Genomic DNA, 142,830 nt, shown 5'->3' with positions numbered 1-142,830 from the left:
TGTCATATTTGAGATAATTAAATCGCAAATGGCTCTCAAATGTTTTTTTTTTGCCCTGTGACCAATTATCCAGTGGCAGAGAACTCCGCTTGCTGTCCTCCAATTTCTTATCTTTTTTTTCCACGCTCAGTGACATTTTGAAAATAAGGTTTAATGATTTTTTTTTTCAAGCGCATTCTCATATTCTGTCGGCATGGTTTCAAAATCTGCCTACTGTTAGGACTTTCCAACAACAAGACCCACTTACCCACTCCACACAGTTTGTTCAACACAAAAGAGCCACTGCCTTACATTTCAGCTGATGCAAACAACTCAATGGAAAGTTAATCAGAAACTTTCCACTGTCCATGCACAGTGATCCCTCAATAACAGCGAACCCATTAATCCATAAACGTCATTTAAAACATCTATGTTTCACAACGGGCGGTCGACTGGATAGCACGTCGGCCTCGCAGTGCAGAGGTGGTGATTAAGATGAATTTGAATCATCTCAAAGTTTTGAAAGAGGATTAAAAAAAATGTGACTGGTAGACACGACTGTTTTGCCCTTTGCGCCCTGAGCAGGTGTGACATATTCACGTGAAATAAAAGAGACGAGACAATGGCTAAGCCTTCCGTCGCGGCCTCCCTCTCCTCGTCCTTAACGTGAATGACTGGACTGAATGGGGATGAGCTGCGCTCAGCTCGGTGGAAGCTGAAGGTGAAAGCCAGTCATCCCGAACTGTACAATTAAATCAGAAAGTGGCGACGTGAATTGGACGCAGCCTTTGGGAGCAGCCGATAAATGAGTGGGTGGCTGCTTCACCGGGATAAAAAAGACTTGATGGATTATGGAGGGCCTACCAAAGCAAAGAAAAGGGAGACATAGAAAGTCCTTGGGCCCAACACAAGCACCTTGACCTCACCTTTAATAGATCTGTCACCCGCTTCGGAAAATTTCTTCTTTTAAGCCCACTTAGGATGCTCCGGGAGACGAGCTGGTGCACGTCCCAGCGGGCCGATCACCATTTAATCACAGGTTTGATGTCAAGCGGCTGACAGTCATCCAATTGCTGCTTTATTTGACATAGGATGCATGTGTCCAAAGACTGTGGAAGGAAGGCAGAGTACTTCTAGAATAGAAAATGCATGGGCGGATGTTATTTAATGGATGGATAATATTTGAGGCAGCATACCAACTGAAAAATCGACTAAAGCTTTCTTTGGCTGACTGCATCTTTCATCGAAAATTGTGGTACAGCCTTGACAACAAAATCAGTCAACAATAAAAATGCCACATTTTGGCCATGTTTTTGACCTAGTTTGACCTGTTACGCTAGTTCAACAACTTGTACTCTACTCAATGACTACTTGTCTTCCTCGAGACAACATGAGCCGTTTATTGTCTATAATCTTTGGTCAGAACAGTAAAAACCCTTAAAATCTATTGTTTTCTTCTTTTCGTGGGCTCCCCTCCGACCTTAAATTCTCACGATTTCACTTTAAGCCATCCACAGCGAAAGGGGCACATCCACGCGTGACCTCTCAGTGGACATAGCGAAACCCATCCACTTCATACGGCTGCGGAATCGGGCTGAGCTTGCGCGTTAAAAAGGTACGACCGAAAGTCATGCGGTGTTGGGTCGTTAGTTCAATGGGGTCGGCTCCGAGTTGCTAATTAAGAGCCAACCTCAAAGTCGATGGGAGCTTAAGGGCCAGGGCTCATTAGGTGAAGGGTGTGCACTGATGCACCACTCACATTCGAGCTGACCCACTCAGCAATATAACCGATTTCTGCTCTTTTATGCTGGGACACCAATTACGTCCTGTGCAGGAAGGAATACATCACGTATTTACTCTAATAATGTGATCCTTGAACCTTTTTGTGTTATTTTTGTGTTTCTTTACTCTAAAAAAAAAAAAAAAAAGATGTGCCTCCAGTCACATCCGCCAGGGTAACAATTTATATGTATGGTATCAGTATAAGTTGCAAGAAATGCACGTTAATAAGAGCCTTCCAGGTGATAGAGCGGAGTAACTGACACCGTGTGGGGGAAGATGGACATCCACAAGAGAAAGGCTTCATCGGACAGATTTTAAATGCGCGCGGGTGGGTGAGCAATTGCTCAAAGCATGACTGGCTCTGCCGGATCGGAGCATTCACAATGAGCTTGTGAAACGGTCTTCAAGATGACACTGATGACGACTCGCAGGAGAGATAATAGGTGATGGACCCAAAGGAGTCAATATACACAGCAATTCACCCAATGCCCAACTGATTCAATAATGGGCTCCCATTACAGGGAGAATCTAGGCCTGGGGTAAGCAACGGTAAATTTCACATCAAGCAAGACCTCACGCTGCCAGGGGAAGGCGATGAAGGTGTCCTCGGGTTGGCAGACAATATGAAGGGATATAAGTGGGGAAGCCAAGTTAAATTTCAAGGGAAAAAAAATCAAGTCCGATTTCCCATACCTGACAGAGAAAAATCACTAAGCCAACCAATCATGCTGAGGATATGCTTTTAAATGAGCGAGTAGACTGGTTTATCCACAAATCAGTGCTAACCTGAAATAGAACATGAATAACATAGCAAGTTGCCTGCCTGTAATGCGTCGAGCCTAGTCATGTGACCCAGCTTCTTTCCAAACCAATGCACTTTTTCCCGACGACATCCCTGAATATGGACGCGCTCTCCCTGGTTCTCAATCGTCGCGCTTTCCCGCCGCGACGATCAATTCGTCTGGCGAGATGATCGTGACTGAAGCGTCCCTAAAAAGGCCCCATCCAAACGCTGCGGTTTTGATGAAACACCATTTTGCAGCAGGTGTCCGAAAAGCGGATCTCACCGGGAGCGAGACAACTGTGCTCCGTGACACTTTAGCTGTTCGCTGATTAAGTGATGGATGGCTGAGAAGAAGCGGTTGACTGAGACAGATGAGCGTTGTAATGGCTCTGACAGACAGCCTTTGGAGCAAGCCAGAAAAGAAAGCACAAAATGAATCCATCTGGGAATTACGCTCAGATTTCTGGTCCCGTGAGAAAGAAAGAAAGAAAAAAAATACATTCAACTAGCTTTACGGTAGTCACACATTTCTATCGCCGTCTGGTGAAAGACCATCAAAAGTGATGATCATCAACTTCAACCGTAGAAGTTGAAGATTTTGTTGCATCACACTGTGCCTGGACTGGATTGTGGGCTGTGTTGTAAGAAGTGCTTGCAAAATCTCCCTGTCCAAATTGAATGGATGGAAAGGGCAAAGTTCTGTCAGTCAGACATAAGACAGGCAATGAGGTTTCAATCGCGACCACCTTTACATGCGTTGCCGTCAAAAGCAATCAACGACCACTTGACCTCTCTCACAGTTGAGGCAGCATATGAAGTGTGGTCATTTGAGGTGCTTTCAGGTAAGGGTCACTGTACCTATTTGAAACGTAATGCGTGGTTGGGCTGAGGCAGCTGCTTGCAAAGTCCATTAACTCGCAGCCCTCAAAGCCACCGTTCCAGTTGCATTTTCCCGGAGACTGTTCACCTTGACTGCGATGTACCGGTACTTTGTATTCCGGATTGTGGAAGGAGATGGGATACATGATCGCGTGACTTCAAATTGCTCATCGTAAAACCTCGGCGGTACTTGCGTTTTTTTTTTTAGATTTTACAGAAAAATAGACCGATGAAACCAAAAAAGCCACAGCAGGAAAGAAAAACTTATCAGTGCCATAGAAGTGTCTGTTTAATGAGATGTGAAAAATGATTTAGCTCAGTGTTTGGCCAAAATCAGCTGAGAGACTACAAGGGAGGGAGTGAGAAAGCTATTTTGAGCCCCCCGCGAGCTTTGATTAACTGGTGGTATCCCAAATACACTCTAATGATGCATGTGTACTTTTGTAACCGTTGATAATGAAGGAAGATGACAATTGTACCAACGGTGTGTGTCCGTACAAGCTGGACAGGTAGTGTGTCATTATTGAGTGCAATTGTTGCGAAACGGATGCTGCAACACTGTAATTAATTGCAGGTTTTTCCGTGAGCAGCAGTTAACCTAATGACTGCTGAAGCACCAAAACGTCTATCAAATTCACTATTAAGTTTTGCTAGCGTGTACAGAAAGAACCAAAACAGGCACTTCGTTAAAAGTAACACTTGACCTTTGTTTAAATTGTCCACAAGTGTGTGTGCAGCTAATTAAAACCAAATAAATCTCTATGAGTGTCTTGGTGCAGCGATAGATTGAAGGGGAAGTCAACCCCGACATTTTCTTTACGATAATAACTTCCATGCAAATCCATCCAAACACGGCATTTTGATTCATGTTGACTTTGTGGAATATGACTTAGGCAGCAAAATGAACCCATTTTTCTCCATCTCAGGGGGCGGCCATTTTGCCACTGTTGCAATACAGTTGCGGCCCGGTGGTCCAGTGGTTAGCACGCCGACCTCACAGTGCAGAGGTATTGGGTTCAATTCCAGCTCCGGATGAGTTTGCATGTTCTCCCCGGGCCTACGTGGGTTTTGTCCGGGTACTCCGGTTTCCTCCCACATTCCAAAAACATGCATGGCAGGCTGGTTGAATGTGAGCACGGATGGTTGTACGTCTCTGTGTGCCTTATGATTGGCTGGTAACTGGTTCAGGGTGTCCCCCCGCCTACTGCCCAAAGTCAGCTGGGATAGGCTCCAGCACAGTTATACGACCCTTGTGAGGATAAAGCGGATCAGAAAATGGATAGATGGATGGATGGATGGAATACAGTTGAATTTCGAGTTACAAAAACAACAACAAAAAAAGGGAAGTATAACTTGATGGAACAGATTAACTGCATTTGATTAATCTCAGTGGGAAACCATTACCTTGATTTATGAACAAATAGGCTCGCGGAACCAATTAAGTTTGTACGTTCCACTGTATAAACAATATTATGCCAACATTTAACCGGTCGTAAAACAGAAACATTTGACATTCATCTATTATCTGTATAGACGAGTAATACGTGTATTCATTGCCTGAGCATTTTTTTCTGGCAACAAATAATTTAACCACTCCGAGTCTTCTAGCGGGACGATGACATTAGCCATTTGTCAACCAAAATTTTAATTAAAACACACTTGCTTGGAGAATACAAAAGGCCCTCCTGACTGGCCATCGTCATGGTGACTGTTGCCGGCGCTGCAGTTTCTTCATTGTCAGGATCAGCGATGCCTCCAAGTCTGTTTTGAACGCGGTGAGCGGAGTAGCCGAGCTTGTTTTAAGTGTTGTGTTTAGGACTCAGAATGCACACGCTCGTTTGTGAATCATCTCAGCCAATCCGTGTGAAAAATGTTCAACAATCGAGTCATTTAAAAATAAGATGAACCGAGACCTTGAGACGGAATGTCGCTGGTTTAATGGGAGTCGGTTTCTGTTTTCTCTCTCACTACCTCCCCTTGCCCATTTTTTCATCAATTTCTTTCCTCTGTATGGAGTTCAAAGTCAATACTGTACTGCCAAGTAACTTCAATTGCATCTTGACCTTACTCGCTGCGACATTTACGTGGAAAGTATATCTCAATTAGATCCTTATACTTCCCGGAAATCTGCGCCTTACATCTCACAACCTTGCTGTAGCTTTTAAGATACAGGCCAACTTCTTTCCGTGATTCCGCTCATTTTTCCTCAACTCACTCTTGCTTTTTTTTTTTTCATAAAAATTATTCACTTTCATCTTCCCTCCTTATCTTGTGCAATCATAACCTTTAAAACTTCTCCAGTGGCTTCCTTTTTCGACGCATCTTGCTGATGGGTTGAATCACATTGTCGCAAGCCATCTTCTGAACCGAGTACAGCAAGTCAGTCTAACATGAAATGCCTTCTTATATGGATGCCTTAATTATCAATCACCGTTAATGGTTTTCGGTTCCTTTTGGACACGGTCTATTTTTCACGTCGCTCATCACCATAGTTTAACATTTACCGAGAAAAATGTAACTGGCATTTTAGTTTGGCTCATTGGTTTGTAGTCAGCATTGGTTAGCTGCATCATTTACTGCGCTGCTGCATTTCTTGCCATATCCAGTACCGAACACAAACTCAATAATGAATTTGAAAATATAGATTTTTTTTCTTTTTATTACATACAAGCAAAAAAATAAAATAAAAACTACATTACACCTTTTTTTAGCCTGTCAACCTGCCGTAATGGTAATGGAAATAGAAGGGGACGCTCTGGAATAGGAATCGTGTTCCATGCCTGAAATATTCACACCTTTTGTATTCATTTTTCTCCAAAAGGGAAAGGGGCTCAGCAGTGCTGCAAGACAACACCTCGTCATCTACCATCATTGCCTCCCGTGGTCTTTATTTGCTGAGAGGGGGGTTGCGAATGGGGTTCATAAGAAAAAAAAAAAAAAAAAGAACACCATCATCATGCTGCAGGAGGGACAGATTGGAGGAGAGAGGAAGGAAGAGAGCGGCCAGAAAGGAAGATGACAGGGAGAAAATAAGTGTAAGAGGCTGCTGATGAATAAAAAGGCGGAGAAGGAAGTCCTTTACCAGACGCACCCTGCATGTATGTGTGTGTGTGTGTGTGTGTGAGTGTGTACTGAACGTGTTCGCCTGCGTGAGTGTGTCCATGCTGTATTCACAAAGAACATACAGTACAGTTAGTAAAACATTTACTGTATACTATTACACTGTACATCCGTGCCCACTCCCCTGTAAACTGTTGTTTCGGGAGTTGTTAACCTTAATAATGGTGGTAATTCAATTTCATTTAACAGATTCACATCTGGCCCATTAAAACCAGTAAGGTGAAGCCATCAAGCTTGTCCTCCAAAGAAAAATCATGTAAATGCAAGCACCCCGTATAAATTTTATTTATGCTCAGGAGACATTCGCCCTGAGCAGCACCTGCGCTAATCACGGGGTGGAGGTGGGAATTAGACACATTTCATTAACGGCAAAAAAAAAAAAAGAAAAAAAGAAATGGGACTACTTTGAGATGCTTATAAGCCAGGATGAATCGGCACGAGAGGCTTGGTAAGCCAACGACACCTGGCATTCCTATTTGGTTTCGCATCCAGGTACTAACTAAGTCCTAGATCAGATCAAATCGGGCATACTTGGAGTAATACGGCCCGGAGATAATCAATCACCCACGTACCGATACCTACTCGTGGTGCTTCAGTTGTGATCGGCTGTACTGAGAAAAGCTGTTTACTGACCTTCAGGGCTTTTTCTGACACTGTCAATCAAACAGCCCTGCTTATGCGCCAACAAGCCACTCGGTAAATATTGCCGGAGGCCTTTTGGGCCCTGAAGTGATACAAGGATACAAACTCTGACAGGTGTCCCATACTGAGGTGCAATCATATAGACAGATTTGAGGCAAGGGTGCATTAGTTGAGTCCCAAGTCAGGGGTGGTGTGCATAATACTGTGCAGTCAGCTTTTTGCTGCCACGGCCCTGCACATACACACATGCAAGGGTCAACACACACTTCCAGACAAAACCATAACTTCGAGTAATACAGGAATAAACAAGCCACTGCCTCCACATCCATCTCCTTCCGAAAAGTCCAGTGGGAATGAGTTAGGGTGAGAATGGGAGGCAGAGGAGAGAACATAAACAATGTGGAGCAATGCATCCCAAGGTCAACAGATTGACACTGCTGATGTTTCATCAAAACACTCCAGTCGACAATTCATCTGAGAAGAGTGAAGAGTTATCAACTTGGCAAGTAATAATGTCATTGACACTTGCTGTGTGCACCACCGTCACAAAGTCTACAGACCGCACTCCATGTTGCCTGGCAACATCGGAGCTTTTGAAAAATAGTCAGCCGAACATCAGGTTTAGGCAGAGGCATCGAAAGGCTACACTGCGGTAAACATATTCAAGTTGCAGGCAGAATTGTGGATTTTTTTTGTCCAATGTTAGCAGAAAAGAAGAATCCACAGTCAAATAATGCTCCTGCATCATTTATTAACCACTTGTAACTCAATGGAACTCAAAATGAGACCCTTCCTTGGTTGTCAGGAAAACAAGAGTGCCCCCTTCCCCCACCTGCCACCACCCCTGTCAGAAAGAAACTTTCAGCTGCAGAACTTTGACCAACTCCTGTGGGAGGCGCTGAGTCCTAACAGGCCTTTTTGGCCCGAGGGACCCCAGAGGCAGCTGATGGGTGCCGAGTCAAGACGTTGAACGTCAGATTCGGGGGGAGCAGTGCGGATCTTAATCCTTGCCGTGGAACAGTGGACAAGCTCGACACCGTCAGTGGGGTCGTGATGGGACTTTGCCCAACCAGACCTTGGCTTAATGAGGTTGAAGAACTCTTTCGACCATGTCCCTGACGAAGTCCTGCAGAATATTCAGTCCTTATTGATGCCAAAAATTGTGCCCAGAGTTCGGCGAAACATTGTGTGTTGAGTTTAAAATCATCTGGATCCAGATACATTTTTATGTCGATATATAGTCTCCTTAAATCATGTTTTTTTTTAAGAGGAAGTATTGTCAATTTAAATAAAATGCATCTGAATCCATATGACTTCATTTTGTGCGATCACTTGGCAAAATAAAATTGAGTAAATTCAACAACAACAAAAAATGTCGGTGTGGACACATACTCAAGTTAGACACCCTGGGCTGATTGCCGGTTCATCACTTGGCAATTGTGGGAACCATTGAGTGGTAAATGGCCCACACTAGCAGCGCGAAAGTTGGCTAAGTGAAGTCCACTGACCAAGCGGGTCTTATTTATCGCTCTATCAAGCTCGGTGTAAGCCGGTCGGTCCACCTGCTCCCTGCATGCCCCGCCCCCCTTCGCCGCAGGGCACCTCATAACAAATGGCGAAAACAACGCAACTTTGAAACCAAATATCGCTGAACAGTGTGAATGTTCGGTCATCTCTCGACCTTTTTTCTCCCACACACACACACGCGCGCGCGCACACTCGCAACCCTCCGGAAAAGTGGCATGTGTGTTTCTTGAATCACCTTGAATTGGTTTCATGTCATGCATTTTGCATAATGAGCTGCTAATGCCGTTTCATGCCTTCAGGTGGAAAGGGTGGCTGGATGGAAAGAATGTGAAGGCTGACCGTAGTTGGTCGGAATGTTCCACTCATGGCACGGGAGCGGGTTGAGTGCTTGGCAGAAATGTCTTGGATTTATTTTCTTTATTAAACTGTAACGGTACGAGCTGAAGAAGGAAAGGAAGGAAGACGATAAACACACCAGGAGCTGGGAAATGAGAGCGTGGATGATTATGTTTAATGAAGTCTAGCAACAGTAGACAAAGTGTGAGAGTAATCTGAATATCATTTTGTCACACTAGGGGACATTTTTCTTTTTGATTCAGAGAAAAAAATAGATGATTAAGCCAAACAATGTCCTGCAGCTTTTCCTTGAGAATGACATTGCTAATTGGACACAGCGTTTTTTCTCAGAAACTGTGTGTAAATCCATAGATGGAAAAAAATGTCATAGCAAATGACAGAATGATTCCCTGAAACTCAAACGGATATTTCGTGAGAAAATGGATGGATGGAGACAGTGGAGTTCTGTAAATTCAGCACCAAGGACAGAGTCAAAACGATGATGAAGGAATAAGAGCAGCTCAGTGCCAATTACAAATACTCTGCAAATACGGCGAAAAGGTCAAATGGATTTTGACTCAAAGGGCACAAACAGAGGACACATTTTCGGGTGGCATTTTTCTCTGGATTTTCCTCCAAACGCAATTTGGCTGGCAATCAATCGCTCATGACCATAAGGAAATGGATGGTTTTTCATAAAATGAACTATGCTCTCACTCATACTAAACAATGTCACATCTGTTGGAAACAGGTTGTGTAGATTTTCGGTGTGCTCCTTACAAAAAAAAGCTATGCTGATGAGAATATTACCTCACTGACAAAGTTAACAAACGGAATTGCTCAAGGATGAACGCTGTCAAAGTCAGCACCCTCGTTGCCCAACCTTGACAACGCTCCCATCGACACAGAAACTTTCATTTAAGGGGTGACTCGGTGAGTCGCTACAATCCCACTGGGGCTTCGAGTGCAGCCCAGTGTGGAAATGTTGGCAGTTGGCTGTGTCTCATTATGTGGGGGGTATAAAAATCACATGTGCCCCGTTGATGTCATGACAGTCAAACGAGACCGCCTCGTCGGCTTTCAGCGCCATCTAAATGGCTGTGAGACAACTGGAAAGAACAGCACTTCAGAGACCTCGGACTGAGTGGAGCAAATTGGACAGCTGGCCTTTCAAGTGTGTATCGAATGCTCTGTCAAGTTTTAATGCGCTGCTAAGAGAGGAAGACGAGGCCTTGAAAAAAAAACGCACACACACACACATGCTAGAGCTGTTGCACAATATTATATTTAGAGTTGTACAAAATATTAATTATAGTGAACCACCATTTTTGGCGGGGAAACATTCCAGACACACCCGCAGTATAGTTTTTTTCCCCAAGTAGTTGTAGTCATCCCGCATGCCCTATTAAACCACTTTTTGAAATAGTAGTGTTAGTAATAAAATACGAGTGGTGATTTTTAAAGTCTTCCTTAGTTCTCCCGCTCTCGCACGGAGGCACGGCGCGTTAGCTTCAGGCTCTGCAGCCTTCGATAAATTATTCAATTGTCGGGTCGACACAACCAATCGAGGAATTTAATGTTCCGCACTGGGCAAGCGAGAGCAAGCCGTAATGCTAATGGTCGGAAAAAGTACCGTCTCCACTTTACATAAGCCGATTGATACTGCACAGGCATCAAACTTGGATTCTCAAGATTAATTTTGTGTGACCTTTTAAGAGCTTTGGGAGGTGATCTCTTTGTATTTATTTCTATTGATCCTGGAGATCATTATGATAAATCAGCCAGAGTAGGGTCAAGAAAGAGGCAGAAAAAAAAAAATTGAAGCCACTGTAACAATCAACCAAAGGAGACACAGACAATCACAATCTGCTGCTAAGTCACTGATGGGCCGCGACATCATTTGGATGAGATGAGGAACGAGCTGTTGTAAAAAGGAAAAGAGAAAGCAATCGCAAGCCCGAAGCCTCAGGCCCAGTCTTCAACACTGACCACAGCAGCTCAAAGCCGCGTGCCTTTTCCCGCCGTGACACATCACCTTCATCTATCAGGCTATCGATACAACACTGCCAGGGGAGGGAAGCTCAAGGACCTGCGATCAATATCGTAATTAATCTTTCACTGTCTGTTGCACTCGTACGCTTTGAGCTCTGAATCCGGTTCTGATGGGCATGTTGTAATTCGTTTTTTTCTGAAAAAGCAAGGAAAGACCAAAGCTCACGCCACTTTGTTCGCGTGAGGTTTGGAGCGCTCCATTTTACCGAGAGATGTGCCATGAACTGATGACTGCAAAGGTAATCAAACAAAGCAGCAACCATGTTGGAGATTGCGCTTTCCTCAGCAATCCTCATTCGCGATTGACTGTCAAATGACAATTGTCGGTCAAAAGCTATTTTGCTCATGGCTGCTTCAGCCGCGGACGTTACATCTTCCTAATGGCCAATTAAAGGTGGTCGAGGATGACAGTCAGGGGGGAAGAGGCGGCATCGTTATTCACACAGGAGCATTTGAAAGACAGAGCAGAGGGTTTTGTTCAATGACAGGCTCTGGGCTTCTTTCGAAAGTCAAGGACAGAACTCTTTCAAACAATTTCGGCTATCCAACTCACCACCCCCATCATAAAACATGTTGTTGTTGTTGGTTTTTTTTAATTTTGCTATGAGTGAGTGACAACAGGAACATGGCTGGTAAGCAACAAAACAGCTGCTGCTAAGCAAACCAACAAAGTAACAAACAATTAACAAGTTTTGACTTTGCTTTGAAGCTTTCTACCAATTGATTCCCAAGCCATGGATTAAAGGGGGACAGATTTAGAACTGGCGTCGGTCGCAGTAAGGGCCTATTAAAAAGCGCACAAGAGTCATGAGCACCTGACAGCCAGAGAGTTTGAAATACACACTGAGCCACTGCAGCATCTGACAAATTTTGATTTGGCTACAAGGGCGGCAACGATCACAGTCGCTGGAAGTGACATTGAACGCAAGACCAGAGAAGCAAAAACAAAAAAAACAACTCCAAGCCTCCAAGTCAAAGAGCATTATTCCCGTTGCCAAGTAGTGACGGGCGCCGTTGTTGATGAACGATCCTTGACACGATTACCCGCCCCCCTGGACTGCAGTGTGGAGCCATTATACTGAAATCTATCGGAAAGCTGGCAGTAAGAATGAATGGAGCAACACTGCACCTTATTAATTAAACTCGGTGTCTTCTGAGTTCTGCCCGGGGCCACATTGAATCCAATTTTTATACCAAATATTACAAAGTCGGGCTCGTGTGGGGGTGTACACCAATGTGAGAAAAGCTTAAAAACTAGAAACGGGAAATAGGCATACATAAGGCAAATTGAACGTGTCGTTGTGTGAAATGTTTTGTGTCTTCACCAAATTCTCAAAACACGAGTTCAGTTGCAAAAAATATTCTATCACTTCCCCTTTTTCTGTTTGGTTCCAGGTGTCATTCGGACAGATGTGACACCATCTGCATCTGAATCTTAGGCGCCGCAGTTTTTGGAAGCGCTAATTGATATCAGAGCACTGTTGCAAAAACTGCCGCCTGGCAATACGTTTTTCTGTCCCCGACTGCAGTTCAGCGCCGGTATGAGAAGCTTTACGGTCATCACACTGCGAGTACAATTTCCCATTTCCACTGCTTTAATTACTCTTGCAACTAAACAATTTCAACGAGTGTAACCAAAAAAAAAAAAGTCTGAACTTCTCATTCCCTGGCGTGAACCCTGAGCTCCCCCCACCCCCCTTTCCAATTAGATGTTAAATATTTCACAGAACGAAGCAGCTTGTTTGTGTGTTCACGCCTCCAGGCTCCCACTTTAATTAATGATAATGTGATACCGAGAAGCAACAAGCTGATGTGTTTATTGTTCCGTCTTTTTCTTTTTTAGAAACTTCCTCCCCAGCTTCCAGCTCACGCTTACTTTCTTGTACATCATCTGTTGTGATACATACACTTGAACTTAGATGTCCTCCCAATGAAGCTGAGCAGCTGTCATTTTAAAGACCGCACGGTATTTCCGAGCCATGTCAACACAAACTCGACAGACAACACCATGGCATTTTCTTTTTTTTTTTTCTTTTAAACTATGCGACTGTCCAGAGAGCCCTTGATCGTGCAAGTCATCAAGATATGTTGTCATTCACAGTAATTGTGTTATCTGATGTCGTTTGAAAGAGGAAATGAGACTCCATTATGGATGCTGCGATAAAGCCACATTCTACTGTAAAGACCTTAATCTCTCCGGGTTCCCGTCTGGTTTGGACGGGACCTGAACACAATCCCCTGCACTTTCACTATGTTTACACGTTATTTAGTTACGTCGTAATAATATCATCATGATTAGGGACATGCCTGTCTACCTTTGTCAACAAAATGAATGGGGGTGAGACGTGATTGAACTGAGGACGGCAAAGTTGGTTCATACATTACAGTATATTTGAGCAACGCCTCGATAAAATGGAATGATTCCCACTATAAGTTGCGAGAAGCATGGCTGCATTCTGATTGGATGCTTCGATAGTGCACAAAGATATACAGTATGTGGGACTTTCTTAAAATAATTTCTGCATCTTTCCTGCTTAATATTATAAGCAGGACAATAGCATGTCCAAGACTATTAGTCTTGGACATGCTATTGACTTTGATTTATGTGCGGGAAAAGCACAATATTGCAGAATCAATAAGCGTTTGGGCCTCGAATATGAATATCATCCACACACAGGTTTCAGTTTTGATTGATTGTAGTATTTGCACAAGACTAAAAGGTTGAGACAAATGGCACACGGCGAGGGCAAAACAGTGGAAGTGAGTGTCTGATTATCATTTGTTCAGATTTGTTTGTAAACATTAAGTATTCTTAATGTTGTGTGTAAGACTATTAAAATAAGCAATGACTGTGAATATTAAGAAATGAAAACAAATGACCACTCGGGGCTCTATTTTCTGTGAAACCAGAATGTAACAAGCCACTTTTACTGGCCATTATCGAATTTGGCTGTGACCACTCCCACAGCTGCGCAGCCCTCCCGCTCACAGATTCACCCAGATGAAATGATCAACATCAGGACTAACGCGTCTGTGCGCCTGAACAATTGATGTCGCTTGTGCTCACACGAGACAGAAGCCAAAGGAGTTTTTCCATCTCGGAATGATATCTGACAACAACAATGCAGCGAGCCTCATAGTCGCACCAGCATCTGTTTCTTGTCACTCAAATCCGAACGACAAAGCAGGCGGCCCGTGTTGAACCTGAAAGAAAGTGAAGACGAGCAGCGCAGGACAGAACGGGACATGGAATTCAATCAATTAAATAATGGAGGAGTGATAATGGTCTGACTAATGAGAAACAGGACTGCCATTAGCAAGACTTGCCTGACAATTCGGAGAAAAAAAACAAAAACTTTCGACACAAACATACACAAATAGACCTGCTGTCAGGAACGCTCACGCAAACACTTGTGAATTATTGTGTCTCGTCTGCTGCAAGGACACAAAAAGGCTCTCATTTCGACGGGCGACTGCCCAGCTCGCTCGGTCCGATGTGACCGGCGATTATAATCACATTTCAGACCACAGACTTTGTGATGTGATTACGAGCATGACAACATGGTGCCTCCTCTCATGACACGGCTTCAACAGATGCCGCGCTGGACTAAGGCAAGGTCAACAGTCGCTCCTTGTCTACCCTTTTGTCATCCTGCTGCTGCTCCTCCGTCATCCTGCCGAGTGGATGCGTTCACAGGAGGCATTAGGTGTCACACGTCACGCACACATAGGCAATAACAATTAATCCCATTATACTGTGTTGCTCTCCAAAAGTTTCATGCGCCGTGCTTATTGCCATATCAGCTCACGCTCACTTTGAAGAGTCAAGTCAGACAATTTGTTTGCGGTAAGAAAAAAGATTAGTGAGACAGAGGAAATGAGTTGGGTAATAACGCACATGGTGACAAACGAGCCCCAAGACCTCCCCGCTCGAATTCAGAAAGTGACTTTTTTTTTTTTTTTGAGAATAATTGTTAATATTGTGAAGTGCATCAATATTCCTCGCTGAAACGTTTGCTTATTGCCACTGCAATTATGTGTTTCAGATGAGCTGCAATGCTCATTTCCACTTCAAAATTCTAATGGACTTTCTCTGATGATTTCGCCGCGGGACGCTTGTGATGACTATTGGGATGCCATTTAAATATATACCTGTATATATATCAGAAATTAATGATCTACCTTTGGCAAGGGTAAATGAAACCTGAATCATTGAGCGATGATGGAAACAACTGATCAATTGTAAATTACTATGTACATTCGTTTTTGGAATGCTTTTATAGCAAAGCATAGCGATCAGTTTAGACTGCTGTGATTGGCTAACTAGCATGACTCCTGGAATTTAGGAGCAGTCGCGGAGTACGACCTTTCTTAAAAATAGAACTTTATACAATAACATTTAAGTTTGTGTTTAGTTTAGATGCAGTCTTTAAACAAATGGGTGGGGTTATGATACTGTTCTCATTGCTTTAACCACATGTGTCTGCCAGTGTGTGATTAGGTATGCCGCAGTCACCTTGAGGTGTGACATGACCGACCTCTCACATGGTCCAAAAGGCAGGGGGGGGATTGATTGAGTGTTTCCCCTCTGCTCCCTGCGGCCCAAACTAGCCGAGCAAGAGCATGAGAGCTGGATTAGCTCACGGCGAGACCTGCTCTAATCAGCAAGAAACTCAGGGGGGTGGGGCAGGACACACACACACACACACACACAATCAATGAGCTGCCCAGAAAGTTTAACCGTCCCTCCCAACTACTGCAGACGATAAGATAGGGAGAATGAGAGACCAACCTGAAGCCACTACACACTGAGAGAGAGAGAAATAAAGCGCTGCGTCTGCATTCGTATGATATTTTTCTAAGAATGAGTCACTTTTCGAGATTGATGATTCTTTCATCGCCACTGAATTCATATGAAGCGATACCAGCACAAGGAATGCGACTCAGTGTACTCGCAGTTAGCACCTCTGCCTCACAGCTGGGCCTCGAATCTCGGCTCAGAACCTTCCTGTGTGGAGTTTACAAGTTTTCCCCGTGCTCGCGGGAATATTCACGGTGCACTTCATTTCCTCTCAAATTGCAAAAATATGCACGTTCGGTTATTTGAACACCCTAAATTGGCCGTAGGTGTGAGTGTGAGGATACAGCATGAATGTCTGTGGTCCACGCTAAGCCGGCAACTAACCCAGGGGTATCCCACCTCTCGCCCAAAGTCGGCTGGTCTCGCCTGCAGCTCACCAGCAACCCTAATGAGGACAAGCAGGAAAGAATGCGGATCAAACTGAATCAACTGAAAAAGTCTTGCCGGCCTCCGGAGGGACGCGTAGGTCTGGAAGGAAATGACCCTCAAATAAGTAATAACAATAACGTACAATAATGTAATTGAAGTGACCTCGACATAAAACAACAGTTTAAAATTAAAAACTAATGTGCCAGGTACATATCCGTTTTTTTTCTCCTTCAATTTACGGCTGACGTGCGTACGTAGGGGTTGACGTTCTGTCTGAAAATGACGAATCCACTCCACAGGCAGCGGCCAACAAATGCAAGCATTGTGAGAGGCACTTTATTCCAAGTGTCTCCACTCCAAATGGCATGACACTATCTTAGAAGGTAGAGAAGCAGCCGCATCATTTCTTGACTGCAGCAAATGACCTGAAAAAGATGTTTTCTTTTAATTAAACTCACGCCTTATTTGCCTCCAAATGCAAAGACGCACATTTACGGATATCCAGATTGATGGTTTGCTGAGGAAATAAACCAATAGGGGCGGAATACACTGAAGCGAAAAGGCACTGTGACTGATACCGCCAACTGGTGTAGATTTGCCGGGGCGGGGGGGGGGGGGGGGGTTTACAGTTCAATGTTCTGTCACATCCCGAGAGAATATAACGCGATACCCCTCAGGTATGTTTTTTTCTTTAGGTTTGTTGTCGTTATGTAAATTCAAGCTCCTGAGCTCGAGTTGTCATTAGAAAATTGTAACAGCACATTCGTCAGTGGCTAATCAGTGGCTATTGAAGGGAGTTCTTGCGCGCGCGCACACACACACACACACACACACACACACACACACACACACAGAAAACAAATCCCCGTTTCATTCGAGTTTCGTTTGAGTCCCCACGAATGAATTTTATTTCATTCAGCTCGATTATATTCCCTGTGATTCACTTCTTTGATTTCATATCCATCTCCTTCACGGTTAAGGTTCGAGTCAAAGGTCAAGTTGAATTGTTTTCATTTGATCTCGTACATATTGACATATTTATAGTCGACAATTAGACACGAGCAATCGTTTGTCAGCAGATAGCTTGTCAAGCCTCAGATTGGCTCTTCAAGTTGGCCTTGTTTCAAGTGTCAAACAACACCGGCCAAAAGAAACTTTCAAGTGGGATGGACTTGGCGTGAAGGCGAAAGAGGAACAGTGAGGCAATTAAGGAGATGGTGTCATGTGAGACCAAGTGACGTACTTGATCGTGTGGACTTACACCGAAGGAATAATGCATGGGCCGGAGGCATCGGGGTGTAATCGAGAGCCACTTTATGTCGGCGGTATGCGACACGTTACTCGGCATGGGTGCCACCGTTTACTCTCATCGTTCAAATGGAGTTACGCTTGCTTTTAAATGCGTGGTATGCAATAGTCCAACGCATAGCGGTCCCTTGCTGGAAGTAAGGCTCTCGAGTTTCACAAATAATTATAGAGAGGAAAGGATTAATGCTGATTTGCTTGGAATTAAAAAGTAATTCATGTTAATTAAGTGGTGGCGGGCACACTTCCAACAACACACTTATTCTCATTCGACCCAAGTATCCCATTTCAATAAAATACTGAATGACATTTCGGGACGGCAAAGAGAATGGACGTTAAGGCCGGCTAAATGTCAAAGTCATGCTGATGGTGGTGTTTTTTTTTTTTTTTTATTAAATAAAGAAGGAAAAGATGATTTAATGAAATGCCAAGGGATGAGGGAGCATCCTCATATCAGGCATTTAGAAAAAGTCTCCCATGATCAAGCAAAAACACACGCCAACAATTAATTGTTGGAGATTGGCTTGTTAGCGTATTGACCTGCAGCCAACGTAGCTTCCTATAGATTTTATTAGATAGATATTAAATTATTTGTGGGCGCAAACTACACATGCAAACCTAAGTATAAACCAATATCCAAACCGGGTCTTTTTATGTGCTTGCTGGCTCCTACAAATCGATCGTTGTTAGACTGCACCGCTAGGCAAAATCAGGATCGCTAGGGTAGGGGCCCTCGAGGACCAGACTTGGGCACCCCAACATCAGCTTATAGGCCAAGTCAGCGAGGCGAGCGGCAATCTCACAGCTCCGTTTGGGGGGGTTGGCAGGAGGATCAAAAAGCTCCACATGTAACCTCTTCTTATTAACGGCGACCCGCTGCATGCCAGGAAATCACAGATAAATGTTTGGGACTTTCAGCCTGACATTTAGAAAATAACGAGACTCTTTGGATAAGAAAAAAAAAAAAAAAAAAAAAAAGCTTTTCAAGTAGCTCAATTCCCCAGCACGAAGCTCTAATGTGACCAGAATGAAAGAAGCGTATCCATCTTCAAGGTAAACGCACAATTCACTTGGATTGATTTCGGTCATGGTACTTCGTTTGGACTCCGGTTGTATTGCTTTTTTGTGATATACACTTTGTAACGGTCTTGAAAGTGCCTTTGAATGGGACAACGCTGGCAGTTTGGTGACTCGAGCACAAAACACTGGCTGCAAGCTCCTCTGTGTAATATGAAGCATACATTCCAAGAAGCCGCGGCTTAGCCACACCAAGATGCGAGTGATGAATATTGCATGCGGGTGGTGGCGGGCCACGGCTCACGCGTGTGTGCGGTCACCGCGTCGGGGCCCGGAGGATTAGCGGGGCGAGGCGCTTGGGTTTCACTCGGCATCAAGGGCGATCTGTCGATCTGAAGTCAGCAGGTCAGCTGACCGGCGCGGGGATATCACCTGGCGCCATGCATGTATCTCGCCAACGGGGGGAGTCAGATTCAGGCACGGCTGTGCGGAGTGGTCGCGGATTCGCGGTGGGCGCTTTCTAACGCATCCGGAATCCCCACAGGAAATCAATAGGGCAGCCCGGTGTGAGCATATTTTAAAAGCGGAGGCAAAGAGCAAACATAGAAAACAGAGAGATTTTTTTCGACAGCGCACAGTGGGCCCAGTCTGCATGGAGATCGATTCGTCTATAAATAGGAAACATGGAGTTAAGCCGCCTGCAGCACCAGGGATGGTTTCTAAAATGTTTTTTATATTAGTAAACTAATGGAATGATTCATGGGACCGTGAATGATTATTTAAGCTTCAATGAAAATGGACACGTTTGCTTCCATCACGTTGGCTTGTTTGATTGGCTGTAAAATGAAATGTTTGAAAAATCCAAATGCTCTCATGACCAACCATCAACCTGGAATTGACTTGTTGGATTCCTGCTTGCACTTACCGAGTGTTATTTCCGACATTGTCGTCATAAAGTAAATTACATGACGACTGTTGGATGTTCGTACCTTTTTTTTAAGCTAATTTTTCAGAGTAAAAATGCACTCTTTTGCATCATTTCCACTATCTTATGTCCATCTTGTTCCATTAACTCCCTCTAAATTGGGCTACATTCAGTCCTAAAAGCATCGGAAAAGACATACTATCGACAAAGTTGAATCTACCCGAGTGTTATTTTTAACCTTGCCTCTTGAGTGCTTTGCGTAAACATCACGGAGAAAGCATCGGCATTAGTATTTAAAGCTTCGGCACGGGTGGAAAAATGCCACTCCCATTCCCTGACACCGATGACATGCCTTTGTCATCGTCGGCGACGACGTGTTTTGACTTTGTGGTGCAGCACCAACGTTGAGAGACAAGAATGAAAAATGCCACGGATCAAAGGAAGGCAATTTCAGCAGATAAAGCGTTTAACACGCACGCACGCCGAGATTGCAGAAGCACACTAATACCCTCTACGTTAAATATCATTAGCTGCAGCGGGTTATTAAACTTCCCCTTAACAGACCTTGACAATATAATGTCATCACTATCAATAAGCAAATGTCAGATTTTGGCTTGGTGTCGTTCACATTCACACCGACACATTTTTGTGGTGCTGGTTCCAGCTGGTTTGGTTTTTCACTCGAATTAGAATGTGTCGTTCAACACCACAGATCAATCGAAAGCTGGCTGTAACGAGAACTTGAAAAGAAAAAAATGCTTTTAATTCCACACTGAATGCAAGCCCTCAAAAATGTACAGACCACATTAACAACAACCTTTTTTTTTCTCCAGTTATTATGGAAACCTCCCAATGCAATATCCGCTTTCGTTTCAGCAGCAATGAAGAATTAAAAATATTTGCACCATGGAGGAGACTCAATCACGAGTGATTGATATTAGGGTCCACGCGCAAGTACAGGGTTTGACTGACAGGCACTGATGGCCCGCTGCCAAGAAGACAAATGAAGTGCTCAATCTATAAGAGTGAAGCCATTACCCGTTTGGATGTTGTTTATTTTTACCCTCTCCTCATCTCCGAACCCTATTACGCGCGTGGATCACTCGTCACAGAGAACGTTCAGTTTGGCGAGTCCAGAAAAAAAAAAAAAATGGAGGGAGCTTTTACTCAGCCACATCATGCTCCTCTCCATCCTGCTTTTTTATGATTTTTACCTGACTTGATGGCCAAGCAGACAACCTCTACTCTTATTTTGTCGGATCTCATGACCTGATGGGCAAAATCACATTTCAAATTGTATGTGCACTGATAAAAAAATGTGTTGGATTTACTCAAATTAATGACAAGTGGTTGCACACAATAACATTATTTGGACGCATCTTTTAAGTCGATGCAAAGTCGACTTAAAAAGACAGCTTGCTAGCTAAATAGCTAGCTAGACAGCTAGATGCATACATACAAGGCACTTTGGCTGAATGCGAAACACACTGATATGTCTACTTACATAAATATATGATATATATGACGCGCGGTCAGACAATGTTTAAACTGTGTTCCGCGATAAAGAACAAGATGGCCGCTTTTTCAACAAGATTACCAAAAGGTAATTAAACGGACTCTTTAAGGCAATTATGTTTGGGTTCCTTATCTGCAAATGAACAGATGGAAAGGTCGCTGCTGTGTGCTTAATATCAACATTGACACTGCTGTTAGTCTCCAATAAACAGCCCAACGTCGCTCTGCCTGCGCTGTTTTGGAAGGACGCCGCCATGTTGCGTCTTCGCCGGGTATGCGTCACTGCGCGTGAATGTGTGAGCATGCCAAGCAGCCCGGCATACCACATTAGGTGACTAATGAGGCAGACGCATAATACAGCACAATCACAATCGGAGGTGTCATGATCAATTATTTGGGTGTCATTAATAAAGAGGAATGCGCATGCTAATCCAGAAACAAGGCGCTTTGTCTGGAGACAGATGACCGCGACATTGATGACACGGATGCTATGCTTGCTCAAAGTGTTGCATCCCCCTGCAGACAAAAGCATGGGGCACATATTAAGAACCCAACAACATTTGAGTTGTAAACCGCATTATGTTTTTGAAACACCTCTTCTTCTGAGCAAAACAACCAAACGAAACATCATGTGTGAGCAAATGCTGGCAACATTCATGGTGATTGTGTGTTAGGTGCACTTAGCTGTACCTGGAGGTGGAATGATCCGTGGAAGGTAACAGAGAGTGCCAGCCCCCCCGAGAGATTGCTTGTCTAAGTACTTTGCTTAACTACTGCTGCTAGGCAATCTCGAGTTACTCCAATCATACAGTGCGAAATGCTCCGGTGCGATCTCTGTGTTAACATGACATTCTCCATTCACTACACAGGATGACAAAAAAGAAAATAGATATTTTTTTCAAATTATAGACGGTGTTCCCGGGAAACTAGTCGGGCTGCATTTCTTCAGAGCGACAATCCATTTGTTAAACCATGGGCATGGGGAGCATGTCATTCATTTTGTGGAATCCCTCCTTTCCTAAATCGCTAAAGTCTGTGATTGAAAGTATCTTCATGTCAAAGTCTGAGCATCAAATGTTCCGATATATTATTATTTGCATATCGGGAAGCCGATTTCTTGTCTGCAGTCATAAAAATGTCACACGTGATTGCTCGGACCTGGTAAAGCAATTTCCTTTTCAATTCCACTTGAATGGACTGGTAATGCACAGGAAATAACAAAGCTAAGGAACACCCAAGCTGGAGCGAGGCAATTCACGGCAGTTCTTCTGACACAATCACGATGAAAAAGCAACATTTTTAGTAATGTTCAATGGACCGAATACATATTCGCGATTGTGTTAACTTTTTCTCATCCAACGTACCGCCTTTAAATTGACTGAATCATTATTCCCTTGCTATCGCAATCAACAGCTACAATTTTTATCCTTAGAAATTCAATGCAAAACTCAACAAACCAAAGTGCAGGGGATGGGAACCTTGCCGGTGGAGTCGGGCCCAACTAGGTCAGTATCTCTTTACCTACCGAGCCCCCCCCCCCCCCGTATGCATTTTGTGTGTATGTGTGCGCAGGTTTCCCGGGGAGCATGATTGATTAAGCTAGTGAGCTATCGGCGTCGGACAATTGAGCGTGAGAGAGAGAAGGGAGATCTATCTTTGTGAAGGCTCGTGCCTAAGCTTGGCACGAGATAAATGGGCCCAAACCAGTGTGCATGAATTTGGTAGAATTGTGGTCATCCATGAGTACTTGTCGGTAAGTCATGGATATGTTCCCTGTGAGGGTAAAAACAACAACAACAACGACAAGAACACAACCTTTCTTCTCCAAGAATGGCAATTAAAAGTGCTATGAAGGAAAGTTTGCTCTTTGTATTGAATGAATAATCTTTGTGGTGGGAGTGAGACCAAGGTGAGCCAGGAGGGGAGTGTGTGGGAGGGGGGGGGGGTGACATTGTGTCTCATCCTTGTATTATGAATGAGTTATGTCTTTTTTTTTAAAAAGATAGATTACATCACATGATTTACTCTGAGATTCATTACGATTTATCACCATTCCAATGCAGTTTGTTTTCTTTGATCACTAAGACAAACTGTTGTGCATTGCAGTGGATGTCCACGACATTATTCCATATGTACATGTACGTGTACTTGCTTAAATTACAATATTGGCAGACTTTAACCATATATTTAAACAATTCGCAAAATAAAAAAAGCATGTAATTAACACTATATCAACAGTGAAACGCGGGAGAAGCTCAGTTGAAAGAATCACAGATGAAAATTGACCGGGAGAGGAAAATAGAGGAGAAGGACAAGACTAAACATCGGCCGAGAATGTAAAGCAATCGACAAAGCAAAGCTGTGAAACACGGATAACGGAGAATACTCAGCATTTTACTTCAGGAAAAACAAAGAGTGTTATGGTCAACAATGTCTGTGTTCATCTACAGTATGTGGAGCAGCCAAGGTTGGGTTTTTTTTTTCATCCGAGCTTCGGGATGAGCAGTTTTGAAAACGTTTTTGAAAGATGACAAAACATTCAAACGACAACATGGTCTATTTTCCATGTTTGCATGCGGTGGTTCAGGAAGAAGAGTAATTAGAAAACAATTTTTGGAAGAATGAGCCGCGAGGCGGACAAGACCTCTCATTCAATTACCGGAATGAGGATTTTGATTAGCGACTTGTTTGTGTCGTAGATTACAAATTACTCGATGACAAATAGTACGACGTCAAATGCGCAGGGAAGAGACAGCCGGTGAGAGCGATCTACGCCTCTTCCTCTGGCCGCTGCCAGTGAGCTCAGATGATGTGAGAATGACACTTTCAAGCCATTTCTCTCCTTCTTCCTTCCTTGGCGATTCCTCACTTTTCCTGTTATGTTGTTTTCCTGCCTCTCATATCTTCTTGCCCTGTGGTTTCGCCTCCATTTCTTTCGAGGCCTTACATTTTCCCCACGATTTACCTCCATCTGTGCCTCATCCGCTTCCTTCTGCTGCACCTCGTCTCTGTTCACAGGTGCAAAATGTCTAGCAGATGCTTTGAATGGCTCAGGGACTTGCCAGCATGAATACAATGGCAGCAGTTTCTTGCCATGGAAGCTACCCATTGATACCAAAACCAGCGTCCTGTTATCTGGTACTGGTCCAGCAGGCATGAGGGCAAATATAGTGACACTGTCACCATTGGAAACAGTCACGTGAGTGCTACTACTCCCCTGAGCTTCTTTCAAGAATACTTATAGAAAGACAAATTGAAGCCACACTAGCGGGAATGGTTTGAAAATAAATGCGTTACGATTGCTTTTGGAGCTCCAGTCTCTTGACAGAGAAATCCATTTCTGTGCAGCATCGCTGCTGAATGCTTATTCACCATGTTTGCTTTCAACTCAAGGGCCCACATTCTTAAAAGTTCCACAAGCGCCTACAGAACATACTCATCATGCAGTTGGATCACCTTGAGCTAGTCAATGTCGGGAACAAACGGAATAAAGTCATATTACCTGTACAAAAAAAAAGTCATTAAAAGGAACTACAAGACCTGGAATGAGGTTTTAACAAATATTTGGATCACCTGATTCATCTGTTGAATCACATCTGAAATAGAAAATGTGTATCTCTTTTCCTACCATCTTTGCGATAAAGGTTGATCTCCACTTTTCTCTCTTCTGAACCCAGCAGGGCCTGCGCCATCTGAGCGATGGCCAGACGTTTGGTGTCGGGTCCATAGAGGAAGTTGCAGGTGCACGGCTTCTGCATGATCTCAGCTCGCGAGTAACCGCACATGAGACAGAAGCCATCGTTGCAGAAGATAATGGCGCAGTTTTCCACTCTTGCATTGGCAATGACGAACTTTCGACCTGGAGAAAAAAAAAAGGCAGAGATGGTTTGAGTTTCGCTAATGGGGACACTCTGCCACGTGAAATGACACAAAATTGGAATCAACGTTTATCAAGCATCGATAAAAGATAGCATGTTGGTTAGCATATCAGGCTGAATTTGTTAAATAAAAAAAAATCTGAATGGATTGGATGGAATGATGTGCTTAATTTTTGAAAGGGGGAGGTATCCACGGACATTTAAGATTCAAAGTTGTCCTTTTTTGCAGGACAGACAGTAATTTTCTCCACACACTTTTGGTACCACTAACAAGGTCTTATTTCAAGTGAAACATACCTATAAAAATGACTACTAATTCTTGAAGGCAAGAAAAAAAAAAAGATTTGTTTGGGATCATAACCAACTATAATTCAGCGAGAGGATGATTGCGGCTGCAAATATGAAGCCGGCAGGTCACTAAAAGCACCCAAAAAAAACATTTTGTGTCTTTTACATTCCATTTTAGGTGATCTTCACAAAGGCAAACTCTTGTAAATGGACTTCAAGGACTTCAGGTTCTTACTTGGTATGCGAGAGACTTCAGCCCTTGGCAACATTTGAGCCGATTGTGACTCATGCCAAAATGCATTACAGATTCATCATGACAAAGATCTTGACCAGGCAATTCATGTTAAATATTTTCCATCCGTGTCTTTATATAGTTCAGGAAAACTAACGAAATAACTGACATTAAACTTGGGTTGAATATGTTTTGATTGATTAATAAAAAAAATAAAAAAAATGGAAGGTTGTTTGAGAATTGTTTTTTCTTCACCTCAAACAATTCATAAATTTCAAATAAACTAAAACTAATACTAAAACTAACGGAAACAAAATTAAAAGCATTCAAAAAAATAAAAAACAACAACTAAAAAAAAAAAAAACAATTAACGATAAGGAGGGACACGTCTAAAACATTCAAAATAGCGGCACTTGAGAACCAGAGTTTGAGAGCCCTTATTTAGAGCGTGGCTCACCAACCTTTTCGAAAGGCAGAGCCATTGCTCATGCAAAGAGCTACCGGTTTCATACACATTTCTGGAATGCAAAACAAAAATTGCTGATCAAACGTTCCGCACAGCGCTAAAATAATATTCCACTTGGATTTACACGTTTCTGTAAACATGAAACACCTCTTTGGCCATTTTCACAAACTTTAAGTCTGTAATTACCATAAGCCCGCCTTCCTCTTCCTTTTATGCCGTGAACACAGTTTCTCGACGCTGCACAATGTGAATCCAACGGGCCGTTCTCTCTCACAGGAGACGTACGTGATGGAAAGCCTGTTCACGTATTCATGGAAACAGTGAAGATCCGTTGTGTGGTTGCGCTTGATAGCTCGCCTGCATGAATTAGCGGGCAGCGGTGGGCCCCAGAGGCTCGTAAAACTTGATAGGTTTGTCTTCCTGCAATGAACACTTGGTAATCCAACGGCAGAAATGCCAGCGTGCGCAGAGCACATTTCACTTTTCCGCCTTTTGAGTATGTGCTCTTTAGTCATTGATAATGGCCGGCGGAAGGAAGATGGGTTTGTTTCATGCTGTTTAGCTCATTTCGAGAGCTTCATTTGTTTTTGTACAGAGTATGTGTGAGATGAAAAAAATGCACATGAGGAGATTGGCTAAATCAGTGGAAGACATGTTTCATGACAGTTTCAAACAGCAGGAAACAAGTAAGGGGTGCCAAATGTTAGTCGTGTCACGATTTGTGCTTCTCTTCATCTTTTGTCATTGTATTTGACTCTGGAAAAGATCATTTGTCTTTTATTCGGGAGTGTGATTTGGTCTTGGATTGGTTTTTGCGTTGCTGTGTCTTGTGTGTGTGTCTTTGTTTCCAAGTGGGCTGCGTCTCAGGTTACTTATTTGCAACCCTCCGAGCTCCTCCATGCTTTGACTGTGACCTGTGAGTCGTTCTCACGGCGTCATATTATCGGGGATCTAAATCGTCCAAAATGCGCAGTTTCTCTGTTTTAGTTCTGTATTCTGTATCAGATACATATCTGTATTATATGTATCTGTATTTGTTGTCGAGCCATCTTTCCTATTTGTGACGTCAGCGACGGTTCCACTGGCATCTTTTTTTTTCTGCAATTTCTCTCTAATGAGCTTTTGAAGCCCAAAGTGGGCTGCTCGGAAGGCTGATGAAAGACCGAGTGCGGCTCGGGAGGAAAAAAAACACTTTTTATTCACACACGCGGACACACGTGTACAAATGTATCCGCGTGTCAATACGCACAAAGCAAGTTCGACGCGCACACGTGTTCCAAAGGCGACTCGCCAACGCAGACTGAATAATTCACTAAGAGCCAGACTTTGAGGGCTCCTCTGCAGTCTGCCAGTGAGCGCATGTGCAAGCCGTGAGTCTGCGCGTGTGGGTGGGGGAGTGTGTATCCGTGAGTGTTGTTGTGTTTGCTTGGAATCTCCCCGAGTACGCCGCGTGGGCGGATGAGGAGGGAAGCCCATGTGTTCCAGGCACAAGTCCACGCAGCGGCTCCGAGCCTGCTCGGCGCACAGATGGCAGGATAAAGGGACCGGGAGAAAGACAAAGGATATCGAGAAAAACCGAGCGGAGAAAAAAAAAAAAAAAAAGAAGATGAAAATTATTATTACGCAAGAGGCACAAAGAAAATTAGCACGCTTGTGTGTCACTGTTGCAGACGAACCCCGCAACCGGAAGAGGAATTGTGTGAGAGCTCCCTCATCAAACTGGGCTATTGCCATGGAAACTGAAGATTGGACATTGCTAAATTTCCAAACGTAATGGGCTGTGGGAATATTGTATTCGGTAATGGTGGCGAGCGGTTTTTAGTACAGCAATAAGAAGTGAAATACTGCTCACGATTGCACACCCAAATTTCAGGCTGTTATTAATGACTATGTGCAATTTAAAAAAAAAATTAACTCGTCTGCTTTCCGCTTTTTCCCTTTAGCAAGTAAACACTTTTTGCTGCAAAGCATGGAACCATCATACCGTGACCAGTGTTTTGTACAATGTGCATCGTAGTGGGTAACAAGCCCGCCAGTTTGTAGTCTCCGTCAAACCGTTTCACCAGTGAGGTTCTGTTCACATGATAAGTGGCATTCCTGGAATCATTGTTTGTTTCGGATCTTTCCGCATCATACACCCTTCTGCAGGCAGTGGCGGTTTCTGGCACCTGCTATATGTCCACTTCATTGGTACTGCTGATGTCTCTCTTCTTTTTTTCCTTTCACCCACGATGCCAAAAACTGCTAAAGGCTCAGCCAGTGAATGGATCTATGCATCCTACCTGCATTGCCCCGAGTACTTGGACTACTTCCTTTCCTTCCAAGTGGTCTTCTCAGGGAACCGTCAGATCAAGCAGAAAAGCGTTCTTGCTGGACTGAGACACAAGGACAATGTCCGCAACTTAAACTGTCATTACAGTTCCACCAACAACAAGTCCTCCAAATCCTAGCAGGGGTCAATGAAATAGCTCGTTTTCAAATTTTGACCTAATTTAGGTCCACCTCTTCTGGATACCGAAACATTTGCAAGATGCATCCAAAATCTAGCTCAAAATTATAATAGTAAATACACATTAAGAGTAAACGAACATGTGTAGTCAAAAGGTGACTTTGCTCAAATGCCGTTTTCTTCCATGCAACACGGAGGCCCAATCCTCCTACTGTCATTAACAGCGCTAATCCCATAATCGCAGCAATCCTTAATGGGCTTGTTCGCTCAAAAGTGTCTCCGTCTACAGTGTGAACAGCATCTCCCTCTCCGTCTTAATGAGGTTTTCCAGATTTATGCAAATGAGCGCTAATCCAAAAGACTCTGCGGACGTCGGACTCTTTCATTCAGTGAACTGACCTTTTCCGTGCCCCTTTCAAGGTTGCCGTGAGCGGCCCCCCTGCCCCCCTCGAGGAGCATGAAAAGGAATGCCGATTATGGGAGGGATACAAACAGGCAAGAGATGAATGAAGAGATTGATGAATGACACGAGGGACAAGCCAGCAGAAGCCGCGATAAACAAGTCAAAGCGAAATGATGAGCGTGCAGGACAGGAAATGATGCCACTCGAGGTCGGGCAAAAGTCTGAGTGGACCCCGATATTTTGCAGGTGACATTTTGATCCGCGGTGTGGGCAGGGAGAGGGTGGAAAAGAACCTAGAGAGGTGGAGGTGTGTGAATTAAAGGGAGGCTGCTGGAATGGAAATCTTACAAGGAATTGAGGCGGGGAAGGTGGAGGAGTTCAAGCACTTGGGAGAAAGTGGTCAGAGCGATGGGAAGTGCCAAAGAGATTCGAGGGAGAGAGCAAAGTGTCAAGCCGTATGTTTTAGAGACGGTAGCAATGACCAGAAAACAGGAGACGTTCTCTTATGTGTTACAATCCTAATGGATATGTTAGAAAAACGCAAGTGTGCTATGGTTCATCGTTGTAACTGCAGGATAACCCAGCAGTCCATTAAGTTCCATACTTTTTCTTCGTGGCAATTGATGTGTCCCCGCTCGGTTATTATTTTATCCGAGCAGGTAAGGAAAACCTGGCAGAGATGCTTGTGTTTGATGTTTTATGATTTGGACACATTCTCATAATAGGCACACAATTTTATAAGCCGAGAGTCGGAAGGGAGACGCATCACTCGCCGATGTATTTAAAGATCTGAGGGATGACTAAAAAGAAATAGATTTTTTTTTTCTTCCCCTACCCAAAGCTGGTTTGAAAGGCTTATGTATCTTCCCAGAAAGTTCAGCTGTCTCTACCGGGGCCAAAATGCTCTCCACTTAATTGAATAACACAAAAAGCAAGTTTGTCATGATGAAATAATTGTGCAATCGTGGCAAAATCTGATCTGGCTCACTGCACTGATATCCACAGAGTGCAGATCAACCGTCTTTGGAGCAATTTTCTTAGTTATATATGAAATGATATTTACGAATTTAGTTCAATGACAGATTTTCTTTCAGGGCAACTATAATTGACACTGTAGTTTATGACATGAAAAATGTCTTCCAAGCCTGTCAGAAAGAAGGGACACGATGAGCGGCATTACATTCAAAATGTTCAAGGAGTGTTGTTGAGCTCCCCAGTAGCCATGACAACGAGTGAGCGTTGTGAAAATGAAAAGGCAGAAAAAATAGTGAAGTTCAGGCAACGGGGTCGGCTGCCAACAGAAGCTGTTCGTGGTAGCGTTCTCAATTTCTTCCCCAGTTGACTCCATGAATGAGACACATCGACATTCTCTCCCTGACAGCTTGGGCAGGGTGACCGGCGGTACGCGCTCGGTTGTTCTGCCATCGGTTGGAAAGCTCACTCGTGCTTCGAACACGTGTACACTCACGCTCACCGTTCGGGCCGAGTGCTGCAAGCTCACGCTGTCCTTTGTTCAGGAAGTGAGAAGGACAAATACGGGCAGAGGAGGAAGCTACACTCACCCGTTTACTCGGTCAGGTGACCGTGGAAACGATGCCTGATTTTTTTGCTGGATTTGTGAGTGGACAGACAATTCCGAATATGATGAAGCCTTTTAAACGGCTTATAAAATGTTACTTAAAATCTTTGACAGTACATAAACATTTAAAAGAAGAGCAGGAAGAAGAAAGAATATGGAACGTGAGGTCAGCAGGAAGAGTTTACATGATCCACAAGTTTATGAGGGGTGGGCGGGGGGGGGGGGGGCGAGCATGGGGACAAGAGAAGTGGAAGACAGAAGACAAACAGTGTATCCGAAACGCAGCTCCAAAGCTGCTCTGCTCACTCGGGTGAAGTCAAAGAAATGGTGCAGAGAAATGTACCGAATCACCATAAAGTAACAATTTCCTCAATATTTCTTTTGAATATTTGGAGCGGTAAGGTCAAAGCTGATTTCATCACAGTTTTGTTTGCACCCAGCAGATGTTATTTTTTTTATGATTTTTTTTCAACCAATATGACGGATAATAAATAAAATAGTGACAAGCATGGACAGTACTGTATTCAACTGCACTACAGTACATTTTGGGCAGGGACGGTTCGGTAACCAAAAAGACTTATCATTTGGCACGAAATTATATGAAGATAAAAGTGAAGAAAAAAAAACATTCCCCCCAACAAATGTATTACAGCAAGTGGGACATGGAAAAAGGTAGCTTTCATGGGCCACATAAAATGATACAACAGGCCGAATCTGGCCCCCGGGGCCTTCAGTTTGACACCTGTGACTTCGATGATGAAGCTGCAGAGGTGACCAGAGAGCACGATAATAAAACGCGGCTAGTGAGAGTGAGCGACGTACTGCGCAATGAATGGCCTTATTAGAGCAGAGTCTTGCAGAGAGAATCTTCACAGCCAAAACGTGTGTGTGTGTGTGTGTGTGTGTGTGCGAGTGTGCAGTTCCTACAGTATGTTGCATGCACGCGTTTTCGTCTTTTCAGAGGGCCACAGAAGGCATCTCTTCATCCACCCCCCAGTGGGAAAATGAAGGCTTCTCGCATTATGCAACGCATTGCCAAGCTCATCAAAGTACAATGAAGCAGCCATGCGTCAAGCTCCAAACACTCCGGTGGACGACCTGCTGTTGTTGGTAAACTCTGTTCGGGAATATGACAGTGATGCCGTATTTGTAGAGTTGCAGCTTAAGCTGTTAGCAATTTGGAGGATTTGTTTATTTAGCGGGGACTATTTAAGGAGGTGGATTCATTTGTTGTTTGTAGAACATACAGCGGAGCAGCTTTTCCGAAATTGCTCAAAATAGTTTCGTCTTTCTGCCGCCAGCAGAAGCTACCACTTCTTCAATTAAAATGCAATTCCCCTACATGGTCAGCAGGGGGTATCACTCCATCCATTTTCACCACCGCTTATCCTGAACAGGGTCACGGAGGGCTGCTGAGGCCTATTCCAGCTGACTTTGGGGAGAAGGCAGACTACACCCTGGTCATTGCAGCTACAAAAAACGGACAACGGAGCCAATCTGTCTCCAATAGTTTTAACTCTTCTGTCATTCGAAGAGATTTTGGAGCGCGTGCTCACAAGCTCCCATTTCCTCGAGAGGCATTTCACAGAGTTGAGGTCTGTGCTCTGGGTCGGAGCTCCGGTATTGAAAAAGCTACTTTTAAACTTCACGTTTCTTTGCATTCACTCTTTGGGTAATCTGCTTGCGAAATATTTGAGAGATGTTGAGTCCCACCCAACATTTGAATATCAAGGTCGTCGCTTATTGTCCATTCGGTAAACGTTTTGTGATGGGATGAGGTTACAATGCACAGCCTATCGCTGTTGTTAGGGCGTATGTGTGTCGTACTGAGAAAGACAAAGAGAGAGACAGTGGGCGGTTGTGTGGGTGGGTGTGTCGAGGGGGGTTCAGTTGCCATGGCGACGGAAGAGCGTGTGTATGTGTGTGTGCACTTTAAGCTGCCGAATGGTAACATCCTCCCGGGAGGACAGTGGATTCAAGCATTGTAATTGGCCCACGTCCTTCTCTAAGGAGCATAACAAATAACATAAAGCCCCAAAAGGTTGCTGTGGCCTCACGTTGAGGTCATAAATGTTGTTTGTTGTTGTGATACGGCATGCTGTCTTGCCCTCGACTCCAATATGTGTGGGGAGAGAAAAAAAAAAAAAGCATCGAAACCAAACGTGGAGGCTGAGTGCAAAGTCAGCAGCGGCGAGTAGCAACAAGCAAATTTATGCGAGGGTTTACAGGGAGTTTTTGGATGGCTTGCACTTGTCAAAGAAGTTTGGATGCAATATAGTTTGGCTTCATTAAGAAATACTATTTTCACTCAGATGCATTAAGCTACATTCTGCTCACTAGTTGGACTTTGAGATTTGTCATTGCTCCCCCCCCCCCACAATTGTTCCACCAATTCAACATGACACAGACTGGCGACAGCCAGTAAAAGGCATAACATCAACTCATGTCCACGTAGGTTTGAGCCCAATGCGTATGCCGCACATAAATCGGGAGCTCTCCAGACGGAATCAAAGTTGAAAGAAAACAAAGCGCCTGTAAAGCTCTCAAACGTGAATTATGCATAGGGTGGTCAGTCAATGGCTGAAAAATAAATAGCGCACCCTCGGGCTTAACACGGACGTTTCATAATGAGCCCACATGAGACAAAGAGAGATTGGAGAAGAAAATACACCTTTGGGAACCAACATCTTGTCCTCACAAAAAATAAAAATCAAGACAGTTCTGTAAATGCAGAAACTTTTTTTTTCTGTTTTAATCTGAAAAAAATGGCGTGGATACAATCTATTTTCATTTTTCGTCATGACGGTCAACTCGCATTGGGACTAAGCAGGATAGCAACCATGTCAGACGAACATGTGTGAAAGTAACGCTTGCAACTATATTTTTGTGCATTTCTACTCAGGCTTTCCTGCTCGTCGTGGAACTTTTCATGGAAGCAAACATCACACTGCCCATTGATTTTCCTCCACTGGGCATGTCAATAAATGCACGGCAAATAGCTTTGACCCCTCGCTCACGTCCGTCGGACCATCCAATGAGCAGCTCCATCCTGACAGGGTTTGTTGTGCCGCCTCTACCCTTGACCCGTTTGATTCATAAACGCTGTTGATGACGTCACGGGGGCCACACGGATGACAGCAAATTAGCGCTCGGACAATCTGAATTGCCATGGCCCAGCACAGAGCCCTGAAGCACATTCGGGCAAAATCAGATTTCGATTGGTCGTTTGGAAAACACGACATACATGTCTAAAGTTTTCCTCGTATATTTTTCACTCCCGGGAGTGGAATAGCCAAGTGCCTAAAATAACTGTACACAAAATCGAGCATATGTGGACAACTGTCGTCGTTTGCTCTCCTTAATCATTTTTCCCCAAGGTTGACGATTAAGCATCCACAGTGAGCGATCCGAGCACGTTATTTCAAAAGCACGACGCCACAGTGGAAATAAATTAGCCTGCCATGTCTGTTGGAGCGTGGAGATTGCTTTTCTCTCCTGACTCTTTCCCACCTGCGATGGTTTTTCCATCACGAATAGCGCCACAAACTCAATCGCGCGGCTTCTGATTGTCGCCCGGATAAAGTTTAGCCAGCCAGCGTGTTGATAAAGAGCCATCAAAGAGGCCAATTCTTTATCGGCTGTCTTCATTAGAGTCATGAGTAACTGGAGCCTATCCCGGCTAACTTCCGATGAGAGGCGGGCTCATTTTGACTCTTCACTTTGCCTAAAATGTGTGTTTTAGAAGGTGCAGTTTCCTCTCTTGTCAACACTTTCATACCAGTTTTTGGCATTGAAGCAGCCTAAAAAAAAAAAAAAAAAAAAAAAAAACTCCTCTTTTCCACCACTTCATTACACCACAGCCATTAGGTGGGACTCTCCACCGCCATTAGCATGCTTTGTTAGGCAAACTAAAAGACCCGCTCCAATCACGTGAGACTTCTTTGGGAAGAAATGAGTCACCGAGACATTTGGAAAGCACTGAAGTGTGGTTATGGACCTCTCAGATGCACATTTTGCTCCCCCATAAATAATCATCCCACCCGGTAATGAAGGTGCAACCTGCCACTCGCTTGAACAGATGTAAAATCGGTGATGAAGACATGTTGGAGAAATGCGCCCTGCGTGATGACGTGTGCGCCGAAGCGAGGGGAAAATGTTCACCTTTATAGAGTCACGGAGGATCGCTTTCAAGGTCCGCTATTCATCTTGTGGTGTTCTGTACCACTCTGCTTGGGAATGAACATCGGTAAGCTGTGAAAGATTCACTTTTCGTCAGGGTGTGTAACTGCAATGCATCGCGGCTTCAAACCAAACCGGGTATGAGTATCATGGTAAAGGAAAGGTTGTTGCAGCTGTCATGTTGGATCTTAATGCGATTGTGCAAGTGTCCCTAATGGAGCGGAGAGGAGATTTGCATCAAATCTCCACTAACTTGTGCCATGTATGTCCTATTTGGGGCTGCTAGCGGGGAGTAATGCAATCAACCTGGCAACCCGAGCTGATAAAACAAACCACTACGGCCTCCACCCTCATCTTCATCCTGCCCCGGGGTGCATATCCAGAGAACCGCTGCCATTGTTAAGCACGAGGCTCGTTTGAAGTCTGCTCATATATTCACAAGGGTGTAAAAAAAAAAAAAACATGAATGATACGCATCAAAGTTCCAGGAAAGGGGTGGGAGGGGGGAGGGGCAGGGACAGGGGACTTGGGTAGACTGCAGCCTGGTTACACATTTTGCAATCTGGAGACCTTTCTCACTCCATGCCCAGGGGTGCAATGAAACATTCATTCGATCTTCAAGCATCCAAAAAAAAAAAAAAAAAAAAAAGAATATTGTGCCCCCCCACCCAAAAAAAAAGAAAAAAATATAGCTTCTTCACCCGAGCGGTCAGATCAACAAATAACTGCCAGAAGTGCTTCTAATTAACCTCCAATGCGAATAAATAACCATCTATAAAAAGAAGCAAAATAAAAACTAATTTGGCTCTAAATGCGTCACGCTGTTTTCTTTTATAGCGCACGATTTATCTGATTATCCACTTTGCTGGTTTCTAAGTACGGTTTTCCTGCACACTCCATATTGGGCATCATCTGTCCTTATTGTGGACAATCATGGATGCGCTGCCTAACCGATGCAGAAGAACAATAAGGATTGATTATGGAAAAGCTGCTCGAGCATTTTTCGACAATACATCCACTCCGTCTTCGCTAGTCTGACAATTCATTCCCACGAGTACACTTGAATGCCAAAGTTATCCTTTACGAGTGAGGACAAAGGGCGCATGACACATGGGACAAATAGTTATATCAACTCTTAGTTCTTTGTTGAGGATGTGGGAAAGACAATTCTCATATGAGCAAACCTTAAAGTCTTTTTTTTTTTATGGCCAAATCGTTGCCATGATATTTTGACTTTTTTTTTTACAGTATACATGGATTTGAGCATTTATTTGACATCCGGCTCGGTGTTGTGTGTGTAATTCAAACGTGGCACTAGTGTGTGTGTGTGGGGGGGGGGGGTCACCATAAACAGTGACCCCCATTAATCGACAGTGGTTACTATAGTCCAAGGACCTTGAAGTGGAAATCAAGGATATCAAATAAATGCTCAATCAGCTTTATTGCCATCAGTTAGTCACAACATCTATTTTTGGACACGATAAGGACTCAAGTATACAAACGTGCACAAAACCAGTGAATACAATCATATGGCAAGCAGTTTTTGCCATGATTCAGAGCCACCAAATCCGGTCGGGAGGGTATTTCGCTATACGAGTATTGGATTGGAACTTACTTTGACTGTCGAATTTCCTGATGATTGTGTCCAGGAAGGTGTTCTGCGGAGCCACATGGCCTCTCCGAACCGGCATCTTCGATGCAGTGGCCCCAGGACTTTATCGGGACTTTGCTGGACTTTGAAAAACTCAACTACTCCCAAGGAGACCCTGACTGCTCGGTCCAGTCAGGGATGCAAGTTGCCCCGAGTTTTTTTTTTTCCTCCCCCAGTTAATGAAAGTTGCGTCCTTCCGACAACGCGCAGTTGATGTGAGGCGTTCACTGCCTCCCGTTTGCGAGGTGGGGAGAGGGACGGTGTCTGTTTCCGTCCCCTCTTTGGTGATGTTGGTAGTGATGGCGAAGGAGGAGGGCGCTTGTCAGGTGATATATCCTCCTCTCAGTGGAGCTCCGCCACAATCCTCCTCTCATGGCGCACGACGGCACGCTCCTGTGAGGCGGACTGGAGGAGCTTGGCTGCGAGCGTCGTGGTGCTTGGAGCCATGGAGGGCTGCTGCCTTTGTTTCGCTTCTCATTCCACTTCTTCTCAATCCGGGCAAATAGCTAGAAAAGAAGAGAACGTCTACCTTGATGAGTATTTTGGAGGTGCTTTGCGTCGCTCTAATTCGCCTCCTCCTCTTGCGCTTCCTCCTCCGCTGTGCGCTTTTTTTCTGGATGACTTCAGCTCCACCGATTCGAGCTGCGCCTCTTTAACCCTTTATGCCTCGACCACATGCGTTTAGTTGAATGTTTAGAGAAACCCCAACCATCTCAATTTTTTTTTATAAATAAACAAACATACTTTATGGCTTATATGTTACAAATTGTGTAAATTGTCCTGAGACAAAATTTTAGAGTTGGTAGAAGTGATTTCTGGTCATTTAAAGCCCAAAGAAAAGCTGGTGAGCACCCCATTTTTTTTTCCTATCCCCCTGCTTGATGACCAATTCCAATATTAAATACAGCCAATACATAGCCTATAATGCTTTTAAATCGTCTTATTTGTATTCTTTTGTTCACATGGCTTTCCTATAGTTGTAAAAAAAACATTTTGGTTTGTTGTTTATTGAACAACAAACCAAAACCTATTGAATTTGTTTTACCAAAGACATATTTGAAATAGTACTAAGTACTAATACGTGGTGTCTCTCGACATACGAGCTGCTCTGCTCCTAAAACTATCCATCTAGAACTGAATGAAACCGATTACAAAATGATTTATCACCTCTGTTTTTTTCCCTTGAAAACAAAACAAGGATATGACAAAAATAATTCGAAAATAAACCGCCCGTTTTGAAAAATACGAGTGCCCAAATGATCATCTATCTTCTGGAATGGCCCACAAAGGAAATACACCTCAGTCCTGCTGTGGCGAAAATTCGCGTCACAAGAAATGACACCCAAAGGCCCGACCGATTTTAAGCATCTATAAGGCAGTCGGTGTCAAATGGGGGAGTTTCCATTGTGTTCCACCGCAGGTCAAACCTACAGACAACACGCGTAAAACGTCTGGAGTGACAGCTGGATTCGGGTTTAATTAACACTCAAACGTGGATGAGGACGAATACTCCCATGCAAAAACCAAAAGCGATGTTTCAGGTGATTGCCGACCCATTTTAATTGGCGTGAATTACACTGGGGTTGAGGATTCACCACCGAGGCGTTCATGTACGTCACAGCGCGGGGTTCCCCTCACGTCAAGATGCATTCATGGACTGTCGGATAATAAGCCACCGAATCTGTCACGTGACTGAAGCAAACGCGATAGGACGCACAGCTGTCAGACGTATTCGCATTCATTAATCAAGGAGAAATAGAGACATTACAGTTTCAGTATTGACTTCTTCGGCTTTTTACTCGAGTAAAAGTAATGCTTGCAAAGACACGAATTAAAATTTCACACGGTTAACTTCCAAGTATTGCATAAAGCAGGAATATAATCACAGAAAACATTCGGCGAAAGCAAAAATCAAGTCTCCATCCAACAAACTTTCAGCTTACCTCAATATGCATGTTCAAATTCGACGGCACGTTTTGGAAAGCCGTGGATTCGCAGAGTTTGCGGAGTAATCCAATATTTCCTCGCTGCTGGTGCTCAGTTGGGACTTTTGGTTTTCTTCCTTGTCATTTTCAGGGCTGCGTTTGCTCTGTTCGAAGTGTGAAGACTTGTCTTTAATTTTTGTGGCTTGTGCAGGTGCGAGGGATCGCGCACTAACCACTAAATTGTCCTAATGTCTCATCCAAACACATTAAAAATCACTCTGCATCTGGCGTGACTTTTTTTTTTTAATTAAAGGAGTACGGCACGTTTTGAAAAATTAAGGAGTAAGAATAAAAAGTAGGGCTGAAAAAATAAACACAGGTAAAGTAAAAGATACTCAAAACCTCTACTCAAGTAATATAAAGTGTTTGTCCTGCGCCAAGTGAGACCTTTGAGTCCACAACGACTGTCTGAAACATTGCGATAAAAATCTACACGTGACACAAATACTCATGTTCAAGTGAACTTAATTCGACCTCTAAACTTTTGAATGCCTGTGTCCAACTGAAAATAAATAATAAATCCTGTTGTGAATTTTGTCGTTTAGTTGATATAGAGAACAAGTTGTGCAAAATTGGATATGCATTCAAAAGTTGATACAGATTCAAATTTGGTTGGTTATAGTTCATTTTAGAGTAATCTTGAATTACCTATACAGTATAACCGATAACTATTTTCGGTGAGTAGTAAAAGGAAAACATTGATTGCAGTTGGATTGGTTCTAGACAGTGCTGTGTGAAAATGTGTGCCAGGGTATTCGTGTTTCCCGACCGCAGCAGCAGAGGCGGCTCCCAGGTTCATTCTGAAGCTTTCTCCTTAAATCCATTCGAGCAGGATGTGTCACGCCCCCGACTGAGTATAAAACTGCTTTGTTTTCAGTTCCGTCATCTGTCGGCCCCCTCAAGCAACATCGCTACTCAGTGCACCGCATTGATCAAAATGACCTGCAATCACAAAGGCACTCGTTTTTTTTGCACTGATCACTGCTTTAATGATTGGAAAGAGGTGATGGATTGCAGCCCCGCGGTTGGATGAGGCCTGAGCAGTCATTTGTCAAAATGTGACATTTTAGTATGAATTAAAAATGCATCAGTTCCCCTCCTATTACACACTGGAGTATTCGCTACATTAGCTGAGAGTCAGAGGAGGCGGGTTGACCAGCCTTCCATCTTCAACACCCCTTATTTAGTCAGGACAAGCGAGCAGGGAGGAGGAGGAAAGGATAGAGGGGTGAAGAGGTGAAAAAGGATGAAAAACAAGAAAGATGTGGAAGATCTCTTGTTTGTGGATCAGCCACATTTCACTTTGGCTATGTATGATGACGCTAAAACACAGGCCAGAAGCGTGTGTGCAGTTTTCCAAGCAGTGAATATCAGGCATGCCTTTATTTCCCTTATCGTTGTTTATTTACATTGAAGCAGCCTACGAGAATAGTTGTACAGGGATGAAACAATGTCATGCTCTGGTGGGCTAACTGGACGTACCTTATCGCAGCTAAGCAGCCCTTTCCTGTTAAACTTCAATCCCCCACCCCCATTATGAAAATCATATCAATATCCTATTACATACGTCCTAAAATGGCTAAGCTCAATTTTTTTTGAGAAAGTTGCCTAAATCTGTCATGATATAGCATACCAACTCTACAATCCCTCCGAAAATGTAAAATCTGTAACACGGTGCCATGTGATAAAACTGCACATTTTAGATGAAACTTTTAAAGTCACACTTTGTCTGATCAGCATCTTGATACGCCACTCCTGTGAGATGGATGTATGAACTCGGCAACGAAGAAGTGCTCACGACCACACATTTTGACAAATTGAATAATACTTGGGAGGAAGGGCCGGCCATTTTGTGTCAGAGGAAAAAAAGCCTATAGATCTTTGAGTTCAGCTCAAGAAAAATGGGAACAAAAAAACAAAAGTGCAAGGACATGAACTGCTTTATCCATTTCTGGCATGATCGTTTTCATCACATTTTTCCTTCTTTACCATATCCGGTAACCCTCTGTGGTGTAGTGCGAAGTAGCGATTCATGTCGTTGATTTATTTTGCTTTGGATAGAAAAAAAAATAGATGCACAGTTGAACAAATATGAAGCGCCCACATGTTCCGTGTGTACAAAGGTTTATTGAATCCGATAAATGTAATAATAAAAAAAAAAATCACCACATGCTATACAAAGATTTGTAGTGAGCAAAACTGTCGTCTACTCGTCATTTAATGTCGAAAGTTCCTATTTAGAGTAAACCATAGGCCCTTTAATTAATACATACAAAAATAGAGTTGGTAAAAACAAACAATGTGCAAGACAAAGATTAAACACGGGATTCAAAGGACTATTTTCGGTCATACAAAGTTGGATGACAAAAGGAACACATTTTTATACGGACATAAAGAGGGTCCAAGCGGTTCATTCATCCATTGCCTCCAAACTGTTGGATTTGGCCAAATAACTCTCTCCTCTTCATTGTACACCCGAATGTACGCATGACCGAAATTCCTCGCCCATGTATGTATGTGCTCATCGCCCGGACAGGTCGCCCCCTGTGAATCAAGTTGAAACAATCGTGGAGCAGTGAGAAGCAGAAAGTGAACAGGTCATTGACATTCCTTTGCGATGAATAATAGGCAACGTTTGCACAGCTTGGACGGTGAGTTCTTTGTCTTGAAATACTTTTAAAAGTCAGTAAAAATTGAGCAGGAATGCGGCAAAATGTTTCGGGGAGCGTAAGGGAGCATTTATTATTTTATTTTTTTAATTTTACAGTCACAGTTCAGATTGTTCACCTTTGTTGGCACTCTAGGTTTATTGTTGAAACACTGAACTGATGATATGAAAATTTTCTGCAGACGCATAAGCTATAATTTGCATGGAACACAACTCATGTATGTAAAAACTCAAAGTGGGGTCTGGGTGGGGGGGAGGGGGGGGTTGTGTGAACCATCCGTATGCTTGAGGTTGCAATCATGAGAAGAGAGCACTCACACATATCAACTGATGGCAGCTGGTCCGTCTGCGTGTGTCAAAGATTGATTGCCATAGTGACCAAATCCGTCAGACGCCGTCGTCTATGGGATTGTAGCACTGAGAAGGGCATTTGAGCTCGGGGGGATGCTCCGAGTTGTGCGGTGGCTACATCCAATTAGCTTACGCAATCGGAGTTGGGATCTGTGATTGAATTATTGATGGGGGAGGGGGGTGGGGGTGGGCGCTCAGGCTAACATACATTCCAGGATGGCTGTGTGAAAGTGTCATTGTGAATGCACATCTCCATATAGGATATTTTGGACATTCCACTTTGGAAAATGCTTTCAAAAAAACTCTTTGGCAGTATCAGTGGCTAAATGCAGACAAAAATCTTTTGATTGCAAACCTGTGTATGGCCCTCACCCGTTTCTGTCATAAACATCTTACTTTGGTGCCATCTTGCGCCAAAGGAACTATCTTACAGTCAGTTGAGGAGTTTCATTGCATTGACACGTCGCGGCATCTATCAGCAACTGTCCGTCTCGAACGCTTTCAAGTTTCTTCACATGCATCGTCGTACTTGAGTGCCGCATGCAATGATTTTTCCGCCTCCCTCAATGCTCGCGCCACATTACAATAGGAGACGGACATTCAAATCACTTTGGTCGCATTCGCTTTCCCTCACCTTGGCAGCTGGTGCACTCGCAGCTGTGAATGACAGGCAGGACGACCGGCTCGCTGTCGCCACTGTCGCACCGCAAGTTGAGGAAGCGCACGGGGTTGTCCGGGTCCAAACGGTAACTGCAGCACTCACACACAGACCTGAGGTAGGGCTCCTGTGTCGAGATTAGAGAGGACGCTGAATGAGTAGATCAAATCGACGCACGAGCGGGTCGGTCAATAATTTGTAAGAACAACACCAAGCTCCCTTCCACGTGATCTGACCAATAGTATTGATTTGTGTTGCCTCGAAAGAATCGCTTCTATGCCGTTGCTATTTTTCAAGTATGTGAGGCAGTTGCAGTCGTTCTCACGACCGCACGGATGACTTTTCGCAGCATACCGTTTCTTCACTGGTTACCATGCCCCGTTGCCACAGTAACAGTAGGTAATGACACATTTGGCTCAGCTGATGTTTATTTTTACTAATCTTTCAGCATGACTGGCTCTATTTTTAAAGTCGGAGATGTATGGATGCCAACAGAGAACAAAGTCGCCATGGTGACGCGCTGCGGTCTCTGCTGTCTTGCGAGCCGAATGAATATGAAAAAAAAAAAAAACCTAAAAATAAAAAGGACGTTCAAAAGAGGCAGACAGAAGCTTTAACGAGCTCAACACGTGACCTCCAACATTCTCCTTCACGTGCGCGAATCAACATGTCTATATTTAGCTCAACAGCTAAACGGTGCATGTGCCCAAGCCGAGTACGTCTCTTCGCACAAATGCTCATTTGGAGTTAGACACAGAAGAGTCTATTTGCTGATTACTGCAACCCACACGACAGTCTGCCATGGAAGGAAAATACTGTTAATAACAGCTGAGAGTTGCAGTTAAAGGCCTCGAGCTTGAAAAATTACGAAGTCAAGGTACTGCCGTAACTTCAATATGACCTCCAAATATGAGAGTGATCATAAACGGCTTCGTAGCGCACTTTCGGGATATCGCTCACACCATAATGAAGCCGTACGCCGCCGTGCGGGGAAAATAAACGGCCCGAGGATGCGAGGGAAGCTCAAAGTAGCAACGTTACGAGACAATAACTGACCCGAGCTGGCCCCGGGCCAGCCTGCTTATGAGACGGACTGTCTATAATCAACACGCATGACTGTGTGTGTGTGTGTCCCGAGCTTCTCCATACCTCCAAGATGACATCGGTCCTGGACAGACAGCGCCCCTCGCAGAAGCTGACCTCGATGTTGTCAAGTCGACAGTTCCCCTTTGTGATGTTCTTGACCTGCACGTAGCGACGGCACTCCGGGGCGGTCTCGTCTGACGCGTCCGCACGGAAGGAAAGGAGGCACATGAGGGGCGAATATAAAAACGGAGGCAAGTTAAAAGAGCAAGGAGGAAATAATTGAGACTATCTGCTTTGATTTGCATAAAAGGAAAAAAAAAAGAGAATGACAAAGCCATAGGAAGGGAGAGCCCGATTCTATCCTGGGGAACAATGTGACACTGCTTCACACTTTGCATGTGAAGCAAAGAGATTTCAGGCCAAGTGGAGGTTGTGTAACCCTTCCTAATTGGCCACTGCGGCACAAAGGATTCTCCAGAATCGTCCGCTTCATATATTCCCCAGGTTGCATTTTCTGCACATTTCTCATTTACCTGGAAAAGGCTTCCTGCAGACTGGACAACAGCTGCCCGGTTCCTCGATTTTGACTTCTCCCTGAGCGAGAGGATGCAGTCCATTTCAGAATCAAGCCGTATCAACAACCATCATGAGATTCAACCATGAATTCATCCCATTTCAATGTCAGATGTGAATGCAGGCAAGAGTGTGAGCATTGTGCCATTTGCAAGTACAGAACTGTCACCAGTGCGAGGAAATACCCACAAAGTTGACCGGAACACAGATTTTTGAGTTTCAGTCAATGTTTACGTATAACGCTACTTTTGCTATTTCACTGACCATTCGATTTTCCTTTCTTTAATGAAAGGATATGAACAATTTTGCCTCTGTGCTGAGATGGAGGCGTTGAAGCCATCAAGGAGGCCAGATTTGGTCCAAAGAAAGAGCCGCTTCGAGAATGCTCAGCAACTCAAAGTCTGGCAGCGGACTCGTGACACCTGCTGAAGCCGAACCTTGAAACTTCAGCCTTGTGCATCAAACATCAACACAGCTGACTGTTCACCCCGAGGACATTCCCTCCCACTCAACAGCGACCACCATTCTTCCCTCAGGGGTGGCAGGAACCGACTCACTAAGTGAGTGGGAGTGCATGAGCGGAATGACTTGAAGAGCTTTAAGATGGCAGATGGGATGCATGTGTGATGTGTGAAATGTTTGTATTAAGTGGAGACGAGGGGCTTGAGAATGTTGGTTCAAGAAAAAAACAACAAAAAAAAACAAACGCAGACCTGTGTGCACCGTATGTGCAACGCGCGATAGATTGCACGGTGAGCTTCGAAGGTAGACAATCAGCTCACCTTCAAAGTTTGACCTGTCAGCAGATTTTATTTTTACCCCAGCCTTCATAAAGCTGCCGGTGAGCTCAAGACGAACGTGGAGCAAAAATCGAGTGTGTGAAGCAAGAGATAGAACAGAAATTGCTCTTCGTTGGGTGTGTTTATTTGCAAAGGAATTTTGATCACTCAATAAAGTTCCAATTCATCAAGTATGAACTTAATCGGACAATTATTTTGGGAAATCTTGCACTCAACAAATACTCCGTATATATATATATTTTTTTTTAAACTAAAACTAATACAAAAAACCCCCGTAAAATGTTGAAAATGAAACAAAAACTATTATATCCCTCGACTGAAGTCAAAGATTCACAGGAAACAGTAAGTAAAGCAAAGCCCAGAGTTGCACGCTTTGTGGGTGGATCGAGCAATCCCATATTGATCGGCTCCAGCCTTTTAGAGAACATATTCGACATTCTTTGGGGAGCCAAGAATGTGCATTTAAAACGAAATGACACATTTGTGACCACCTGAGACAGTGTGCGAACTGGACCACCCCAGGGGAGCATTCAGCAGATGGGCAGGCCTGCCATGCTGCTCTGGGAAAAATCTATTTGTCTACTTGTGTGTGCAAACAACAACTGCAGGGGGGTGGAAAAAAGTATTTTGGAACAAGTAAGGGACAAGATTTTAACCGTGTTCCCCAGAAACCATTAAAAAAATAATAAATTGTGTTTTCATTTGCATTTCCCCAGGTATGGGAATATTCGGCTGTTTCTTCAAGCATTTTTCATAGATAATAAGCGAGCACATCCACAGCGCGGGCAATGACTCAACTGTGTAATAAAGACTACGATTGAGATAAATGATTCATAGGGCGGATTGGGGAAAAAAAGGGAGGAGTCATAATTTCGAAAAAAGCAAAATTGAATCTAAATATGATGATTGACGATGATTGGATCGATATCTGAGAAATTGACGTACAGGGAGGTCTCCGTGCTAAACAAGTTTGATTGGCCACTACTGCACAGTGCACATGTGGGCTGTGTATTTGGAACCGGGGCATTTAACTAACCTCCAAAAAACACAACTGTCACATTGTAAATAAAGAGCGGTTGCGTGGATCCCGTTGACACGGCAGCACAAATTGGGTGTGTATTCTGCAGATGCAATATGTGAAAGAGGGAGCTAAATGTACGTGGAGAGACTTTCCGTCGAGTTCAACTGCTGTCAATTGTTGGCGTGGAAGAGTAAACTTTTGACTGCAAAGATATATCTTTGCCTTTAATCGGATATCCTGCCGTGTTTGTGAAATCCACGACGAGCCCGTTTAGAGTCACGGGCGAGTGTTGTCAAGTAGCCAACCCGTATTTCTCACAAATGGGTGAAGGCTTGCCAAATGTATTTTTCACCTTACGGTTTCGCTCAAAAGAAGCAAGGACAAGCAGATTTTCAAAGTCTTTATATTCTAAATGGAAATGTACAAAACGGGAAATCAAATTACTGAGAAGAGGAGCGCGGGGGGCAAAGTAAGATGCTGAGTCATGGTGTATTTTGCGTGATGGCAGTATGGGAACCGAGCGGGCCTATAGTGTGTCTGCAGCCTACGGGCCAGCTAACACAGTGAAAGATGAAGGTCTGTCTGGGTTATCAAACAAACGGCATTATTATACTTGTCCTCCAGGTACACCACAGTAAATAATTTTGCATAAAGCAGTATTGCTGTCCTCCCCGATGCAGAAAAATGCACTAAAAGGTCCATTTTAAAAAGATGAGGACTTTTATGCTGTTCTTAACAGTGGGGAAATAAAACAAGCCAGTGTGTGTGTGTGTGTATATATATATATATATATATATACACACACACACACACACACACACACACTGGAAGTGCTTTAAAAAAACACTAAATTGAGAAAATGTGATTTTGGCCAATTTCAGAGGTTGTATGTACTCATAGGAGATCTTTACTTTTTTTTTTTTTTTCCCTGTGGTGTACCTTAATATAATTCAGTTGTGGCCGGCGCTTACAATAACCATGCAGTCAAGCTAATTTGGATCTAATTTGAGAATAATAGCGACGCTCGTGTTCAGAAGTTGATTAAATGCCAGCGAGCGTGTCTCACCTCATCACAGTGGAGTTCAGGGCACTTCGGCTTGCACAGTTTCTTCCCGTTCACGCAACGACATGACAGGCAGTCCTCCTCCCACTCCAATCCTGCCTGGCTCACACACACAGAAACAAATAGTCGCCATTTACATTTTTACTCAAATTTCTGTCCCCGGTCACTGAATTTTTGATGAAGTGCGGCTGGCTCAGATAGCTCAAGATCAATGAATGACATTGCGACATGTAGTGCACCGCTCTCACTGTTAAAAAAAAAAAAATGGGAGCTTGCAGAGCCACGTTTTGACAACGTAATTATAACAGCATGTACGGACACGCGTTAGATAGAACGCACGGGCCAGCGCATTTCTATATGTTGGCAACAGCAATCAGGGAGACTTCTTTGGTTCAGCAGATGGAAAGCACACTCCACGGGGTGATTTCGCAGCTCACACTCGGCGGCCATTTGGCATAACAGCCGTGAGGCGGTTGATTAGAGAAGCCGTTGAGGGTCTTTAGAGCGACATTCGTCATCGCATGCTGACAAGTAAGAGGAAGCGAGGAAAGCCGGCAAAGAAAGAATAAAAAAAAAAACGTCATTGAGAGAGATATCAAGAAAAGGGGATCTGACCTCTTGTCAGCGTATGATTAATTCTCATCATCCTATAATATCCCTTTCTTCATAAATTATTCCTGGACGGCTTGCCCAGTTGCGGTCAGAGTGCTGGCTTTCTGCAGCACGGCATGCATAATTGATGGCGCTTTGAGCAGGAGAGGCACCGTGGTGTAATACGGGCCCCGGGGCATGTCACTCATCTTCTCATCGGCCCTTTATGAGTAAATAACACAATGGGAGTGAATAAGAGAGAGAGGGAGCGCGTGAAGGGCAAAGTATGATGAGGTTCAAAGGTAGGCCACAATGAGGCGGGCACAACGGTCGCAAGGTACGAGCTCGGCCACGGGTCTGCATCCGGTGTGAGCCGGCACGCACGTGCGTGCGCGTTTACCTCCCGCACGACTCCTTGGTCATGGCAGGGGCAGAGAGCAGGAATGACGCACACGCCATGGGTGTTTCGGTAAAGCCCCTCCTGACACACGCAGCCTTCTGACGAGTGACTGCAGTTGATGGGAGTCGGGTAGTAAATGTCCTCGCAGCTCCTTTCGCAGAGTGGAAAGTCTTCTGACAAGCTCCTCCGCCGCTTCCATCGCTCTCCGGCAGGACACGCTGCAGAGGGGGAAGAGTCAGTTCGTGACGAACGGGGTGTCAGGGAAAAGGAAATGAGAAAGGGAAGATAAAACCAGAAGATGACAGGACGGATAAGAGGAAGAGGGAAATAGAAAGAGATCAGTTAAGGAAGGCAAGTCGGGATATCTAAAATGTGGAATTGCCTTGAGGATTGATGGAAGCGCTTGGCGATGAGTGGAAACAGCGTACGTTTGTCTTTTTATACAATACAGTCATACCTTGTCCGGGTATAGTTCATCCCCTGACCAATCGAAATACAATGAATCTACCCCCCCCCCCCTCCTAAAAAAGCACCAGCATTTTTTTTGACATGATTTTGAACTTTAAGGTTCTAAACCCTCAGTTTGAATGTCTAAAAGTAACCCAGATGGGTCGCCCTCTTACTCACAACAATCTGGGGCCACGCAAGGAGCAGTGCGGTGGTCGGAGCCCTCACACGGGACCCCTCCATACTGGCTCGGCCCTACCACAGTTCTGGTAGAGCTCTGTTGTCCTGTACCACAGCTAGCTGAGCATGGACCCCATTGGGACCAGTTGGACCACTCACAGTCCACTAGAGGGTGAGAAGAAAGGATGTGTGAAGACAATGCAATCATGCTGCAGTTTTTCACAAAAATGTGAATCAGTCATTCACAGTTTGTTTCATCCGCTCCACTCAGCATTCGCATTCGCAATAACCTTTTAATATTACATTGACCGTAAATGTTTATATGCATAGTGTAGACTCTGAATATATGTATACTTGACAAATGTATTTTGTTTTATTTATTTTTGGCCCATCTGTCCAAGTTAAAAAGCAGCTTGCCCCAGACCCTGCTGCAGAGCCTGCTACTCCCCCATTTCATTGGTCAACCAGTACATTACGAACCCTTTGACAAACACATCGTACTCTTGACATTTGCCACTTGAAAGAAATGACACATTTTTTGATTGCCCCGGCGCTTTCGCTGCAATAAAGGCGAGATCCTACAAAGTGTCGTCGCCGCTTTTTCACATTAAAAGCTGAGGCAGAGCATCACTCACCGTCGCAGAGCTCGGAGGTGCAATTAAACACTCCTCCGCGACACACACTGCGGACAATTGGGAGAATTTAGAGTCATGTCAAAGTCCTACAGTCCATGCTTTTGAATAAAGGATGACAAAATAGTCATCACATAACACAGATGGGACATACAGTAAGTACGGTGGTGTATTCAGTCAAAAGAAATGGAGGAAAGAGGATTGAAAACCAGTACAAAAGCTCAGTTGAGTCCCCCAAAATAACGTGTGTACCATGTGTTGCAGTGATATTGGACAGATGTTCCAGGCGACAGGACTTCTGTGCTCATATTCAATGTTTGGTAGGCAATCGGCAGAGAGAGAAGTGAACAGGGGCATTCTGCGTGGGACACACACAAGCCTCCATGCAATACCTGGTTTGGATGAGAAAAAATAAATAAATAAATAAATAACATTGCACCGGGTATCACAATGCATGCAGCTGAACGTGGAATATCTGAACACTTTCACACAAAGACACATGAAGAAGTATCCAGACCTGACCAGGTGGGCAGGAGCACCCGGCGTTGCAAGGTCCTGCTAAACACTGAGTGTGAGGCCACAGGTCTTCACAGGTAAATGGACAGGAACCGGAACATTCACTGAAGACCTGGCCATCCGGGCACTCTGTAATTTACACCATAATTAATATTCATTTACTCGTCATTAGATATTTCTTCATGTAAATCAACGGTTCTGCTCACTTAAAAGTTACAAGATTTGTATTTATTTATTTTTTACAGCGGTTGTAGTTTTCAAAGGTGCTGAAAAGCACAAAGGTGTTCCCCTACGGAGTGACAGGCAACAAGCCTGTCACATGATATGTATGCCATAAGACGGTGGTAAACTTTCCTATTAGACAGGGCTATGGCCTGACTAAATGAAGCGGCTTTCCTAGAGTCAACATTGGTGGCAGTGCTCTATTTTTATCGTAGACAGGGCTTCAGCCTAAGCGCAAAACAGCAAATAGGTGCCTTCTTTGGTGAAAAATGGAGGATAAATGCTCAACATAACTTAAAATATTTTGTTTGAATTGCCCAACTTGAAATTTTAATCTAAGCAATTTTGAGTTCACCCATTAGGTAAGCTGCACCGTACAGCACATGACCCAAACATAATGGACGGTAAAAATAATATTGTTTATTTCAATCCGGGTGAAATGACTAAATTGTCCCACTTTGAGAGATTTTGGAAGTTACGCTGTGTGATATTTATTTCTTTTACCGGTTCCACAGCGGTTGCTGTTGCAGACAGTGTGTTGCTCAAGTGGCCCAGCACAAGCGGCCCCGCCCGGCTCTGATTCCCGAAGGATTGTCCTGTTACGAGCGGACAACCCACTGCCGCATGTGGCGCTGCACTCGCTCCAGCTCGACCATTCACTCAACAAACATCCCACTGGAGGGGGAAAATATTAGAAACAACAGATTTAAATCCAAGAGAGTCTCCAACGTATTGCATAATTAGTTGCCATGCAAGGATGTTGAAGACCAGGGCACGGGCGCAAGTCGCAGCTTTCTGTCTGGATGGTTTCAGAACAGGAAGGTCCGCCCTCTCTGTCTTGGCACAGGCGCGTTCGTGTCCAGTGGCCACGCCCACACGAAGCGGAGCAGGACGTCCATGGTGTCCAAGGCTCATACACAGGACAGGCACGATCGGTGCACGCGAGAGTTCCATTCTCACATACGCTGGTGAACAAAAAGGGGCTTGAGAGTTGGGTGCCATGAACTAAAAGGAGCATTTGTGGTCCGCATTTCAGTCACAAAGCGCTTGACTGAGTTTTACTCACCAGGTGTTGCAGTCCACGGCAAGCCCTTCGTTAGGCATGAACTCCAATGTCCCGTTGCCCGATGGGATACCGCAGCGACATTCTGCCACGGGCACACAATGGCTGTCCTGCAATAGCTGTCCCTCTGGGCAACGACAACCTGGGAAGGGCGGGCAGGAAGGAAAGCAAGTTGATTTAGAGGTGGCCTGTTGTTGTGTCGAATCAATAAGTGTCACTCTTTTATGTGTTTGACTGTATTTGTACCATTCAAGAACAGGCGGATAAGTGATCGGCAACCGGCGCTCTGTTTTTTTTTTCCTTCCTTTCCGATGCGTGTTGTGGAGTGGAGTGTCTTTCATGAAAAATGGATGGAAGTCATCACATACCTGAATGACAGCGTCCTTGGAGACACTGTACATGCTCCCATAAATCAGTGCAGCTGCGAGGACACAGATTGGCACAGGCCTCTTGGTAGGCACGCCCCCTGTCTTCACAGCGTTCACCTTCCATACGGAACAAAGTCTTTTAAATATATGCCCTGCGTGACACGCTTTTCCTTTTGTTTGGAAATAGAACACACTGCTCCACAATAGCGTTCGTCGGTATACCCGGGCAAAGTCCCGTGTTGCAGCTCTGGCTTTGAGTCTGCTGGATCCGGCAGAGGGGTCCTGGGGGAGAGGCCAGAGGATGCCTGTAGCGCTGCCTGACTCCACCGCTGCACGGTTGGGCACAAACTGTCCAAGCACTCCACGCGCTCCACTGACATAAATCTGAAACATGGAAAACACGACCAGACCGTCAACATCAATACCAAAATTCCAGTGTTTTTTTTATAATTATGACACGAACCACAGGAATGGCTGCTGTTTTTGTAGTCTGGACGTTATTTGTCGTTTGTGCGCGATGCATACTGGAGCAATTAAGAGATGAGTTTGTGCTCCCGAAATCGAGTTGATTGCCATTTACATAAATCTATTTCGAAAGCTCTTGTTCCAGGCCTCCCTGTCAAATGTTTTACTTTAATTTCCAGTCAGGCTTTAGGTGGATGACTGCAAATCCAAACACATTCCCGTACGTGCTAATCATGAATCTCAATTTCAAACAATGAGCTATGAGCATATGTTTTCAGATCGCTCCATTTATTCAGATTTGCCGTCTTAACAGCTCAACCTTAAAAGAAGATTCATCATGATCACACAAACAAAAGTCACACACGGCATTTTGAATAATCGATTTCAAGTCGGGGCCCGGTAATCTCACATGGTCAACCTGGGTAAATGAAGCTGTTGTTGAATGTACCTTGGCACATGCTGTCATCCGGACACAGCCTGTCCTCAACTTGTGGATGTGGACACTGATTTTTCTCCTGCTCTCCAGGTACTGGTAAACCAGAGTCAAAGTCTAAACAGGCCCGGAAACGCCTCTGGACTGAAACCATTTCACTTCCGTTGACAGCCCCTTCCAGGAGAGTGCTGCTTGGGTTCAGGGAGGAGTAAGGCATGCAGGGAGAGCACGAAGTCCACTCCGACCATTCACTGAGGATGACTGAAAAAAAAAAAAAAAGAACATGAGGTTTTATGCAATGTAAAAACCATCAATGTTATTATTCAAGCAAGAAATAATAATAATAATAATAATAACATGTTACCTTCACACTCTCTCATGTCACACTCCAACATCCCGTCATGGCAAAGACTGAACACATGCAGACACATAAACAGACTCACTCATATCCGTTCACAACAAATTAGTTATGAAAATAGTGACTTATGGTACACGTGACGATCGCAACATGATGCAGCCCAACAATCCCTCACAGTTCTTTCTGCCTTGCAAGCAAAATGGACTGATTTACAAAACAGTGGGCTCTTAATAGCCATCGCTGACCAGGTACTGCAGCCGATAGCAACTGTAGACCCCTGAGGAACAGTGACTGGCGTAGGCGATTGACCCGAAGGTCGGTCCTGCAAGTAGATGCAGCCACAATGCTCTGATGGTACACAGCTCCCATTCTGCTGCAGCAAGCCCTGCAGGAACAACAAAACAGCATTTGTAAAATTAGATTAGGGACTGTGTTACTTTCTTATTTGTCTCGATGCTTCTGTTCTCAGCACCGGAGACTGTATCAATAGAACGGTGCTTGTGAAGATAGCAAATTTGAAACAAAACTGAACTAAGCAACCCTCTAATTGACTGATTCTTTTCAAAGGTGACATTCAATGATTTATATGTTGCATAAAAGGTAAGCCTTAACGGTTAAAGTTATCACCGTAACTCCTGCTGTCACGTTCCATCACTGCAAGGAGCGGCTTTCTGTTTCATATTTCATTACCTGCCCTCCTTACTGCTATATGTGCATGTTGTCACTTCACCACAGAGCATTTTGCAATCAATCAAACCCGAAAGCTCACAAACTTAGCTAAATAGCATTATGAAAATTGTCATCGCAGCACATATCAAAGTGATGGATTGCCGACCGTGTCAGGTTTCACTTGTTAACGTTGCTTTAATGCTGGGGTGGTCCCATAAAGTAGTCACCGTAAACACCATGGACTTTTAAAATACATGATTTTTAAGCAATTACATTTCAAAAAGGCTTATATTAGGAGTCCTGCGTTTTTGTTACTGAGATGGAAGACATAATTAAGTATCTTAGTTTCACCAGAATGGAGAAACAGGAATAGCACTGTATGAAATCACTATTCGTATTGTTTTGTGTTTTTTGTTATTGTAAAGTGTCCTTGGGTGTCTTGAAAGGCACTTATAAATAAAATGTATTATTATTATTATTATTATTATATTCATCAGCCTCGCTAGATGCAGTTGCAAAGATTCTGCTTGAAATCTATTTTAGGTTGGGCTTGTTGCGCTGGTGTTTGGAGTCAGAATAAACCTCTGCATCGAAATTACCGGTGGACAATAGCAGCCGGGTGTACACTCTCTGACCCCCAGACACAGGTCTGTACGGCCATGGAGCTCGCAGTGCTTCTCACAGGGTGTACCACATGGGGAATACACAAACGGCGCTTCACATTCTGAGAAAGCATGAAAAGATGTTTTCAATGAATTATAACTGTATGTAGTACAGTACACATTGTACCGTGTACTTTGAAAGCTCACCATCACAGTGGCTGAGGCTGCATGTTTTGCTCTGTGTTTCAACAGGGGTACACTGCTGCCCCCTGGTGGCCGGGGTGACAGCTACACGGTAGCGCTGCTGCCTCTGAGACTCACATGAGCACGGAGACCAAACGCTCCAGGCTGACATGGGGCATTCTGCAAAAGGAAGCAAAAGCTGTGACTTTGACTCATCTATTAACAACAACTTGTACTGTACTTCCAACTAATATAATGTAATCCTGAAGAGTGGAACATGCGGTTTGCACTCTTGCCTGACAGTGAGTCCTGAGGTTTAGGGTTCCTGTGCTTTTTATTTTTATTTTATTTACTTGAGTGATGCCGAATTGATGAGTAAATGTTGCGATATCCAGAAATGCTACAAAGACGCTACATGTCAACATGAGCACCTGGACATGGCTGTTTGAAACATAGCTGATTCTCTTCTTGCTTCATCTCGGCTTCAATCTCAGCAGGACATGTTGCAGTGCCTCCCTTCCCGCAGACGCACACCCGACGCCGCACCACAGTCCCCGCCCCGCAACTGCGGGAACATGGTGACCACGGCGACCAGGGGCAAAGGTCATCTGAGGACGGTAAGCAAGGGATCAAGAACCGTATTTACACTCAAATAGCACATTTGAGGGAACTACAGACCCAGACAGGGAGCAGCGTGACATTCTTGAGTCTGTCTCTCCGGACCATCACAGTGTGAGCCATTGTTACGAGGTGGCGGGTTGATACAGGCTCGGGTTTGAACTTGTGTTCCTTGTCCACAGGTCTCTGAGCAGTCAGACCACACTGACCACGGAGTCCAGCCACCATCCACTGGAATTAACAAAGAAATGACATAAACAACTGTCGATAAGATGTGTCTCTGCAAATCACACACTTAAATGAATAGACTGATTGTAAGTTATGTTTCTTCAAATTTAACTAAACGGGCATAAGATAAATAGGCCCGACCAAATAGCTTAACTGTACTGACTATTATTCAAGTAAATATGACCCACCTCTACAATCGATGTCTTGGCAGTAATCTCCCTCTGGAGTGCATGTGCTAGAATGCAAATAGCGGATGTTCAGCTTTCTTGCTCATATTCAATAAATGTATATATATATTTTTTTTACATATCTCTCTCTCTCTCTCACCATTGTTTACACTCTCCCAAAAGCCAGGTGTCTCCCACATGTAGCTCCTGGTCATCATGGAAACAAAGAGGAGGGCAGGGCCCTGGCTCACAGGGTTTATGATTGACTTCCTCAAATTGACAATCTGTTCCCTCGGTTTCTGAGATGAGAGATCTGAGACACAGCATTTCAATCAAGCGTTACGGTCACACAGACACGAAACAAACAAAGTAAGTTGTGTCGATGAGAAATGGGGCTAGAAGTTTAAAAAAAAGGTCTCAAGTGTCAATATTTTAGTGAATGTCTAATTGGTTCTGATTTGGACGTTGTCACTTTGGAATGTACTCAAATGTACAATCGTGAGCAAAGGTTTTGTGGGATGGAACCTCATTTATAGCTTCCTGGTATATCACTGTGACCTTAGCCTAGATATAATGATTTAGTTGACTGGAGTTTTACCTGTATCGGGTTCTCCGTCCGTGCCCACAAGTAACGCTACATGATGCCCAATTGGACCAAGAGCTCCAAGTGCATGTGGCCTGGCAGCTGTGATTGGTGCAGACCAACTGCCCATTGGTGCAGCTGCAGTTGTTGCAGTCGATCTGATGCCCGCTGCCAGCAGCCCAAATTTGGCCCTGCGAGTCCACGCAGTCACACTGCCACAGATGCACACACGCTCCATCCTGCTGCAACTGTCCTGGATGCACAGTGAGTGATTTACGTTGACCAATTTGGATGAAAGTGGACGATCTATCGGGGAATGCCCCTGTAGTCGTACCAATTGGAATTTGACCAACAAAACTAGCATTTCTCGAACCAGAAAGTGCTTGGGTAAAATGCTGCTTCCAAGAGTGAAACAACGAAATGAGTGCTTGGTTTATGGGAGGGTGGGTCTATGGCTATCAGCACCATTCATTTGCAGTCGAGATGCAGACAAAAAAGATTATCTGTAAAATTACAAGCAACCAATGTCTCGCAATGGATGGTACTATTTAAACCAAGAGATTCAACCGCATCTTAAGTAGCAAAATGAAGCGTGAAAAATAGCACCTTTTTATTCTAATCATCACAACCTCTGAATAAACACAAGCTTCAAAAAAATAAAATGATTTCAGAACCTTCAGGGCAGCGACATCCGGGTTGACATTCAATGTTGGTCTGGCACTCAATGCCTTGCTGGAGGTCAGCGCAGCGCTGCGGACACTCGTTGGCACAAGACACGACCTCCTGTCCCGGCGGGCATCCTTGTTCATCTGACAAAGACAAAAACAGAAGGTCGAGAATGTTGCCAAAATGCTCCAAGCATTTTCAATTCACATAATGTGCCCCAAAGACAAAAACACCGACCAAAACAAAAAGAACGTACTGGAGGAATGCACCCAATTTCTCGACAATAATGAGCTTGTTTTCAGATAATGCGTCGTGACATATGCAAGGTTTGTGTGTATTTATGAATATTTTGTTCATCTCACTCACCGCAGGGTTTAGTGTTGCATGGTTTGACCTGGTTTTTCTCTCCTTGGCACTTCTTTCCTCCGTTCTTGGGAGGAGGGCTGGAGCAGGAGCGGGTGCGTATGGAGCGGCCGCCCCCGCAGAGTTTATCGCACCGGGACCACGGACTCCAGCGGGACCAGCTCGCATCCACTGTAGACATGAACAATACACACAGACATGCTGTGAATGTTGCTTCGTTAAATGCTTTCTTTTCTAATGACTTTCATCAATTTTCTCTGGAGCCAGAATCTTTTGCGGGCCAAAATTTGTGGGACGATCTGAATAAAGGCGCACCTAGAAATGAGTTGCCATCGCCGTCATGGTGGCTTCAAAAGAGCCATCTACCCTGTGCAGCATTGAGAAAGAATATTGAATGTCGGAATGTTGACTGTCTCACCACGGCAGGGCCTTATGTTACAAAAGCGGCGCTCTATATTTCCTCCCAAGATGTCGTCACACCAGAAGCCATTGGGCCCAGGGCCCAGGAAGGTTCGGATCCTCTGCTGCTGGCCCACGCCGCAGGAACGTGAACAGGAACCCCACGTCCCCCAATCTGTCCAGGTACAGTTCCTCTCCTCGCAATCGTCCCCAATGCAGAGCTCCTCACCGTCTGAGTCTGGGATAGAGGGAATATGAATACTGTATGTTGTTTTTTTTTGTTTTTGTTTTTTTCTCTCTCCAAGTTGGTCACGGGATCCATGTAGGTCATATCCATCCATTCTCAACATTGTTTATCCTGAACAGGGTCACGGGGAGTTGCTGGAGCCTATCTCAGTTGACTTTGGATGAAAGGGAGGCTACACCCTGAACTGGTCGCGAATCAGTTGTAGGGCATATATAGAGACCAATGACCATTCACACCCACATGCACACCCTCACTGAGTGGGAAGCGATCCCATGCTGCCCGCACACCAGTCCGGCGAGTGTATCACTACACCATCAGCGACTTTGTTGTATCAATGTTCACCAAACGCCATTGTTGGACCATCAAACCATGCAGCTTGATGAGCCAAATGCAAAACAACAAGAGGATGTGTTGTCTGAAATGAAAAAGTACATACCTGGGCACTGGGGGAGGTTGCAGGCTTTGTCTTGATGGGAGTCCCCAAAGCACGGGGGTTTCATGCACTGACGATAACGGGACTTCATAGCTGGAGAGCGAGCATCACTGCATGTTTTAGTACATGGACTCCATGTTGACCAGCCAGTGAAACCAGCATCCTCATCTAGGGAATAAAGAAGTCGGGTGTGAGTCTGGAGGAAGCATGTGAAATGTGTCAATCATATATCCATTTACCTGGCAGGGTGGGTTCTTCTGTGGGACCAACAACTGTCAACGACATTAATCCAGCCATCAACGCATACAAAAAAAATTGACTGGCAAATTAGTGTGTTTTTCAGAAAAACGTCTGTTTACAACCTCTTACCTGGGCAGTCAGGGGCCTGGCAGTAGGTGCTTTCAACGTATGGCCCGATGCAACCTTTCCCTCCATGGGCTGGAGCAGGTTGGGTGCAGCCTCTGGTGCGGGTTTTCAACCCAAGACCGCCACAGGACAGCGAGCATGAGCTCCAGGAGCCCCAAGGTGACAGACCGCCGTCAACAGGACAGTGCTCCAACGAACAGTTCCATTTGCCGTGCTCACAGACACTATAAAAGGAGACGGGTGAATTGTTTTTTTTTCATGTTGGCATTCTGAGGTGAAACAGAACACATAGGCAGGTAAGGGGCTGCAACCCAAATTGTCGACTCACCATGAGCTGCAGTCATGAATCAGTGTGTCTTCAGGCTGGAGCTCTACACCTTCTGAGATGTTATGAAGGAGCAGAGTTGAGACTGGTGTGATGGAGACACTCTGCAGAGATGCTAGAAACTCCTCATCGACTAAACAGGGACACTCCTGAGATCACAACATACATTTTAGCATACTCGAAGCAAAATATTCCGGCACATGCTTAGGAATAGGAAAGGAACCCACATGCCGGCAGATGCCGTTATGTTGGAAAGTGTGCAGGGGGCAGTGACAGCCTTCCTCACAGCCATCGGTGTAGCAGCCCTCCCTGCCGCTGACCTGGTCGCAGCTAAAAGGGCAGCCCTCCCCTCGCTCACACTCCCTGTACAGCCTGCCTGGGGGGCAGCCCGCTTCTGCTCAACAAAAACGTTTGCACAGCTTTGTAAAATCAGATCAGATGCTTCCCAAAATGACTTATCAATCAACATTTTCAAAAATATTCACCCATTAATTTTATATCGCCCATTTTATATCGCCCATGACTTCCGAGTCACAGTTGAGTTTGAGAGAAACAACCATGAAGACATTACACATAACATTAGCCCAGATAATATTTAACCCTCTGGGTTCCGTTCTGGCCTTTTGTGTCCATTTTGGAACAGTTTTCACTCTGTTGACGCATATGTAAAAGTTCCCAATCATCCCAATCAAGTGTCCAGTGATTCAACGTTGCGTGGGCTTACCAAGGCAGACCTCCGTATTGCAAGTCTTGCTCTGGCGGCTGATGCCACTGCAGCCCGATGAGCCGCACATTCGGAATCGAGACTGCTGGCCTCCACCGCAACTGACAGAGCATACCGACCAATGAGACCAGGGTCGCCAAGGGCCCACCGTGTCTAGGGTCAAGACAAAATTATACATTCTCATCAACGTCTCTGAAAGAAGCAGCATACATTTCTGTGAATCAGTAAACTGAATGGGCAGGAATCCGGTTTAAATAAAGTAACAAGCTGACAGCATATTTAATCTTACAAAGGGGGTGACGGTGCAGGCACAAATACCTGTGCACAAATGTGTGTTGCAGTCTCTCCGCTGTTCGCCAATTCCCAGGCAACCTCTCCCTCCACTCTGAGGAGATGGATTATCACACTGGCGTCTCCTGAAGTGAACTCCACCTCCGCAGGAAACTGAACACGAAGACCAAGTTGCCCACTGGCCCCAGCCGCCGTCCACATAGCAGCCGGGGAGTGGGTGACAGTGCAAAACCCCAGCTTGGCAGGAACTGAGGTGAAAAATGACAAAACCTAAATAAATTCATTCTAACACTCTAAAAACTCCACAATGGAGGGCATGAATCTTAGAACTGATCGGTAGACGTGCTGACCACGACACGAGAAATGTATGTAAAATGATCCAAACCAATTTTTGCAGTCCATGATGATTTCTTCTCCTTGACTTGCAAACTGCCACTCAGTCTCGCCGGGTCTGGAATCTAAACCACCTCAGTGGAGGGAAAAAAAAAGTGAGGAATGTTGCAAAAGTAACACTTAAAAGGACCTCTCACCGGCAGCAGAGATGTTTTTGTATTTGCAGCGACACTCCTGTCTGGTTACACACACGCCATCCTGCAGGACCATGTCACCGGGGCAACCGCAGGTCTTGCTGCATCCTGGCGAGTCCAGGCACTCCGTGTCACCATGGAGATCAGAACAGGAGCGAGGGCAGGGTTTGCCACAGGGCCATTCTTCCTGGCCTCCACCGCATTCTGCAAAAGGAAATACGGCATCCTATAAACTTTATCACTGAGTTTATGACACAAATTTCGGGAAATAACTGCAAACTGGACCATGATGGAAAAAAAATTGTTTGAGGTAGTCACTCTTCAAGAAATCTTATCATTCAGATGCGTTGAAGAAATAAAAACCCGACCTGAGCACACAGTCATGTTGTCATGGCAACCACGACTCTGCATGCTCTCTCCCAGGCAGGGCAGACCACCGAATCGAGCAGGAGGGCTGTTACAGTCTCTGGTGCGATTGGAGAACCCGTCACACCCGTCGCACGCCGACCATGCTGACCAGGAACTCCAAGAACCGTGCACTATATCATAACGGCATTGAGAACAAGGAAGAAGCACAAAGGGTTTAAAGTGAGTTAGCAGACAGGATATTCCGGCCTAGTAAGCAAAAGAGCCAATCCTGCCTGGACAGAAGGTGATGACGGGACAGGGCTGTCTCTGGATTTGCACGCCAACGCCATTGTGTATTTCCTGTTCTCCGTGACAAGGCTGCCCGCCAGCTTTTGGTTCCGGACAGCCACAGCTTCTGTAACGGGATACTGACTCTGCCCCGCAGGTCCTGGAGCATGGAGTCCACATGGACCAATCACACCAGCTGCCTGATACTGGAAACACAGAGAAACGCTGATGAACCAAAGCCGGCTCAAGTTGCTAAAGACACGGAGATGGGTACAAAGGCGATTTGCGTCCGACTCACCTGGGCAAGGGTTTTGCGAGCAGTTAAGCTTCCCTCCCTCACAGGTGCTGAAAAAAAAATGGAGATCCAACATTCATTAAGAAGGACTTCATTTTCTTCATCACCGCACGCGTGTGAATCCTGCCAACCAGTTGTTACAGCCATCAGGAGCCGCAATCACGTCTCCGGGCTCGAGCCGGCGTCCAGTTGTAAGGTCAAGGCAGGGGCATTCTTCGTGCTCCAAACAGACCGTTCCATTCGCTGACAAAACCTTTCCCTCGGTACAGTAGCACCCTGGCTCACAAAGCCACTCGCAATGCTGTTTAAGAGGAAAAACGCCCCTTTAATAATTTCAAAAATGTTTTCTGAGTCGGGATAACAATAAGATGTGTTGACTGGAGGCCAACGATTCAGCAGATTTAGAGTGTTACATACAGCCAGGTCATCACAGGAGCGCGGGCAGGATGGTCCACAACTACTGAATGCCGTGCCTGGGACCTTGGAGCATGGCGCCACTGAAATCCCACCATGTTTGTTCCAATAGTATTGTCATACAAATGTTATTTAAAAACGCATGACGATAAAACACACAAGCCTACCTGGACAGTGGGCAGTGTTACAGGCTTTGAGCTCAGATCCAAGTCCCTCACAGTAATTTCCTTCTCCTTCAGGGGTCGGACTGTCACAGTATCTCCTTCGGCTCTGAACGCCCCCGCCACATGACTTGGTACACTGCGTCCAGTTACTCCAAGAACCCCAACCGCCGTCACCTTGAAGGAGCCAAACGCATCAAAATGACATTTTCGTGATAACTCTTTCTTGTACACTCCTCACAAAGTCATTGATAGTCAGTTATCAAAAGAGCGGATCATTCATGGCAGCACCGACTCACGATCACACGGGGCGGTGACACAGACTTTGTCCTCACGGTTAGGCCCCAGACATGGCAGGCCATTGCCAGAGCGCTGAGGGCTAGAGCAGAACCGATATCGGGAGAGGAGACCTGCCCCGCACGACACTGAGCAGTGACCCCAAGGGGTCCACAATGACCACTGGCCATCAGCTAGGTTTTTAAAAAAAAGATTCAATAAGGACAGGAGGATCAATCAATACACTACAATAACTTGAAATAATGGAATTATTGTAATCATAATAATGAGATAATATGTATGCAGAAATAAATCATAATTTACCATTGCATCTGGCTTGAGAGCAGTTTACAAGTCTTCCTGCTTCACACGTACTGAAATATGGGCATACGAGTTAACGTCAGAAACGCATGCAGGAAATGTTTGCAGTCACTTGCCAGTTTTTGCAGCCAGAAAAAATAATGTCTCCTGGTTTGTGCTGCTCTCCGTCAACGTCGCAGCGGCAATCAGACTCCTGGATGCATTCGCCATCCTGGGTACCAGCAATCAAATGCATTTATAACGATTATGTACTGGGTCTTGTTTTTATTTCCGAACAGCCGAGACACTGACCTGCTGGAAAGTTCCAGTCGGACACCGACAGCCTGGCGTACAGTTCCGACTGAGTTCCATCGTCAGGTCTGAACATGACACTGCTCCTGTCACACACTGCTTCCATTCCTGCCCCAGCGGACACACTTTGCTATCCCCTGAAACAGGAATGAGTTCAAGGGAACAAATGAATAACCACTTTGCATCACTGAAACGAAGTGCAGAAAGTGCACCAATTGAATGAATGCTGACAAAATGTCACCTACTAGTGGATAGAAAAAGTCTACACATCCCTGTTGAAATACACTGTGACTAAAGTTCCTTTTCGAGGTGCAAGTGTGTGTATGTGTGTGTGTGTGTGTGTGTGTGTGTGTGTGTGTGTGTGTGTGTGTGTCATACCACATGGCTGCAGATTACAGGCACTGAACTGTTGTGCTGTGCCGTGGATTCTGATAGGCCCACTGGTTCTGGTCCTGTAACCTCCTCCACATGTCACTGAGCACTCTGACCACTCACTCCATGGTTCTCTGACACCTAGTATATATCGTATCATCAAGACATCACTTACATTACTTGGCAAGGGCTGGATTCTCACTTACAAGCAAGCACACGCATGAAACAAAAAGCGACATTATGGGCAAAATATTTCCTCACCAAAACATGGTTCAATGCTGCATGTGTCCACCCCAACTCTGGCGCCTTCACAGGGACGACCCCCGAACTCTGGTGGGGGATTGGTTCCCGAGCGGTAACGCCTTCTCACGCCGACATCACATGTTCGACTGCAGGAGCTCCACTGAGTCCAGCTGCTCCAACCACAGTCCACTACGAGGCACAGTCACTCAGGACAATGACCAATTACATCACAGAATAGGACAGAGAATGGCCTTATGGAAAGTTGTTTAAGCATGTATTTGATATTATTGATATTCCTTCAAATGTTGAGGTTCTTTCACTCGGACCAAGTCACGTTTGTTCGGCCACGTCTTGTACATTCAACAATCAAGCCACTCACCAGGACATGACGTCGTTCCACATGACATTTCTCCATTGGTGCATGTGCTGTTGAAGACAAACAATCCAGGCCAATCAGTCAACTGAATCAATGTCACATTGAGCTGCGGCAGCGTTTGAAGAATACCAGTTGTTGCAGGCATCTACGGGAAGGGTTGCCCCGGCCGGGTATTGCTCCCCCCGATGGTAACACGGGCATTGGGACAAAGGCACGCAGCTGCCGTTGAGCAAGTACAAGCCCAGTGCGCAGTAGCAGCCATCGTAACAGGCAGTGGCACACTGCACCTCGGTGGAGGTCATGTCCATACAGACTCGTGGGCATGGGCCTCCGTGATCCTCACATTCACCTGCGGTCATGTACATCATACCTTCTGGGCAAAGACCTGCACGCAAAAGAGAGGACATGATGCTTGAGCGAGACCACCACACACCACAGCATGGTCCTGTTGAGGACTTGGAACAAGGTAACGTCATACCTGAGCAAGGGTGGGCATTACAGTCTGCTGTCTGAATGTGCGGGCCGGGACAGCTTCTGCCCCCATATTGCGGTGGGGGCGAAGTGCAGAATCGCTCTCGTGTTTGGACGCCAGAATTACACTCCGATGAGCAGAGAGACCACGCAGACCACGCAGACCAGCCACCATCCACTAGAATTTCAACACAATGACCTTTTGATCGTTTGACTCTCATGAGAAACGAACGCTCATACCTGCACAGTGTACGATGTTGCACGGCTCCTGCTCTGCGTTGTCTCCATCACAGATAGACTGAGCGTCGGAGTGGTTGCAGCTTCTGAATCGTTGCCTGATTCCTACATCGTCTGCGTGATGGAAACATGTCTTACTGCATTCTGACCAGCTGGTCCATTTACTCCAATTTCCAACGGCTTCGTCTGAAAAAACAAAGATTTATAGAGTATATGAATTCAAGTTTTTGATGCATTAGGAAATGATTGATCAGAACGAAAAAGCTGGATTCAACAAAAGGCACTCGCGCCCTTTAAGTCAAGTGTCAATGTGGGCGAATGACGAAAGTGTACCAGTGTCGCAGGGGATGGAGCAGCGCTTGACTTCAGCGGAGTCTCCTGGGCAGAAATGTCCTCTGAGGGATCCTGTCTGATTCACTGGAGACCTAACACAACAAGTATGTTGTAAACCTCAACTTGAAAACTTCCAAATGCATCAAAGTGGGCAGGCAATAATCTCTGACAACTCTTCACCTGAAGCGCTGTTGGAGCCCGAGCCCACAGGTGACATCGCATGGAGACCATGACGACCAGGCTGACCACTGACAGGTTGTAGCGCAACTGGAGGAGTTACAGAGGACTTTCCCATCCTGGCACATACTTGTGGAGACAAATATACACTTGTGTACAATTTACTGGTGTCAAATATTCCACACAATGTGTCAAATAGTCTGAAGCAGCTGTGAAACAACAAACATTCAGACGTGTTTCGGAGCAAAAATCTGGGAGTGATTGAGGCCACCCTCAAAGAGGGTTAGAATTGCTTTTGAAACCACAACATGGCAGCAAAGCACTTTTTTTCCGATTAGACAAGGCTATGGCCTGACCAAATTAAACTCCTTCCATATGCCAATATTATTCACTGGCAGCAAGATGGCGCTAAGGCAATATTTTTATCGCAGACATCAAACCAGCAAATACAGCACATTATGTTTTTCAGCAAATAATGGAAACAAAGCAGCTAATTCATAATTAGACAAAGCCAGGCTGTAATTCACTTTAAATTATGACCATATGTCAGGCCTACCATCATCGTAATGAGAACTACATTCACCAGCTGAAAAAAAACCCTGCACAATCTAATGAGTCTCGTGAAGATCTGTCACAGAAAAAAAGACATAATAATTCATTCAGTGGTGTCGAAAGTGTTTTAAATCTTAAATTTATCAGACACCTCTCTGTATGATGCTTTGAATGCAAAATACAACTAAAAGAGTCAACATTTTTATATTTTACTTTTACAATAATCTTTCACATAATCTTTGTGAATCAAATGTACTGAAACATTTATTTGTTAGGTGATGACTGTTTTTATCAATGCTTCATTTTTGAAGACCTGGAATAGCTCAAACAAAAGTGCAAGATGGAAAAAAAAGAGCTAAATCTCACCATGTAGTGCAATGGTCCCTGCTGATTGTTTGTCCTGGCTGCAGGTTTTGGCCGTTCCAGTGACAGACACATTGGCTTGCACTCACACACTGTCCTCCCTGTAGGTACATTCCATTGGGACAGCGGCAGCCTGGGAGGGGGGTGGAGGGTGGGGGTGGGTGGATAAGTCTATACCTAAATCTGTATTTCATTTCGGATTTGATGGAGAGATCAACACTGGCATTGAGTCAGCACCGAAACCCTAACCTCGAGTTACTGGTACATTCCGCTTGCACATTGTTAGCGAGACTCAAATGACGATAACCACAGTACCCACGACCCTCATGTGGATGACGTAACACCCACGTCAAGTACAACACATCTGGTCATTGAATGAACCACTCAAGGAAGTACATGGTGTGTTTGTAGGCCTACCTGGTTTGCATTCTTCAGTGCAGTTGTTGGTGAAGCTAAGATGTGAGCATATTGGAGGACAAGGCTCGAATATTCCACTCAGACAGTCAGCGTCGGAGACGAGCACCATACCATTGACACAACCTGGAGAAACATTTTTCAACAAATAATCGGAATAAGATTTCAGATCAGACTCGTCACAGGGGCAGGTTTCTGCCGGAACCTGTGTATTTGAATGCATAGTACACTGATAAATCTAAAACCCGTTTTACGTAGGTAGGGGTCAAATATGATTTGGGAAATATTGTTTGTTGGAGAATTAGTCACCCGTCTGTGTTCCCGTGTCTTTGGTGCAGGGTTGACTGTTGCAGCTCTGACTCTGCTGGCTCATGCCCTCGCAATCCCTGCCGTCATTTTTCGGGGCAGGCGCAGAACAGGTTCTCCTCCTTTGCCTGACACCCCCTCCACACTGAACGTCACACTTAGACCATTCTGTCCACTCTGACCAATGACCATCAACTGCAAGAGGTGAAAATAGACCAGTGTGAGGCCTTAGCCCCGGCGCACGATTGACCACTGTTAAAAACCTGGGCACGGTCGTGGGAAGCAGGCGCGACTGTCAAATTGAGCCCCATTGCAGGATCCTCCAGGTAGCGCTTCCCTCACAATGTCTCTCTGTCGAAAGAGCGAGCCCACACCGCAGGACACACTGCACAGACTCCATGAGGTCCACTGGGACATGATGCACTCAACTGGAGGATGAAAACAAATCACGTGTCACTTCCGTGTCACTTCTTCATCGTGAATTTGATATGAACAGGATGTATTTTTCATACTGCAGTCTTTTTCATCGGAACCGTCCACACAGTCCTTCTGCAGATCACATTTGCGGTCCAGGTGGACGCATTCGCCGCTATTACAGGAGAACTGCTTGGGTGAGCAGGGGCTCAGCACGGGCGGGCGCGGGCTAGGCACCGGACTTACTAAGGAACCTAATTAGTTAGTGGGGTGAAAAGTGCCATTTATCAAATTTTCTCTTAGAAAATGTATTTGGTAACATTTTTTTCCTGGGTTACTCATGTGTACCACAGCGCTCTTCATCGGACCCGTCCAAACAGTCCCACCTGCCGTCACACACCTGCGCCGAGTCGACACAGCCAAATGAGCGGCATGCAAACTGGCCTTCCACGCAAAGCACTCTGGGCGAGCCCCCATCATGGGGGGGTGTGGTGATCCACTGAGCTGTAAAATAGAGCGCCTGTTCAGTCAAAGCCACGTTGAATCATGGAACCAGAACGAGCAACATTGTTTGGTGGCCCTCACGCTTTGTGGTTTGTAGGCCAGGTACTCCAGGCTGGTGCGAAGGAGAGAAGTGCAGTCCAGGCTGGCCAGTAGTCACTTCTAATGGGGAAAATAAATCATGTTCATAATCATACAAACACATTTGTTTTAGCCATTCATACCAATGTGCGTGGTGGTGGCTTTCCAAAGTCCAGGTTGTCCTGTGACTCCAGCTGTAGCCACACCGGGCAGACCACCTCGTGGCTTGGTGGTTTGGAGGCCCGGCGCACCTGTTGTCATGTCACCATGGAAGCCTGGTCTACCGGTGGGACTAGTTTGGTTCTGTAAACCTGGAATGCCTGTGTAGAAAGAAGATGATTGTGCTGTTCAGCTACTTCTAGAAATATACTCACTTATGAGTTGTGTATACTGTAATGGAGTATCCATGAGTTTTCTCACCACAATTTATTTCATCTGTATGATCCTTGCAGTCCAGTCGCCCATCACAAACTACAGCAATGGGAACACATTGCTCACTCTGCTGGCAGGCGAACTGGCCTGGTTGACAGCGTTTCAGTGTAATCTTCCCACCACCAGAGGGAGAAGTAATACTGCTGGGCGTCACCAGCTCATCTGCAATACAAAAAAAATAAATAAATAAAAAATAAAGACGTCACACCTTGCAACAGCTCAATTTGAAAAACTATTTTTCAACAGAGAAGAAGAAAATGAAACTCATCACCTCCTCTGCAGCCGAGGATCTCAACACGCAGGTTGAACGTGTGTCTGAACTCCACAGGAATGATGCGCAGATAGCGAGCCCGGACAAGCCCTCCGAGCCAGCGGGTCACGGGGGTCCGACCCACCATCCGTACTTCAAATACCTACACCATGACAATAAAAAGACCAGAAACATCAAACATGTTTTATTGTATATTAATCACAATCTACACCTGTGTGCCATTTAGTTCTATTCATCCAATTACGAGTTGCTGTATTCCTGTACAAAAAGTGAAGACAAAGTAATATTAGGTTGTTCAAAAATAATGAAGATGAATGTTCCTTAAAGTACTAATTTTGAGTTACTATCCAGGATTCCCATTGCATTTGTGTGTATGGTAATAGACGGACGCTATTACAAGTGCTCTGAAAAATTCACTTTTCTGTTCTTTTTCAATTTGTGGATGTTTTGAAGAACTTATTATCCATTGCAAACCCTACTTAATATAAAAATGTTCTTTTAGTGAGATCTTGTGGCATCTTGATGTCAATACCTTAGCAGGACTACCAGGCTTGCCATCCTGCGTGTAGTTGGTGAAGAGGCTGCCATGCAGGGCAAAAGCTAATCTGTATTTTGTGAGGTAACCCCACATGCGCTCACTGCCTTGCATCACAACCCCTGAAACCCATGTGGGCTCTAGGAAATCAACCTGGAAGTACGGTTGGAGGTCTGTAGGCAAGGGGCTCCATCCAGGTTCCATAACTTGACTGCAAACACCATGGACAAATGTTACAGTGTATCTTTTCATTCATGATTAAAAAAACAAAACAAAACACTGATAAGGGTATCTTTGCAGCACATTGAAGTAACCAGCCCATATTTTCACTCACACATTGGGAATGATATTCAGTCGACCGGCATCAGCGGGGTTGTTTTCACGATAGGAGGATGAGGTCAGCTGACCATAACGAATGCTTCCATCCTCCAGTCCGAGTGCAGAGGAGCAGATGCCTACAAGGATTTGTCCATACAGCATGTGTAATACATTAAAACACAAGTCGGCAGCGGACATGGTTTGACAATTATTCTCTAACTAACTTCTAGCCTAAGTTGCACAAGAACTTACCACGAAATCCAGGGCCACCATCCTGTAAATGTATTAAAAAGTGCATAAAGTTCTCATTGACAAATTCAAACTCCTAATTATATACTGTATACCTTTTAAAATATCCAGCAAAGGACCGAGAGGCAGTGTCAGAGAACACGAAAAGCAACAGAAACTTTGATAATTTCACTTACTGTTGGTGATATTGCAGGACGAGTCACAGGGATCCTGGAAGGGGTCCTGATCGGGGCAGCGGTGGGTGTGTATGGTCTGAGGATGTGTGTAAATGCATTTGTATTGCATATCAGAAGGGGTTGAACTCAAGAAAATATGAATTACAACACTTTGTTGCAATTTAATGACCTCACCTGTCAGACTGCGCCGTGATGTTCTCATGCAGGTGACATTCACTTTCATCATCTCCTCTGGGACAGTGAGGAATCCCATCGCAACGTTTTCCTGTGTCGATACAGCCCCCTGGTGGAAGGCATAAGTACTGACCACCCAGACAGCTCCCAGGACTTGTCGGGTAGGTCTGTGTGCCTGGAATAATAAAATAGGCCAGTGCGCATATGTCAAAGTGGTATTGAGAAATAAATGAACAAATTAGATCAAAATCTCACCACAGTACATCTCATCCGAGCCGTCACCACAATCATCGACCCCATCGCAGATAACTCCTGACGGGCCGGCTGGTACACAGCGTCCATTTTTACACTGGAGTTCCTTTTCTCTGCAGCCACCGATTGGCGAGAGGGTCCAAGTCGGTGTGGGTATGGTTGACCAGCGGTACCCTGAACCAGACAAGAACAAAGAGTTGTTCATTGAATATGGAGCACGCAGTATATATTGGACATAGACAACATCTACTAACCATGTTCACATCCCATAATTTCAAGACGAAGATAGATGCCATTATGGAAATCATGTGGTAGCAGGCGGACAAACTGAGCCGACACCATCCTGTCCAATTTGATCTCAGCAACCCCTCCCTCATTGTGATTACCATGAAAAACCTGCAGCAAAAACGGGGCAAATGACTTTGAACATATCAGCTCAACAACAATGTGATGACCAGACCTTAGCTCTGGGCTGTGCGTCAGTCACAAGCTCTTTGTAGATGTACCACAGTTTTGCATCTCGGCTAAACTGCAGGTATAAGCTGGAGACGTACGTGTCAAACACACCACCCCCTTGGGTAAGTACCCCTGGAGAAAGGAACAGAAGGTTTTACTTAACAAATTCAGTGTAACATTGTGAAACGAGTATGGCCAGGTATAAAAGTGTACCCGTGATGTTGTATTCTTTCAGTAGGTCAATCTGTATGTAAGGGCTTTGTGCGTTGCTACTGTGCCCCTCGCGGCTGCGCTGTGGTAGATCCTTATATTCTTCTGGTTCTGGACTCCAGCCCTGCATATGAAGCATGGCAAAAAGAACGGCAGAACAGAAACACATGCCCTTATATTATACAGGACAAGACTGCTGCTCATTATCTATCTTGCATTCATACAAGTACGTCGTAGTAATTGTGTTGCTTTATCGCACAGTGATTGCAACTGGGTGAGTTGTCAGAATAACTCATAAAACATAACCTGAACCAAATCATTAAAAAAAGAGCATACGAATAATATTCCTTATCTATTGTACCTGAAGGTCTGCGTGGGGGTCCCAACCATGAAGGCGAGCTGCCTCAGGGGGATGACCGGTTTGCTGAGATGAGGCATGGAAACTGGAGGCCGGCAGAAACTGAACGCCCAAAGGAAACCAGCACTCCTCTGTAGAAGAAGAATGAAAAATATCATTGCACTACACCTATTACAACGGGATGGTGCCATAAACATTCTCGTGAAACTGCCTGATGATGCATTCATAAGTCACTGACCGCCAGGGGGGAGTGGGTAGGTGGGCACCAAGGGAGCGATGTCCTTTCCTGGCTCGGAAGTCACAGGGGCGGGGCTGAGTGTCACTGCGGAACTTTTATTGCTCGCTGTGCAGAACATTGAATACAACACAAGCTCAATGAAGAAAAGGCAGCAACAACGAAACACTCAAAACTCACAAAAAAACAAAAACAAAAACAAAGTGGCAAGATGAGCTTTCGGTTCAAATTTCAGGATAAATAAGAACAGAATAATAAAAATTTACCTTGACAGTAACAACATGTGTCACCCTCTCCGGGAACTAGACTCTGGCCCTGCATGAATTGAGAAGTACATAAATGACTCGGTTACTATAATTGGGAGAGAAAAAAAATAGCATGGATAATCAGAGAAATTCAAATAAAATGATGCAAGTATATTTGAAGTCTTGTATTGTGGTATATGTTGAATTAAGGTGATAGATTTGTCTGTTACAGCTGCCGCTGTTGTGAAAGCGTGATATAAATAAGCATGTATTGTATTGTATTGTATTGTATTACCTGTGGGCATCCGGTAACAGCATACGGGCAGTAGGGAGAGCACTGCACCGAGAGGTTGGGCAAACAATGACACAAGTGGCAATGGTCGGTCCTCCACCTGTCCCCAACCGTGTGCGACTGACCTTGGTACTCGCACTCATCACAGGGGTCAGTCTGACATCTGTGGACACGCGGATGAAGAAAGTGCATGCGAGAAAGGCAAGTTCAAGAATTGAGGACTCTGATGTTCATTTACAATGAAAAATCAATTACTCGCAAATGTTTGCTATAAAATTAAGCAGGTATGACGAGGCAACAGACCGACGTGCTTTTCGATAGATCCCTCTACAGATTTTCGTATCTCTGTGGTTAGTGGGGTTGTTTGGACTCCGGAATGACCACTGGACACTCTGCACACCACATGGCCCCAAACACTGGCCCCACTCCGACCATGACGACCAGGCGCAATGTACTAAAGGGGGATTGCATTGGGCAAAGTCAAAATGATAAGTTAGTTTGTTGATGTGGAATAAGAAAACAAAACAATTGATTCTAAGACCAACCAGAGCAGTCCGGGTTGGGTTGGCATCGTCGAGGTCTTCCTCTCTCACATACACAAATCTCACAGTCCACCTTCATCTGCTGTCCTGGCCTGTAGCGCACACCTGCCAGCTCACACACACACTCCTCTGGCAACACACACTGCTGGGTGTGGCTCATTACCCGCCCCTCTGGACACCAGCAGCCTGGAAAAAAAAATACAACCTGTAAGATTCAATAAAAAAATAAATAAATAAGAGATCTAGTGTGCCTACTATGGGCGACCTGAGAAGCAGGGTGCTGTGGGATCGCAGGTAGTCCCACTGCTGATGTGAGCACAAGACACCGGGCAGGGGGAACAGTTGTGCCTCACCAGGCCTGTCGGACAGCTGCTGCTGGAACAGGCATCCTCCGAACAAGGCCCTGAAATAGAAGCAAGCAGATGATGTCAGGCTCAGTAGTTGCTCTATCGTGAAGCTCCATACATGATGAAAGTTGGGCTTGCAGGTAAAATTTCAGGATGAAGATGCGCTCAAATCTTGGTGAACTTAATTTGATCTCTTACTGATTTCCAAACTTAGGTTGGATGGTCCCGGGAGCTGGAAGCAATCTCGTCCTCCATTTTGAGGCAGGATGCAGTCTCTGTGTCGGATCTGCACTCCTCCACACTCGCTGGAACAGTTTGACCAGCTCACCCATGGAAGCCAGCGACCATCCACTGGTTAAGACGGAACATTTTCATTGCCAGAATCATTCGGCTTTCGCAACCCACAAAACTAACTCCACATTCATACCAGGGCAAGTGGTGTTGAAGCACTGCTGCTTCTGGACCTCCTGACCCCGACAGTGGTGCAATATGTCTCCCGCGGGACAAGATCTGCGCCGGCTCATGGAGCCCGTACCACAGGTGGTGCTGCAGGGGGTCCAAGAACCCCAGGAGCCCCAACTTCGACAACCCTGCTCATCAGTGGGACCCCCGAGCGGTGCCAGTGAGGAATCTGGGCAGTCTGCCACACCATTGCACATCTGGATAGGAAGTTAATAAGGAGTTGGATAACATGTTGACATAAATCCTGCTGTCTTCTCTTTGAATAAATGGCGTGAGGGGTCAGGGGGCATATATGAACCTACCATGTTGAAATTGATACAAGATCCATCCAGACAGGTGAATTCGGGACAGGAGACGGTGGTATTCCCATCGCCAGGGGGCGCTGGTGAGACGTATTTACCTGGACATCAGACATTTTACAGGTTGATGTTTTCTACTGGGCCTCAGACCGTGCTAAGAGTATCTTCGAACAACTCACCACACAGGAGCTCGTCATCACCCCGCGGACAGTCAGGGATACCGTTGCACACTCTTGACATGTTCACGCAGGTGCGATTGTCACATGAGAAGCTGCCGGGACAAGGTGGGATCCGGGCCGAGCCTAGAAGACAACCACAGTGATCAAAATCGCCCTTTCCTCAAGTCATCCTTGACAATCAGATGACATTTGTCTCATGTTTGACTTACCGCAGTTGTCGATGCTCTCATCTGATGCGTCACGGCAGTCTGCGTTGCCGTCACACAATTGCTGGTAACGCACGCATTGGTCGCCGCTCAGGCAGAGCACTTGGCCAGGACCGCAGAGTGAAGGGCACTGCTGCTCATCACTACCGTCCAAACAGTCGGACTCGCCATCACAATGCCAAGTTTGGGGCACACACTGCCCACCAGTGGCACAGGCAAACTCATAGGACCAGCAACCTGTAGAGTGTGAGAAAACATTTATTATTGTTATTACTAGCTCTGCTGAGTCAAAATAACAAACCCACTCTGCTCAAAATCCACAGTTGCCTAGCCAGTGGTTTGAGAAATCAACCCATCTTATTTTTTTTTTTAGTGCGTGACCTGAGGTTGGCACGGTCGGGGTCAAAGGTGAAGGTAGCGGAGTAATGAAAGAATAACAGTTGGCTGGTTTTTCGTCCTCTCCAGCCGGGCAGTCTCGTGCTCCATCGCACAGAGTAGTGATGGCAACACAAGTGCCGTCACGGCAGGCAAACTGGTCGGGTCCGCATGTCACTGTACATCAACGAAAGAAAACGAGGATGAGGAGCCATCAGAGACACAACTCATCACTCTTACAAACTCTACTGAAATGTTCTCTCTCATGCTCACTACTCAAATTGTTTGTTTTTTTTTGCTCACATACTCTACCAAACCTCACGTGCATTACCAGATGCTGAAAATGCTCATTTTACCTCCAACTGGACAGACAGCTTCATCTGTCCCAGACGGGCAATCTCTCAGTCCATCACATACTTTCTCTGCGGGGACACACTGGGCCCCTGGGCACTGAAATTCCGTTTGTGCACAAACACATCTAGAAAACGGCCAAAAGATGAGATCATGAAGAATGACTATGGACTTGGAGACCAAATAAAATATTGAAATTTGAAGCTCAACTGGGTTTTATTAGCATTTGTCTCATGAAGGCCTGTATATAGAACCAAAACACCGATGGATATACCATAGCAAGGCCTTCTTGGAATAGTTATGTTTGTCACTATTACTCATTATTGTGTTTTTTCCTTCAAAATATGGGGAATATAGACTATTAATTATGACATACCCCCTTTCATCACTGAGATCTCCGCAGTCATCATGGCCGTCACAACGATGAAGGTAAAGAATACATCGTCCTCCAGCACAGAGGAACTCCCCTTCATCGCACATGACACCACAATCTTAGACGGGAAACAGAATTCCTCACAGTGAATAAGAGCTGGACCACATTTGCGCTACGTGAGCCTAAAAATCGCATTTCAAAGCCGTGTATACGACGGCAACGGCTTGCCCGAAATATCGTTTGCACTACCTTGCTCATCAGAACCATCAGCAAAGCCACAGTCCAACCGTCCGTCACACACACGGCTGGCTGAGAGACATTTCCCGTTGGCGCACTGAAACTCCCCCGGTGGACACAGGGGCACTGGAGTGGCGGGGCCACAGAGCTCCTCGTCTGATTGGTCAGCACAGTCTGGGTGGCCGTCACAACGCAAAGCTAGGTTCAAACACGGTCCACTGGTAATCCCAAAAAGGAAAAGGTGCCGTTTCAGTCCATGTGGTTCTTTCATGGAAAAAATCTTAACGTCTGTACTGTGCCATACCTCGGCGTCCTGGTGCAGCGGAAATGTTCCGGTGAGCAGGTGAATGGACAAATCTCATCAGTGCCGTCACCACAGTCATCTTCATTGTCACATACCCATTCAGAGGGGACACAGAGACCGCTTGCACAGGAAAACTCGGATTCCTGACAGGTTGGCATGGGATGGGGGCAAGCTACCCCATCGCAATGCCACACACCATCTTCGCAAGAACTGGATGAATACAAGCAGAGGAAGACCACTGATTGAGTATGATAAAAAAATAAAATAAAAATAGCCCAAATGACATTTGATGTCTTCCTTTGTTGCGTGGACGGACCAGTTCTGGCAGTGTTGAGTGATTGTAGTTCCAGGAGGAAACATGGACCCCTTCCACTCACATGGACACTGGGTAGGAACTTCACAGCTGTCACCTACCGAATAAAAAAACTGATCATGACTGTCCTCCTGTTGAACCTTTAGTTGTTAGTGGGTATACACTACACTATACAATACAATACATGAGGATTTATGAATACCCTGTCTTTCAGTCGACCATTACAAGCATTCTAGTTTGATCTATCTTACCGTATCGAACAGTACCAGCAGGACAGAAGCAGCCCTCCACACAGGAAAGGACGTCACACTGGGAGTGAGGACTCTGATGCACATTGGGACATGAAGGGGAGCAAGCCGGACCGCACGGGTCATAAACAAGTCCATTTTCGCATTGCAGGGCTTTGGCAAAAACACAACCAAGGAGAGAAATGTAGTTACAGTCTTCTGGAACGTGGACAAATGCCATATTTTGCCTAACATACGACAGAGCTCCTGGGACCTCCAGCGAATGTACACCCCCCTGTGGTTACACTCCTCGGCATAGGTGGCGATGGCTGTGCACAAGCACTCACAGTCCCCACCGGAGTCACAGCTGAAAGTCAAAGGAGGGGAAAATGAATGAACCCAAGAAATTATGGAGAGCACCAAGACAGCTCGTGTTGATGGCTACTCACCCACACGCATCAAAGACACACCAGTCATAATACTGCTGGAAGGGCACTTCAAGGTGGCATGGAGAGAAGAGCTCCTGAGTCAAGATGCCACACCTTTTCCTGGCCCACGGTACTCTATGCGAGTTAACCTGCGCATCGGTTGTGTTTCAAAGTGAGATCAACTGCCCGTGCGATCAATCCAGTCATCATTTTTCCTGTTGAGGGTCACGGATGAGCCGGAGCACACCCATTGGCGGCTCTGAGCGTGACTCACCGAGCAGGGGTCTCGAAGATCTTGGTCTGCTACATCGGGGCAGGATGGGCTGACCTTCCAAGAATTCCCAAATAGCTCAGCGGTGGACTCCACGATGCCTTGTCGTGTGGTGAAGTCATTCTCCGTGTCCCCATCGAAGTTACCGCAGAGGCCTCCAACGTTTCCCCTCAAGTGTGCGGCCAGGCGCACGTACACACGCATACCTGCAAGCAACGTGCACTTCATTTGTTGTTTCACTTCCATATCTTACAAAAAAATTGATAAAAATACGTATACACCGTAATCCGTATACATAGTGAAGACATGCTGAAGCGTGAGGTTTCAGACTTGGTACGCGAATCCTACCTCCATCCCACAGCAGGGTGACCCCAAGTCTGGAGGAAAGCGACACAAACATGCCCACTTTTTCCAAAGTCAGACCACTCCCGCTGTATGTCTTGGGTAGAGTAACTCGCATCCCATTAACGGTCACTGCTTTACCTAAATTAAAGATGAGACGATTTCGAGCTATTACGTAGTTAACATTTTATCTGCACACTTAATATATTCCCGCTCATTTCTGAGCTGCGACAACAACACGGTACTGGTTTACAATTTCCAGTAGAACAAGAGTACTTACCCCTCAGCAGGTGTATAATGGTGTTCCCAAGGCTGAGCGTAACGGACTTGGTACAGGTGACCCCGGTGCTTCCGCAGGGCACGTTCTCCGCCGTGACACTGAACAACCCGCTGGTCTCCCTCGCCAGGACATACTGGCAGTCTCCCAGGAAAGAGAAGTAGCGCCCATCGAACGTCACGTAATGAGGGTCTCCGGTAGCCACGCACATGCCGGAGCAGGCCGACTGGCTACAGTGCCAGTGGCGCTCCTTACACACACTGCAAGAGTAAATCAGGTATGAAGTATTTGTACTACATATACCAAGGCCTTTATTCAGTGAGACCGCACCATGTGTTGCAGTCTTTCGTGATGGTGTCGTTGCTGTAGTACAGACGGCCATTATGGCGACACGGGCACTCGGCAGGCAGGACGCATTGATCACCCTGCAGAATAGACAAATTCATTTCAAACAAAAAACTCAACTACAGGCTCCTTTTACAGATCTGTGAACGGTGTCTCTCCATGTTTTGTTTTCTTTCTCAAATAAATCTCATCATTTTTTATCATACTTCTTGTCTTGGTTTCCCTTACTATGACAAAAAAAAAATTTATTTGTCACATTTTCAGGTTCAAAAAGTTGAGTTTGCACCTACAAGCAGGACAGTTCCGGGGGGGCACACACAGCCAGATAGGGGCTCTATGCAACTCAGGAGGCCGGACCCCTGCTGCTGATTTGGGGGGTCCAAACTGGCGCACGTGAGGAGGCATGAACGTGGAGCGTAGATCAGAGAGCCAGGACACTTGTTGACCTCTTCGCAGGGGGCCCGCGTGCAGTTAAAGCGCCCCTCCTCACACACGCTACGGAGAGGCGAGGGGCCAGAAGAAATATAGTTTAGGACATTGTTGTGTTTGGAATTTCACCATAAACATACTTTGTCATTCTCATAGAGATCATCACAGCCGCTTTGTGGCGAAGAGAAGCAATGAAATCAACCTATCCTGTCCAAAGAAGCAGGAACATAGAGTGATTTCATCAGAGCTCTTGCACCACCGGACACAACGCCTCGAGGAACGTCCGCTCATATGTGCTATGAATTGTTGCAGACTGGCGGATTTTCACTATTCTAGGCAGGCCTCGGTTTGGCCGTCAAAGTAACAGCAGGAGCAGCACTGCATCTGCATTTCAATTAAAACTGTAGAAAGGTAACAACAAAGGCAACCAAATCTGAATGGGGTTAATTCTGCAAAAGCACTCATCCTGAGGCAAAATTCAGTTGAAAGAGCCGCCACAACATGCCGATTCTCTGCCATCTGCTACTCATGACAATCCCTTCTCAATTAATCGGAATAAATCAATTGATAAAATAAATGTTACGGAACGTTGATCCGTTTGAAGTGGTAATCACTGAGTTACTAAGACGTTCGATCATCAGCGTTTTTTATTTTTTTATTTTATTTGGGTTCAAGGGGCACTCTTTCCAGCAGCAAGAGAAGAAAGGTTATACTAGATGAGTTCCGCGTGCTCAACTGTGTCCTTCAAGTTGTTTACACAATGGCTTACATATGAGTTATTTATGGTACCTCAAGTGAAACACATACAGGGTTATCCTCTGTGATGTTCTGTCAATTTTACAAACCTATTTTCTGCTTTTATGCTCAGGCCAAAGGAATAAAACTAGTGCTTTGCTGTCAACTTGGTGCCAGGGCAACATGGTGAAGTGAGCTGAGGAGCTTCATTTCTATGTTTGTGCTTTGCTGCCGTCTTTGGGCATCCTGTTGCAAAGGAAATATTGTATTTTGAAGTGAGTTGAGGAGTTTCATTTATACAAAAGTGCGCTCTACTGCCATTATTTGGTTTTTATCTGCGGCGCCAAATACTTGAGATCCCAGCAGGGCTCAGCCGCTATCCGCTGTGAATACTACTACTGACAAAAAAAGAAAAGAAAAAAAAACACATTCTTGGTCTAATCTTTGTTTTCAACATACCAGGTGTTACAGCCGTTCTGAACAAATTCCCCAGGTAGATACATCTTGTCTCCTTGAACACACGGGCACATCGTGGTGGGCACACACTGGCTTTGGTAGTCCTGCACGAGTCCTGCAGGACACTGGCAACCCGGAACACAAAGCTCATCACCGCCACCGCTGCCGTCATCATCACAGCTCCAGCCGTGCTGCAGGTCTGAACACTTGCGGCCGCATGCTCGACCGCACTCATGATGGACCTGACCCCCGGAACACTGGACGGCTGGGGAGACGGGAGGAAATAGGTTGGAAAAAGACATCAATGTGTTCATCATTGGCAATGACAGTTAAAACGCTGAAACAAAGAGAGCATATCCTAAGGCGTTGCTTTGTAAACTCCCGGTGGATTCTGTTTTCCACTTGGACTTTTTCTCCAAGCATAGATCCACTATTCTAATCTAGCCATATATTTTCTACAGCACTTTAACAATATATTGTTTAAGAATTAAAAAAAAAAAAAGTTCACCCCCCCCCCTGCCCCTCAGAAAATAGTTTTCAAGCTCGCCCAAATATCGGAATTTGTTTGCAAGAAGGTCAAAGACAAAAGCCAGACGTGTTTGTTTTACTTGGCATTTCATTGTAATACACCACACCATCTACAAATAAGGCCTCTTCACTCCGCAAAGAAAACTAAATTTAAAAAAGCACAGGGCATTTTTGACAAACACATTCCTTGTGTACGTGCGGCCACGTCACACTTACAGCAGAAGGTCTGGTTCCGCCATTGGACAACGATACCCTCCTGGGCACAGTGTCGGGCAAAGGCAGTGAGCACTGTGCAATGACAGGGCCTCTGGGCCGCACAGCTGCACACTTCGGATCGACAGAGGCGAAAATAGGGCTCCCTCTCCACGACATCGTGACATGCCTAAAGGAGGGAATGAGAGTAAATGGCGCTTGTAGTTTTCTTCAGGTCTTTAGCCATAATGCAGTCTGTTATTCATGTACGTTATCATTATAATATAGACATTTGTTCTTGACCAGTTAGCAGAACAGCTACCTGGGAGCTTCATTTCATTGTAAAGAATTTATTCAGCAATGTTTTTGAAAACCGTTTTCACGGTATAGATGAAATTTAAAAATTATATCAATAGATGGTCAGGGTAAGGAAAAAAAAAGGGCATTCCTTTCTGGACTGACACACTTAATGTCGCAAACTAACCTGAAATACTTTGCTGTGAATGATGGCGCAGACAACGTCGGCATAGTGTCTCTTCTGAGTGTAAGTCGTGCAGGGGTCTGGAGACACTCCTCCGGGTAGAGTGCAATGTTCTGTGGTGAATTTGCCAGCAAAAGACAACACGCTGCTCTCCACATCTCCTTCTGGGGTCATAAAATCATCATGCTGGTTCCAGGTCAGTGTTCCACAAAGGCCGCGCACCTACGAGATAAAATATACCCGAAATTAATCTAGAGTCTTTTAGGCTAGCGATTTACTCAAAGAAGCGCTGTCAGCTAAAGCTGACCCGACTTGCTTCTTATACCTCAGTGACTATTAAGTCATTTTTCTGTGTTGAAGTACAAAGGGGCTTCCAAAACTAACGGCAAGTGTATTTGTATATCCGACAATGTTGGTTTCATTCCACTAAGCACAGTGAAACTGACGTGACGGCCACCTTGTTTGTAAAATGAGGCTGCAAAGTAATGATGATGAGGGGTCCATCGAGGTGCCACAGAAGCTGAGCTCCAAAGGTCTGGATAAGGAGAAAGGCAGACGATGCCCTCCGCACTACCAGGTCGCCGGTCACCACAGGCAACAGTTCCCTCTGGCCGTTCAACGTCACCACACCTAGAATAATGCGGAGCATTCAGATTTCAAGCGAAGCAAATTATGATACAAAAGAGTCAATGTGGGTTTTTTTTTTTGTTTTAGTTTTTTTTTTAAGGATTTTACAGAATCGAGGCAGGTTATCTTCTGCCGCAAACTCACCGGTGTCAGTGATGATGACTGTGGTGCGAAGTGCTGTGACTGTCATCTCGATTAGACAACCGAGGCCTGTTGCACCGCTTCCTCCTCCTGCTGTGCACTCTCCAGAGCGTACGGTCACCACAAGCTTTCGATCGACGTAGTCCTGAAAACACATTAGAGTACTGATACAATGCAACTGCATTTGCAGTGTCTTGTTTACAACGACTTGGAATTGTTTTATTGGTGAATTAAAATCTCCGATAGGGTCGGTCAGAACTAATAATTATTACAATGAATTCTTCTGATGCCGCTTTTGTACCCAATCTCATCAGTTTGTGCAAGTGCACCTTATTTGTCAAGGAAATGTAATGTAGTTCTCCTACCTCCACGGTAGTAAAAGGACAGTCCCCTCCTTTTAACGAGTATCGCTTTTTGTCAAAGGTGGTGACATGGAGCGCTCCCATCAGACTGCACTGAGCAGCACATTTCTCCCCAGTACACTGCCACTGACCTTCTTGACAAACGCTATATTCGGAATACGGAAAACGTCAACCAAAAAAAAAAAAAAGGTCAATCAAGTGACAGGAACACAGAAGCACGCAGCCACCTCACCAGGTGTTGCATCTCTGCTGTATATTGTCTCCCGGCTGGTATGTACGCCGGCGATGGAAGCAAGGGCAATCATCTCTTTTTAGACACTGTCCCTGGTGAAGATAGAGTCCTGGAAGACACTCGCACCCCCCAACGCACTCCTCCCGGCACTGACCCCCTGATGACGCTGATCCTGGGGGCTGGGGGGATGCACAGCTAGGGGGACACGAGGACACGCAGTCTGAAAAGACTTGCCTTCTGGGACAGATGCGAGCTGCGGAGATGCATATGGTAGGGAGACAATGACATTTTTTTTTAGGGAGTGTGAACAAGAACAAGATCTACATTTGAAGCTCTTATTACATATCAGGCCATGACTTTGACACCTCTGTGCTAAATCGGTTGAGTTTAATGAACTGTAGTAGTAGAAGTAGCCTAATCGTTATGTGGACATCATTACCACATAGGTTGCCTGCCCTCCAGATGATGATGACATGTTGCTGGGCACACTCTCGAGCATAGCTCGCCAGTGTGTCACATACTGCTGCTTCCCTCTCCTTGGGTGGCAAGCTACAGAAAAGATACAGGCATGTATCGAGGTACGCTGCTGGGTCCAGCTGAAAAACACGAGGGAAGCTCTGACACTGCACTGCAAACATTTGGAGTGACATGATGCTGTGGGCTTCCAACGACAGAGTGAAAAGACGAAAACTGAAATTTCTCCTCATGCATGATGCACAAGTAACATAACAGGTTATGTGGTTAGCCAAAGTTGATGTTTATCTGTATGGCAGCATTTGCATATTGCTATGTGGCTATCACTGGTGCGATTTAATGGGGGAACACTCACGCGAGGGTGACACTGCCTGAAGGGGATTTCTAGTAGTCGATGACACTTGGACTCTGCTTGCCGGCGTAAGGCAGCATCTCCCGTTACATCACAACTGTGTCCAAGCTCTGCGGCATCACCGCAACCCTAAAAAGATGGTGGGGAGCAATTCAAGTCAACGACAAGGAGAGCAAGACTGCTACAACACCACTTCAATGTCTTTGGTGCAGTACTTCATTCTGCTGGTCAGGAACTTTCCATGAGTTGCCAAAGCTTGCAGCGTACTGGGACACAATTCCTCCCATTGTGGTGAAATCATCTACGACAAAGAATGTCAATAAATTACACCACCAGTGAAAAATTCTAAATCGTCAATTTTTGGGAGAGTCTTGTCAAAGTTTAATTGACGCACCATTTGGGTTGTTGTTGTAGATTCCACAAAGCCCCCTAGTGGCTGCCAGATGCTCAGACGTTACTGTCACATAGACACTGTTGACCAGGTCAAACTTCACCCTCACCCCGAGAACACTCTCCACAAACACATAATCTCCAAGCCAGTGGATACTCACTCCTGCAAATGGTGAGACATAAATCACTAAAGTAAGTTTTAAATGGGGTTGCATTTTGAGATTTTCTTTGACAAAAAAAAAAAAATACCCATGGAATGCTGATGTCACTTTTATCCATATTATTGTATGTTTTGCTTCAAGTAATAAATAAACACTCAACAAGACTGTTAGAATGCATGTTGAAGATCCTGGAAATAAATGTGTTCTTGTTGACGATGTGCGGATGAGTGACAGCCTACCATTTTGAAACAGGGGTTCGCCATTTGGAACGTGAAGGTTGTTGAGGGTTAAATTCCTGTGGTGAATTGTAACCAAGTTAAGGCCCATCATCATCTTCAGAGCCTGAAAAGAAAGGCCCATTGACACATTTGCACTGAATGTATAAAAAACACCTCAAGTTCCAGATTGAATTCCATTGTCAAGTAAGCTTGTTAAATATCCAAAAATATTCCACAATCATATTATCCATGTCATAATGGAAGCATGTCATACCTTACTGCAGTCTCCTTCACTGGCACAGACCGTGCTGATGTAGACTGCCCAGGTCCCATCAATGGATGAGGCTAGCAGGTAAGTGCAGCTACCCTGGAAGTGGAAGTGCTTCTTGTCAAAAGTGCGATAGTGGGATCCACCCCAGGACATGCAGGTGGCTGAGCCTTGAGGCGTCCTCACGCTACTGAGAAGACCCCCACGTACTAGCGGGGAGAACTGCGAGTCTGGAGGTGTATGAGACAATGTGAGCAAGTCATTGATTAAACAGAAAAGGGTGTTAAGATGCACTTTTGTGTAAATGTGCATGTGCCTTCCCATTTTGGTACCTGGCAGGAGAGTGTAAGTGCAGGATAAGCAGGTCTGGCCCGAGGCATTCCTCCAACTTAATCCCCATTGGCTGCCGCAGCACTGCTCCATCGTCATTAGGGAGGCGTTGTGGACTCCAGGGAACTCTGCACAACTCCAGGTGGAGTAACACTGCCCATGCGTTCCTACACCTAAGCGGGAGTAGAGGTATCAGGCATAATTTTGGAAAGTGCCCCCAAACCCAGAGTATTTTTATGTGTTAAGTGCACAAAATCAAATATTTATTCACTGCATTTTACTGTATCACTTTTTTTCTCTCTCTCTCTTACCATCTGAGCACTGCTGTCCACTCCAACCTTCACAGCATGCTCTCACTGTCTTGTTCAACATTTGGCTTTCCATGACTGGCAGTCTGAGGTGGGCAGAAAAGTTCGTTGACATCTTCATCATTGTCAGATGCAATACTGGTTGTTGTCAATTCTGTGACAATTGTATAATTGTTGAGGAATTTAACCTTACCATGAGTACTATTGATACCAGTCCCTTTCACGAACATCTGTTTAAACTCTTAAAACAAAGGATGTAGTGTTAACTTTATATCTTCTTCCTTCTTGAGTGATTAACACACCCCAAGTGTCTTCTTTCGCGTGCCACATCTCGGGAAAGTCTCTGAAGGCTGTCAAGTTTCCCTGAAAAAGGAACTCTTATCTCGAGATTTTTGCACAGCAGGAAAAGTCTGGACTCTGTCATCATGTCAAAATCGAACTGCATTGACCTTTGTTTGTGTCAGACTTTTACATAAGGGGTCGGACTGCCTGCCTCTCATTCACATATTATCAATATATAAACGTGAGACTGTATTTTTCCTTTGCGTCCTGACGAAATCTAAAACTCTCAGAAGCCCGAATCGATTCGTATAGTGTTGTGATAAACTGCAGAAAAGACGACGTGGTGTTGGGTCTTTTTTCCACCTTATAGAGAAATAAAAGAACCTGTGTCCAAGGAGGGCCAAGAGGAAATGGACAGCTCCCCTCCACTGCAATAATACATTTACTTTCACACATTTTGAAACCTTGGTGCTCCGGGCTGAGAAAAAAACATGAAGCGCCAAGCTTTCCTGCAAAATGTGTTGGGGTGGGGGGTTGGGGGGGGGGGGTCCTCGCTGGCTCCAATCCGACACCCAAATGACCAAAATAATGAGCCATTGCCTCATTTTTCGATTGCCAATTAAAAATACAATACACGGATTATTAATGCGCAACGCATTTCACGAAATGCTGAAACGCATCGCGCTGGGTGGAAACCAGACTGCCTACGTCACCATGACGTCGCCCCACCAAAATCATAAAAGCCTCAATACGCTCATCACTAAATAAACTATTCCCGAGCGGGATTACTCGACACACGCAGCGAGGTCGACGACACTGGCAAGTACGTCCTATCACGAGAAACAAGTGTTGACTTGACTGTACAACGAGATGTTTTCACGCGCGGGTGAATCGAGAATTTGCATGTAACTTTATCACAATGGGGTGAAAGGGAAAACGAGTTTGCCACTGCCTATTCAAAAACAAATAGCGGCATGTTGTGCATGATGCTTCACATCTTTTTCCGCAGCTCCGAACCTCGTCATTAGACACATATTCCAGCGCAAGGGTTCCTAATTGCAAGGGTCTGACAAACGACGTTTCTGGTTCACGTACGGCGCGCATGGAACCAGTTTGCATATCGTCGTAAGAATATGTCCAGCGGCATATGATGGCACGCAGTAATTACCGTGTTTTCTTTTCATTCATGTTTTTTATTAAATTTTCTACTGTAAAAAATAATCGAAATAAGTAACGGGACCACGTACATCCATTTTGTATTGCTTATTCTCATTGGATCCTCGCCCATCTGACTTTGGGCAATTTTAGAGTCTTCAGTGAACCTCAAGTAACCCGCATGTTTTTGGAATGTGGAAGGAATTTCATTCAGAGTAAACCCACGCAAGCACAGGGAGACCATGCGAACATCCACACATGAATTTGAACCCCCAACTAATAAACTGTGCGCAGTCGGTCTAATTAGTGGATGTTCAATTGAGGTGTTGGAAAGTGAGTCCGGATGAATACTCAGACGTCAACATAAAACTTGTTGTTATTGAATGAAAACATGAGATACAAACTCAAAAGCTCAGCATTACGCATTTAATGCACCAACGTTTGCGTGTGGGTGTTCAATGGGTGCGGGAAAAAATGCTGAATGTCTTAGCGACTGATAAGTCACTCTTAGCTCACTATCATATGGACCTTGGGATCTATAGATCAAGAAGTTAATCATCTTTGGAGGACTGGTGATGCAGTTCAGTTAATGTTCGGCTTCGTTGTCAGGTGAGGGTGGGGGGGGGGGGATTGTTTCACAATAAAAGGCACACATTAACCCACTTGAATGGTGACCCACTCAAAAAGTTGTGCTCTTATAGAGTACCGGTAATTAAAACTCACACACAAAAGTTTAAAAGAAAATAATATACAACATAAACGGTGTGTATGTAAGTGTAACTATTTATCTGTCTTCATATACGCCCTGTGAGTCGCTGGCAACAAATCGCTGGAGTAGTCAGCCTTTCCCCTGCAGCAAGTGAAGCCGTATAATGAATGACGGCTTTTATGGTGGTGACTATTTGACCCAGAAAAAGACTATTTCCATTATTTCCTATCATAAAAAAAGTGGACGGCATCTCTGAACCGATAGCATTCCACTGCAGAGGTTTTGCACACGACCAACATTACTCGCGAAGTGTAGTACATGTAGCACGTTTTGCCTCACTATTAAACTGTAGTTGTCTGACTAGTATGCCAGAGTTGTTCAACTAGTGAGGACGGGCTTATTCCATCGAATAAATGCTCAACCAGCTTTCCGTCACCCTCCCTTTTAATGCTCTAAAAGCAGTGAATGACTTACTTGTACAACGAGCAGAGTGCCTTGAGACCGTGCTGTTGATAGTAGAGCGCTATGCCATCATCGCCGCCATACTTCGACCTCATGGACTCCACATCCAGTCTCCAGCCTTGGGTGTTATACTGGTACACTTCAGAGCAGCTCACCTCCAGCTGCAGGCGCGGGGTCAGGACCAGATCCACTTTTTGCTGTATTGTGTGTTCGCACCAGTGTCTGAAGGAAATATCGATGTCAGTTAATTATTGTTGCGACTTTAAACCGCCCGTCCATACACCCACTATAAAGCCTGTATTCAAAAAAATATCTAGTGCAGTGATGCTCAAAATGTGGTACCCAATTTGTGCTGTAGGGGCTTCCACTAGTTGAATCTTTGCCTAAATACAGTTCAGTTGTATTGAACTTTTAGGGGTAATGCATTTACATGTACTCTTCATTTTAATATATTATGTATAATATTTATTTGCTTTGTATTCAAATTTTTACATTGAGATTGAAGCCTGAAGCGCATTATTAATGTTCAAAATCGGTGTAATGTTCAATATTTTGGGAGAATTAAGTCTCATTTTCCATGAACACTTGGGCCTATTACATTACTGTATTTTAACATTGGTCGTGATGGAGGAGAGCATTTTTTTTCCCCAATGCATGTCTGATTTCCCACTACATCCAACAAAAACACTGTTACAGGACAAAATATAAAGTTAATATTGTAGGATTTGTAAAATTGTTTTAGTAGATTTAATATGTGCTGCTTTGTATACATTTTTCATTGTTAAATAATGCATGCAATGTGTTCCCATTCAAATATGCATTTGCTGTATCTTATATGCTTACCCTTTTCCCATAACTGTCTGCAGTCCAACCAGGGTCAGTAGCAGTGCCTCCACAGTCCAGCAACACATGCTTCAATTACTCTGGGGGTGGGGGAATAAACACAATAAATACCGTTTCAGAAAAAACATAAAAAACAAAAACAAATTCCAACTCAAACACAAGAAAAAATACATTTGACATTTGAAACTTATGAAAGCTAATGTAATTGCTGTGGGACACCGGAGCAACTTAAATAGATTAAAGATTTGACTCTAAAATTCTCATAATGTTAAAAAAAAAGTTCTTACCTTGAAAGTGCTTCTGAAATGTTTTTTCCCCCCCCACAGAATGTACTTAGTATTTTAGATCTCAATTATTTTTTTCCTTCAATTATTATTGTTATTCAGTCTGCACTGAAATTATATTTTACCTATTGAAAGGGCTGAAGCATGGTTTTTAAATGCGGGGGTCGACTCGAAGGACGTACAGTAGCATCTGAACCTTCGGTCATTGGGTAAGAGAGGAAGGTCACAGCTGGAAGCGCTGGAATTGGACGTCGGCTCTTTGACGGACACATTCCGTCACCTCACAGCGTCAAACGTTATAGAACGTGGGAGGTGACGGTCAGGGGTAGCGGAGCCCTGGTCACAGAATAAAGACATGTTTGTCCAAGCCTAATCCTGTAAAGAGGGGCATTTCGGGAAGGGTGATGGAGCGGTTTATTGAATGAAGCTTGTGCACAGCCTTGGGGAACGAGAGAGTCACCAATCTATTCTCTCTGACCTCCCGGCCTGACAATGAGGGCTCAAACACAGCTGTCACCACCCTACACCTTACTTTAGCCGAGTAGAACAAACATAGCAGACATTATTTCCAAAAATGTGATCTGTCATTGCCTTTTGAAAGGAATAAGTCATGTTGCAATATTCTGCTCTTTATTTGCAATAGTACTTTGGCAGAAAGACGTTAAACAGACGGTTGCAACTAATAATGCAGGCAACCATTCCTGTTTTGGGACTTACTTGATTTGCCTAAAAACTCAATGAGCCATGTCTACTGTAAAAATAATGCTTTGTCTGCATCTGGTGGCATCTTAGTGCTTTGAAACTATGTTGAACTGAGGGAAATAGTTTCAAAAATCCAATCATAGCGTGGCATAATAGAAAAAGGTGCTTTGCTGCATCCGTAGGCAATTAGAAACCTTTGTGTGTGGGCATCAATTGCTTGCCAATGAATGGATGGATGGCATCAGGGCTCTGTCCTTATCCCCTTTAATCTTACCCTACTGTAATCGTAATGATTTTTTTTCCACAGCTTTATCAGTTATGAAGGCAGTTCCTGTTTTTCTTTCAATGATACATTATTTATATTGCAGACTGTTTTTTTAATGTGATATTAGTGTCCTTGAGTAAATGTGTTTGTGTTGACTTTCCTGACTCACTGATAGCTTGTTTTGCCACGCTAAGGCCGGCAAGTTTGGTAAATGTTTTTTTCTGTCAAATGTTTGAAGTAAGACTGGAACTGCAGCGAGCACTAAATCTTAATTACACCAGTAAATATTTTGACCAAACAATACAGCCAATTAAATTTGAATCAGCTGAAAACTTGACATTTTGACAGAGACATATTGTAACTATGTACTTTATCTTGAATAAACCCAAAACCCAACAATACATCAGCAACATAAAAAGAGAGTGACCAATTCAGTTCTATAAATTTGAAAGGTCAATTGGAATGGAACTTGTTATTGTTGTTGATATTATTCTTTTGATGCTTTCTTTCTTTGTCTTCCCTAATTGTTTGTTTTTTTCTGTTGACTTTTAGCAATGAGGCTGCTCAGTCTGCTGTGTTTGTTCTGCTTGGCTGCTTGTGAGGCTTCCAGAGTACGAGACTGGGCTCATCACGGTGCGCCCATGTTTGCCGACCTGACACCTCGCGAGATGAAGGCCGTCCGGGCGTACCTCCATGGAATTGCAGAATTTGGACTCACCAATGCAGATAACATGGCTCTCAAAAAGAACAGCATCCTGATGATGGAGCTCCAAGTTCCAAAAAAGCTTGAAGCCTTGAGGGCCTTGGACCGCGGTCAGGCCAGACCTCCGCGCCAAGCCCGTGTGGTTATCCAATTTAATAACCAAACCAAGCCCAATATCACTGAGTTTATTGTCGGACCGCTACCATCTCCAAAGTCTCACGAGGTCAAGAAGTTCAAGGGCGATAGGCCTATCCCATTCGAGTCAAGGCCAATGACAGGAATGGAGTATGGCCATCTCAAACACAGCATTGGCAAATTCACAACAAAAGCTCACAAGCTTCTGTTCGAGAGCACAGGAGGATTTACATTCACCAACTGCTCCGATCGCTGTTTGGAATTTATCGACATTGCCCCTCGAGGACTGGCTTCAGGTGAGAGGAGGTCCTGGATAATGTTGGTCAAGTTTGTGGAAGGATATTATATTAATCCCATTGGGTTTGAAATACTTATCAACCATAAAGACTTGGATCCAGATAAGTGGACTGTTGAGAAAGTGTGGTATAACAGTATGTACTTTGATAGTGTGGAGGACTTGGTTGAAAAGTATGAATCGGGAGCTGTGGAGAAGATCCGTCTACCCCATCATGATGACACTGATCTCTACTCCACCTACATCCCTCGGGGTCAAAGCAACACTCCCACGAATGTCCACGGCCCAAAACTTGTCGAGCCTCAAGGGCGTCGCTATCACATTGATGGCAACTTTGTTGAATATGCCGGATGGTCGTTCGCCTACAGGGTGCGTTCATCAGCCGGACTTCAGGTCTTTGACGTCCGTTTTAATGGAGAACGGATTGCCTATGAGATCAGCCTCCAAGAAGCGATTGCTTTCTATGCTGGTGACACTCCTGCTGGCATGCAAACGAAATATATTGACACAAGTTGGGGCATGGGTGCCTTATCATTTGAGCTAGCCCCTGGAATAGACTGTCCAGAAATTGCCACCTTTGTCGACCTTTACCACTACTTTGACACTGACAAACCAGTGCGCTTTAGAAATGCGCTCTGTATATTTGAGATGACCACAGCTTTGCCTTTGAGAAGACATTTCAATGCATTTGGGGGAAGGTATACCTTCTACGGAGGACTAGACAACACTGTGTTGGTGTTACGGACCACTTCAACTGTTTACAACTATGATTACATTTGGGATTTCATCTTCTACCAAAATGGGGTGATGGAGGTCAAGGTCAGCGCCACTGGCTACATCCATGCTACTTTCTTCACACCAAATGGACTTAAGTATGGCCGCAAGGTGTACAGCCATGTGCTGGGAAACCTGCACACGCATCTCATCAATTACAAAGTTGACCTGGACATTGCCGGTAAGAAGGATATATTCGCACACCATGAACTGGTTGCCAAGCAATTGCAGGCCACACATAGACAAACAAACCATTTGCGCTCACACTCACACTTGGGGACACTTTATAGAGTGTTCCATTAACCTGCCATGTATGTTTTTGGAATGTGGGAGGAAACCAGAGTACCCAAAGAAAACCCACACAGGCAACATGCAAACTCCACGCAGGAACACTACACCTCTGCACTGTCATTCTAATGATCAGTCCCATTCTGAGTCAGAATGACTGTACAGGTCATATAGATTACATTTATGACGCAGCCCAAGGCAGTTAAAGTGGAAACAAACCAATTCAATTTGAAATCTAATCGCTGATGATTGCAAAAGATGCTTTTGTGTGCACAGTAAAGCCAGATGCTTCATAGTGTGTTTCTACTATTACTTGTTCCTACACAGGTCGGGAGAACAGCTTTCAGAGTATGAATTTGAAATACGTCAACTTCACAAATCCCTGGAGCCCCAAGAATTTCATCGTCCAATCAAAACTCAACTGGACGGAACATAAGACGGAGCGTTCTGCCGCCTTCCGCTATGGCAAAAAGTTCCCTCGTTTTGTCCATTTTTACAACACGAATGAGAAAAATAAGTGGGGACATCCAAAGGGCTACCGTATTCAGTTCAACTCGCATGGTGACAGTGTGCTTCCAAGAGGCTGGAAAGAAGAAAACGGCATCAGTTGGTCAAGGTAATTCCATTTGCGAAAAAGTAGATTTATTTTTTGGGGTTCTATAGAGCTGGCCGGGTATTATTTTTTGTGTGTTGGACCGAGAATTTGTTTTCTCTTTGGCTGCCAGATGATACGATAAATGTTTGTTTTCGTCAGATATCCTCTGGCCGTTACCCGTCATAAAGATAGTGAGGCCACCAGCAGCAGTATTTATAATCAGAATGACCCCTGGAAACCTGTCGTGGCATTTGAGGACTCCATCCGCAACAATGAAAATATTGTCAACCAGGTAACCAGTAATATTTTCCACAATTTTTCAATTTGTTGGGACTGTCTGGAACACTTCGTGATGAGTCATATCAGGTTGTGCAAAGTCAAGGCATATGCTGGCATTTTCTTTCCTCCTGTTTACACGTTCAAGCACTTCAATGAACATGTTATGTAGGCTGATGACAAATGTGAGTGGAATGTTGTCTTTCTTGTGAGTAGGATCTGGTTGCTTGGGTGACGGTGGGCTTCCTGCATGTGCCTCATTCAGAAGATATCCCCAACACGGCAACACCTGGCAACGCGGTGGGCTTCTTCCTCCGACCTTTTAATTTCTTTGATGAGGACCCTTCGGTCACATCGAGAAGCACGGTCATCGTCCGACCGGGCCCGGAAGGGAAGCCCAAAGTTCAACGGTGGACGCCAGCGGTCGTAGGTCATTGTGTGACAGACAAACCATTCTTTTACAACGGCACTTATGTGGGTGTTTAGGAGATGTCGCTCCTCGGCTTTGTTTGACTCGCGTGAGACAGACAACCAACCAGCAGTGTGGAGTTTCCACTTCACTTCAAAACTGATAACGTGTTTTACTAAAACATGAATATGAAGAGGTTCACTATCGTGTTCATTAGTGCATTTAATTTATATGGCCAACTAAGCTTGCATTCAAGTCATTGAGTTGCATTCATTCATTGCCCCTCCGTTTCACTTTGCGCGACATGTCAAAAAGGGGGACAGGGGGACCGCTTCTGCCAATCCAGCGAGGCATTTCCATGGCTGAGGCTTAGCAGTGACCGGCATGCAGGATGCAGGATGCTCCGTATCCGCACAGCGAGTGGTAAACCTGCTGGCTCACAGCATGCTCTGCTTGCCCTCTTAGTGGGGATGTTTTGACCCGAAAGGCAACAAGGCTCCGACTGCAAACAATCTGATACTGGATCCTTTGCGCAAACAATCCAGGATACCACTTGCTACCATGGCAACCTAACTATCTAGGGACAAAATATGTCATGTAGCATAATATTTCCAGACAGATTTCTGGCATACTGATATCACAGGAAATGCACGGAATGGTCAAAGGAAATGCAGTTATGGAATTACATAGTACTTTTCTTTTGCATCAATGAGACGCTAAAATGTACAGAAAGTCAAACCTTGTGAATGGATCTGTATGGGTTTCAGTAAATAGCAGCAGTTTACTTGTGTGAGCCAAAGGAATTGTCAAAATCTGAAGGTGGTTTAATTTGTGTGTCAATGTTTAACAGTGTCCGTGTTAAAAGCTCAGAGTATGAGAGCTATCCACCTTTTGGGGAATGAACGATGGAAGGGAAGCGGACACAAACTAGAGTAATCGTTATTGCCATGGAGATGACGGCCATGACGTCACACAAGAAAAGTTAGTGGGAATATAACACACACTAAATGTATTTTAAAATGGCATGCAGCAACCCAAAAAAAAACAGAGCAGTGTTTTAATTTAGTGACGAAATAATGTTTGAAAATGATTTGTCTGCCCTCTTTGTTCGCTTAAAGTAGAAATGTGTTTTATTTTACTGAAGAAAATGTAGATGAAAACATTTGGGTGAATTTGGGTAAAATTGTTATTGTTTCCTGTTGGTTTTGTCTGTTAATTGGGTTCCATGCATTTGTTGTCGTCATTATAGCTGAAATCTGTGAAATAAAGTTTGAAAAAACAGTACAGTGAAAAACATACATCACTGAAACGTTACATCCAACATTATTTTTTACTCATCAAGGATGAGCTTTTCTCGAGCAAGACTTCGGAATCCTCCATGATGTGTAAGATGTAAGGCTACCAGGAACAAAACGAAAGGTCAATGTGAAGGAACATTTGACTTGGTTTGTTTGTCAGTACTAGCACATACACTCAACCTATACAGTATCCATATTTTGGGAAGCTTGGCTTAACCGGCCGGCGCCGAGGGCGAAGGGGAAGGCGGCGGCAGCGGGGAGAGGCGGGGCGAGTGTTACGGGGACGGGCGGGGTCGGTGTCCGAACCCCGCGCGGACCTACTCGCCCGCCCGCGGCCTGGCCCCGCGGGGCCGTCAGCGCCGGCGCGGGAGAAAACGAAGATAGGCAACGGCAGCAACGGCGGCAGGGTGGTGAGCGGGGGGTTCAATGTCTCGTCGGCGGTTGGGAGACATTGAAACCCCCGCTCACCTCCGCAGGCGGTGAGAGAGCTGGGTATCCGGTGTCTGGGGGTAAGGTTCCGAGGGCGGCCGGCTTGCGATGGCAACCGCGGCGGCAGTGGCGACGTCGAAGGCAGCCGCGGGGAGAGGCGGGGCGAGCGTTACGGGGATGGGCGGGGTCGGTGCCTGTAGCGAGGCTGGTTTCCAAACCCCGCGCGGATCTACGCGCCCGCCTGCGGCCCGACCCCGCGGGGCCGTCGGCGCCGGCGCTCCCCACCCCCGAGTCCGGAGCGGGATCACGAACGCCGAGGGCGAAAGGGGACGGCAGAGGCGGCGGCGTCGAAGGCGGCCGCGGGGAGAGGCGGGGCAGGCGTCACGGAGACGGGCGGGGATCCGGTGTTGGTCGTTGGCCGGTTTCCGACCCCCGCCCCGACCCACGCGCCCTCCCGTGGCCCGCCCCGCGAAGCCTTCGGCGGCGGCGGCGGCGCCGGCGCACCCCTGCCCCCGGAGTCTGGAGCGGGAGAAAACGAAAATAGGCGACGGCAACGCCGGCCGCGGTGGGACGGCGGCAGGTTCAATGTCTCGTCGGCGGGTGGGAGACATTGAACCGCCCGCTCACCTCCGCAGGCGGTGAGAGAGTTGGGTACCCGGTGGCTGGGGGCAAGGCTCCGAGGGCGGCCAGCTCGCGATGGCAACGGCGGCGACGGCGACGTCGAAGGCGGCTGCGGGGAGAGGCGGGGCGAGCGATACGGGGACGGGCGGGGTCGGTGCCTGTCGCGAGGCCGGTTTCCGATCCCCGCGCGGACCTACGCGCCCGCCCGCGGCCCGACCCCTCGGGGCCGTCAGGGGCGGCGCTCCCCAGCCCCGAGTCCGGAGCGGGATCCCGAACGCCGAGGGCGAAGGGGGACGGCGGAGGCGTCGAAGGTCGCCGCGAGGAGAGGCGGGGCAGGCGTCACGGAGACGGGCGGGGATCCGGTGTTGGTCGTTGGCCGGTTTCCGACCCCCGCCCCGACCCACGCGCCCTCCCGCGGCCCGCCCCGCGAAGCCTTCGGCGGCGGCGGCGGCGCCGGCGCACCCCTGCCCCCGGAGTCTGGAGCGGGAGAAAACGAAAATAGGCGACGGCAACGCCGGCCGCGGTGGGACGGCGGCAGGTTCAATGTCTCGTCGGCGGGTGGGAGACATTGAACCGCCCGCTCACCTCCGCAGGCGGTGAGAGAGTTGGGTACCCGGTGGCTGGGGGCAAGGCTCCGAGGGCGGCCAGCTCGCGATGGCAACGGCGGCGACGGCGACGTCGAAGGCGGCTGCGGGGAGAGGCGGGGCGAGCGATACGGGGACGGGCGGGGTCGGTGCCTGTCGCGAGGCCGGTTTCCGATCCCCGCGCGGACCTACGCGCCCGCCCGCGGCCCGACCCCTCGGGGCCGTCAGGGGCGGCGCTCCCCAGCCCCGAGTCCGGAGCGGGATCCCGAACGCCGAGGGCGAAGGGGGACGGCGGAGGCGTCGAAGGTCGCCGCGAGGAGAGGCGGGGCAGGCGTCACGGAGACGGGCGGGGATCCGGTGTTGGTCGTTGGCCGGTTTCCGACCCCCGCCCCGACCCACGCGCCCTCCCGCGGCCCGCCCCGCGAAGCCTTCGGCGGCGGCGGCGGCGCCGGCGCACCCCTGCCCCCGGAGTCTGGAGCGGGAGAAAACGAAAATAGGCGACGGCAACGCCGGCCGCGGTGGGACGGCGGCAGGTTCAATGTCTCGTCGGCGGGTGGGAGACATTGAACCGCCCGCTCACCTCCGCAGGCGGTGAGAGAGTTGGGTACCCGGTGGCTGGGGGCAAGGCTCCGAGGGCGGCCAGCTCGCGATGGCAACGGCGGCGACGGCGACGTCGAAGGCGGCTGCGGGGAGAGGCGGGGCGAGCGATACGGGGACGGGCGGGGTCGGTGCCTGTCGCGAGGCCGGTTTCCGATCCCCGCGCGGACCTACGCGCCCGCCCGCGGCCCGACCCCTCGGGGCCGTCAGGGGCGGCGCTCCCCAGCCCCGAGTCCGGAGCGGGATCCCGAACGCCGAGGGCGAAGGGGGACGGCGGAGGCGTCGAAGGTCGCCGCGAGGAGAGGCGGGGCAGGCGTCACGGAGACGGGCGGGGATCCGGTGTTGGTCGTTGGCCGGTTTCCGACCCCTGCCCCGACCCACGCGCCCTCCCGCGGCCCGCCCCGCGAAGCCTTCGGCGGCGGCGGCGGCGCCGGCGCACCCCTGCCCCCGGAGTCTGGAGCGGGAGAAAACGAAAATAGGCGACGGCAACGCCGGCCGCGGTGGGACGGCGGCAGGTTCAATGTCTCGTCGGCGGGTGGGAGACATTGAACCGCCCGCTCACCTCCGCAGGCGGTGAGAGAGTTGGGTACCCGGTGGCTGGGGGCAAGGCTCCGAGGGCGGCCAGCTCGCGATGGCAACGGCGGCGACGGCGACGTCGAAGGCGGCTGCGGGGAGAGGCGGGGCGAGCGATACGGGGACGGGCGGGGTCGGTGCCTGTCGCGAGGCCGGTTTCCGATCCCCGCGCGGACCTACGCGCCCGCCCGCGGCCCGACCCCTCGGGGCCGTCAGGGGCGGCGCTCCCCAGCCCCGAGTCCGGAGCGGGATCCCGAACGCCGAGGGCGAAGGGGGACGGCGGAGGCGTCGAAGGTCGCCGCGAGGAGAGGCGGGGCGAGCGTTACGGGGACGGGCGGGGTCGGTGCCTGTCGCGAGGCCGGTTTCCGAACCCCGCGTGGACCTACGTCGAAGGCGGCCGCGGGGAGAGGCGGGGTCCGGTGCCGGTCGTTGGCCGGTTTTTCCGCCGCCCGCGGCCCGACCCTGCGAGGCCGTCGGCAGCGGCGGCGCCCCCCCCCCCCCCGCCCCCCCGAGTCTGGAGCGAAGATAGGCGGCGGTGGCGGCGCCGGCCGCGGAGCGCTGGGACGGCGGCGAGGGTGGTGAACCCCCCGTTCAATATCTCGTCGGCGGGTGGGAGACACTGAAGCCCCCCCCTCCCCCCGCCTATCTTCGTTTCCCCCCGCTCCGGACTCTGGGGGCCGGGGTGCGCTGCCGCCGACGGCCTCGCGAGGTCGGGCGGCAGGGGCGGTGAGTGGGGGGTTCAATGTCTGAGCGGAGGGTTCAATGAGAGAGGTGGGTACCCGGTGGCTGGGGGTAAGGTTCCGAGGGCGGCCGGCTCGCGATGGCAACGGCGGGGAGATGTCACCGGACAAGAGTTGGGTGGACTAGGGAGACGGAACGTCGGCGCGCGGGTGGGGTAGAGGGGGGGGGGGGGGGGTCGGTGACGTCGAAGGCGGCCGCGGGGAGAGGCGGGGCGGGGGTTGCAGGGACGAGCGGGGTCCGGTGCCGGTCGTTGGCCGGTTTCCGCCCCCGGCCCCCCGAGTCCGCCCCGCCTCTCCCCGCGGCCGCCCTCGACGTCGCCGCTGCCGCCTCCGCCGCCCTCCTTCCTCCTCGGCGTTCGGGATCCCGCTGCGGATTCGGGGCCGGGGTGCGCCGGCGCCACCGGCCCAGCGGGGTCGTGCCGCGGGCGGGCACGTAGGTCCGCGCGGGGTTCGGAATCCGGTCTCGCGACCGGCACCGACCACCCCCGTCCCCGTAACGCCAGCCCTGCCTCTCCCCGCAGCCGCCTTCGACGTCGCCACCGCCTCCGCCGTCCCCTGCCTGTGTGATACTGTGCACACAGATTCGGAGTGAGCAACCGGCACCGACCACGCCCGTCCCCGTACTGCGTTTCGACGTTACGAGCGAAAAGGAAAGAGGCGACTACGTTGACACGCTCATGTTTAATCACACAAATTGCTATTCTAATTATGTAGGGTTCGTAAGTCACAGACACAGACTTCCAATTTACTGCACGGTTGCACGTGCACACCTGGGTAAAACGCATACAGTAGTAATAGTAGTGCTGGTTCGCGTAATTAAACTACTAAATAAACTACATTGTGAACATGAACGAATACCGTCCCTGCAATGCTTGACAAATTTGATCTCTCCACTGTCCTTACAAGACAGTGCAACTCTGTCGTTCGGCCAGTGGAGGGTAGTCATTCCGTTTATATTTAACAGTAAACCAATTCCACCGGACTCGATTTAGATGAGGTTTTTAAAATCAATCATCCATCCATCCATCCATTTTCCGAACCGCTTGATCCTCACTAGGGTCGCGGGGGGTGCTGGAGCCTATCCCAGCCGTCTCCGGGCAGTAGGCGGGGGACACCCTGAATCAGTTGCCAGCCAATCGCAGGGCACACAGAGAGGAACAACCATCCACGCCCACACTCACACCTAGGGACAATTTAGAGCATCCAATCAGCCTGCCATGCATGTTTTTGGAATGTGGGAGGAAACCGGAGCACCCGGAGAAAACCCACGCAGGCCCGGGGAGAACATGCAAACTCCACACAGGGAGGCCGGAGCTGGAATCGAACCCGGTACCTCTGCACTGTGAAGCCGACGTGCTAACCACTGGACTACCGGGCCGCCACAAACAAAACGAAGCTCATAAATATTGTCTAGTATAGTTTGCAATCAGCCAAGAGAATGGCAGGAGAAAATAGTTATGCGGAGCATGTACATTGTCATCTGCATCTATTTGATATTAGTTGTCCACTGTCTTAAACAACATCCAGATCCCAGGTGTGCTCATATACTTTCGAACATACACACCTCAGTCCCCAAGGAATAGTTCCTGCCAAGGGGCCCAAGGGATCTTGTTCCAGCATGACATCTGCAGACAAACAAAAACAAGTTGACTGTTTGTGTCTCCTACCGCTTCCATTAACTCTGCTCTTATACCCTCTGGAGAATGCTTTGTGCTCCATATGCTCTGATTCACGAAAATAGTGTAGGTTTTACGAAGATGCTTCTGCACCACCAGACCACTCCATGAAGAGATATTTTTAGAGTCGGGTCAATAAGGTAAAATGTGTCTCACGAAAACACTTACACAGCATTACCTCAGGCGCCAGGTTGTCCTCGGCCTGCCCTTGGGGGACAACAGTCCCTGTGGCAACCGAGCAATTGCATAGAACAAAGGGAAGCCGAATGTCAAATTGATTATCACAATAACAGAATAATTTGACAACCCCTCTTCTGTTCTCTGACGCTCTTAAAAACAAATAAATAAAAGCAGCAAATTTGATATTTTGTGGCACTGTTTGCATCAGTGTGCCTGTATGCAGTCTGTAGATCTGTTTATTATTGTTTTGGTAATGTCCCTACTCCACAGCCATTCTAACCTGCTGTCATACCACCCGTCCACCAGGTGTCGCGGGAGCGCTATGGTGGATTTGCTACACGAATAAACCTGTAACACGTTCTTGGTGCTGCTGGAGTAAAACTACTTTCAAGTACATAAACGGACTAGTTTCTTCATATCAAAACTACACAGTCCAGACAATGTCTGGACTTACTCCTGAAGAGGTGGCAGATGGCCTCCTTGGGGACCTCTCCCCAGACGTGGATCAGTCAGTCAAGTCAGTCAGGCGGCTGCTGTCCTTTGTGCGATGCAGCAGCAGTGGATGCATGCATAGATGATGGTCCCAGAGGTGCTTGAGAGGATTCGGGTCTGGGGAACATGAGGCGTTCTGTAATGGCGTCTCTCTTTTGTATTTGTAATTTCTTTTTGGCATTTTGTGAAAGCAAGGGTCGCTCGCAGCTGGGCGTGTGACGTCACGACGAAACTGAATGTGGGCGGTTCGCAAAACTTGGGGTGGCTGGTTGATTGACAGCGCTCGCGTCCAATGACGGAATGTTGGAGGCGTGCACGTGCTCACTATCATCATACCCTCTGATCAACTGTTGAGTGTGAGTTACTTGTTCACTGTTGTTACTGCACGCGTCGGTCGCTCACCTCGTCGCCTCAGTTTGGGATTCCGAACAAAGCGACAAAAGAAGGGGAGCTACATGGGCGACAGGTTCGTGGTCGTCCCGGTTGACGGGGGGGAGATCGCCGAGCACCCGGGCTCGGTTAAAGCCCAATCGGGGCGATTGACCGGCGGCGATGGCCGGGATGAGGAACCTGAGTTGGAAGAGGACGCGCTGTTCAAACCGCAAGACCCCAACGCCGCGGTGCCCATTCTGGAGTACAACAGGGAACCCAACAAATACGGTGAGTCAGCCGGGCCGTTGCTACAGTGCAGTGCCCCACTTCTTATCTCTTGTTGGATTAGCCGTGTGCTTTTCACTCGTGCATGGTTTATCTTTTTGCACTGTGGGATGAAAAGTGTCATGACGCGGCGCTTAAACAGAGTTCCGTTATTTTGGAGGTCTGAGCCGCAAAACAAATATCTGCACATGTACTTATGTTAAAGTGGTGACGTTAAGGCAACTTTATCCAAACAAACAATCAAACGAGTGAATAACAATTCTAAATTGTGTTTGCGTCCGTTTTAGCTATATCTAAACACGTAACTAACTGCACCTGTTTTTTTCTTCCCAACACGAGATCCAAAAATGAAAGAAAAAATGAGTAAAACTTAAAATGCGCTTAACCCTTAAATACTGTTCACTTACCACTCACACTTACCACTCAGGTGGACCCAGAATATCCTCTATAATAATGGTGTCTTCCAAATTAAAGTTGTTTTCCCCCCCAGCGAATGTATTGTAACGCCCTTTTATTTAAATAAAAGATGATAACATTCCTTCAAGAGCTGCAATCGGCCGCAACTCAGCCCAGTCACTCCACACACCGTCCCCACTTGAGCCAGCGTTCAAGCTTTAACTGTCACCATCAAAAGAAAGAGTAACTCACGACCATTTACCATGACCGCTGCAAAGCATGCTGGAATATGTGCCGAGTCACAATCGAGCTACAGGAGTCATCTAAAATGCAGAACTGGATGGTGAAGGAAAACAAGCATTTTGTTTCTAGACTGTTGGTATTAGTCACAGTGGAGATGGATTTCTTTGCTGACTTCCTGGTGTAGAAACAAATGATTAGTTATAGTAGTTCCTTTTATTAGTACTGTATTGACATTACATTGACATCAGAGCTCCAGTTGTATGTATGCAGTGAAATCTGTTTGCAACAGGACAAAAGTGCTCAGACAAGTGGTGCCAGTGTTTTGCCTCATTGGCTAAATTAAATTAAAAAATGTATAGAATTTCGTTCTAGATCAAATTCCCTTCCTATTAGGAAGATGTCTGTGCTGGTCATGTATTTCACTCAGTCACTTCAAAAATAATCTCATTTTGAATGTATTTTAATCTGTTTACTGGCAGTATGCCCTGGATGCCTCTGCCCAAATCATATTTTTGATTGGTCAAATGAGTTTCGTTGGATGGTCTGTCAAGTCAATGCAATAATGTGACCTTAATGTAGTTGCCACGGGGCTTTTCTTAGGTTTTCGACGCTAATCAGACCTGGTGTAGAACCACTCAGGCTTTACAGTACCTTTGTGACTGGATCCAATATGCCGCCTCAGCCAGTATGATACATGTATTATTTGAAGGCCAAATGCTTTGTCTCTATATCTTTCAGACAGGAAAAGAAAATGGCCTCACAAGTGTAATGCGCTCACGCCGGCATCCACCGTCTTAGACAAACAAAGTTCCATCATAATAAGAGCCAAAATATGTGTTCCTCTTGGGATTTGCTCTGCACCGTTTCATTTTCACGCCACTGAATCTTGCAGTCATGCGAGGTGCTGTGCCCCGCCGGGGGCTGCTGAGAGAACATCGAAACGAGAAGGGCTCAATAAACGCAGGTCATTCATTACAGGTGAAACATCTTTTTGACTCGTGATGAGGATTGCAAAAGAAAGTCTACGGGGAGATTGACAAACCAGTGTTGTTAATAGGATGCAGTGGTTTTGAGGAGAACGTTTGATGCAAGTGCGCTATTGACAGAAGAATAGTGGCTACTCAAGTGATTATCCTTTTGAAGGTGTTTAGACCATTCAGAATAGATTTTTTTCCTGTTCCATAGTCCATCCATCCATCCATTTTCAACACCTCTTATCCTGAAAGGGGGGGGGGCGTCGCGGTGTTCCTTTGTCTTTCTTGTCAATAAATGAGTTGACATTGTCACTTGCCTCAAATGAAATGTGCCAATCAGAAAATCTTTTCAACACTTTTGTTATATTTCTCAGCACAACGGGTTATATTGTCAAACGAATTATTGGTGCATCAAGAGCATTTCACAATGGATGTTTTTACAAAGATATAAGTAACAGATGATACGATGAAGTCAAGTGAAATGACAATACTGGCAGTGAAGGGGAATTGTACTCAACCATAGAGGAAAAGAATTGACTGAGTTTTCAAGCCAGCTTGTTACAGAGCAAGAAGTTGAACCTTTGTACATTTCCTGTTACAGTTGAATAATTTGCTCTACCTGTAACCTTTGCTGTAGCCAGCTGTAATACTCAGACCGACACATTTACAGTATATTCTGTGCAGATGTGACAAATCATGACAAATGGACAGGCGTGATATAAATTTAGCAATTGGTAGAAGACTGCAGCCCACTTCTCATTTAAAGTCAGCTCCTGTCCGTTGACTCACTGCGTTATGACGAGCTAAATTCAGTTCATGAGCATTCTGGATTATGGACCATCACTGAATGTCATTGCCCTCTTGTGCATGCCTGCCATCCCTATTGGAGTCGCTGGGGAAGATTAATTCATCCAACAGGCATTAGTCACTTTGTCAATAAGTGGTTGTGCGATATGATCACACTCATTATTGGAATATGCGAGTGATGTAACTGCATGCAATTTAAGATGCGCATTACGTTTGGATGCGTGCGTGTGTATTCCTATTTAAAAAGGCACGCACCTTCGGTGTCATGTGCCGACCTCTGCTTTATTTGGAGCCTATCAGTCAGCACACCAACTGGGCTCCGGCATCCACTTTATCTGCTCCTGCTCTTGTGTGCCCTCCCTTTTCTGCACGTTGTGTATGTTCCAGTCGTTTTTATTTCAATGAAAAGTTGGCAAGGAGGGTTCGCCCACCCCATTGGACATTTTCAAAGAACAGTCAAAAATGGGGATCTGATGCTTTATGTGGTCAATGTCGAAAAAGGATCATCGGTGCACAAAAAAATCCCAGCCTTGCTTTGTTCAGATGAACCGTGTAAAATTTGCCCAGCCATAAGTCACATTTGCTTGGAAAAATTATTGGACAGGCAGTATAAAAATGGTAATTGGAGTGCAAAAATTTGTCATCAGCCAAAGTTGTAACCGATCCTCACACACAATACAACTACTGGATCTCATTATAGTGCCACCAACAGAGAAGGAGAGAGAGGCTATAAAGGCAGGTACATATATACACATTGGCTTAATAATAGCAAACGTGATTATGGCTTTGAGGCTTTGTACAGTTTGTACAGTTTGCCGCATGGTGAAGAGAAATTATTAATAACTGCGATAGCAAGTAGCGGGCAGTAAGAGTTCCTAGGCGGTTTCGTCAGTGGGTATCAAATGTCAGAAATGTGTAGGGACGTGAATCGTGTTCTGCGCGTGAATGAATCGCCAAAGGTGAAACTTAGAAGTGGTCCAGAAAATGAATGTTTGTAGGACGTCTGTGGTCGGCTCTCATTTAAAAACATGAGTTTTCAACGAGTTGTTAAATACTTTGTGGTGATATGTAATTTACCACTGCTAAATACCGCACAGAAAACAGCCATCTGAACAGGTTGTATCGCAAGTGGATGAATGGCAGTGTCTGTTTGGCTTGTTATACGCTTGTAGACCAGTTCTCTTTCCATGAGCAATCAGCTAGCCGTGGATTTTTTTTTTTTTAAGGCTGCGAGGGGACAAAAAGGCTCAGTCACCTTTTCCCCGTCTGGGTTTTGGAAACTCTGACAGACTGAGAGAGAAGTGGCTGGTGGCATTCCGTGTAAGTCAGTCAATGATGGATTCAACTTTTTTTCTATCTTCAAGTGTATGTCGGGTTTACAGACATGCGCTGTGGGCTCGCCAGTCCACAAATGATACAGTTTCTATTGGCCTGGTGACGCTGCATGTTGCCGTATTTCCATGAGTGTCCACAAGAGGGCGACAGAGTAACAGCCAGCTAAACTGTGTGGCGTGTGACAGTTTGCCAGGATAGGAGCCCAAGTGTCAGGGCACTCACTCCAGTCACAGTGTCGTATTGATGGTGTGACTTTAATGACCTTAAAAACTTGGCTTGTCACAAAACTATTTTTGCATTGCGTCAAGTCAATAAAATCTGAACAGAAAGGCCTGAGCTCCACTGCTTTATAAGGCATTGGCACATTGATGGTCACGGTAAAGGGTTGCATTTCCAAAGAAGATGCAAGTCTCTGCAGAGAGACGAATGGCTGGTATTCCTGGAACACATCCATCCATCAACATCTATTTTGTTCATCCCGGATTGGGGGGCAGGGAGCTTGCAGTCGACTGTAGCTTCTGTTTCTAAATGTGATCTCCTCCGGAGTTTCCATTTTTCTAAAACACAATTTACATTTTAACTGCATTCTGCTGCAATTAAAAAAAAAGATGGCAGTCAAAGTATATCTACACGCAATAATAGGGGAATGTCTGTCAAGCAATAATATTTAACAAATCTCCTTCACTGGGCCCCTTTGGCAAAGATTACCGGTAATCATGATAAAACCAAAGTACACGGTCACTACATGTGAAATACTGGAGCGCTCTGTCATTACTCAACTGCAACCCCATCTCCACTCTACCAAACAGGACAAAACCTCTCACTTTTCACACTCTGCTTGAATTCGGGCCAAGTGCAGCGGTAATGGACAGGATACACCCGAAAAAAATCTGCGTGGCACTCGCCACCCTCTTGGTAATGCGTCAAAGAGGAACACTGATTAGGACGGAAGACCGAAGAGGAAGCAGTTTGTCATGAGTCGAAACAAACACGTTGAATGGTTTAAACCCTTTGTGAGAGAGCAAAACAATGAGGACGTCATTGCAACTGGCCACAAACATGTCAACATGACGACTTTCCCATCTGGTATCAGTGATTTCATTACTGGTAGTCGCTAGCAGGCCGTTGGCTGTGTCGCAGTTGTCATAGCTGACTTTTAGGCAACTGGTGTGGGATTGACTGCCTCGAAATGAATGCCTCATAATCACCCTGGGATTGAGGGTGTAGTCTGCATGTCGTCAGATGGGCTAGGCTTCCTCGTGCGTAAGCGGCACAGGAAATAGACGGATGCATTAAGTGGTCGCCAAATAATGTACAACTTTAACGTGTGCTTTTGCGGATTTGCCCCGCCCGCCGTTGAAATGCATATGGAGTCAAATAACACAGCATAGGAAGTGCGTGTCCTTGAGAAGGAAATCTCCCCCTGTGGCGTGCTTGCAGGAAGTCCTTCCTGCTCTCTTTGAACAAAAGCTGACATTGCTGGCGAACTGCCTCAGGCGCAGAAAAGACATCACAGACGTGCTCCCATGCACACAAGCACACATGCGATTCATTTTTGTCAATGTGCGTGTAAGTGTGTGTGTGTGTGTGTGTGTGTGTGTGTGTGTGTGTGTTTGTCTGTGTGCTCAGTTACTGCCCCCTATAGGGGCGGGTCAATCTGGTCTTCCTTATTTGGATAACGGGGTTGTGGATTTCACAGCACAGAGTAGTCTCCTAGCGATAAGACACAAAACTTTTGAAGACCCTGGAAATACTAAAGTTGAGTGAATCTGGAAGAAAAAAACCTTTGAAAGGAAAAAAAAAGAGCAAAGGTAAAAGTGAAAACAGCTGGACGGCTGAAGGGAGCGGACCAGCAAAAACGGCAAGAGGCAGAGACGCAGATAAGGCGGTGGCAAACAGGGAGACATTGAGAGGGAAGCACATGGTGTAAAATGCCCACAAATTTCACCGTGGTCCCCGTGAAGGACAGCTCAGGAAAGGCAAGAGAGAGGATCGAAGAGGACGATGGCGATGAGAACGATGAGTCCAGGGAGAACGAGGACGCCGCAGGTGAGAGCGGATAGTTTTTGCATCTTTGGGATGGATGAGGAGTAGTCATTACGTCAAGGCAAATGTGTCATTTTGGTTTGCCGGTTGACGTCATAGCCATGGTTAAAGCTTTTTTTTTTACACGCACTGCATTTACTCAGCCCCAAAAAAAGTTTATGGTGTTGGGAAATACTCCTTGGGTCATAAGTGCGTTGATAAGTGTTTTGAAAAGACATTCTTTGGCATCATTTCCTCGTTTTGGTTCCCGCTAGCAAGTTCTTTGGCAGATTGTCTTTGGCCTCTATCTTTTCTTCTATAAGCCTTCATTTTCAGCTCTCTTTCTCTACGCATGTCTCACCATACTACAGTTCCAAGAAAAACTCCTCAATCCGTCTCCCATGGGATTGAGAACTTTGCTCATCTGAATCTCAGGCTATGCAAACAATTTATCAAAACCTTTGCACGACGCCTTGGTTCAGGCATAACACAATCACATTACGGTGCCGTCGAGTTCAAGACAAAAGATACGCATGCACATTTGCAAACCTAGACTCAAATTAGACACCGAGAAACGTCCGTAGCAATTCTTTTGCTTTTGAATCGGTACAGCCAACGGCTGCATAACACTCAGAGTGCAACACTGATTGTCGTCTATCAAGCTGTATTCACTGTGATGCCGCAATAAGCCTTCCAGCTGGTCGGGATTTTTACAGGCTCCAGGTTAGAGAGCTGTGTTTTATTGTGACCAGACGGGGCAGAGCTGCTGTCTAATTGAGTTTTCCTTTCGCGTATACCCAAGGCACAGGCAACAAAACCGAGAGAAAGCAAGCTATCCGAAAGATTATTGACTGAAACTCAAGCACCGCTGAATGTGGTCAGCTTCCACATGTATTTTGTGTCGCTGTTTAAAGAATACCGGATATGTTGGATAATAAGGCCCCTACACAAGTGGAATCATGCTCAAATATAATATTTATCAAAATAATAATGATAGGCGGCCCGCTAGTCCAGTGGTTAGCACGTCGGCTTCACAGTGCAGAGGTACCGGGTTCCATTCCAGCTCCGGCCTCCCTGTGTGCAGTTTGCATGTTCTCCCCGGGCCTGCGTGGGTTTTCTCCGGGTACTCCGGTTTCCTCCCACATTCCAGAAACATGCATGGCAGGCTGATTGATCACTCTAAATTGTCCCGAGGTGTGAGTGAGGGTGTGCATGGTTGTTCGTCTCTGTGTGCCCTGCGATTGGCTGGCTACCAATTCGGGGTGTCCCCCGCCTACTGCCCGAAGACAGCTGGGATAGGCTCCAGCGCCCCCGCGACCCTAGTGAGGATGAAGCGGTTCGGAAGATGAATGAATGAATAATAATGATATATCCGTTTTTTTTCCCCCCTCAGATGCTGTACTGTAAAAGTCTTGGTTGATATGCAGTTAAATCAGATTTGAGTAAGATCCAAGGGAGGGTCTGAAAGCATGTTGTTGCCTCATGAGTACGAGTGAAGAGCGGAATGGTTGTTAAATAGCAGTTTCTGCTATTGATTATTCTGCTGGCTGCCTTCCTGTTGGCTGTGTAGGGGGAGGTGAGACACATGCCCCTTTCTTATCCTCATAAAGCCTCGTTGAAAAAAAAAATGCTGCTTCACAGATAAGATCGCTTTGCGCAAATATGTGAGCCTCGTTTTTAACCCATAAGCGTCTCACATCTTTAAAGAGCGAACAGTGATTTCATTCGTATCATGCAAACCGGACACACTCAACACAGTACCGCTGGCCAATTGGTCCATCTGCCCTCGACATCAATTTCCTGCTTATTCGCTCATCAAATCTGGTGGTGTTTAACAATATTTGTGCTTTTTCTCCCCCTCTTGCTTTCCTGTCCTTGGAGCCAACATCAGGCGATTGTTCAGCTGCTAGTGGAGTTTACTCTGATGCTCTTGGCAATATCTCAGTCCTCATCATCTTTTTGGACGAGTCATTTCAAAGACAATTCTGTGCATACAGCTGTTTGAAATACTGACTGGAATGACTTGAATTCTTCTTATTGTTTGCATCTATCTGACCAGTCACAGATATGAAAAATGCAAACTTTTGGTCTCAGCGTGGAGAAAAAAAATTCCATAAGTCAAAATGTTCAGCTCTATCTGACTTCTACTTCCTGTTTCCATTTCACAGATTCACCCCCTCCCCCTTCCACCAGCTCCCTTCTGTCAATGTGGTCTGTGTGATAAGACTCACACACACTCAGCTTCGAATTCCTCCCTTTACCTCTGTATTTTAGGCTCAAGACTACAATTCAGATCAGTCTGTCAAGAACTACTTTGCAAAAATAAAACATTCATTTGAATTCAGTTCGATTGTCACTGGAGTTTTATCTTCATTTGGACGCCAGGATGTCCCGAATTACTCTTTTAGGGCGTGTAGACTGTAATTTGTAATGGTTATCACAATTTTTATTTTTTTGCCTGTGTTTACATTTTCTGATACTAGTTCTTAAATAGAATTCCTAGAAAATCACAATGTCCCATTCCTGGTAAATGGCTTATAAATTGCTTATAAATGGCTTATATGCATTAATGCACAATACCGTGACAGTCTCATCCGGTGGCAATGGACCGTCCGGCAAGCATCGATTTTCTCGAGCCCTCTTCCCTGAGCCAGCCGTAGCCCCCGGCACAAAGCTGGGCCTGCAGGCGACGAGCTATGGCAAGTCTGCACAATGACTGCCTGGCGGGGGATTTTTTTGTTCTGCCGGCGTCAAGCGATTTAACAATTGTTTTAATACAATGTGTTTATCGATTCAGAATCAGCCAAGTAAAATGGTATCAATGAAATCAACTGACTTGTGCTTAATATTAAACATAAAAATGTTCAAGTGCAACCAGCTGTAACAACAAACTAAATGCAATTGTACTTGCTGTGGATATTCTTTTCATTTTATAGGCAGGCCAGTATCAGGGCAATGACTGTTTAAAAAAAAAAGAGTCAAGGTGATAAAAATGCTTGTGTTTGGGCTTTATTGCGTAATCATCTTGGATGAGCACAATACAGACATTTATAATCCAAGTAATTAGCTGCTATCGCATGAATGTAGTCACATGAGTCTTGGAGTTCAAAATCACTGTCGCCCTATCTGAGGTCTACTGAACCCAAACGCCTGCAGAGACACCCGTACACTGATTCATGTGTTACATAACAGACTGTTATTTGCTTTAGGGTTTAAGGGCCGAGGATACCATGAAGTGGAACGTCCAAACGCATGCATTGCACTTAGCCGCGCTGAAATTGCAGCCATCTGACACCAAACCGCATGGAGCTGTATACGATTAAATCCTTCTTACAGAGTGATTTGATTGACCAGAGCTCAAGCCTTGACACATCTAATGATTCCTCAGCAGATGTTCACCGGTCGGTCACTCAGGCTGGTGAGTTAGTGGACATTTTAGTTTGTGAATTTGGTTAAGGGTGAGTTCATTATCATTGAAACACAAAGGTATGCATTACTGGGTATGCCATCGCATGCTTTCCCAATGCTCAGTGATGAGCGCTCACAGAGCACAAACGTTTCAAGCTGTGCTCTTTGTAGAAGGCCATGGAGTCATGACTCAGTGTCTCACCTTGAAAACAAGCCAGTGTGCCCCAGCATGGTGCAACACACTCACCTGACTGATAGGTCGCTCGTGGCCAGAAGCCTCGAGCGCAAGCCCACACTCTGCGAGTCTGTGGCTCAAAGCCAGGCCTTGCTCTGTGTCGTAGCCCCGGTGTGGCTTCTGTGTTTTATAAAAAGTTCAGGATTAGCCTAATCTGGTTAAGTGATTTGAGTCCACTTCACATGCTCTTAGACAGAAAGATTAATGAGCAGCTCAAACAAAAGTCGGGTCATTGAGCAGGCCGACGACTTCCTGTCAGCATCTGTGTTTGGAAGGAACTATTTAATTTTAAATTTTCAAACGCATGCTTTAATAGCTTCAGAATAAAACTCACTAGAAACTCACTAATAATTGAGTCATTGAAGTCTTGACGCAATCGAGGCAAATGGGAATGCAGTTGATTGATGAATTTTCTTCACAGCTGATCCAGGAAACAATCATCCCTTCGGTTTAACGCATGTCTCCATCCATCCCTTCCTGTCCTGACACTCTTGCTTTTCTCAAGCCTTCCGCTTTCCTGTCTTTGCTCCTCCCACTCAGTTTGTGCGTTCACACACACGCACTCGAGTGTTAATGTGAGTAGTTGAGCGTGATTGAGAGAAAGCATGCGCGTGAGCGTGCGTGAGGGCGCGCGTGCACGCCGGTCTCGGTGGGAGGGTAACGGCTGCTTTGTGAGCCATGGCTGTCGCTGACATCGTCATCACGGGCCACTTTTCACACACACGCACATACCCAGTCACAGAAATAGCTGATCCTCACATTATCCACACAGCACAGGCAGCATTCCTGCCTTCTGCACTTCACAAAACAATATCGCCATACTTTGGACGCCTATTACTGGAGTTCCGTTGGGAGCACTATTAGAACCCCTCCTCTCGTGAACCTTTTTAAGCCCTGCTCCTCAAAATGGAGAACAGGGGAGGCTCTCGTCGGAGGGGTGAGTTGAATACTTTTTCAATTATTCTGCATTTTTTTTATTGACTTGAATACTTTTTCAATTATTCTGCATTTTTTTATTGACTGAACATGATTATATTTTAGCGAGATAAGTGAGTGATATATTGATAAGTTGATTGTCTCTTTTCTTCTTGGAATAATTTGTCAAATCATTTTGGAATTGACTGTGTGCATTTGGTTTCATGATTCTTGTTAATAGCTTCGAGACTGACAATGACTGCAACATTTGTCATTGACAAATACTCTACAATATATACTGCAGTACTACATATGGTTGATGATATATATTTTTTTACTTACACACAACTTTAGGCTTGTTTTTTTTGTACTAATTTAACAAAAAATGCAGATGATGCTGACACAAAGGCCGAGTCTAAATCCTCCAATAAATGTAATTTTGTTGGGAGTGATTTTTGATTCTTGACATCTGGGAGTTGTCATCTCTCCAGCATGCTGAATGTATCGTCACTCGCCTATGTTTGTAGAGTGCGCCATGAGCTAACTCTGACAGCGTTAGGCAGCTTAGGCATCATCACAGTGCACAGCTTAGCCGATATAAATAGGATGCCCGGTCATTTATTACCACAGTGACCAGAGAAGCTGACCTAACCATTAGCGGATCTTCAATGTTCCCGCTACCTGATGTCAAACCTGTACCGATCAGAAAGCACTGAGCTAATGGATTCTGTTCCTAGCCCAAGCTATTCGGTGCCTCTTTTAATCAGAGATGTCATCATTCATACAAAACTGAAGGAGAAAGTTCAAGCTATCGCATATAACAATCGGTCTTCCTGTATATTCATTTTTATGGCTCAATTTTGATGAAACACATCGTACGGACCACCTGGCTGCGTTCCACTGGGAATGCTTGTTGCACACTATTTTGAAGTCTCCGCACTCACGAGCCGCGGCTGATGCTCCTTCAGGAGTTGGACCGAGCTCATTTTTCCAATTGCCCTCTTCGTTTTTACTCCTCTGGGATTTTGAGGGGAACGTGTTTTTTTCCTCTTTGGTTTTTCATTGCTGAGATGGACTGGAAGCTAACTTACTCTTAACCTATGGTGCTTTTGGAAATTCTCTGAGAATGGGTATGTTCCGAGTGGTAGAGTGCACTCCGCTGTCATTAGTTTTGGAACGCAGCCAGCACTGGTGCACAGTGTCCCCAACCCGAGTGCCTATTGCCCAGCGCCATTTTTGGCTTACTGAATAGCTGAATGACAAATTTGAGCAGCATTCTGAGTTTCTGAAGTGGGTTAGACAGATTTCTGATGGAGCTATTGCCCCTCCTAGCCCCAGTGTAGCACCACACATGCTTTGGCGTACCATTTAGGGATGGGAAGAATCATGGACTTTTCCCTGCTGTATATATGATGGAGATGTAAGCTGAATCTATGAATACATTTTGATCGATTACCAAATAATGCAATGCTGACAGAGTGAAAAAGGTGAAACATGGAAAAGCAGCGCCTGCCGAACAGTAACTGAAACGTTTTAAGACATGTCACACTTTGTGTCCTGGCGCGCAGTAAAATTCCGGATTTTTTTTTCGTGTGTGGAGTTTGCATGTTCGCCCTGTGCCTGCGTGGAGGGCCGGATTTGGCCCCCGGGCCTCATGTTTGACACCAGTGCGCCTAAACAAAAACTGTTTTGCGTTTGGACAGGTGACGGCGTCCCAAAGGAAAACAGTCCCTTCATCAACAACACAGACAACGACAAGAGCAGCAGTTACGATGGCACCAACATGGCACTTTTTGAGGTAAGCGTACATATTTGGGCCTCATACATAAAACAATGTAAGTTTGCCCGGCAGAAGCAAGTTTTATAGCGGCCTTACAAGGGAAACAGATTATGTTTATGTGTTTTGGTGAGACAATCCACTTCAAAAAAAGTTTCAATTTTTCTAAGGTAGTTCTCGGTCACAAGATCAGCGTTTCATAGTCACACTTAGGTGGTCAGTCAACAATGTTCGCCGTCGCCACCTCTGGCCCCATTTCCAGCTGAACACATCGTATAAGAAACAAAAGCAACATCACATCTTTCGAAAATCTGCTTCTTCTCTCATCTGCAGCTTCTCTTTCTAGTCAGAACAAGGCAAAGCTTCCACTGATACAAAGAAGTCATATTCTTGGACTCGAATTAAATTTTCTCCTCGTTAAGCAATGTAAATATGAATGAGCTTATTTACCTTGAAATCTCGATCCAGCTGAGGCGCTGCCAGGTGCGTTGCTCTGCCTTCTGGCTAACCTTGCTGGTTGGTGATCGCTGGACTTTGTATTGATTTAATTGGAAGGCATAACCTTCACTTCATAAACCCTCCGTAAGCCTGATCAGGTCATGCTGCTGTTTGCCAAAAGGTTTGCACTTGTTTTTGATATTTGTCAAGGATTGGGTTTTATCAGTTTCATTTGTTCTGAGCGACGTCCTGTCTTGAGCTGTTTTATTTTCAAATAAATTCACCTTGATTCTTAGCTTTCTTCCAATTGCAGGAGGAGATGGACAGCAACCCCATGGTGTCATCGCTTCTCGATAAACTGGCAAACTACACAAATCTCACGCAGGGAGCCCAGGAACACGAGGAGGCCGATGACGACGAGGGCTCCAAAAAGAAAGCCGTCAAGGTGACTTCAAAATTGTTTCCTAAGCTCTCTGTGCAATGTTTGAATCTTCGGTGGGTAAGGCGAGTGATGATTGTGTATTTTCTCGACTTTCGGAGCATAACGCAACCCATGACTGGTAATGTCTTATTGATCTGGGGGGAATGCACGTTCCCTCTTTGACCCGTGACCCTGTTGTTTCTTTCGCTCATGAGACGGCGGTCATCGTCTATAAACAGTCTGGTCTGGAGTTTATTACTGAGTCAGCATAAGCCTGCGTGTGTACATTTTTTTTTGTTTTTTTTGTCAACACAAAATTTGTTGTAATGACCGGGTATAATTTCGCAATCTCTTCCACTACCTGCTTTCGATGCTTGCATTTATTTGACAAGGCTTACTTTCCCTCCTTCTAGAGTCCTCAAATGGGAACTTTTATGGGCGTCTATCTCCCCTGCCTCCAGAACATTCTGGGAGTCATCCTTTTTCTACGCCTTACCTGGATCGTCGGCACGGCCGGCATCTTAGAGTCCCTGGCGATCGTCGGCTTGTGCTGCTCTTGTGTGAGTATTCGACCAAAACGTGTTTTGCATTTGTGCAGCATTGGTGCATCAGAGCTGGAAGAGAAGGCCCCAAATTCCCGCCCCAGATTTCTTATAGCTGCTGTTCTTTAAGAGACCAAGATGGCACCTAACAATCGCGTGACAGCCCGTCATCGATCGAGAACTTTTCAACTCATGTCATTTGCACTCGCAAGACTCGTCATATGGCCCCACTCTTAACATTTGTTTTTTATCAAGAGATTTAGAGCAGTCACGAGCAGGATTATATAAATGTGTGTGTGTGTGTGTGTGTGTGTGTTTCCCTCTGTCTGTCTGCCTTAATGAAGGACAAACCGTTCCACTCCCCACACTCAACACATAATCCCCAACCATCTGCAAAGTGTCAGAAATGCTGCGATGTGCACTCTTTCCCAATCCCGCGTCAGACAATGGATTACCTCCGATTAATCGGGGAAAGTACATGCAGAAACCTCGGGCGCAATCTCAGCAAAACGCTTTGCGTCTCCTTCCCGAAGACATGCTCCCTGTCACATCGTGACCATCGCATTCACACTTTGCCACGACCGGCTTACGAATTGCATTTGAAATACAACCGATTGGAAATACAATCTTCTTATTTCGTCATACCAAAAAAAATGTGTGCAATATATCGATGATGTGAAAGAGTCGCTCACAACAGATTTCGTGGACTCTGATGAGGTTTAAATGTCGGACGTGACACTCGACTCCCACGGCTCGGCCGCATGCGCTTGAAAGGTTCGTTGCCATTATGTAATAAGAAGGCTGATCTTAGTCAAATAGATTAATGTTCATTTTGATGACATGGACCATATGCTCTGGATTGTTTACCCGGTCCGTGTGCTCGTAGGTCATAGTTTGCGCAGTGTAGTCCAAATAAATAGCCTTCGGAGAGGGGGGAGGGGGCAAGAGCAAAAAGTTGTGGAAGAATTGACTGTATTTAGCTTAGAGGAGAGTCATGGTTGCTTTGTTCAAGTGAAGCAAATATACCAAGCTTTGCCTGCTTTTCTTCGTGGTATCTTAAGTCAGGCGTTCCTGGTAGAGTGCAAGTCAAGTTGTATGGCTTGGGATTTAGGAGGAAGTGAACGGTAAAATTAACGGGTAATTGGCTTTACTCCAGCCTGTCTGCCGTTTTAAACCGGATGGTCTTCGAAGAGCCGGAGGTTTATCTTGGTCACGGATAGTCACGGGCACTGCTCAGGTCCTCGCTGCTCTCTCTATCTCTCTTTCTCCTTTTTTTTTCTCTTTTCCATGACCTCACCTTCACGTGTCCGCCCCCGCCCCCCCCTCCCTCTTGATGTGTTATTGTTTAAGTTAATTTCAGCTCCATGTCTCTGTTATCTCGTGCCCTGTCCTTCCTCTCATTGCGAGGCTCTCGGGTGATTTTCTGACGAGCGTTTTGCAGCTACACAATGACTGATTTCACGGGAAAAGCTTGTGTGCATTACCAATCCAAGAGACTTAGCGCGTAAGCCTTTCAAGATGCATTTTAACAGGCGAAATGATAGCTTAAGCCACCCAAAGACTCCAACTCTGTGTATTATGTAATTATGTCAGCATGGAAAAAAAAGTAGTGACACTTTCAAGGTGACAGCTAAATGTTGTTTTTGATGGAAAGTCCACAATTCGTCCATCAGGACAAAAGACCAAACGTGAGCTTTTGTTCCCGGGTTCTCCTTCCAGACCATGCTGACAGCCATCTCCATGAGTGCAATTGCCACAAACGGCGTCGTGCCAGGTATGATACCGACTCATTCATTCATGGTCACTCATTTGAAACGTTTTCCCAACGTCAACTTTTTGTCCCCCATAGCGGGAGGTTCCTACTATATGATTTCTAGATCCCTTGGCCCCGAATTTGGTGGAGCTGTCGGTCTCTGTTTCTACCTGGGTACGACTTTTGCGGGCTCCATGTACATCCTGGGTACTATTGAGATTCTATTGGTGAGGAAACACGCCACGTGGCCAGCGTCGTTTTTGACCGCGGTGTTGAGTCACAAATATGCCTCCACTTCCCGTTCAGACCTACATTGTGCCGAAGGCGGCCATCTTTGTGGCGGAAAAGAAGGAGGACCAAGGCGACGCTCTCCTGAATAACATGCGCGTCTACGGCACGTGCTGCCTGACGCTGATGTCCGTGGTTGTCTTTGTGGGAGTCAAATATGTCAACAAACTTGCCCTGGTCTTCCTGGCCTGTGTCATTCTCTCCATCCTCGCCATCTACGCCGGCGTCATCAAGACCATCTTTGAGCCGCCCGACTTCCCGTGAGTCAAGTGTCCATCTGCAGTCCGCAGATCTAAGCGGTTGTGTTAACATGCAAGTAGCGTGACGGACTCTCGCTCTCTCTTCTTTCTTGACATAGCGTCTGCATGTTGGGAAACCGCACACTGCAGAACCACAATTTCGACAAGTGTCTTAAGATGGACATCGTGGGTAATGTGACTGCCACCACGCAGCTGTGGAAGCAGTTCTGCAAGGGCCCGGATTTCAATGCCACCTGCAACGAGTATTTCCTCAACAACAACGTGACCCAGATTCAAGGCATCCCGGGACTTACCAGCGGGGTTATTTCAGGTGTGAACGCAACCTGCGCTTGCTTGATTTGAGTGGTGTGTGAAAATGTTGGTCGTTTGTATTTGGAGGGTGTTTTCGTGAATCCCGGTTGACCATGCGGTCATCATTTCTCTTTCACTGCATGTGCTCTGCTTTTTTTTTTAACCCTTATTTTCATTGTTATTTCAAAGAACAAACACTTATTTGTTTATCTGAATGTTTTGACTGTACGGTCATTACAGTTACAAAATGAAGGTTTCAAAAAGGCCTTTCTTTCTGAATTCCTCTTTCGCTGACCATTTCAGAAAATATGTGGTCGGTATATGGGCCGCTGGGCATGTTGGTTGAAAACAAGAAGTTGTCATCGGTTGGGGGAAGCGATCCCACGCAGGACATCTACCTGCCCTATGTCGTCAATGACATTGCTTCCTTCTTCACGCTGCTTGTCGGGATCTACTTCCCCTCTGTCACCGGTGAGAGCGCTACCAACCAAACACCCACAGGTTGTTCAGCAGTGGGCCTCATGTTTTTACGAAGATGTTTTTGTTTTTGTGACCTCTCAGGTATCATGGCCGGTTCTAATCGATCGGGCGATTTGCGAGATGCCCAAAGGTCCATCCCAGTTGGAACCATCCTGGCTATCTTTACCACCTCCATCATATGTATCCTTTTAATATTCGTACTATGAGACTAGAGTTCATCAGACCGATAATCAGTTATGCCGGTGAACACATAATTCTTACTTCATTGTTCCGTTGACTCCATCGACCACGCTTGCGTAACGTAATGCAACGCACAGTACTTTTTTAAACATCCGTGAAAATAGGGAGATTGTTCATTTTGGACTCGCACTTGACTGTTATTGTCTTGGCTCCTGTATGTTGAAGTGACTTGTATAGTTGGAGTCTGTGAGCGCTTAGAAACGCTGTCACACATCACACTGTGTAAGTGTAACTCGGTGGAAGCATGAAGTGCAATCTGTGTAAATAGCAGCGAACCCTGGAACACTTTTGTGGTGGCACAAATCAAGCCCGAATGAGAAAAAAAAAATTCTAATCAAACGACAACGTTATGGACAGCGTATTCTCCTGAACAGTTTGCCTCAGATTTCACCTGTGTGGTGCTCTTTGGTGCCTGCATTGAGGGCGTTTTACTTCGAGACAAGTAAGACTTGAAACACACGCACGCGCACACACATCCTGCGCACGTTTCAAAATCGGCTGATTCGAGTCATTTATTTAACCAACCGGTTCACATTTCTTCATTCCTTTCGTTCAGCACACGATGCTTTATTGTTCATGAGAATTCAATCCCAGCGCTCGTGAGTCTTTTGAGCTTTTCAGAAGACTTACGAGAGTGCTTCAAATTCAGCATTTTGTATCGATGAAAAGAGAAAGACTGATACAACAAAGATGGAGTGAAGAGAGAGAGCATTCTTTCCCTGAGAGTTCAAATTGTCTCCTGGTATTTGGAGTGCTGCCGACATGCCATTCCAACACGTTATGCAGCGACGCATTCCTTGTTTTGTTTTTGTTTTGCTAGGTTTGGCGACTCCGTCAAGGGCAACCTTGTGATTGGCACGCTGTCGTGGCCTTCACCTTGGGTCATTGTCATTGGCTCCTTCTTCTCTTGCTGTGGCGCGGGGCTCCAGAGTTTAACCGGCGCCCCACGCCTGCTGCAAGCCATCGCACGAGACGGCATCGTACCTTTCTTACAGGTAAGACACCGACCCGTGGGCAGGCGGCGCAAGCAATCCCTTCGCCTTCGACACTTTCGCCATGCCCCGTTTTAGGTATTTGGTCACGGAAAGGCCAACGGAGAGCCGACCTGGGCTCTCCTACTGACCGCCGGCATCTGCGAGATTGGAATACTCATCGCTTCTTTGGATGCCGTGGCGCCGATCCTCTCCATGTGGGTGTCTCGCTGCCTCCTTTTCAATTCCCCGCTTCTTGAGCCTCGACGCGCGAGGTCATGAGATGGCAATCCATATGAATGAATCTTGGGATCCGTTCTCCTCATGCAGGTTTTTCCTAATGTGCTACCTGTTTGTCAACCTGGCGTGCGCCGTTCAGACTTTACTGCGAACCCCAAACTGGAGGCCGCGCTTCAAATATTACCACTGGTGAGTGATTTATTATGAAGGCAACTGCTGTATGTTCCTGATGATCCGTTTCGCTTTTCATTCACACCCGGACGCAAACTCATCCCCATTAAGATTAATTCCACAGCAAAGCCTGCGGAAAATTCCCCCCTGTGTCCTGAGAATGTCATCACTTTGCTCCGGGTTTAAGCCATCAGCTGTCCATTCCGAAAAGGGTTTATTTGTTCCTCCACCAATGAGGCAAAAGCATGGCACCGTTCTATAAATAGATGGCTTTTGAAATTAGCGGATGAGAGTTGTTAATTGTTTTTTTTGTTTGTTTTTTTTCCCCAACAGGGCTCTCTCTTTTCTGGGAATGAGCTTGTGCCTGGCTCTCATGTTCATTTCGTCCTGGTATTATGCCATTGTTGCCATGGTCATCGCCGGCTGCATCTACAAATACATTGAATACAGAGGGTGAGAATAACTGGTGATGTCCTCCAATTTTAATGTGCACTGAAATGCCTTTCAAGTGAGAAAACGCCTGGCACCATTTACACAGAGTATTGCATTGGATTGTATTCCGTTACTTCTGTGCAGGGCAGAAAAGGAGTGGGGCGACGGCATCCGCGGCCTTTCGCTAAACGCCGCCCGTTTCGCCCTAATTCGTTTAGAGGAGGCTCCCCCGCACACCAAGAACTGGAGGTACAGCATAGCCTGAGTCAGCATCGATGTAACATTGTGGCATCCGTGAAACCGTGTGACTGATGGACCAAACGAAAGAAATCTGCAAGTCAGCAAAAAGTGATTCCTTTCCTCTTTCCATAAATCCAGGCCTCAGTGTTTGGTGCTGTTGAATCTGGACTCAGACCAAGTGGTGAAGCATCCGCGCCTGCTGTCGTTCACCTCTCAGCTGAAGGCCGGGAAAGGCCTCACCATCGTGGGAAATGTATTGGAGGGGACCTTTCTCACAAAGGAAGCCGAAGCAAAAAAGGCCGAGCAGGTATGACAGGAGACAACCGCGAAAGAGGAGAAAGCATCACACGGCGTACGGATATTTCATGTGGTTTTCGCTGTAATTCCCTCCAGAACATCAAGTCTTCCATGACGGCAGAGCGGACCAAGGGTTTCTGCCATGTTGTCGTTTCCTCCAACCTCCGAGACGGGGTCTCCCATCTAATCCAGTCAGCCGGGTTGGGCGGCATGAAGCATAACACGGTCCTAATGGCCTGGCCGGGAAACTGGAAGCAGTCCAATGACCCGCAGTCGTGGAGGAATTTCATAGGTACAAGGCAGACGGCGAAGATGGCAAAGCTCCAATGCAAATCAATTATTTGGAGTACGGCTCACGTGCCACTCTGAATGACACATGCAGAGCCAAATGGGACGATGCCCACCAAATAATGGAATGCTGCTTCTTCATCACGGTTGAGAAGGCTCCCGTCATTGCTTTCACCCCGTTCCGTGTCTTCCCAGAGACGGTGCGGGAGACCACGTCCGCGCACCAGGCCTTGCTTGTCGCGAAGAACGTGGACAGCTTCCCCACCAATCAAGACCGCCTCGGCGAGGGAACCATCGACGTGTGGTGGGTGGTTCACGACGGAGGCCTGTTGATGCTGCTGCCTTTCCTGCTACGACAGCACAAAGTAGGTTATGACGCGTGCCACTTTCTCTTTCGCTTTGTAGGCTTGGAAAGTAGACGGAGATGCAATATACAATAAATAAAGGTCATCTATTACAAATATTTCTACAACTGTCCTTCAGGTGTGGAGAAAGTGCAAGATGCGCATTTTCACCGTGGCCCAGATGGATGACAACAGCATACAGATGAAAAAAGATCTCCAAACGTTCCTTTATCACCTGCGGCTCAACGCAGAGGTGGAAGTGGTGGAAATGGTAAGACCCGTGTGTCATGTTTCCGTGAATTGTGACGCAACACGATGGTTCTGCAAAAGCGGTCGAAGAGAACCCGTGGCGAGGTTGCGCTCGTAGAAATCGGCCATTAAACCGAACCTTCTTCTGCGTGCAGCATGATAATGACATCTCGGCCTTCACCTATGAGAAGACTCTCGTGATGGAGCAGAGGTCTCAGATGCTGAAACAGATGCAGCTATCCAAGACTGAGAGGGAGAGAGAGGTACCACCATCCCTCTTTTTTTTTTTTTTAAACTCCATTGACAGTTTCCTAACTGACCGAATAGGGCTCTTTGATGATATGTTTTTTTTTTTTTGCTCCACATTGATAAGTGGCACACATCCAGCATCACCACATCACATTACATCAGCTCAGATGAGCTCGACAATCAGTTACAAATCAAACTAAGGTCTCAACTTTACCATCCGTCGTCAAAGTCCGTGGCACTTTTTGACAGTTGGTCCCATTTGCTTTTTATCTGCAATCACCTTTCGGGGGTCTATGGCGCACGACTCAGATTCAGAGTATCACTGACGAATCACGTAACTCAATCCGGAGGAAGAACCAAGGTGCTGCCGAGGGCGCAAGCCTCAGCCGGCAGTCCTCTCCAACGGAGGACACGCAGGAGGATGAGGTAGTCCATTTGCTTTGTGCGCCCCACTGTCCCCTTAGTGGCCCGGTTTCACAAAGTGTCATCTATGGGCTACCGTGCGGCCAGTGAGCACAGCCTGTGTGTCGACAATGCCACAAGAGTACTTTCCGTCAAAACGGATGTACTAAATCATAATGGCGCCGTTCAATACAAGAGCTCTGTGGTGCTTTGTGAATACCAACCTGTCACGCTCCCAAGAATGCCGCCCGAGACCATCTGATATCCAACCTACATTCAAATCTAACCCCAAATACCCCTGACGAAAGACTGGACAGTATTGTTCCCAAAAACTGACCTCACTCCTTTTCCTCTGAAATGGAGCTTACACCATCTCAGGTTAATTTGTGCTCCTTTATTTCTCTCAATTAGCTAACTGGTTGGTCTAACCTCCACTCGAGCCGACAATACTGTCCATTTTGGTCATACACAGGCACCGCCCCGTTTTACCCCGCCCCCTCCTGCACTTCTGACTGACCCACAGTCATTATGATGCAATATAGGTGTCGGTGCAATGTTGTCGTGAACGTCATAAATTTTGGGGAGGAGGACTATCAAGAAATCATTTGGATCAATAGCGGGGAATGTGGTCCATTATCTTTCGTTGTTTCTTTTATATTGTATGGTGGTCTGTGTCATGTGTCATGCGTTTCCATGTCCTCCTCCTCTGTTTTGTATCCCTTCAGTACATTTTGTGTTTGCTCCTTCTCTGAATTTCGGGCAATCATCCCATCTTCCCGGCGTTCTTTCATGAAATTTTCATGACTCTCGCACATTGATTTTTCTTTCTCTCTTTGTGCTACACATTGCAAGTATCCTCGATTCTCGTTTCTTTACTGCCGGACTTCCTGTGTGCCAACCCTCGGCGTTGTGTCTTGAAGCCACGTCTGTTTCCACCAGGCCCAACTGATCCATGACCGAAACACGGCCTCCCGCGCCTCCATGAACGACAAGTCCGAAGCCGTCCCCGATCGGGTTCACATGACCTGGACCAAGGACAAGCTTTTCACAGAGCGGAACCGCAACCGCGAGTGCAACTCCAACGTGGCCATGCGAGACCTCTTCAACATGAAGCCGTAAGTTTAAGCCTTTAGCTGATGAGCCCTCAAATACAGCAGACGTTTCATGGGAAGATTTTTAGCCATTTTTATTTATTTCCGACAAAGAGAACACAGTCTTGTGTGATGTCATACATAGAGGTGTTGTATACCTTTTCCCTCAAGATTTTGGCTGAATTTGACACTCTTAGGGGCGTTCAACTTTTGAGATGCTTCTGTACTAGACGCCAAAAAAAGAACAGACCAACAAAAAGATGATTAAAAAAAAAAAAGAGACAAGATTGCACGGCATGAGCATTCAAGCTGCACGGGTGAGCGTGCACGCATGTGTGTGCCTTAACGGCCGTTTCAGTCTGAGTGCACGGCTAGCCCCCTCAGCCCACTCATGAGGACTAACTCCTTGTCTATCATCATTAAGTCCTCACACTACTGTCTCCCAAAAAGAGCAACACCTTTTCTTTTCCACGGCTCCCTGGACATCAGACGGGCCAGCCATGTGCGACTTTTGAAGCTTGCGTGGCCAGTAGCAGGGCTGATTTTAGATGCATCTAAAGGCTGTCTTTGTTTTGTCCCATTTTTCTCCTTCTAGAGAGTGGGGGAGCTTGTAAGTTGCATTCTGTTGGCCCCGAGACCGCATGCGTGTGTGCCACTTTAATCAGTTTCCTTCCGTGCATGTGTGTGTTGGTGTTGTGCGCATGTGCATGAGTATACCTCAATTAACTTGCATCTAATATGACCGTGAGCAAAATTGTGCTTTCCATCTGCCATTTAGTGGAGTAAATGTAAAATTGGGAGTCGGACGGGCATTGAAATGAACTCTGAGGAGGAAAAAACAAATGTCAAATGCGAGTCTTTATCTGGAAAGCTGAATTTTGTGAACAAGCGTCATCCTTTTCATGCGATTTGGTTTCGAGGTGTGTGTTGGCATCATTCAGCGTCAAGACAAGCGTTGACATCGACACTCGGACTTGTTGTGTGCTTGTGCATGTGAAGCCAAGCTTCACTGATACAGTTGAGGCCAAAGGTTTTTGGCCACCGTGATGACTAATTTTGCTGATTTGACAAAGAATAATTCGATGTGCATTATCAATTTATTTTTATTTTATTTTAAATTGTAATTAAATGTGACAAAAGTCAGCATTTACAATGCCGACCCCTTTTTCAGACCTTTTAGTTTTTAAGGAACTCCTCAATTTCTAAATGCTCATGACAACACTATGAAAGCCAATGAGTGAAACATGAAATTCGAGTCAAAGCTAAATCCAATGGCCACAACTGTACTTGGTGATTCGCTTTTATGTCTCACACTGTCAACCTTTTGTGCGTCGTCTTTGATTCGTATTTTATGAACGTTTGACCGGTGACTGTGTAAAAGCGCTCTACTGACTTCGTCTTGTTAACCCAGGAACCAGACCAACGTTCGCCGCATGCACACGGCCATCAAACTGAACGAAGTGGTGGTCAACAAGTCCCAGGGAGCCCACCTGGTTCTGCTCAACATGCCGGGACCACCCAAGAACCGGGGAGGAGACGAGAACTGTATCCTTTTATGTGTACCTTTTCGTCTTCCTAAAAATGATTATTTTTTAAGTCACGTCAAATTGTAGCAGGGCCTAGCTTGTGCTAGGCTGGCCTCGATTAATGACTAAAAACTCACCGACTTGCTGTTTTATGCTTAGGCCACAAACCTCTTTGGGTCGATGTCAATTACTCGCTGACCAAATTGGCCTCCCCAAAGAGGTTTGGCATCGCCTATGGATACCACCAGATTGCGCCAAAGCAATATTTTAGTATTGCGAGCCGCTTTTGATGAGCATATGCTGCTCAAATATTAGAAATTGGAACATTCCGTAGAAATGTTGTGTTACCATGATTGTTTGATTTATCGTGTTATCTAAAACGTTAAATGCTGCTTCACTTCCTTCCTCTCAGATATGGAATTCCTCGAGGTTTTGCTGGAGGGTCTGAACCGAGTCCTGCTTGTCCGAGGCGGCGGGCGGGAAGTTATTACAATCTACTCTTAGAGGGGAGGGGTGGGGCAAAAACAAAAAACAACAATCACCTCCCACCCCATCTGCATATTATGGGCCATCGCCTTGGATATCAGGCATTTATTTTGAAAGGGAGAGCACTTAATTGGGTTCCTATTAAGATGGGTTGGCGCAATCATGAGTGATTGATGGCTTAGTCAGCAGTTGCTTGGGAAAGGAGGACAGATGTCGCGGGCTCGTGAGCGAGCGAGGCGGGCCCACGCGAGGCCGCGCTACAAAAAAAACAGCAACAAAAAATAGAGCATAGACACTTTATATTTTTCATTCGACTCGTGACGAGGTTATTTTGTTTGTTCACCTTATTTCCCCTCGTTGTTGTTATGTTGTCAACGCTCGGCGTTGACTGTGATGTTGCACCTCGTAGTCTCTTTTACGCTTTGGTGGCCCAAGAGAGTTTTGTGTGCTCGGTGAAGTGAAACGTCGTGGGGAGTTGTTGTGCCGCAGTTGTGTGATTGGAGAAGCCCACCCTTTGCAGGTTTTTCTCGGCTTGTTTATCACACACACACACACACACACGCAAACATCCTCAGCTATGAATGGCCAAAAATGTATTTACGTTTATCATCTACTCCTTTTATTGGGTGACATCATCATTGGCCTTTGCTGCATTGAAAGAGTCAACAAAAGCACAACTCGCATCTTACACTGACAGACTTTTGCACTAACCAGAATCTTACAAGTTTGCGTTGTGGCTAGGGCACGTCAAAACCACACTATTTACCGTTTTACACACACACACACACACACACACACACACACACACACACACACACACACACACACACACACACATACACACACAGCTTTGTGCACCAGACTGAATTCGCTGAATGGTTTAGATCCATAGATAAGAAGAGAAAGTGCCAAAATAATTTAAAAGGAAACTGTGGAAGTCTTAATGTTACGCCTACCCCCAAAATATGATTATCAACTCATAAAAATCAACAATTTCTTTCATAGATGTGACTCAGAAATCATGACCGTTTAAAGTTTCAAAACTAAAATTTCCCCATGGCATTTGTCGCTCCGCAATTTCTTTCAATTCGCAGTATTTTTTTTTAAGTGATAAAAGTTGGATTTTCCTGCACGTCTTTGCTCGAAAATGTCCAACTTGTGAGTCCAGTGGTCATGTTCATATATTTTTGTGTTTTGTTGTGTTTTGTTCAATTGTCGTATGGTTGAGCAGCCGTAGTTTTTTTTATCTTACGTGAACTGAACTTCTGTTACTTTGCGTGTCTGTTGATTTTTTATCAAAAGTGGCAGTTTGAAGAAGTATGTATAATGAAGACAGCTCCATTTTACAGTACAGCTTTTATTTATTTTTTCTTCAACCCACCTGAAAGGCAACCTTCTGAATACAGCAACAAACTTTTGAAGCAAGCAAGGTCCATGGGAAAAAGCTGCATCACACTGTTACAGTCTTTCTTTGTCATTTTTAGCCTCACAAAGACGTTACACTATAAACATTGTCTAGTTTTGAGAAATTAAAACCAAAATCATCTTATTCAAGTTTATTTTTGATTTTAATTCTGTTGCTGTGCTCAGTGGCACTAAAATGTAATCTTATTACCTTGAACAAAAGATGGTGCAAAAGAGTTGACCGGGGTGCTGGAGGTGTTGTTTCACAACTCGGTGGGAACTGGGAGGTGACTGGTGAATGTTATCTACCTCAAAGGTGTCATGAAGGCTTGAAGACACACACACACACAAAAAATATATGGACACACATTGCAGTTTCACTAAGGAGGGAAAAAGAGGGGGGGAAGCCTCGGCTCTATGAGGCAAGCGGCATAGTTGTTTGTGTGCGTGTACGCGTGTGTGCGTCGACCTGTGTGCGTGCGTGTTTGTGTGTTCTGAGAAGTGAAGAAGCTGCTTATTTTCGTCCTGCCCGACGCCTGGTGGCCGTCACTGGACGGAACAGAAAGTCACTTTGTAGGAGCACGCGTAGAGACGGTAGCCCTGTAAATTATATTTGTGCCTCTCTGAGTAACTATTAAAAGTGCTGAGATATAAGCGAAGTCGTCTGTGGTCTTATTGTGCTCGCTCTGCTGCAAAGTTACTATTAAATAACTGCCTACTGCCCGAAGATAACCAAATAAAAACTCACTACAGCTAAAATGAAAGACTATTGATAACCATGCTGAGCTTTGAAAAATGTGCAATTGTGAATCAGATTAAAGATAAATGCAATACAACAAACTGGCCTATCAATACTTCCTTAGTGTATTCAGTTCAAGTGACTTAATTTGTCCAGCAGAGAGCAGCATTGCTTTCGAATAAAATGTCAGGCAATATTAGATTCATACAGGAAAAACATTAGCAATACAATATAATACATGCTGATTTATATAGCGCTTTCACAACGGCGACAGCTGTAACAAAGCGCTTCACAAAACAGTTAACATAAAGTAAAATAATAAACACAACACATAACATAAAACACGGACAGTCAGCAGCATTCCTGTATGAAAAGCAGTTTGTGCATTTATTTAAAATGCTTAATGTCCAGTTTAAGATCCATGTACTAATACTCTCTTTCCCCAGCAGGACAATTTAGCGCACAAGTAGAATGACTGGAGTGCAATTGTATTGGAACTGTCTGACTAGGAGTGTATTTTTCCACTACTGGTGCCAAATATATGCAGTTAAACCTTACGAGTGGACTACTGTCCTGCACTAGTAAACCAAACAGGCCCAATTAATAGGGAGGTGTCAAACGCGAGGCAGGGAGTTGCGCACTAGTAACCTCCTGGACCCAAAATGCCCTCCACTCGTAATCTTGCCAGGTATGTCCTCCGCTGTCATTTGTTTGCTCTTTACACTGTTGAACAAATCAATAGGGCCTATGCCTGACCCACTAAATTGTTAAAAACGGGAAAACTGAAAAGATCACAGAAGCTTAATGATTCATTCATGTTTGTCTTTGTCATCTGTTGAGCTTTTCACTAACGAATCGCAACTGAGAAACAGCAATATTATTCGTTTTTTATTACTTTTTTTACTTTGTGTTTATGAAGCCAAATTTGTAATTCCGTACTCATTAATTTACCCTTTTAAAATGGTTAAATGCAATTCGGAAGCGGAAGGGTTAAAAGAGAGGCGACAGGCAACTGTCAAGTACGGAGAGACAGGAAATCATCAAGGGCGGTCTCGCAAAATAAAATAAAACATAGTTCTACGACCGCTATAATTCTTGCTAATCTAACTTTAGCTAGAGCTGTAGTTTGATTATGCTTGGTCCCTAGAATTTTTTCTCACCCACCGCCAAGCACCCTCCACTCCCTTAGATTGACGCCCATCATGAGGAGAACAGATAATGTACTAAAGTTCTGACACTGCTGTCTTTATTCTGAAGGGTCAGCTCAAGCAACGTTTGGTAAGTAAGGTGAACTTGACGAGTGGTTCAAAGCCGCAACATCGCTGCCTGCTACCTACCGCCTCCTCTGAGGATCCTTTTAAGGAGGAGACGTTCGATTGCATCACAATTACAACACATTTGACGACTTTTCATTAGGGCTTCGCTGTGTCTATTTGGTGTCAAGTGAGAGAAGGTGACAAGCTAGCGGCCGCTTGGTGCAATCCGCCGGACGGACGCTCTTCACGCCGCGATGGTGCGTTTCTATTTTGCTTTTTGACGCCGCAGCGAGGACAAACGGGCTGGTGTTCTTATTTGATGGTTTATTTCCAGCCTGATATTTATTATGATTCATCCGCCGATGTCGTAGCTGGCGGGGCAATGCACCACGACGGCGAGCGATTATCTGCAGGTGGATGGCCAACCTGACGCAAAGCCTCTGCAAAATCAACAGCTCAGAAGCGCCGCCGGACATTTTTAAAGCCGAATCATGCTTCCAGGCGTAGGCGTGTTCGGCACCAGCCTGACCGCCAGGGTGATCATCCCCCTATTGAAAAATGAGGGATTCGCCGTCAAAGCCCTTTGGGGCCGCACGCAGGAAGAGGCGGAGGAGCTGGCCAAGGAGATGGACGTCCCGTTTTACACCAACCGGATCGACGACGTGCTGCTGCACCAGGACGTGGATCTGGTTTGCATCAACCTGCCTCCGCCTCTGACGCGGCAGATTGCCGTCAAAACCCTGGGTGAGTGGCCGGGAGGGGATGGTGAGGGGCGGGCCGGATGCACCTGCTGCTCGGGGCTTGCCTGATGCACCCCCGCCGCAGCAGCAGCATCAGTCAGTGTGCTTGACTCGAAAGGTGTGGCTGGGGAGAAGGCTTGACATACGCTTGGAACCGTCCGACAGTGTGTTGACATGCCTCAGCAGAAGAATGTCAACTAACATCCACAGAAGAACTTGGCCCACTAATATAAGAATGCAAGTGTAAAAGCAGCTTATTCATTCAGGAATGTTGCACTGCTCTTGTGCTGTATTGATATTTAGGTAGATGTCAAATTTTAGTTGAAGGTTTTGGTGTGCAAATACCGTATACAATCTAACATTCTCTTTTGTGTGTTAGTTTTATACTAAATGTCACCTGGGAGGGACAAATAATCAGCAATTTGTTGTCAAACAGGTTGGACGCTATGTATTTTTCGGTACTAGTTAACATTTTCTTTAGTTAACATGTCTGAAATGGTTTCTATTCAGGATGGGCACACACTTGAAAACTTTATAGTAATTTGAGAACAACAAATATATGAAGCATTTTTCCCTCCCCAGTCGCTGTCTTTGTCACAATATTTTTCTCCTGTAAGCAAACCAGTTGAGATGGCATCAACAGCGGAGTTGCATGTACACTGGAAAGATGCAGTTGGTACAGAAGCAACAAAAAAATTGCCTCCAGAAATTTAGTAGGTAATTGATTGTCACTATATAGAGGCGGGTAATGTGGTAGATGTGAATGCTGAATACGTGCCACATTTTACATGCGGCATCCTTTCTACATTTTGTATTTTCTTCTGCTGCGTGTGTGTGTTTGTGTGTGTGTGCGTGTCTTACAATACGAAGGGCACCCGTTAAATAGATCTTGTGACTGCAGCCATTGTGAAAATCACCAGGCGCTTTTAAATCGGATGACTGTGCTTAGACACACGCATGCAGTCAGGCATGTGATTTGGATGTCAACTGCTAGTCATGTTGGCCGCGTAAATTTGGAAATTCAATTTAGTCATTCTGCGGGAGCTTGAGAGTGATGCAAGTTTCTCACCCCCCAAAAAACTTCTGCTTTGTGCATTCCCACACTGTAGTCTTGTTGACTTGAGTTAAACACTCGGGAGTGCCAACAGAAGAGACTGGACCAGCGTACAATAGGCCACCGTATCCTGTTGCTCGACTTGTGTCAATATCTACAGTGCATTAAATCACAGGCTGGCTAGACGAACATCTGCTAATGCCAACACGACATAAAATGTGATTTATTGTGTGTCTATATTGTGTGTTAATGTGTATAGCTGCTTGTCAATGGCCATTCTTTTCCTCCACTTCCTCCCTGCTCATTTCCTCGTTGATTTTTTTTTTTTGTGCGAGCACTGCCCGTTCCTTCCCCACCACCTTTCCTCCTCAGCCCCCACCCTCCCCTCACCATTACAATGGCAAGCCTATGTCCAACCCTATTTACATTTTGTAGGACAACAAATTCATATCAGCGTTTGCCGATGTAGCGATGACACTTTGCTGCAATGAACAGTCGTCCTTGTCCAGCTTGTATTTTTCCAATTCAAAAATAATAAACACACTGGCAACAAAAGTGAGTACACCCCTCAGTGAAAAGTCAGATGTGTGTATCCAACAAATTATTAACTGCCTCACTCGTCTTTTGTCTTTGACATGGGCATTTTTGCAACGTCCGCATTGGACTCTGTTATTCGCGTGACAATCTACAAAGAACATCTGGGAAAGGAGAGGTCACTGTTATTCATGTTCGAGCTTGACCTCAAGATGTTTAATTGTTGAGGTCTTCCTTGTATGAGTCATCCAAACATGCCTTTGTGGACCATCACTTTGTACACTCCTGAAAGAAGAAAAGTGACCTCCCACAAAATGAAAAATCATTTCCCTCCAGTAATTGGCAAACACGTTTTTTATGATGTAATACCAATATCCTCGCAAATATATAAATTGCCTTTCATCTCTTAAATGCACAACGCCCACAGAGAGCGCAGGCCGTGACACCGACTGAAGCTGATTCACTTCCTGTTGCGTGTGTGATTGTGATCTCCCTGTGACCGATGCACACGTGTGTGTGTGTGTGATCTGATTCCTGCGACATCGGAATTTGAACTCTGTATACAGAGACTTCCACCAGCAACTTGCTCCTTGCAAGTCCGAGCAAAATCTAGGCCCATGTACAGTATTTCAGGGCAACCAGAGATGATGTCATTTAGGTTGGTAGTTTCAGAGGAGGTCGCCGACGTGTTCCACGTGTTGTTCAGGTTCGACTAGGCTTGGTTAGTCCTTTCGACAAACAGGTCAATCTCGTTGAGCGACGTCTCTCCTTCCATTGGGATTTCTTTTGCTTTTTATTCTACCGCCTCACTACTATGACATTCCAGGGGCGTCTTATGTCACTCAGGCTTTCCGGGCGTGTTTGAAGATTGACCGGAGAATGCCTTCCCTTTACTCTGCATGTTGGGAATTCTTAAATGAGAGCATGTTAGCACTTCCGTCATTTTCTGCCAGTGTGAGCTATGTGTGTTTCCAGAGATGTGGACTTTTGGAATTAGATTGGGAAACAATCTTTCTAACGATATGAATATAAAATGGTCCCTCAATTTACAAATGTAATTTGTTCTGTGACCAAGGTTGAAATGCAATTTATATCCCCATCAAGTCAAAACTCCCCATTGAAATGAACTCTAATGTCGTTAATCTTTGCCGGCACTCCGGGTGGGTGCGTGAATGCACGCAGGAATTAGAACAGCTCATACGATCACCCCCCCCCCACCCCCCGGGGTCACAAATTCTGATGAAACCTAATCTACGCTGTTAACATTAGTATTTCTCTTTCCTTCAAGCACACATGAGCAATAAACCCGTTCATTACATTTCAGGGGCTTTTGTTAGCTAAAATTAAAAGGAAAAAAAAAAGCTTTGCTTTTGTTGCTATTTCCTGGTTCATGAATGATGACATACGATGTTACAAATGGGCAAACATCACCCACTATGATGCCCCTTCACACGAAAAAACAAAATCAGGAGATTAAGCTGATCCTTTGCACTATAAAAAGTGTACACAGGGGAAAATATTTGTACGGTTATGTATGTGTGAGTCAAACGCAGGTGGGAATCTGAGTACTGAAGTGTAACAGCAAAAAGAAGTTTCAGATGCTATTTCTGCCGTTTCGATATTGTAGGCTGAAGGAGGAAGTAGCGAAGCCTCTCAGTACCGCGCGCAACAGTGAGCAAGAGGCATGAAAATCTGCCACTTTTCCTTCGCAGTCGATCCACAGCATCACAACCTGTTTGCAAAAAGTACAGTATTGTGTAACCCAGTACGTTCTGCAGTCATGCGAGGCTAAATTTAGATATTTTGTGAATGGTTAAAAACTGCTCAGTGAACTCGCCGCCAAGTTGTAGAGTGACGACAGTTTGGTGATTCAAAATGTGTCCGTCAGGTTACTCATAATGAATGCGGTCATACGTCAGGGCCAGAGAGCACTTCCGCTAACCTTTCTAAATATACACGTGATTCACATCACCGTCAGCGGTCAAATAACCACTCCGTTGAGTGACTGCATTCGTTCCCTATCTCCAAAGAAAAAGGTATTTGGAGAGCCATGTTTTCTATGGAGTGAGAAGTCAACATTGTAACTTTTTGAAAGGCCTGCGGCTTGTTCAATCTGGCATAAAAGTACGCAGCATTTGATAATAAATGAATAAAAACACCCCCCGGCAATCAAATGTGGTGGTAGCAAACAGCTAAATTGTTTATTTACAGTATCCGCTCGCAGACACCTGCTGCGAAGACTACCCAAAGAGCTATTTATAATCCGGCCGCAAAGGGCAAGTAGGTGTCATCATACGTACGTGTCCTGACTCCTGACTGCAGAAGGTGTTACGCAATCACAATTTGGGTCTTTGGGAGAGAACAAACCTAGTAAATTCATAGCAAAACATCCCGTGTGACCTCTAATATTGTCTACAAATGAAAAGAAAATCCAGGCAATAGTGTTTTTTTTTTTACACTAATACATTCAATACGCTTCCAAGGATTTCAAATTGTCTTTGTAGATGGAATTTGCCTGACAAATCGCTCCGCCTGCCTTTGCCTTACATTTATCAGTCACTTCAATTTGGGGGTCAGGGGGGCGTTGGTTCAAACCTAACCAGGAAACTGTCTCGGATAGCTGGCTATAGTAAGCTGCTATAAATTTCTCACTGGCTCGTGTTCATGTTCTCCGAGCCGTCTATTTTCATGCTAATGGCTGCTCTGGGAGAGTAGTCGCGAAAGAGCCCCAGAGACGGAGAAAATGATGATGGAGTGACAACGAAGAGCAAAGCGGAGAAAGCTTTGGCTTCCTGTGAAATTGCTTTTGTCTGTTTGATGAATGGCTGAGCAGGGGACGCTCTTTCAGGCAGCCTGACAAGTGAGCATTCTTGTATTAAGGAGAAAAACCTCCCGATCACCGCCCCCTCTAAGTCTTGCCTTCCTCTACCGCGGATCTGCTCACAGGAAATGTTGATTATGGTGGTGAACTTGGGGCTTTTTTGGTTGAGGGATCTCGTTGTGCGACGAAATACTGACTTTAACGGTCCAACAGGGAGAGTGTTTTTTATTTTTTTTTTTATATCGAACCATACGATTTGTAGTTCATAGTCTGATGACAGAACACCAAACAGCTAAGCTCACTCAAGTTGCCCTGAACTTATTTCTGATTGTTACATTTTTCCCACAGGCTTTAAACACATTTAAGAGTATAATTATACACCAAAATGCTCAACCAAATGATGTAATTTTAGCTAACAAACGTCTGCTAGCTGAATGCTAATATATAATGCAAAAAGCCATTTACGGGTTAGATTAGAAAAAAAATGCACTTTAGCACACATGGACCAGCAACAGACACACACGTAATACAACAATATTCACATTCTTTAACAGTATTGTCTCTGCTCTATCTGAATTAATTGAGTTTAGTTGGGGACCTTTTCTGCCATATCCTGAACTATGCTGCTTCTGTTCCAGGAGACCTCACTGTAATGCACACTGTGGTTTTAAACGCAAGGTGCACTACTCTAAATTCAGATTTGCCCATTAGGCGCTTAAAAACCCATTAAACAGTCATCACTTCAAAATCTGTGACACAGCAGAAAAGCGAATAATGAAGTGGAATGTTTCACGGGGAACACATTATTCCCAAGGCAAATCTGCTGTGGAAGAACGAGGCACAGATGTCCTTCATGTTCCAGCATTCAAGAATCAGCTTGCTTGTGATATATATATATATATATATATTTTTTTTTAAATTGGCCGCATGGGACAAGAAGGACAACATGACAATCCAAGTAGGGAGGCAGTCGGATCCTTTCTCTTTCTTTCAGGCTGATACTGATTGAGGTCACATCGTAACATTTCAGGTTTCAGGAAATTGTATCTGGACCCATTCATTTCCTGTACCGTTGGGTAAATGTTGTGCTCTATCCGATGAAAATTGTCTCATTCAATAGAGCTTTTCCAGTGAAGATGGAGAGGAGTGACAGGTTAATTTTGCTGGACAATTCATATCTTTTTCCGGCTTCCTCATGCTTGACTTAAGCTTTGGTGTGGCTCTGTCTGGCCGTGAATAAATTCCAGCTGCCTGCCATGAGTCAAGCACACAGTCATTGTCCAGACTTCTATTGTGTAAGCTCAGAAAAAAAAAAAAAACGATAATCAGAAACATCTGAACCAAAAAGTCAAGTGGTATACTTATTTTGCAGTTTGGTTTGAAGTGATAATATCGTGGTTCCATGCGGTCATTTCTTACAATTAGAGGAGCCCAAAACAAACCCCCAAAAATATGATAAGGTTTTTTTTTGGGGGGTGCGTATACTGCAAACAATATATGCAGCCCTACCCAGTAGCATGATGCTATCCTGTCTTCCTTGTCTTCTTTTTCCTCTTCAGATGGTTGACGGAGGTTTTCAGGGGGTTTCATCACCATGACAACAGTCCACATTTAACGAAGCAGCAAGTAATGTGTGCTCTCTGCTTTACAAAAGTTCACCCGTGTCAGACAGATACAAACTTCACACCACGCTATTTAGGACAGGCTTCATGGTGAAGATGTCACGCAGCTGCCCAAGGATGTTCATGCTTATCAGTTGACCGTCAGTAGTAATGCTGGCTTGGCGTCTTGAATTGCCGTGTCAGATTGGGTCTGATGCGGATAACTTCATATTCAATTCATTCAATTTGTCTCGCGAGGAACACCTCGAAACAGAAAAAAACTCAATGGCATTTGGTTGCACATGTGAAAAAAAAAAAAAGTATTACAACTGCCTTGCAGCTTAACAATATTCCAAATTGCATTTGGAATTTCTTCCTCCGTTATTTCCCAACTGTAGCGTTGGAAAGTGATTCTGCTCTGCTGGACTCATTGACTTTACTCACAATATACAAACTCTGACCTCAACCACGGAATATGTAATCATTGGCTAACTGTGGCTGTGTATTGATAATTCCATGGCACTGTCTCTGGTGCTGAAGTAGAAGATGGAATATTCAAAGTGAGATTTTTTTTTTTCTACACATGCATTGTGAGCAACACATTCTGAAAATCAAAGACACAAGTGCCCCACATGGTTTGTATTTTTTTTAAAAATGGATAAGGATGAAATCTTTCATCTTAGCAGTGTTTTGTGGTTACCATTCAACTTGTATCAAAGCTCATTGAAAATCATTCCTGCTCATCAAATACTGTCAACATGTTCATATGACTCGGATGACGACGATCATAACATGGAGCCATGCTAGTTTCATTTCACTGGTGTATGTCGAAGGCTTAAGAGTGCAAGTGTGCCGATTAGGCTGCAGTGCAGAATGTGTGTGTCTGTGTGAGAGTGATTAGAAAGGAGGACCTGCAGCCCGGCAGTTAATGAAACCCCCATTCGAGCCCAGGACCGCAGGGAGTTCGAGTCTGATAACACGTTTCTAGGGCAACCAGATTGTTCACTTTTTACTTTTTTTTTTCATGACTACACTGTCTTCACCACTGTCCTCCACCCTGCTTTCCCCCCGAGCCCCCCACACACGAAAAATGACACCACTCAATCCACTGCAATAATCTACCACTATCTGGAGGTCAGCACAACAAATACTCTCGTCATCTTTATAAGCAATGAATAATCAGCAAAGCATGGACACCATGCATCTAGCGCAGGGGTGGGCAAACTTTTTGGCTCGGGGGCCGCATTGACTTTTAAAATTTGACAGAAGGGCCAGGCCAGCACGAGCTATGGTACATTAAAAAAAAAAAACTGCATTTGTTGACAGTCCATATCAAACGTCAACAGAACAAAAGCATGAAAGTACTGTATTAATATACTTTTTTAAATGACAACAGTGTTGATTACCTATTTTAGCCTGTGCATTGCTGCAGATGGGTTGTAATCAGACCAGTAGAAGTAGAGTGATACAGAGGTCCTAGGTGGTCGAAAAGACCCCCCCCCCCCCGTGTTCTGCAACTTCAAGTCAATGCGCCACCTGGCAGTGAAATGCCTGTCATTACAAGTCCAATTGAAATGAATGCAATCCTTCACATCGAATCTTAATTGTGGACCAACCTTCGGCGGGCCGGATTAAAAAGACCAACGGGCCGGATTCGGCCCGCGGGCCGTAGTTTGCCCACCTCTGATCTAGCGTGTACACAATCATGAACCCGTGTTCCATAAACGACTTTATTCGGTGGGTTAAATTATTCAGCATAACAAAACCACCTTCACATGAGGCTCATCAGCTTGCCAACAGTGAATAACTGTGATGGGGTATTTGGACGGTTTCACTTGATTCGATAAAATGTAGCCCAATGGTGGTGTTTACAACGTGCGGAGCGCACGGCCATTACCACATGACGGTTTGCTTTCAGTGGACCCATTAGACGCGAGTAGGCTGGTCACTAGTCATTTCACCGTCGTCTTTCAGTGAACGGGGTTGGTGCAGGGGTTCATGGCAGCACTTTTAGGAATGCTAATCAAGCAAACCGAGGGCATTAGCTGACGGGAGAAAGCCGGCTGAGTGAGAGCGAATGCCCTTCATCATTTATGCTTGGTTGTGTGCGCGATCGGAGCTTCAGATAGACGATGTAAAGCCTGTCTTTCGAAGTGTGTCAGATTGTGTGCGCACGGATTGGGATGTTGCATACTTCATCTTATTATGATATTGTTCAGTTTGGGATTTTAGACGCTTACTTTGTCATTTTTATTTTGTATCCGTCGCAGGTGTATTTCATGTTGTTCCTCTGGGTTGTTCCCTCCTGGCTTTGTAATTGAGTCAAGACAAATTAAATTTGGGGTCATCGCCTGCAAGATGAGCTGTCCTGGTTTGTCTGCACTCCAAACAGCTTATTCACATGCTGTATTAGATGTTAACCAAGGTCGCACTTCATTTCTGTGCCGCAAGATCCGCATTTAATAATCGGATAAAAGTACATTAGAGTGACATGTTGTCATGGTCCTTTAAGAAGGGTCTTTCTGGGGTTACAATTTAGATTTGTATTTCAGTGAATGCACCAAATGGCTGTAAATCCATGCTTCTCAATAGCTAGCACTGTAATTTGAAAGAAAAATACAGAATCGCGTTATCACATTCCACCGGTAGGCTCTCATCTGGTCGGATTGCTGAATACAAAAAGCAGATGCATTCTGGAATGATGACATCACTGTTGAAATATTTGCAATGAGAATGCCCAAGGTTACTTTCTGTTACTTTTCATCACAATAAAATAGTGCATTACCAAATGGGTTGTTTCCTCCTCCGAAGATATAAAAATCTAATCCATTAAAAGATGTGCTGACAGTTAAAGATCTTCTTCCGGAAAGCTGTTTGAGCATTTTTTTCCCCCTCGTTTTAAAGCCATTCAGAAGTGAAGGCGTAAATCGAGAGACCTCGATATCTCCGTTATGATCGGAGGGATGCTGTAGATGTTCAGGGGGAAGTGGAGAGGAGAGGGAAACCAATGATCTTACCAACTGTGTGTACGATGCGCTGCCGAGCTTTGTGATTAAGACTCTAATCCAGCCTGCAATTTCCCCCCTGCATTTGCTATGCAGACTTAAATAACACTCTGATATGGAAGATCAGCCCTTCTGGGAAGAGCAGCGGGAGAAAAACGATACGAGTAAAGCAGTTAATGGAGGCGTGTGCCAAACTGTGGTCATTTCCACCTTTTGTTTGCATCAGGGATGTGTTTGGGAAGACAGTCTATTTAATCTTTTTTTTTTTTTTTTTTTTTTTTAATCAGAGTCACATGAATTGACTCACGTCGACGGTTGGTTCTATGCCCGTCCAATGATCAATAAATAATGAGCGGTAATGACTTAGCCATAAGATAACCACTCCACAGTGAAGGGCTCAACCTGCGCTTCCTGCACTTCCGATCCGTTGTCCTTCAACAATAGGCACGCGCGCAATTACGCAGGTATGAGCGCAGACGCACGTCCCTCTGTCACACACTCACCAAGCCTATGATGTCACCTCGCCGAATATTAGTGTGCGGGAAGGATGCATGGGAGCCACGCACTGAGACCCAGGTGGTATGGATGGAAGCCAACGGAGAGAAGCGCTTGACTGCGGCGTCAGCCTTTACTGAGAATGACGCAGCTGCTCTCCCTTGTGGCTTTGATTCCGCAGCTTCCCTTGAAACAAGTCCACCATTTTTAGGTGTCGTCAAAGTAGGACTCCGTTTGACTTTTGAGCTTGTCCAGCAAATAGAAACTGTTTGGAGAATTCACACAAAACCACACCACTTGAAAAACGATGCTGTTAAATGTCACAGCAATGTCTACCTCCCCTAAATAAGGTGAAGGCTTAGCTGGTTATGACAGCTTGGAGGAAGCACGTGGCCTTTCTGTCAAACGGCGAGATGGGATTTCCAGTCTGAGGTCCACTCACCTTCTATGACAGGTTGTCCGTTTCGTACACTTCAAAGGTACCTGAAGCCATCCTGAGAAGAACGCCGCCAGTTCCAAGACGAACGTACAGTAAACAGCTGCAGTTAGGCATACATTTGGGAAATTGTAGTCATCATTGTAAATCTCTAAGTCTCTTGAATCAAGTAACAATCCGCCTGTTACGTAGTGTAAGGTATGTCCTGTCTCTAAGTTATTGATGTTAGGGGACCAAGCTGGAGTGCTCAGTGTTTTTTTATATTTTTAACTTTCCCACCACACCCCTCTGGCTCTCACCCCGTTAACGTTGCCGGACGACCACAATGGTAGTTTGTCACGTTCCGTCATCAAATCTAATGGCAGCGCAGTGACAACAGCAGCCTTCGAAACAGGCCCTCACCGACAAAAAATGTTTCGGGAGGGATCACAACATGCTACACGTTGCCTTCTTTTTTTACTTTTTTTACGGCTTTGACTGGTGTTTTACTTTATTTTATTTTTAAAGGATGCATGAATGTATTTGTGTTTTGGGTTTGGATGTGGTTTGCTGATAAGCCTTCAAACAGTTCTTCCCACTCGGTAAAAGTGAGAAAAGTTCACCGAAGGGCTCGTAGCAGAAGGGCGTTACCCAAATTAATGCGTCTTTGTGTGCTTTTGCTAACCAAGAGAAATGGATTGAGAACACAGTTGTGTGTGTGTATTTGTGTGTCTGTGAGAGTTGGTTGGTGGTTGGAGGGCTGCTGGGTCGGTTCTCTCTTTTGATACCTCAGATCTGGGTCAAAGGGTTTAGTTTCCGTGCTTGGACAATTGCTTCTAATGACAGATTAGAACGGGAAGTTTCACGTTCACAACTAATCGCACCAACTGAGAATCAGATACTGTACTTGACGAATCTTGACCGAGAATTTTTCCGGGTCATGAAACTTATCAGTTTTTCAAACAAACTGCCAAACGGCGCTCTTCTGTGCAGGTATCGGAAAGAACGTGATTTGCGATAGGACGGCCACGCCGTTGGATGCCTTCCGAATGATGTCCGCCGCACAGTACTACCCCAAGTTGCTGAGCATTATGGGAAACGTCCTCCGCTTCTTGCCAGCCTTTGTTCGAATGAAGGAGCTGTTGGAGGAAGGCTACATCGGGGAGCTTCTGGTTTGCGAGGCGCAGGTACGATCAAACCGTTTTTTGTGAAGGGGTATCGGAGCTAATCAAAGGTTTACGGTGTTAAAAAAAGGTGTTCTGGCTTTGTTTGAAGGTTCACAGTGGCAGCCTACTCGGGAAGAAATACAACTGGAGCTGTGATGACCTCATGGGCGGCGGCGGCCTGCACTCGGTCGGCAGTTACATCATCGACCTGCTCACGTTCCTGACGGGCCAACGCGCGGCAAAAGTCCACGGCTTCCTCAAGACCTTCGTCAAACAGACGGACCACATCCGAGGCATCCGGCAGATCACCAGCGACGACTTCTGCACCTTCCAGATGGTGCTGGAGGGAGGGGCCTGCTGCACCGTCACCCTCAACTTCAACGTCCCCGGAGAATTCCGACAGGAAGTGATCATCGTCGGAACCGTGGGGAGGTTATCGGTCCTGGGGACCGACTTGTACGGGCAGAAGAACAATGGCGGAGGAGGGGGCGGGGCGGGCCCTGAACTTCTCCTCAAAGACACGACACCTCTCGAAAAGGCTTCGTTACCTGACAAAGCCTTCAGTGACATCCCTTCTCCATACCTGACCGGAATGATCCGAATGATCCAGGCCGTTCGTCAGGCCTTTCAGGACCAGGACGATCGACGGACGTGGGACGGCAGGCCTCTGACGATGGCGGCCACCTTTGAGGATTGTCTCTATGCTCTCTGCGTGGTGGACACCATCAAGAAATCCAACCAATGCGGAGAGTGGCAGAACATTGCGGTGATGACCGAGGAACCGGAAGTCAGCCCGGCTTATTTAATCAGCGAGGCGATGCGTCGGAGTCGGATGTCGCTCTACTGTTAGGATCCAGCTGCTTGCCTTCCATTCCGATGCAAAGGACCCATCTCCACCTTAAGACGCGCCGCTGTCCTTATCTGTCGTTCAAGACCTCAATCGTATGTTTGGTGCTGTCCAATCCGTATTGTTGCTTTGCCCGGCCGGATCAACTCCGACGAGAGAGTGTTTCCGCCTTTGCCTCGGCAGACAAAGATAAACAGTTCTTTTGTGATCAAATCTTGATTCATGCGAGAGCCCGTCTTTGATCCGAATGCGAATACTGCTACTGTGTCGTCCATTACCAAAGGGGTATTGCGCTTGGAAAACAACGAGGCACACTTGTGACGTTGTGTGAGAACAGCCAAGGAAGGACGATAGCCTGACAGATACAAGCGAAGCGGTGCTGTAATGTTGCTACTTTCAAGGTTTACCATGTGAATGTGCTTCAGGCGGCTTCTCGCTGTCTGTGTTCTATGCGTCCTTTGTTTGGGTGACGCAAGACAGGGAAGAATCAATAGTTGGGCCGGCGGCTATTCGACTGAGCTTTAACCTCCACGTTGCTCGTTGCAAGATGCCGTCTTTGAGTTTTTGGCCGGATTTACAATGCAGATTGAAATGCCCAACCCTATATATCGTGCCTGAATACGATTTGTTTTTTTGTTTTTTTGTGACGAAGATGTGATCGCACTTGTGTTTATAGTTGCTGGTTCAAATTTAGGAAAAAGAATTCCATAGCAAATAATGGAAATTCAATCAATTTCTTTCGGAATTCACCGTACAAGTTTTATTGACGTACTGTGAACAAATTCCAGTTCCACATTTGGCATTATTTAACTTTTTTTTTTGTGTGCAACTGAACGCAAAGTGTATTTCTTTCAGAAATTTGAGTTTACATTTGATACATTGCTCCACATTCGAGGTTCCACTGTGTTTTGAATTCAGCGGTTAATACGCCGCAAGAAAGTATCTTTGTGCGGTTTTGATACAACCTATTCAACAGGTGCAATGGGATGCTAGCTGGTCAATAAGGGGGAAAGAAAAATTCACACTGCTGCACTGAAGTACAGTAGCGTTATGGTACTGTCTGGTGGATCGGGAGTTAGGTTCATGGTCAAGTACACTGGTTTATGCATTGCATTCATCAAATGTCGAAGGTATTCAATTTGCTCTGCTGCCTTGTCTTCCGGAGAAATGTGAATGGCAAAATCGTTTTTGGGAGCTCCATAAGCATTGCTTCATGCGATTCATTGGCTTGGAATCATGTCTCAGGACTCTTTCCCCATCAACCAAGATTCTAGACGTCACTGACTGGCAGTCTTCCAATGAAAATGTTCTTTGCAACAAAAATCTCTTGTAGCGCAGACAAAATTATGGACACAGACTTGATGAGGTGAGCGTGAAGAATTCTGTCGAATGTGTGACTCGTATTACTGATCAAACGCCGCTTGAAGCAGTCGAGGCAAAATGCACAAGGTGGCATTTAACCATTTTACCAGTTTGCAAACAGTCTTATTTATGGTCTTTAAATGTTCTGTAAAAAGGCCCAAATTCTTATAAAATGGTTTCCTATTTGATTCAAGACGGTTGATGCTGCTGAAAATTGCACACATCTCTTGACCCCTTTTTAAAAAAAAAAAAATCAAGATATGTGTGCATGTGCGTGTGGTTTTTGTATCGGGGCTTTACTGCCCTCGTTTCTATGATGTGATCAAGCAGACTGCACATTTTCACTTTTACTTTTCAAATAAGAACGTACGGAAGTCTTAATATTTCCCCATGTCACTGGAGTGACATGCATACGGTGTATACAGTTGGGTTATTTTTAGGAATTCCAATTTAAGACTGAACAGTCTAAGTCATGTGACATTCAGCCTGTATAATAATGTAAAATGTAAAGCTTTCTATCAACAGATATACTGGATTGGACATTTTGGGGATTTTATTTCTATTTATTTTTTAAACAAAGATTGCAGGATGGTTTCTTGTTGGCATGTGACTCATCTAAAACTTACCAAAACATCAACCAAACTATGAAGCATCTTTTTTCTTTTTTTTTTACTCACAAACTGAAAATGTTACTTTTTTATGCACCTCGCTTCCTCTGTGTGGTTTCATTTTCTTAAAACGACATTTTTAGCTGTGTGTGTGCATATGGTTATATTGTCAAAGGAACAATGCTGTCTAAATTAAGACAGACTTTATGTATTTTATTTGTTAAAACAAAAAAAGAAAACTGCATTTTGTTTTCATGAGTATTGCCAGGTATTTATTGTTTGTTTGCTGTATGCTGCTGAAAATTCATGGATCACCATGCAGTGTACAGGACGTGGGACAGTATGAGCTGGGCCCTATATTTCCCGTCTCTAAAATAGAATTGTTTGAAACACCCTGGCCTTTAATGTGTGTGCTTTTTACCCGTTCATTTACACAGGTTTAAGCTTCCAATTGCCTCATCCATGCAGTTGCAATGAGCCGCCGTTGTGGTTAAATGAGGCTTTAACAACTTTGCCTTCATGCAATGCAATGTAGATGTGTTGAGAAAGGGTTCACCTTGTACATTTAGAACACAACCAACCTCAAAAGAAATCTTTTGTGGCAGAGACTGTTACTTAGCAACTAAAAGCCGTGTTGGTTTAGCCCCCTCTTACACACACATTGTCACACTACCCCCATCAAGTAACCTAGGTAACCCTTGCAAATTTGACAAGTACATAAAGCTGAACACCCACCATGTTTTAATTTTTCATAGACATAAACAAATATCCACTGTGCTGTCATTATTACAGTTGCATGCATTTTTTTAAATAGTGTTCTCTTGTGCAAAATAATTGCTCTCCATAAAAATAATCTTGCTATTGGTATAAATTTAGTTTTTTAAAAATCCAATTAAATCCACCAAATCATAAACGATTCAGGAACAGAATAAAGTGGAATGAGATGGGGTCAAAAATTTTGATGGACTCTGCTTACCTCTAGTGGCTTTTTTTAATACTGCACCTTATACGGCGTTTGGTTCAAACTGAATGAATTGACTAAAAACAACGCCACTTGATCTCACTATCTTTGTTGAGGTATATTCTGGGGTTTCATTTTTCTTATCAAATAATATACAGTATATATATATATATATATATATTGACTGTATTCGGTTTCACTGTCGTGATGGCCCTCCGAGGGAGCACGGAACTCCCAAACGGCCCGTGACAAAAATGACTCTGTTCCATGAATTCTGGTCATAGAAAATATAGGAAAATCAATCCATTCCATCAGCTATCTCGTGCTTGATGCATACCACCGGTGGGTGTTTGAAAAAGGCCTATTGTGTCATTCCATGTGTAGACTTGACTATTCTTCTCTCGATCATATGACTATACAGGTATGTCATTCTTAAACTCATCAACAAACATATACACTTGTTTTACGAAAGGTCCACCTAACGGACTGAAGATGA

At 45.6% G+C, this 142,830-nt stretch overlaps 4 protein-coding genes across 13 annotated transcripts; 3 read left to right on the top strand and 1 right to left on the bottom strand.

The window, feature by feature from the left end:
- Positions 1 to 40,327: 40,327 nt before the first annotated feature.
- sspo (SCO-spondin) lies at positions 40,328 to 87,007 on the bottom strand. Its single transcript, XM_086102563.1, has 113 exons — positions 86,940 to 87,007; positions 86,109 to 86,318; positions 83,492 to 83,574; positions 83,183 to 83,353; positions 82,857 to 83,080; positions 82,604 to 82,706; positions 82,208 to 82,366; positions 80,759 to 80,886; positions 80,397 to 80,538; positions 80,083 to 80,255; positions 79,629 to 79,847; positions 79,169 to 79,334; positions 78,428 to 78,689; positions 77,095 to 77,299; positions 76,790 to 76,884; positions 76,463 to 76,719; positions 76,189 to 76,323; positions 75,844 to 76,046; positions 75,591 to 75,718; positions 75,399 to 75,508; positions 75,166 to 75,315; positions 74,918 to 75,011; positions 74,602 to 74,811; positions 74,310 to 74,515; positions 74,064 to 74,178; positions 73,693 to 73,814; positions 73,343 to 73,513; positions 72,965 to 73,198; positions 72,756 to 72,878; positions 72,580 to 72,677; positions 72,243 to 72,474; positions 72,014 to 72,166; positions 71,734 to 71,871; positions 71,472 to 71,654; positions 71,230 to 71,380; positions 70,930 to 71,089; positions 70,656 to 70,704; positions 70,393 to 70,497; positions 70,158 to 70,285; positions 69,800 to 69,920; positions 69,591 to 69,718; positions 69,385 to 69,526; positions 69,134 to 69,304; positions 68,879 to 69,053; positions 68,705 to 68,780; positions 68,532 to 68,553; positions 68,296 to 68,416; positions 67,959 to 68,172; positions 67,427 to 67,568; positions 67,144 to 67,317; positions 66,867 to 67,043; positions 66,727 to 66,804; positions 66,490 to 66,645; positions 66,240 to 66,395; positions 65,991 to 66,155; positions 65,731 to 65,922; positions 65,425 to 65,547; positions 65,011 to 65,140; positions 64,096 to 64,221; positions 63,916 to 64,007; positions 63,586 to 63,768; positions 63,353 to 63,523; positions 63,004 to 63,259; positions 62,878 to 62,924; positions 62,517 to 62,687; positions 62,262 to 62,396; positions 61,884 to 62,020; positions 61,709 to 61,803; positions 61,596 to 61,645; positions 61,295 to 61,465; positions 61,002 to 61,172; positions 60,838 to 60,917; positions 60,552 to 60,721; positions 60,424 to 60,470; positions 60,131 to 60,331; positions 59,858 to 60,028; positions 59,493 to 59,693; positions 59,348 to 59,420; positions 58,990 to 59,210; positions 58,672 to 58,824; positions 58,175 to 58,341; positions 57,951 to 58,096; positions 57,626 to 57,846; positions 57,496 to 57,528; positions 57,260 to 57,424; positions 56,596 to 56,814; positions 56,181 to 56,348; positions 55,823 to 55,957; positions 55,164 to 55,401; positions 54,726 to 54,878; positions 54,587 to 54,633; positions 54,231 to 54,401; positions 53,984 to 54,160; positions 53,577 to 53,732; positions 53,367 to 53,491; positions 52,344 to 52,483; positions 52,105 to 52,151; positions 51,756 to 52,001; positions 51,065 to 51,226; positions 50,843 to 50,959; positions 50,478 to 50,616; positions 50,180 to 50,376; positions 49,916 to 50,086; positions 49,191 to 49,318; positions 48,926 to 49,065; positions 48,677 to 48,723; positions 48,042 to 48,206; positions 47,415 to 47,632; positions 46,427 to 46,522; positions 43,500 to 43,560; positions 43,030 to 43,160; positions 41,857 to 42,007; positions 40,328 to 40,747 (listed from the first exon to the last, which is right to left on the bottom strand). Exons 1-113 carry the CDS (start codon positions 87,005 to 87,007, stop codon positions 40,725 to 40,727), a joined length of 16,548 nt encoding a protein of 5,515 aa, XP_085958689.1. The 3' UTR covers positions 40,328 to 40,724.
- Positions 84,514 to 92,946, top strand: aoc1 (amine oxidase copper containing 1). The gene is made up of 5 exons (XM_086101919.1): positions 84,514 to 84,593; positions 88,743 to 90,278; positions 90,713 to 91,001; positions 91,140 to 91,272; positions 91,473 to 92,946. The coding sequence occupies exons 2-5, from the start codon at positions 88,745 to 88,747 to the stop codon at positions 91,740 to 91,742; spliced, it is 2,226 nt and encodes a 741-aa protein (XP_085958045.1). The 5' UTR covers positions 84,514 to 84,593; positions 88,743 to 88,744; the 3' UTR covers positions 91,743 to 92,946.
- A 6,292-nt stretch (positions 92,947 to 99,238) lies between these two features.
- On the top strand, positions 99,239 to 125,384 carry slc12a7b (solute carrier family 12 member 7b). 8 transcript variants are annotated; one of them, XM_086101705.1, is made up of 26 exons: positions 99,239 to 99,515; positions 111,554 to 111,648; positions 112,379 to 112,510; positions 112,900 to 113,046; positions 114,748 to 114,802; positions 114,878 to 115,008; positions 115,088 to 115,329; positions 115,428 to 115,639; positions 115,924 to 116,091; positions 116,182 to 116,280; positions 116,725 to 116,782; positions 117,161 to 117,335; positions 117,411 to 117,529; positions 117,642 to 117,740; positions 118,056 to 118,175; positions 118,299 to 118,403; positions 118,533 to 118,701; positions 118,788 to 118,983; positions 119,175 to 119,344; positions 119,463 to 119,594; positions 119,728 to 119,835; positions 120,131 to 120,247; positions 121,163 to 121,338; positions 121,910 to 121,924; positions 122,726 to 122,859; positions 123,253 to 125,384. In XM_086101705.1, exons 1-26 carry the CDS (start codon positions 99,311 to 99,313, stop codon positions 123,342 to 123,344), a joined length of 3,471 nt encoding a protein of 1,156 aa, XP_085957831.1. In that variant the 5' UTR covers positions 99,239 to 99,310; the 3' UTR covers positions 123,345 to 125,384. The 8 variants fall into 8 exon arrangements, with proteins under 8 accessions (XP_085957831.1, XP_085957835.1, XP_085957832.1 ...); XM_086101708.1 differs by lacking the exon at positions 99,239 to 99,515 and adding an exon at positions 104,959 to 105,316; XM_086101711.1 differs by lacking the exon at positions 99,239 to 99,515 and adding an exon at positions 109,634 to 109,872.
- Positions 125,385 to 126,767: 1,383 nt separating this feature from the next.
- Positions 126,768 to 141,766, top strand: gfod1 (glucose-fructose oxidoreductase domain containing 1). 3 transcript variants are annotated; one of them, XM_086102382.1, is made up of 4 exons: positions 126,768 to 126,982; positions 127,097 to 127,469; positions 138,384 to 138,577; positions 138,666 to 141,766. In XM_086102382.1, the coding sequence occupies exons 2-4, from the start codon at positions 127,217 to 127,219 to the stop codon at positions 139,404 to 139,406; spliced, it is 1,188 nt and encodes a 395-aa protein (XP_085958508.1). In that variant the 5' UTR covers positions 126,768 to 126,982; positions 127,097 to 127,216; the 3' UTR covers positions 139,407 to 141,766. The 3 variants fall into 3 exon arrangements, with proteins under 3 accessions (XP_085958508.1, XP_085958507.1, XP_085958506.1); XM_086102381.1 differs by having other exon boundaries at positions 127,060 to 127,469; XM_086102380.1 differs by having other exon boundaries at positions 126,768 to 127,469.
- The last annotated feature ends 1,064 nt before the right edge of the window (positions 141,767 to 142,830 follow it).

Source organism: Hippocampus guttulatus, chromosome 21 (assembly GCF_054856545.1).
Source record: "Hippocampus guttulatus isolate MCC_2025c chromosome 21, RoL_Hgut_1.0, whole genome shotgun sequence".
NCBI classification, from domain to species: domain Eukaryota; kingdom Metazoa; phylum Chordata; class Actinopteri; order Syngnathiformes; family Syngnathidae; genus Hippocampus; species Hippocampus guttulatus.
This window is presented reverse-complemented; position numbering and strand designations above follow the sequence as displayed.

What these genes read in the sequence shown, in the direction of transcription:
- aoc1 (XM_086101919.1), top strand. Translation starts at nt 88,745, where the DNA reads ATGAGGCTGCTCAGTCTGCTGTGTTTGTTCTGCTTGGCTGCTTGTGAG. An exon ending in AACGGCATCAGTTGGTCAAG is followed by an intron (nt 91,002 to 91,139) that starts GTAATTCCATTT and finishes TGTTTTCGTCAG; the next exon opens with ATATCCTCTGGCCGTTACCC. An exon ending in ATGAAAATATTGTCAACCAG is followed by an intron (nt 91,273 to 91,472) that starts GTAACCAGTAAT and finishes TCTTGTGAGTAG; the next exon opens with GATCTGGTTGCTTGGGTGAC.
- gfod1 (XM_086102382.1), top strand. Translation starts at nt 127,217, where the DNA reads ATGCTTCCAGGCGTAGGCGTGTTCGGCACCAGCCTGACCGCCAGGGTG. An exon ending in GATTGCCGTCAAAACCCTGG is followed by an intron (nt 127,470 to 138,383) that starts GTGAGTGGCCGG and finishes TCTTCTGTGCAG; the next exon opens with GTATCGGAAAGAACGTGATT. An exon ending in TTCTGGTTTGCGAGGCGCAG is followed by an intron (nt 138,578 to 138,665) that starts GTACGATCAAAC and finishes CTTTGTTTGAAG; the next exon opens with GTTCACAGTGGCAGCCTACT.
- sspo (XM_086102563.1), bottom strand. Translation starts at nt 87,007, where the DNA reads ATGTGTTGCTGGACTGTGGAGGCACTGCTACTGACCCTGGTTGGACTG. An exon ending in TGTGTCTTTGATGCGTGTGG is followed by an intron (nt 75,509 to 75,590) that starts GTGAGTAGCCAT and finishes TTTGACTTTCAG; the next exon opens with CTGTGACTCCGGTGGGGACT. An exon ending in GCTCCTGTGATGACCTGGCT is followed by an intron (nt 60,722 to 60,837) that starts GTATGTAACACT and finishes CCTCTTAAACAG; the next exon opens with CATTGCGAGTGGCTTTGTGA.
- slc12a7b (XM_086101705.1), top strand. Translation starts at nt 99,311, where the DNA reads ATGGGCGACAGGTTCGTGGTCGTCCCGGTTGACGGGGGGGAGATCGCC. An exon ending in CAGGGAACCCAACAAATACG is followed by an intron (nt 99,516 to 111,553) that starts GTGAGTCAGCCG and finishes GCGTTTGGACAG; the next exon opens with GTGACGGCGTCCCAAAGGAA. An exon ending in TCCTGCTACGACAGCACAAA is followed by an intron (nt 119,345 to 119,462) that starts GTAGGTTATGAC and finishes ACTGTCCTTCAG; the next exon opens with GTGTGGAGAAAGTGCAAGAT.